This window comes from Caloenas nicobarica, chromosome 1, assembly GCF_036013445.1.
Source record: "Caloenas nicobarica isolate bCalNic1 chromosome 1, bCalNic1.hap1, whole genome shotgun sequence".
Classification (NCBI taxonomy): Eukaryota; Metazoa; Chordata; class Aves; order Columbiformes; family Columbidae; genus Caloenas; species Caloenas nicobarica.
In genome coordinates, this window is record NC_088245.1 from 186432486 (window position 1) to 186558284 (window position 125799).

At 42.3% G+C, this 125799-nt stretch overlaps 3 protein-coding genes across 3 annotated transcripts in view; 2 read left to right on the forward strand and 1 right to left on the reverse strand.

Moving 5' to 3' along the window:
• C1H13orf42 (chromosome 1 C13orf42 homolog) overlaps positions 1 to 3237 on the reverse strand; it is a 4922-nt gene extending 1685 nt beyond the window's left edge. Inside the window, exon 1 of the mRNA XM_065627019.1 lies at positions 2824 to 3237. Within this exon, the coding sequence (XP_065483091.1) occupies positions 2824 to 3237 (414 nt within the window). The remainder of the gene's footprint in view (positions 1 to 2823) is intronic.
• A 26683-nt stretch (positions 3238 to 29920) lies between these two features.
• On the forward strand, positions 29921 to 75669 carry FAM124A (family with sequence similarity 124 member A). Its single transcript, XM_065658556.1, has 4 exons — positions 29921 to 29979; positions 41357 to 41388; positions 61006 to 61745; positions 74866 to 75669. The coding sequence occupies exons 1-4, from the start codon at positions 29921 to 29923 to the stop codon at positions 75667 to 75669; spliced, it is 1635 nt and encodes a 544-aa protein (XP_065514628.1).
• A 26973-nt stretch (positions 75670 to 102642) lies between these two features.
• On the forward strand, positions 102643 to 122834 carry SERPINE3 (serpin family E member 3). The gene is made up of 8 exons (XM_065658516.1): positions 102643 to 102768; positions 103602 to 103899; positions 108200 to 108433; positions 109709 to 109906; positions 115416 to 115614; positions 116668 to 116768; positions 119919 to 120005; positions 122707 to 122834. The coding sequence occupies exons 1-8, from the start codon at positions 102643 to 102645 to the stop codon at positions 122832 to 122834; spliced, it is 1371 nt and encodes a 456-aa protein (XP_065514588.1).
• Positions 122835 to 125799: the final 2965 nt, after the last annotated feature.

The following is a 125799-nucleotide window of genomic DNA, read 5'->3' on the forward strand; positions in this document are numbered from 1 at the left end:
GGATTGTGGGGTAACTTGGTTACTAATTTAAGCATCTTATTAAAATGACTAGGTTAGGTGAAACGAATCCAGATCTAAATTGCTAAAGTCTTTTTGAAATGGAAAAGGACTGTGAGTGCTAAAATATGAGTCATTCAACACTGTGATAATTCCCACAGGAAAGCCACGGGGTTTACAATTAGGAGTCTGTCTTGATAAAAAAGCAAATGCCTGTCTATAAATGCTGAAGCAGTCATAAAGCCTCAGTTAGCAATTCTGTAGTCCCATGTGGGATGAATATTTCCTGCCAGGATTTACCTAATGAAGGGCTGTATATTTTCCCTGCCGGTCCAAACTAGGTGTATTGTCAGGCAGCAATACCAAGACAATATAAATACTACCTTGGGTTTCAAACATGCTAGCAAAAGGTACCTGCTGTATCACATCTCCGAAGGACCAGCCTGCTTCCCATTCTGTGGAGGAAGAGAGATGAGCTAGCTTATTGCCCTCCTGACGTTATGGGTTGACTGACAGCCTCACAAGTATTAAAAGGTAACTGCTACCGCGCATTGACTGAAAATAGTGACTGCTATTATGACTAAGCCCTTATTGGTTAAAAGACATTTTAAATAAATGCCTATGTACTTCCAGCATCTGAGACACCTCTCTGCTCTTATCTCTCACTAGAATCAATTGGCAAATTTTGAATCCACAGTCAGCCTGCAGTCCGGCCCCAGCAGTCTCTGGATTAAACCTTCCATGAGGACAGGGTTGTCTGGGCAAAGCACCTTCCCATTAATCATGCAGCAGGCAGGAGAAAGAAGTGCATTTCCACTGACATGTAATTTAACACAAACAGATAGTTAGGAACAAAACCATTCAAGCCTGTTGATAAGAGGAACCTTGAAACCTGTGAACATAAAATTTGTAGTTAGGAAGCAGAGTATTCTGGCTATTCTAGAAATCTTCTTGACCTTTCTGTACTTTTTGCAAAGCCAGGGCTGTGCAGCTGTGACCTTGCCATTTGTGTTGGCAGGAATTACCCATATGGGTGCCATATCCTGCTGATGTTCCTGTCTGTTCCCAAGGGGACAGCTCATGGACATAGCGTGCCAGCCAGTACCAGGGCTGTTCATATGTAAGAGCTAGCTGGCCTCAGCCTGTGGGAGATTCACCTGTTTGCCAAACCCAAGTTAAGCTTTTGGCATTTTTCTTAAGTGGTATTTTCAGTGGCAAACCTCAGAAATATGCAGACCTGCATGAAGCCTACTTGTGCAGAAACTATCTCCCAGCCTCCTGGTCCATGGTTTTAGCACCCTTCTGCACTCATTTTTTCCCACCTGGATGACAGTCAATCATGTACTGCTCTGCTACATCACTGCTCAGCTCATCAGGGAACTGGCATACTGTAAATCTCCACTGCCTCAAGCCAATCTTTGTGTGACAGTGTGCAAAGTCAGTTCACAGATTGTATCTATAGTGTTGAGATTCATCTCTTGGCACCTGGCACCACCAGACCACTCTCCTATATCTCAGTCATTCTCTTTGTATGTTTCTCTGGCCTTAAACAGTAATGTCTTTATAAAATTTATCTTCTCCAGCCCACTGACCTGAGTATTGTTTCCTACCATTCTTCCTAGCTTCCGAGAATCACTGTTCAAAGCATTAAAAAGATGACATAAAGCCCAATAAAACCAAATGAAAATTTCCCCTGACTGAATGGGTATTAGATTAAAACATAAAATTAAAAAACAGGGTACCTAGCCCTAAACATGTGAGCCTTGTCCTTTGAATAAATAATGCCTGCAACAGAGCTTCAGCTTCATACATACTGACATTCTGCTGTGATAGAACATCAAAATGTGGCAATAACTTTTTTGTAAGTCTACCTGGTCTAATCAGTAAGTCAGCCATACATCCCTTCTTCCCACCATCCCCATTAATATCCAGTTTAAAGACTGCACTGGGTAACCTGTGAGTCTGCTGCCGAAGTCATGTTTGTGGTTGTGTTACCTAAACAGATCACCCCACATGCTGCAATCCTTTCCTTTGTCCTCACTAAATCAAGTCCAGAGTCATATTAATGACTGAACTGTCTAGAAACATGCAATTTATAAACCACAACCAGAAGGAATCTTTACAATGCTTTTCTCTCTAGAATACATAGACATAGTCTGTACCAAAGATGATGTTTCAGTTCTATTTTTGTGGTACCATTACAGTAAAAGGTGAAGAATTACAGTGTCTCAAAATAACCTGCCAACTTATTAAGAAAGGAACCCTTAAAAATTCCTCCTGCCCTACAGGTTACCAGTAGAGCTTGCACTGGTGATAAACATAGCACTGATAAGCTATCTGACCAGACAGAAAAAATCCTGTTTGTTTCAATGAATTTACAATTATTTGGTGTAAATAATTTTATGCCAATTAAATGGTTGCCAGTAAACTTAGGGATTACTGTGCCTGTCAGTCATTAACAGCTATAAATAACCATAGTGGAGAATTCTGGGGCACTTAACTAGCCTGTCAGAGTATTGAGAGAACAGCTTGCTCTTTCATAACATGTTTTCAGATACCTTCCATACTCTCATACGTCTTTCCTTCTCCTATTTTCTCCCACCTCACGCAAACATAGATACATATATTTCTTTCCATGACCAGTCATGCATACTTAATTTCTTACTGCTCAGAAAGAATCTTAAGGCATTTAGCAACATTTTAAATGATGTAACAGTAAAAAAGACAACCAGCTGAGACCAATAAAGCAGAAAATCAACAGAGGCCATACAGGTAATCGCTTCACGGCTTAAGAACAAGCATATGGCCAAAGTTCTTAGGAATTACCTTAGAAGGCTCTTTGGAAGGAAGTGGAAGAAATGACTTCTTTCCAGTTTTGGATGATTTTGTGGATGTTGGGGAATCTGCAGCCATATGCATGGATTTCAAGTTATTGATGTTGTCAAGATATTTTTTCCTCAAGGCTAACAGATCCTGTAAGTACTTCAAGCAGTCCTGAGTCTTAGAGTACGTCCAGTCTCTGTCTTCCTCTTTTGGCTGGAAGCAAGAGTCGATGCTGGTTGTACTTTTGCATTTTTTCAGTGGTTCACTAATTTTTTCTTGCTCACCTCCAAGAACATACATAGAAGTGCTGCGGATCAATCTCACTGCACAACCTGTGCTGTCACAGTAAGGGATGTCATCTGTCACATTTCTTCGGTGGGAGTTGGGGTGAAATATAGAGTGGATCTTTTTGAACATAGTGTGTAACTTCTTGCCCTTTATACCTTTTATCTTTCAGTTCCTTAATTTAACCCTGGATCTGGTAATAAGCAGGTATAACTCAGACAATTTTGCCACTTACTGTGTTACTCTTCCAGCTGCTTTCAGCCTAATACGTTACGAAGAACATGATGATAACACAGAAGTGTGTTTTCTATTCCATTTGTGTCACTGACATAGCTTTGTCGTTTCCTGGGTTTAAAATATAGCACGGGAGGTCAAATATCATGCTTTGAACCTTTATTTGACTGCTGCTCCCCATAAGAACCATCAGCATTCAGGCAGCAGTTCCCCCTACAGCGTCCGCTCCGCCTGCTCCTCACCCCCGCGGTGCCTCCGCCGGCCGCCGGGCGCTGATCGTGGTGCTGAACCGCTCCCTCTCTCCGCCCGGCGTCCGGCCGCCTCCCGTTGTGCGGACCCGCAGCTCCGCGGGCCTCTGCGGGATGCTCCTGGGTTTTTTTGTTTGCTCTTTTCTTTTCTTTTCTTTTCCTTTCTTTTCTTTTCTTTTCTTTTCTTTTCTTTTCTTTTCTTTTCTTTTCTTTTCTTTTCTTTTCTTTTCTTTTCTTTTCTTTTCTTTTCTTTTCTTTTCTTTTCTTTTCTTTTCTCTTCTTTTCTCTTCTCTTCTCTTCTCTTCTTTTCTCTTCTTTTCTGATCTTCCTGAGATCAGCCTCGACAGGGACAAAAGTCTGAGTAGGGAAGAATAGTTTCTGTTGAGTGGAGTTCAACTGCTGAAAGAAGTCGCTCTGGGTTTCACCGGACGGTAACCAGGAGATGACTACAGCTACTTGATACCGCAGCACTATTAGGAACAAGGTGGATTCAGATGTCAGGCTCTATTACACTCAATACAAAGATGCCCTGTGTAAGGGATGCTGTAAAGTAAAACACTCTTCCAAAGCACTCATCTCGCAAAATATTGCAGACAGAAACCAATATGTTTGTATCTTTCCATGTTAGTTTTTATCCTAGATTAACGTAAGAACATTTAATACAGTGGTTTTTGGCTGAAAGCTACTGAGAACATTGACTATTATTGGCATATTCGAGCATTGCTTGTATTTGTGACCATGACAACATGATGTATGCTTTAGAGATAAGTAGAGAGTGAATTCGGTCAGTTCTCACTACTAAGACAGTCAACAACTTTTTAAAAGCAAGCAGGAACACCCAGATTTACCATGTTCAAAAGCACTTTCATAATTTGTCCTGCTCAAGCATTGAGTACTTGAGAAAATAATTAGTTTGAAAGCCCATAGATATCACCCCACAGACTCTACAGAGAAAATTTCTGCTGATGCCACTGGAAGTGTCGATTAAATGTTTAAGCATCCTAAGATCTCAACAGGAAAGATAGTTTCTAATATAAATTTGTATCCATTTCCTCGAGAACTCTGATTTACAGGATACTAAACATATACCACAACCATCTTAAAACATACACTTAAATTTGCCAAATGGGATACTGATCCTTAATTATAGACTCGATACAATACCAGTGAGCCTCAGAGAGGCACTCTAAGTGACATCATAGTCATGAAACCTGTTATTCAAGAAAATCAGCGGGAACTCAAGGAATTATTGTCAAAGAGTTGAGTCAATAATGTCAATGGGAACTCCACTAAGCAACTGCTTACAAGATCAGACATTGCCTTTCAATAGCAGATTGATTTCTAAGCTCATCTAGACTTACAAAGAACTACAAGGTAAAGGAAAAAAAAAAAGGCAAAACAAACAAACGCACAAACAAACAAAAACCACCAGCAAACCACCAAAATTCTGTTCATGAAATCACAGAAAAAGATACATCTTTGAAGAGTATATTTGATTATGTATACTGCAATTTGAAACCATTTCATGTGGGCCATAGTTTTTTTCTACCCTGCTTCAACTATGTTCTTAAAACATAAGCTGACATCTCACTGATTTAAAAAAAGCTTTCGGGGTCTTAAGAGGGTTCTCAATTTCAAGCATATTCATTCTCAATATTTAAAAAAGCTTGCTGGGCCACTTTCATTCCGTGCCAACATATGTGTGGTTCCCATTGTTCATGGTGGTGTTAAAATAAAGAAGGATTAATAAACACGTGAGACAATACAGTGGCTGTATTTTATACTAGAATTTCATTTTGAGTAATAAAGGGTCATTTACAATTATTTCAGACATGAATAATTTCTTCTGTGCTTTGGTTATGGGCAATGGGAATACATAATCTTCCTCTTCTGTTGTAAAAATGAATATTAATTTGTTTTCTTCGGAGTACCTACTGTAATTTAAATAGCTCCATGGATTTAGAAAGTTAAGGGCAAAATAATAGATATATTTAAAGGTCACAAATGTCTCTACTGTGTTTTGTGAGAACAGGAATGCCCTATGTCTTCTCAAGATATTTTCCTATAAAGCATTTTTATCAAAAGATGTTTCCTGAATAGTGCTGTCTTTATAGTCAAACTCTGGTCCCCTCATACCTGTAAGTGGCCCCATTTAAGTAAACAGCAGAGCAATTATAATTCAGTCACCACAGATCACAGGTCTCTTCCCTAGTGTTACTGCTGGGGACTGAATATGCTACCATTATCTAAGATGGCTGGTAATTAAAAACCAGGTCTTATTCAGGAATTATTTCCTTCTGCACTAAGACACTCATCAAATGACAAATAGGGTTGAAGAAGAATATTCAGTCTGTTGATTCAAAGTACCAAATTCACAGGCAGCTATTAAATCATAAATAAAGACCTTCCAAAGAAGGAGCTTGTGACAAACAGATCAAATAGAACACACTAATCAAATAGACCACACTAAAAATTTAATGGCGTCTAAGATTACTAACTTTGACAAGGCAAAGCACATACCTTGTTTGCTCATCTGGCTACTTGAATCTGAATTCATTTACTCAATATTTTTTCTTTTAAGTGACTGTTTTTTTCTTTTTTTTTCTTCCTACTACTTCTTTCAGTGTTTCTGTTTGCTCTGTAGCTAGCAGAGTGGTCTATGTTCCACAGACCACACTCAATCACTCCCAAAACTGCTTTTGTTATCTAGCCCTGGCATTCTGGCCATTCCTGAGTCATTATGACTGGGTAGAAAAATCAAGTTAGAAAATCCAATGTACATATTCTGTTTAACTGTATTAACTATACAGCAGTTCCCCATAAAATCAAATGTATAGATAGATACAATTAAAAGAAAATCACACCTTTTAAGTTTTTCACAATAACTTATTTGTCAAAATGCATTGTTATCCCCAGAATACCATGCCATCATGCATACAAATCTATCTAGTTGATTGTTACGTTTCACCCAAGTGACTGGTACAAAGGAATGTCAAATCATCCTTGAAACAAACTAAAGCTCTGGTGTCAAAGAAGAAAAACCTTGACAAAGTATAGATGACGAGGTATTCTTTCTGTATCATAAAGTTTTATCAAGCTGGTTTATCTCATTCAGAATAATATATTTTATTATATTTTTAAAATTAAAGTGAAACCACTCTGCTTTTAAAGAAAACAAATCACACAAAAAATATGTGAGTGGACAGTAAAGTCATTGAGCCTTGTGTTATTTTAGATAATTCAGAAACTAAAGTGCAGTTGTCAATCTCTATTTAACTCTGCTGTGTCTATATAGCTACTTAAAAGAGCAGATTGCTTGGAAAGAGCTAATTGAAACTGTCCAAACAGGAAAAAGAGCGAACAATCACAACAGGTATCTACTGAAACTACACTTTGCTCCCTAGTCACTATTTACCACTTTGTATATTCCCTTGAAGTTCTGCAAAGACACACAAAAAATATACAATCTCCTAGAGATTTAAGAGAAAAGCAACAGATGCAGCAATGCTGAGACGACAGCTCAATACTAAAGAAAAAGAACATCCCAAAGTCTGATACCCATATATCGTGGTTACAATGACATTTACTGTTTCAAAGACCACACATATTGGAAAAGATTAGATGGCGGGGCATTTCCAATACATAAGTTAGGTGCTGAATGTCAGTGCTTTTGGTGAAACATCCACTTTGTGGTGGCAATACCACAGGACTTCTACCTTTCATTGACTAAAAGGCAAGGTGGAAGAAGAACAGACCTTGTTATCAAGCAAAGAAGAATCCTCAGGAATGGTTGTTGCTTCTCTTTCAGACCATGAAGGTAACAGTCTGGAGGACTTCTGCCTCCCCAGAACTGCTATCAGCAACTGCTTGACATTCTTAATCTTTTGGGAAGTTCTTAAAATATGGGAAAGGAGAGCAATTTTGATACCATGCATTTAATATAGCTATGATTGCTTCTCTGAGGCACGAAACTGGAGAGACCAGTTTCCCAAGAATAAAGATAAAGATCTTTGCTTCAGCTGATTTAGATGTAAATGCAGTTAAATCCAGATGTGTTGCCTCTGTCAGATTTAACAGTGGTCTTTTTTTTTATGGGTACACGCTTGAGTCATGCTGCCACCCAGGCAACACTGACCTGCAAAACTAACTGAGTCAGAAAATCAAGGCTTCTATCAAAGGATGAATAGAATTTTTTGTAAATTTGGTGCATCATCTTTTCATCTAATCTAAATTTGAATCCAGCTATATCCATCTGACTTAGACCCTGCATATTCTCCATAAATTTTCACCGCATGCAAAATTTTCATTCATTGAATAGGTTTTGTTGCAGCATAAGCACTGATTGCGACCAACCAAAGCAGTGATTGTGTTCCTATGAGGCATGAGAAGATAAAGAAATGCCATTCATGTACAGAGAAATTCTTAGGACATGATTATGCAAATGAGACATCAGTCAATAATTTTTTTTTTGTTACCCTGACATCACTGTTGGGAAAAGTTTTATCTGCATCCTCTGACAAAGCAATCAAATGCACTCCAGTGAAACACCCCCTTCTTTAGAGCTCTCTCTATAGCTGTTTTCTGGCAGCATTTTCAGAGGGTGAGAGGTTACCACACTTATGCCCTGCTGTATCTAGCATCCTCTTTCCCATTGTTCCTCGAATAACCTTGCTGTCATTAAAAACTACATCTCTGTGACAAGTTTGACAAGGGAACTTTGTATTGTCTTCTGTCACACAGGGTCACGGGACAACCAGTTGGTCTTGCTTGTTTCACTGGAAGAATTCATGTCCTTTTTGTAGAAACATTGTTAGGATCTTTCAAAGCTTTGTTAGTCTTTGTTGGATTAGTTATTGTCTCGCTTCTTGAGTCTTTTATTCTAAAGATGGCTGAAGAATTACTGTGATGTCTACCTTGTTGCCTGTCACATCCATCACCCATTGATAGAGTCTTTGCCAGGAGAATGTGATAAATAGCTAAGATTCCTCATGATAGCTCAATGAGAAATGGATGTTGTAAGCAGCAGTTCTTCAAATTAGTTTATGGAAAAAAAACCTTTAAATGACCTGTCTGTCTTGATCTTTAACTGGATCATCTGTTTCTCCTTCCAATTAAATTCTAATACACAATTTATCCTTCCCACAAAGGAAGCCTATAGGAGGATTTATGAGAGCAGACAGTATGGATCTTTTGGCAAGTCACACAGTGGCCAGACCAGTCATCTCCAGGCAAGGTCAACTCACAGTACCTAGAGACATTTTTGTAAGCACCGTTGGATCCCTACTTCCCATTTCTAGCTCTTTCCTGTTCCACTAACCCAATGAAACAGGGCAAAGACTGGTTAAACTGGAGCAGCAAACAAAGAGTAGTTTGGCTGGGATATCTGAGAAAGTGAGACTTTGTACAAGTGAGATATGAGCCCTAGGGAGGATGGAAAGAAAGAGAGAAATAAGTCTTGAGCACTTTCCAAAAGTATTTTTGAGTATATTAACTATTTTTCTGCTCATATCACAATGTCCCTGGTGAAAAACATATCTGTACACAGCCTAACAAAGAGTGGTCTTGCCCTGATCCTGCCCCTGCTGCCCTGACATAATCAATTAAAAGGAATTATTTTATTTCCTGCATGTTTCTTGAACATATCTCCTAGTACATCACCTTCAGCATCTGCAAAACTGTTTCCAATTGGAGCAACTCTGGTTGTGCTGAGGAATATAAGGAGCCGGTCAGGACCCTTTCACCATACACCAGCTACGCCTGCAATGACAACCTACAAGGACTGAGTCCTACAATGCCATCACTGCTATGGGTGCACACCACCAGCTCTCTGCTCCAATAACTGCTGTTATCGCTCCATGCACTGTCGGAATGGACAAGGTTTTACTAAGAACAAGTAACTCTCTGAAGAGGAGCAACCAAAATATGCAGGGTGATTATTAACCAGGATTGTCAGGAGCAGTTTTTGTTGTCTCCCTCTGAGTGGTCAGTAAAGAAGTGGGGGAACTCAGACTCCACATTGTTCTTGCTCATTTTCCAGTTTTAACAGGAAATACTGTCACTGGTAAACATGAATTCTTTCTGCTCGGCTAATGTGATCTTCTGCCTCTACAGGCCCCAAGCCTGACAGTATTCAAGAAGTGATTGGACAATACTCTCAGACACATGGTGTGACTTTTGAAGTTGCCATGTGCAGGGACAGGAGTTGGACTCAATGATTCTTGTGAGTCCCTTCTAACTCAAGACATTCCATGATTCTGTGAATCTACCCAGTTCCCACCTACCCTTCCACTGCCCTTGTATGGCAGCCCTGCCAGTCTGTATTCAGTCAGACACTGCAAAGGAAGGGGAAGGAGAGACAGAAGTGGCTATACAGCCTCAACTACCACTTTCAAGCCAAACTTCAAAAAGCATTTCCCCTATACCCACTGTGAACAGCCAGATCATACAATCCCAGAGCTGTGGCTATTTGCATGGGCAACACCAGGTCATCTACATCCTCCCAGGAATTTTCAGTCCATTAACATCATATTCCATAGTAGCTGATCTACTATGTGGAATATTAAATACATGGAAGGAAATATCCTTCTAAAGCAGCAGCTGCACAGAAGTTGTAGAGACCTACCACCAGCCTGTTGGGCACAGCACAGTGCTGCTGCTGGGATATCTGGATTCAAAAAGGCCATGGTAACTTGCAAAAGTGGAGACTTGAGGTGTGCCTGGAGCAGACACTGCTTGCAGTGGTTTCAGAAGTTTTAAGAAACTTTGAAATGGTTCATCAATAATACTAAAGGAAGTAAGACAAAAATAGTGAAATCTTTATCTACTCGTGTTGTTAAAGCAACCTGAAAAATCTCAGGAAAGGTATGTGGGTAAGATTTCAGTCAGGTCAGAAAAACCACTGAGAGACATAGGTGCAGGCGGTCACATATGCTGAACTGGGTTTGCAGATTAGCAAGGCATTTGCAGCAATCAGCAAAACCGAACAGCACTTTCCACGCTACTCATTAAAATTACAAAGCTTGCTTTACTTAGGCTGGGCTCAAAGGAACATGGAGATTTATGCCTGTGCCCTGAAATCGGGAAGAACGTGTGCCTGTGACCCAAGGTAGGCAAAATACAGAGGTGCTATCTATGTTTTTCTCTGAGACCTCCAAACCAGGCAGGAGGGAAGCAACGCTAGGTTTACTGAAACAAAATATTTATGTGAACTCTGGTGAACTGAAACAGCTGAGTCCTACATGCCTGTAATCTGGGCATCAGCATAAACTGAAAGGAACGTTCAGAATGGAAAGCATTGAGGAAGCTGGCATTCCTCTTGTGATTTTTTTTTCTAAAATCATTATTAAGAAAAAGCATTTCCAGGAAACTATGGTAGTTACAGAAGTGCACGGGCCAAAATAGCAGATCAAATCATGGCCAGAGCTGGCAGCAAGCAAAGGTCACTGCACTTCTGAGTCAAAACACAGTCAGTAAGAACTTCACGGAGGATCTTTAACACATCCTCTGGTGATAAGCACATACAACAGGAACATCCAGAAGAATTTGCTGCAGTGGAAATGCACTGCAATCTATCATCCATAATTCTTCCTGAATAAAGAGAAATCCAATTGTCTGAAAACATGAGGCAACAGAAACTGAGTTTATATTTCAATTTAATTCACTTCAGTTCACCTTATTGGCTTCAGCAGTATGCAGAACACTATACTTTATCACTCAAGTGTCACTGTTCTTCATTTTTTGCATAGTCAATATGGTTATGGCTATTGATGTGCTTATGAAATATGCATTTAGATTCCTCCACAGTCTCTCTGGATTTGTGTCTGTAGGTATCAGGAATTTTCTTGTGATGGTTGGGTTGGTTTTTTTGTGGGTTGTTTTGGTTGGTTGGTTGGTTTCTGGTTTTCGTTTTTTTGGTTTTCGGGGTTTTTTTGCAGGGGGAGGTCAAGGGGAACTGAGGTAGGCTAATCTTGTAAAAGCAACATCCACAAGGTCACAGATCTCTTTCTTTACAGAGTTCACTGCTGTTGCAGAGTCTATAATGTCATTACAGTTTCCAAGAAGGTCTCTATTTGTTCCATCTCATCGGCATATCCTTGTGAAAGTTATTATGAGCCAGATTACAGTTCTAAACCATGTGAAAGAAAGAAGACTATCAAGACCTCTTGACAGGATGATTGCAAGCTGGAAATTGTCATTCTCCTCACCTTTCGTGACAGTCACATTTTTTCTGGGAAACGAAATCTGAAAATATAGTGCAGAGACCAACCAGACTTTGCTTCCTACCACACCTGAGGTGGTGGGTGGGGCTCCCAGCTCATGCGGTACAGTCATTGCCAGTACATCTGCAGAATGTTCTGCCTGGCTTTCAGTAAAAGACAACACCCACCCCAGTGAACTGCTCCCCTTCCTCCCTGAACTACACTGCGCCTCCCAAACCTCGAAGATGTTGTGGGTTGCCTGGCTTTTCTCCACCTTTTATTTTCTTGCTCTTCTTCTCAGTCAGTTACAATTTGGAACAAGAAGGGGGATGCTCACAAGGACCTAGCCATTCTCATTCCCATGATCTGCTGCTTTTTCACCTTTAAGTTTTACCACTAGATGGAAACCTTGACCTCCAGAGTTACTCCGTTAGATTCCTGACCATTCAATCGCACACCCAAGCTCCTTGGTGAGCTGTTTATCTACACGGAGTCAGATATTAAAGTAACAATTCACTGGAGTCGGGCATTTCTGTAGCTGATTCTTAAATGGAATGTATAAAACCATATAAGCCTGTCAAGTGTGGTGGCATTCTCAGATGAAATTGTAGAGATCACCATGGCTATTTAAATCTTCACTAACAATATGGAGCTCGATTGGATCGGCCATGGATAAGCAAAGGGAAGAGAACAGGATCACTGCATCCCACCAGTCTTAGCATAGGGGGTAGTCACTGGTGATGTATAGTGCTTCAGCTGTTTAGTGCTACTAAAATGCAGAACCATTTAGATTAGATAGTGTGCACGACGATCAGTGGCATGTGAGGCTACATCTCTGCAGATACATCAGATCGTGAAAGGTCAGTCCTTTGCCTCTGAGGGCAATGGACATAGCATGGATTATGTCTACCCAAATAAATTCTTTATTTGCCCCAGAATATCTGGCTCTGTCTTTAATGCCAGACAGAAAGATCTCTAGTCTGTGCTACGCCCAAACTGGGACGGGCACTGTTCAATGCAATGTGAGCTGATACAAGCTAAAATTGCTGAAAATCGGGTAGCCAGTGTGGACAGTCACAGGCTAGTCATGATTCCATGGTGCCATGGACCAGTTCCATCTACCAGTACAGGTACAATTCTTAAATTTTAGACCCTGATCTGGCATAGATAAGCTAATTCAATGGATTTACACACATTCGGTGTAGTCAAGGATTTGGAACACATTAGCATAAGTCAGTACAGGTTAAGAAAACAAAAATTCTATAGGTTTGTTTTCATCATTGAATTTCACTTTTCCATTTGCCATTGCAAATGCTTTACATGGAACATAGACAGCAAAAACAACCCTTTAATGCACTTCACAGGCAGGTCTTTTCTCTTGGGCTCTTCTTGCGGTCAGAATTGTGCTGTCATTACCCTGGATGTCATTAATTCCTTCTATTCATTTGAGTCACTCTGTTTCATAGTTCTGTTTGGTTTTATTTGGTGTCTTTTTCACAGATTGAGGCAGGAAGGAAAATATGTACCATCTCTGTAAATCAATTGCACTGTAACAAGCAATTTTATTGCTTATTACAAGAAGGATAATGCATTGTTTGTCTGAGCTAGTCCACATACGTGTTATCTTAGTGGAACAAACTACTTGAAGTCTAAATGTAGTATGTCTGGACTTCAAAAAGGCACTGTAAAAAATTACTTTTCCTGGAAAATTGTTTGTTTGGTGTTACCACAACTAACACTGGAGATTATTGTAATTGAAAGGGACGGAATATCTTGGGCTTGGGCATGGTTTCTTTGTGTCTATATTCCCGTTGATTCCTTGTGGAGCATACTACACGGTTTAGGGCATGGTCCTGCACCAGCTGCAGTTTCTGGCTAAGCTTGCCTCAACTTCTGCATTACAGAATGATAGGCTGAACTAATAATATTCAGCTTGTATACATCTCTCATATAGTAACTGTAGTTGAATGCCAAAAAAAGCCAAAAAAAAGCATACCAACTGGCAGGAATCACGAATGGCTGTTCTATCTGAAAATACTTTGAATTCATTTCTGAAGCCAAATGCATTTCAGGTGACCAGTGTCCATTTTAAGAAGTGCCATTTAATGTGAAAGCCATTTGGAGAAAAGAAGCTAAGGTCTCATTTATAATGCTATCAGCATGGAATGAAGGATGATGTCACTGTATTTCATCATTGCCTTCTGTGGTAGGGCTTGTGTTTGTTGAACGGAAGGCTGTAAATAATAAATACATGATAAGCTTCTATAAGTAGTATTTTTTTATTATACTAACCATTTTTGGTTTTCCATGATTTGCAGATGCCTTGGATTTTGCAAGCAGAAAATGCACACACACAGACTGGACTCTGCTGTATGGGAAGAGGTGAGAATGCCAGTCTGATGATTAAAATTTGAATTAATAATTTATTTCAGTTTTATTTTAACCTGTAGTTATAACACAGTCATGTTTTATGGGCCAAACTGCTTAAATCATTTTGTCCATTAATGAGCCAGCTGCTGCTGAGACATTCACCAAATTCAATAGATTCACAATCTGTTCCTGAATCTAATTACTAGTAAAGTTGCCCACAGAAAACCTTTTTTGGATTGCTCGATTTTACAAAGTTTAATGTAATTTTACCAGTCAGAAATACAAGTCAAAGCTGCACTGGTTCCTGTGTCTGATACAATTAGGTTAATGGCATGAAGCCACTGGAGTGTGGAGATGCAGGCAGACTTCTCTGTGCCCAGGAGTTAGAGCCATGCTCATGTTTGCCCTTGCTGTCAAAGAGAAGAGAACGGCAGTGACAATGGTGGCTAAAAGGATCTTTCTAGAAATAAAAACTGTCAGGCTCTCCTTGCATTCTCGTGCCTGTAGGCAGCTGTCCTACAAAGTACTCCCGCTCCCTAGAAATTTCAGTAGGTTTTTCTGTGTATTGACAAAGAACTATTCACAAGTATAGTGAACAACTGGGTCTAATGAAAGATGTGAACTGCTGTGCTCCTGAGGTCTGAGTCTTTCGTTATGTATGCAGTAGCATGAGAACATAAGAAGATATGAGGATGAGGTCTCCCTGCAAGTGAGAAATCTCAAATGACTTGAACATCCCCAGAAAAGCCCCTAATATCTTTAACTTTTTGCAGCAGTCTTCCTAAAAGGTTTGTCCCCATTTTCTTCCTGTTCCTTGCCTCTATTTTTGTGTTTGTTGTTTTGTTGTTGTTTTTGTTGTTGTTGTGTTTTGGGTTTGTTTTGTTTGTTTGTTTTGACTATTTTTTCCTAGTTTCTATTCGCCTGCTTCCAAGTCAAATGTTAGCTCAGCTGTAACAAAGTCAATACAGGAATGACCAGCATACTGTCCTCCTTGACCATTGTTCTGGCTATATAATGTCTTACATCACTCACGCTTCAAGTTTGTGATCAAGACCAAAGACGCCAAGTTTGATGTTTCATCTATACACTCTTCCTACAATTGTTTCTCTTCTACGGAGGTGTAGATACAGGCAATTTCCACCTTGAACAATACCCTCTGTCATATGGACTTGTCTGTGTATTATATGGAAATCACTATTAGGTATTACTGAGGAAGAGCCTAGTTTATATAGACATGAAGCCTACTTTCATTAGGGCAGTCAGATTTCAGTTATTTATAGACTGGTTCTAGGGGTTTTTTTTTCCTTAGGAAAAAAATTACTCTCTGTCATAATCCTGTTCTTGTTTCATGGGGAAAAGGAGGTGACTGGGAAGGGCTAGAAAACGCAGAGCAGATTAGGTGAAACATTCTCATTAGTGAGATGAATGATCACCATGCTGCCACTCATGCAAGGGCTAGACTTTGATTTCTTGCTGGGCCTGAGGGACAGTTCATCCAGTCTGCTAGGGATGTGCTATGCTGCATAAACATGATAAAAGGTCAGTCGAAGCCTTAAAGGAGCTAGAGAAGCCTGGAGACAACCCCTTAAATTGAACCAGAAGTGTGCAGGTGGAAGGAAGGTACCTGGATATGATACCACTCAGCTTTAAAAGCAGTCAAAAAGATGTGCCAGGGGAGGTTTAGGTTGGACACTAGGAAAAGGTTCTTCACCCAGACAGTAGTGGAGCACTGGAACAGGCTCCCCAGGGAGGTGTCACGGCCCCAAGCCTGACAGTGTTCAAGAAGAGACTGGACAACGCCCTCAGACACATGGGGTGACCTGTGGGGTCGTCCTGTGCAGGGACAGCAGTTGGACTCGATGATCCTTGTGGGTCCCTTCCAACTCAGGACATTCTATGATTCTATGATTCAGTCTGTGTCCACCTGGCACTACACCCAGTTTCACAACCCTTGTTTCAGACGTACCGTTACATGAATTCAGTCAGCGTGATTTGGGACTTGAACTGTTAAGTCCACCTGGCCTGGGAGCATTCCAACCAGCTGGAGACCACGCTCCATTCCCAGGTACAGACATCCCTCCGATGTTTCCCCTCCACAGAGGTGGACAGGGAGAGGTCAGACAAGGATCTCTGCCAGCACCACAGGAGTGGAGGGCCCATTAGGAATCTTTAATTGTGAAGTGGGAAAAGAAGCACTTGATAGTCTTTTAGCACTTAGGCCTAGGCTCCCACTAAGTGACAAAAGCCAGTGACTACAAACAGTCTCTTTCTTGCCCACACGTAGCTTCAAAGCAGTGAAAAAAGAAGTCCATCATTTAAAGAGAGATATTCTTAAAAAAGAACTCTTCAGCTCCTACAGACTTTTACTGTAACTTGAATGCCTCCAGGAGTCATGAGACATACAACTTCTAGAGATCTTATTGTAGGATGGAATTCAGATAAACACCAGTAGCACCTTGTCTTCCTTTCAGCTGCATTGTCTGCCCTGGGCACCCTGCCAGAACTGATCGGTGACCCATGAAGATCAATAAAAGATCACACGATAACAGTACACACACTCACAGCTCAGCATCCTAACAAACTGCTTGTTTGGTCATTGCCATCTTGATCTTAATAATGAAAATGTTCTGGCTCAAAGCACAAAATCTGCCTTGGAAGTACATACAGGGGCTATTGATTTCACTAACTCAAAGCATTGAAATTAGGTGGATAGGATACTATCTACTTGCAAAAAGTGTACTGCCTAGTACTTAGAAGGCAGCAAATTCCTTTGGAGGTGACTCAGGGGACCTATTTCTCTTCATTGGTTTTGAAGGCAGTCCAGAGAGATAAGTTTGCAGGTGTGTAACTTTCACCAGTCTGACGACCTGCCCACAAATTTTCTCCAAGAGCCTCTGCTATGTGGGAGCGAGGGAGTTCTCCCAGAGCACAGACGCGGTCCTCCAGCACCATGTCTCCAGTGCTGTCCAGGGCAGCAGACAGGCAGCCCATTGCCAAGGGTCTTCCTGAAACAGCCATGGTGACACCCCATTCCCTGTCCCCTAGGCAGGGCACTCAAACTCAAGGAAGCTCCTTTCTGTGCAAGGGTTTTCTGCTAACCTGCAATGCTGAGGAGTTAGGGTTGGTCCTAGTACATGCCTTAACTTCATGGAAAAATAAAAGAAAGCCAAGTTGTAAGTAAGGAGCAGCCCTAAAATTAGCTCAAAAAAACAATGCGATGAATATCATGAAAAGGTTTCCTTATATAACCAGATCTATACAAACAGTGAGAAAAGCAAATAGCAACATCTCTCTGTTACAGACTAAATAAATAATCTGCTAATGAGGATGCTGTTGAAAGTAGAGCTTGCACTTGGCAAACAAAGAGTTCAGATTAACAGCAGGATTCACAGCATTTTACATTTACTAACTTATGCAAAATAACAAATACAACACTCATACAGCACTTTGTATCTTCATGGCACTGAGTAAACACCTAGCCATACTTATATCTTCTCAGTGCCCCAGAAAGACCTAGCTTTAACCAGACACATGCTCTGTGGGAAGACTGGCTTCCTTATCTGTCCAGCCTTTTGCTTCCCATACAAGGTGGTGAGATATGGTTGTGGTCTTCTGTCACTCACACTAGAAGAGACACATAGAGCAGATAAATCACTGTCTAGTTATTGGATTATAAACCACTGCTATGTTTTGTTGGCTTGTGAAATGATCCAGAGCCCACATTCAGTTCCCTGAGCCATCAAATATAGCCATTGCACAATTAGTCACAAGCTGTATCATAAGCTTCCATCATTATCACTCATTAAAATTCTTCCTTACTTACAGAATGTTTAAACATGTTATTATATCATGGCTGATACAATAATGGCTGACAATGTGGGTGGGGAGGTGAATAAGACTTTTTTTTCCATTTACTTCTTCCAGTGCCCAAAAACTTGGCCAAAAATGCAAGAAAGGAAGCAATCACTCAAACAATCCAATAAACATTTTCTTCATGTGGGTGATCTCACGATACAGCAACCACAGTAACTATAATAGTTACTAAAAGAAACTTTTCCACCCCAGATGGATGATCTTATCCCACAAGAAATGTTTGTCTAGCAGAAATAGGCAGTACACTAAGGCAGTTACATTAACTGCAGTTTATTGGTTAGTATTATAAAGCTCCTTCAAGAATGTGGAATTTTGAGACATCTATACATGGAGAATACGATCACAAGCCTGGACACAGTTGCCCCACCACCCACATGTAAGCTTCTTTTGTAGCAATGAAGAAAGACGCCATGCAATGTGAATCTCCCTAAGGGTGTCTGTCCTTCTCCATTGTCTAAGGAAGGCAGATGACCAGGTCAGCTAAGTTCCTCACCTAACAGTGCTCAGAAGACTGCCTAATGTTAAGCAAAATTAATTTTCTCCAATACCTGTTTGGTTTGGTATGGTTATTGTTCCCCTGGACTACAAAAAGGAGCTGCACACAGGTCTTCACCCAATGAACTTGCTCCCTGCTCTCATGCATAGACAATTTCCATTCTTCTCTTCCAAATCTTCTTTCAGACAAAACACTTCCTTTAAACTTTTCCCCAAGAAGCGACTTTTCATCTAGCCTTGTGTGCTGGTCTAGCGACTAATGCATCTGGCTTTTTTAACCTATAATTTAACACTACTAAGTTTGCTGGACAAAGATCTGTTTCTCTCATATGTTCAGCACAGATTTCTGAGGAGTAGAGAGTGGAAGGAGAAGATGACACAAGTCCTTGTTTACAGCAGTACAGATTTTCCTGTACAGATGCTGAAACTCATAGTAAGAGGCATTTTCACTGTGGTTTCCTGCAAACACCAGGAAAAGAGTGGATTTTTGAAGGAAGATGAACAAATAGGGTATGGATCCTGAAGATGAGCTAAAAGGGGTCAAGCTGTAGCAGTCAAAAAACCAACCAACCAACAAACAAACAAACCAAAACAAATCTAAAAAAGTAATTCCCTCAGGGATATGATCCAAAAGAAAGGGCAGAAGATGGCTATTTATATGAAAATTGAAGGAAAACAAAGGGATGGTGTAACCTTGGATGGGATAAGAGGATCCTCTGCTTTCCTATTAATCACTCCATCCTTTTCTTACATGCTTGAGAGCTTGCTTATCCTCCAAAACTGACACTTGAATTAATGGCTCCTATTCAGAGCAATAACAGAGATATAGATTTTGAAGAGTGCTAAGCATCTGCAGTGCCCATGGACAGTAAGGTCTGAAAATCTTGTCAGCTTTATGTGGGAATCTAAACACAGATGTAGATACCTAACTTTAAATGGATAGGCTTGAAAGTGAGTGTCTAAATGTAGGATGAGATTTTATTTGATAAATCCCAGGTGAATAAACTTGGCATCTGAATCATTATTCCATGCACAGAACTTCTGGAGCGCAGTTATGGGAGCAACTTCTGGGCAAGCAGAAGTAACTTGTAAAACTTATTTTCACATTCTTTGAGGAAAGGCAAGTGCTTAAAATCAGGTATTTCACTTCTTCCTGTGACAGCCTTGGAATACAAATTTTTAGAAGTTTTTAGACCTTTTTTCTTTCTCTTAAGTTTTTCTTAAAGGTTTTTTTTGACTCTTATAGTTGTAGCATTATCATGGAATATAGCTGAAAAGGCACTATTTATGAGATCAATCCTGCTAATACAGAATACTGCCCACAGTGCATATTCCAAAAATACTGTATAGATCCATAACACACTATGCAGGAATAGGCCATAGTAAATAGTCCCAGAAATGCCAACATGCACACACACATATAAGGGTATAAAGAGTGTATATATTCAAAATGAAATTTAACATTTTTACATAGTAGTGCCATTTGCCGAATAGATGAAAATAATAAGTAGTGTTACCTTAGAGTTAAGATTAACAGTGCATTTTCAGACAACGAATGTAACTGTTTCATTGGTTTCATGCATTTCTATTTTGCCCAGAATCTGTATCTAAACCACTTCATTAAAGTCACAAACCATTTCTTTGAGCATAAACAACGTTCCTCACAGACAAGAATAGCTTGAATAACTAGCTTGAATAGCTAGTTAAAGGAGAGATGATGAATTTATTCTCCATTCTGTGTGGAGTGGCATTTTTTTTACATGCTGACATGCTGTGATGAGCACTTTATGATGCGTAGCTGACTGGCTCTAATACCACTTGATCCCTTATAAATTAAGAGGCAAGAGGTGGCAGCCTGTCATGTAACTCCATTACTGGGATTTGGATTAAGAGTGTTTTGCACATGTTATTGTCTTTCTTTTAGCTGCTACATGTTAGGTGCCTTGAGAACAGCTTTTGGAAACCTTTTTCTCAAGTCGTCTTTTTACTGCCCATCTGGGCTCTCTGAAAGGATCTATTTGCCAGTGAGCTGCATGGGCCCAGCTCTGGGTGAAAATCCAACAATCAACAGGGAAAAAGAGTAAGTTTAGAAATAAATGTTTCTATTTAATTTCCATCTGCATTGCAAAACCTGATCTTGTCTGCTAGAGTAAATGCTTTTATTTGCATAATTATTTCTAGGTTCATCCTAAATACCTGTTAAACTATGGCAGTGATTATTTTCCCAAGAGATAGTTGGACATTGTCTCTTGATGCGATTTCCATGGTGGTTGATATTGTTACCTTTATTCTTCCAGACAATACTTTTCACCCACAAAATGAAACCAACATACTCAGAGAGGATATAACAACCCATCTCTATACAGAGTGATACCTATAAATTACTAGAGGCCAGCTCCAGGCAGTAGCACTGCCAGCCAATAGTGTTCTTGACAGGTTCACCGAGAAATTTTTGCTACAGCACAAAACTCTGATTGAGGCATATCAAAGCTGAGGACAACAACCATTAAATGCTCTGACACCTACACAGTACAGATTTCCAGGAGGAACGAAATTAGAGTGTAACTGCTGCCAAGACAGCTTTCCTCTTTCGTTAAGATTTGTTCCCCATCACTAGCTGTGTGATTCTACTAGACTGCTACTAGAATGTGTAGCATTCAGAAAATCAGCCATGTATTCTCATAGTCAAACTGTTACCACAGCCAGAGGTGGGCTGAGCATACCTATGCTCTGATCCACTTCATAAACTCTTATGATCCCTGGCCTTCTTAAATATCAAAGTTGCATCTTGAGATAAATCAGGGAAGTATCATTAGAAGTTTGCCCCGTTCTTACACTTTTCTTAAACATCTGCTTTTGGCTACTGAGTGACAAAGATACTGCGCTAGATGGATCTTGGATATGGCCTAGTACAACTATTCTTATAGTCTCTAATAAAAGAAGATTGCAGAGCAGCCAGGGAATCCAGAAGGCACTGCTGTTTGAAGGGAAGGCACTAACACACTCCAGTGATGGGCAGCCATCCAAAATGCTAAGGTAGATGAGTAGCAATAAACTCCAGAGATAAGCAGATGGCTCCCAAGCTACAGAGTGAGTTTACAGCTACAGATACTAATGGTCTTAAGCTATTTTATGAACTTCTTGCAAAATGCCAGAGCCAGCTATTACATGTCTGAGTTTCTTAAACATCAAAGCTATTTTCTTAATGTTGATTTATACAAGCCAAAATAAGTTACGTAACTTTCAGTTAAAACATGCAGATCCCAGAAATAGCATCCATTTTTTTTTTCCCTAATAATACTTTCTGGCTAATGGATTTTTGGGCCACGTTTCTGCCCTTCATATTTTTATATAGTCCAGTTATAGTTCTGCAATCCTTTCAGTGCCGTTTGAGAACAGCAGCTGAAGTGAAATTGAATCTGGGCTGCTGTGGTCCTGTCCTCAGCCCTGGAGGAGCCACGTGCTGCTGGCCATGCTCTTCTATCCTTCTCTGTGTCTTGCTGCTAGCACTTGTGCAAGCAGAAGGCGAGTCTCTCCAGGAAAATTATTTAGCTGAACATGAAACAATTCTTTCTTTTGTTAGGCTGGTTTTCAGTCAGAGCAGCTCCTTCAAATTCCCCAGGTAGTGTGGAGATGAGGAAGCGGACATGCATGGTCAGGGACAGGAGAGAAGGGCAGAATTTGCCACTTCAGTTGAGCCGAATATTAGTTGCTGAGCAGCTCTGCTGCTAGCAAAAGCGTGAGACACTCTGGTTCTGCAGGTCTTTGGATGATGCAGTTTGCAGGTTTAGTTGAGACCTTTAATTCGATCTGTAAGCTCTCAGAAAAGGCCACTCTGGTACAAATGAATCAACCAGAAAACTGGGATGGTTTACCTTCTTTCAGCAATTTCCCTGCTGTGAGAGGACACTAAAGAACTGCCCAGCCCATATGTTGGGAAAGAGTGACTCTTCTCCTTTAAAGTCCCAGTGATGTTCTTTCTACGGTTCCAGTAAAATACTCACTTTCATTCCTTACTGGTTTTTAATAGAAGCACACATTTATATAAAATATGATTTCTCTTGCACACCTGCCCTTCCCCATGCTGATCAGCCGTGAAGCCTCTGAAGCAAAACACTCTTGACTCACAATTCGCTGGCAATCATTGCCTCTTAATATTGCCAGCACAGGTTGAGACATCATATATATAAGGTTGCTCCCGACATGAGAGAAACTTTTCTTCTCTCACCATATCAGTAAAAGGAGTAGTTATAGCCTCAGTCTGATGAGGGGAAAGGAAGTCTGTGCAAAGCCACTGGACATAGGAGCTCCTTCACCAGCCAGAGCAAATGGAACTTCAACATCTCCCTCTACACCAGTAAATCTACTCTTGTTTATAGATTTCTGGAGTACAAACAGAATCAAATATCTTCTAGCGAAAAATATTTAAACTTTATTTTTGTGATCTACCTCACTATGTTTACCATGGCTTAGATTACATGTAAAACAGCCATTCCTACTGTTCGCTTGACTCACTACTGTTCACTTGCTAAACTCACAATTACTGGATTAAGAGTTCTAGTAAGAACATTTAAACCTAATAGGACCATCTGATTGTCAATCTTATGATTAAAAGTTTGTATCACAGGTAATTCAAAACTGGATTTTTAAAAAATGTTGTAGAACAATTAAGAAATAAAATCTTCCTTGGAGATCCAACAGTGTTTTAAATGTAGCTGCTTTCCAGAGTAAAATGTTTTACTGCCACAAGTAGTTGCAAAAGAAAAAAAACTCAAGACCATTTTCCCCCTCAGAAGAGTCTACATATAAGAGCTGCTATAATATTTACTGCTGCTGCTGTAGGGGTTTAATCCTTCCTCTCTAAACACCAGTGGGTACAGGATTGGTCCTTGAAAATAAACATTTCCTCTGCCTTGTAAAGCACACTATTTCATTAAAAACTTCATTTAATATAAGTTACCATGGTTACCAGCATAGGAGTGCTTTTGTAAATGTGATGATCATGCACTAAGTACACGTGAAGGGCTCAGGATGCTCACCAGAAGCCAGAACTGTCTCAATGACCTCATAAAATGGACACCAAGTCCTTTGTCTGTTTTCCTGGTAAACTTTTCATATGTGTGGCACCACATGACACTTGCTAGCACTCCTTTAAACATGACAACTGAAACATTTCTACTCTGCTTTAATGGTTGTGTGCCAATGTCCTCTTACCACTTCCATCAAGGAAGAAACCAAGCAAACACTTGAGCATCCCCTAACACCCACTCTGACTCAGATGTCGCCTCCCCAACTCAACAAGTCCTCAGAAGACAACTTCATTCTCCATCCATCAGCCAGCACATATCAGAGTAGCTTCTGGCCAAGCAGGCTAAGAGTACAAGGAAATATGTGCAAATTTGTAGGTCTATGTCCAGCCATTGAGATCTTGAAAGCATCCCTCCAGTCCCAGTGGAGTCCCAGATGGCTTTGTTTGGATTGTGGTGGTTCTCTCTTGCAGGACACCAAAGGACAGGTGCAGTGTAACATCAGCAGCTGGTGACCAGAAAACGGGGAATTCACCTGCATGACCTCTACATCTCTTCACATAACTCTGGCATGGGGACCTTGTACACCAGGTTTTCCATATTCAGGGCTGTCCAAGTTACTGCTGAGCTTTCCTAGGTTCCTTCAGACCAGTGAGGGCTGGGTCAAGGTTTGGAGCAAAAGCTCACTGTTTATACTTTATCTAGGAGATATCCTAGATAAGTACCCATCAGTCCACCCACAGAGCCTGGGGACTGATTCGTCATCGCTTGGCACAGAGTCACTGCCCTAAAGTCCAAGCCCAGGTGCTGATCCTGGCACCTACATGCAGCAAACCCACTGATTACATCCACTGAAAAGATCGTCTGAATGGGATCATTTGCAGTGTGAGGGAAGGATTAATCCCTTAAAGTCCATGATACAGAGTCACCCCGACTTCCCCTGAAAAGGGCTTTCCATCACCCAGCTTAGTCAAGCCTCCAACCAGATGCTTGCACGGAGATGGGGTGCAGCTCTACTCCCACTTGTACTTCCATTGAGTTCTGGGCTTCACGATGATAGAGAAAGGGACTCCAAACACGGTTTTATAAAGTTGTTACTGAGTGCTAGAAGTTTTCAATAAAAAATTTAATATACTAGAATTCAAGTAAAAAAGAGCAATTTGCTTATAAAATACATATTTTCTGCACTGTACTATGAACTTTGGTAGGCGTGTGCATGCTAGGGTTTTCAAATGAAACTTAAAAGAGTGGGACCTGGGAACCAAACTCCCTTAAACTCCACTGAAAACCCTCACCTCGGTGCTTTGAAGAAACAGCTTTTTATAGCATAGTTGCATTTTACCTCAAAATTGTAGAATTTTAGGAGGTTGGGCGTCTGGCTCGAGACCTACCACAAATGAAACTGACCTCGTCATAACCCTTGAAAAAAACAACTACTCAACAGTCTATGTGAGAAACTGCCACAAATATTTTGGCAGCATTTACCAGTTTGAAAGTCAGCCGTTTCGGGCTGACCTAGCATGAAGACTGAACCACATGCCAAGCCGTAACTCTGTTCCTCCTTCCAAAATTGCAATTGTCTCAACTTTTTTTTTAATCCACAACCCAGTGTCTTAAGTCCGGTAGTGAATGTTCACAAAGTCTTGACCTGCAGAGTACTAATTTCCACTGGGAGCACTAAAGGAGAAAACCTTTTCTATAAATGCCAGATCCTGTAAACTGAGAAGTTCATCACTGCAACACCTAGAGTGCGATGGAGAGTGCCAGGAATGGAATCCAGAACCCCTTTTTAGGAGCAAGATTCTGCCTCCAGAGTCAGGTAGCAGAGGATGGAGACAGCATGATTATAGTCCATTTTGAAAAGTTTTAGTTGGGAATGAAAAATCCTATCTTTTATCATCTTTGTAATTTTTTCCTCTATGGTACTGCATTCTTTGCTAAGGTAAGATTGTGGTCTGTCTCTCAAAAACTAGGAGGACTCTCTAATTTATAGCATAATGCCAGAAGGAACTGCAGTGGCCTCTGTGCCCTTTTCTTTTGGAACTGCGCAGAAAAAATTGAAAGATCCAAAATGCTGCATCAAAAGAACAGAAGTGAGTGCCCTTTTTTTCCCCAGCAGAGTGCCCTTATCATCAGAATTTCATCTACATGGAAAGGGACACATTCTTCTTCTCTCTCCCTACCCTACAGTGAAGCTCTGCCATCGTATAGAAAGAAATACAGTGAAGAAGGTAAAAATATCCCATAAGTGATACCAGAATCAGCAGAACATTCACATGGGAAATGAAGAAAACAGCCACTTCTTTTTGCTCTCTTCTCTTTGGGCTGGAAAGCCAGACTCACACTCTCCTGCTTCCTCTCCATCCTCACAGTGGGAGCAGGAAAGCTGATATCCCAGCAGGCAGAACTCAGGGAGCAGAAAGGAGTTTGAAATCTGAATCCAGGTGCAGATTCATCAGGGAAATCGAAGCTTTTGCTTCCTCTTCTGGTTTAGCACGCGTATGATCTGATGCAGTTCATCTTTCAGCTTTCCACTCTGCCTTTCTTCAGCTTGAGGCTGCAGCTATCGCTCTCCTACACCATGTTCTCAGTTACTAAGACCATTATGTGAGAGATGAGGAGGAGGAGGTTCTGCTGCCTGTGTTTGCTTCTGTGAGGACAGAGGTTAGAGCAGCTGGAGGTTGTAGTTAAGTGATGCTTAACTTCGCTGATACAAGCTGAAACAGTTAACCATGTACAATCTAGACATACAGCATCAGCCACATGGAAAGTTTCCTTTGGAAGGCAGATACCTCCTAATTAGTCACTATATAGGACATATTATGACAACAGATTTGAACACTTTACATCCTTCTTTAAGTACCTTGAGTCCTATTTTAGATCTGGCCCTAGGCAACTAGAAGCAAGAGAACATTCTGCAGAACTAGCATTAATTTTACGCCCTCAGTGTTTGGTTTTGATAACAGAGCGCTTTACTTTTTTGCATATTTGAAGATGTTTCCTGATACTTTTGTGTCTGAGTTTTTGTGACCACTGGTATTAAATGCTATTTGTTGAAAGGCTTGACATTTGAGGAAATTTAACCTAGGAATATTTTTACTATTAACCTTATTTTTAAACTGATATCACAGCCTCGTAAGAAAGTAATTAAAACTTTTCTCTTTACAACAAACCCTACAGAGGAGCTAATGTGAAGCATAGGTAACAGAGAAAATCTAAGTAAAGGCCTGGACTTAACACCTCATTCATTAAAATCTCTGAAATGCTTGGAATTTAACGCAGAGAAGTCTCCTTTTCACCATAATTATATGAAAGACCAGAATAAAACAGAACTAAACGAGGCAAATATATAAATAAGAAAGCCTAGATTTTGTGGTAGCTTTACTTACTATCTTAATTATATATTTCCTTCATATGTTTCTTTTTCCCCTTGCTGGGACAGATGGAATAAATTAATCTTAAATGCAGCATAAAATCTATTCCAGATCCTCTCATATGCCAGTGCTTAAACATAACTAACTAGAATAATAAAAGTCAGAGATGGAAAAGATCTATTAGCTGACCACCTAAAATTTTACATACAGAAATGTATCAATTTAACTAAACCTATTTCTAAATATTTAAGGAGGTTTGGTTACATCTTAAATCAGTTCAACAGTGGCCAGAGTCAATTTATTTCACTTTGAAATCACACTGAAAAGCAAATGGAAGTGACCTGCTCTTGAGCACAGTTGCACTAACTAAATAAATGCACATGTGTAGACTAAGAATCAGAGGGGCAGCAAGGCCTGTCCAATTTTGGTAACACAGGCAACTGATACCTCCTTTGTGGGGCTCAGAGTCCTCCACTGCCATTGCAACTGATGAAGAATAAATATTTACCCGTTCTCAAAACAGAGCCCCAAGCTGGGAATCAAGATATACTGAATTTATGTCTCAGGTTTTCCACTCTCTGGACTTGGATGAATCTCTCACATTATGTCTGAAAACATGCTAATGTCTCCTACCTGAATATGATGATTCAAATACGAGCAAGCTGAGAACCTGCTCATGCCACTGTTACTTTCATAGCCAGGAACATCATTTTGGTCCTGGTCCTAAAAGAAATCGCATGCATTTAATTTAGTGAGTGAACTGGTTTAGATGGCAGTTTACCAGTCACAAGGGATACAAAAGTTTGTTTCCATACATTCTGAACTACTATGTAGATGCCTGTACAGGACTGTTCTGTATGAGCAGTTTCTATAGCATTCTGTCCAAACTACCATTTAGCAACTTGCTGGGGAAATGATGGAAGAGGGATTGTAATTAAAGGGGCCTATTCCATATCTAAAGCTTTATATTTATGGGTATATTTATGTGAAATCCTCCACATAAACTGAAAAATCATTTATACTGCTTTCAAACTTACATGCATGCAAACCTAGCCAGATATTCAAAACAGATTAAAGACCAACTTTCCTATAGAATGATTTTTTCCTAACTCTTGATGAATAGTAGAGGCTGAAAGTTTCTTCTAAAGATCACTGGAGACACACAGTGGACTGAATTCCTGTGATGCCAAGAGGTCACACGGCAGTGCACAAGTCCAGTGTCTCTCTATGACAGAGCAGCAGGAACTCACGAGTTTCATAACAAGCATTTCTGGGTTTGATGCCTGCTCGTTGTTCCTACACTATGCTAACACCACCTTGACAGCTCTTCCCAAGCTATTCTCCTTTCCATTGATTTTACAAGCATCCTACACACACCTAGATTAGAGAACCAGGGTCACACACTATTAGAGACAACAGTGGCATGAACTACACTCAGCATGAGCCTGTTAAACAATGCTAGATGTTACTATTAATTTGTGCTACTTTATACAGCCTGATTGACCACTGGCAAGCGTGAATTAACCTTGAAATGAAGGACATCAATGCCATGCAATGTACGCATACCTAAAAAAGTACTGGTGGCAAACTAAACCAGTTCAGCGCTTCTTCAGCCAATGTAAGATTGTCTTGTGTAGAATATTTTTACATTCTGGTCCATTTTATTTTTCAAATACTGAGTTTTTCATTTTTTTTTTTTTTTAATTCTGATCACTTTCTTCAAGTGGCCATCTCCTGCAGCTGATAGTAATTTGGTAGTTGGAGCAACTTGAAGAGAAAATCTGAATTCATCAAACTAGATATTTTTTCACAAAACATTAATAGAAGAGATTTGCCAGCTCTGGGGTAGATTTGTTTTTTTAATTGGCCCACAATATCTAGATTGTGGGGAACACAGACCACCACCTCCCAGTTCCATATTTTAACTTGATCCAGAAGAGACACAAGTGCTGGTCTTCCAGTTTGGAGACACAAGCTGACAAATCAGTTCTGTCCCCTTGTCTTGTTTTCTGCTACAGTCTGAATAACTGAGGGGATTAAGGAAAGACTGATTTTTCATTTTTTTGGCCGAGTGAGCTTTTGGTTCACACCTATATGGGTGAACACTTATATTTGTGTGATGGAGAAACAGAGAGGCGTTCACCTCCAAATACAAAACAGGCAGGTTCACATGACATGCACAGAATACAGGAGCTCACCCACAACTTTTCCCTGCACTCTCAGATTATTGAACACAACTGCCCTGCTACTGGTAGGCTTTCATCCATCAGCATTTCTCCACAGGCAGCATTCAAAATGCGCCTTTTGCATCACATCATTTTTTGGTCATCATAACAGAAATTCTCATGGGGTCAGAAAACCATCTCCTGCCCACTTCTGTGTGTAATTTCAAAATTTATTGTATTGGATGTAATGAGCAAGTGCTGGGCAGCACTAAGGGAGACTGGAGAAAGCGAAAGACTTCAAATAAAAGGCTGTAAATAGCATATACTCCAGAGATAGATGGCTAGTGAGGACATCCATCCAACAGGCTCTCTTAACTTTCACTGGAAATCGGGTGTCGCACCTTTTAGCCCTTCTTCCAACTGGAAAAACAAAATGAAGGTGCTGAAGTAGTTTCTAAAATACAAGCCACCTAAACACAGTGGGCTCTCGGCAAGCGTGGATGGAAGGTTCTCTCTGCGGGACGGGGGCACTTTCAGAGACCCGGGAGAGGCGGGCGGTCCCCTTCCCTCCGCCCGGGCTCCTCCGCGGCAGGAGGGCGGCGGGAGAGGGGAAGGGGGGCTCGGCGCCCGCCACGGGCGGTGAGAGGGAGGCAGGGCCGGAGGAGCGGCTCCGAGCCCGGGGCAGACGGGCCGGGGCGGGCCGGGCGGCGGAGCCGCTGCCTGTCGCACACGGCGGAGCGGCGGCGGCCGAGGCGGGTCGCGGCAGAGGCAGGTGGCGGCAGCGGCCGCTCCCCAGCGGGAGGGCGGGCGTGGAGCCCCACCGCCGCCGCCATGGAGAAGCAGCCCGGCGGCGAGGACGACTGCGTGGACTCGGGAGCCGAGACGGGCGGGTGAGTAGCGGGGGCCAGGCAGGGGGCTCTAACCTTTTCCCCCGAGCCGCGGCGGGAGGGAGCTCCCTCCCGGGCCGCAGCGCCCGCCCGGCGCCTGCACTTGTTGCCGGCGGCCGCCGCCGAGCGCTTCCCGGCAGCGGCGGGGCTGGGGCTGGGGCGCGGGCGCGGCTGTGTCCCGGGCTGAGCCTCCTTCCCACAGGCGGGACCGCACCCCGCCCAGACCGATAGTTCCTTGCCTCCCCCTGCCCCGGGGCCGGGGCTCCTGTGCGATCCCCTGGGGAAACGGGGAACGCTCCTGCCGCGGGGCATCACCGTGCTTGGAAAGCCCCAGGGAATTTACCTTCTCCTTCGGTCGAGTTGGGGAGAGCTCCCCATCATCATCCTTCCACACACGGGGAGGAAGATACTAAGAGATCGTGGCCATGGGCTTTAAGTTTGAGCCCCAAAGCACATTGTGCTGCCTCAGTGGTGGGGCCCAGCGCTGTGCTTCATGGGCTGTAGACACATTGGTGAGGGCTTGGTGCTGCACCATCCCTGTATCCCAGGATAACTTGTGTTGAGGGTAGCTTGGAACTGTGCCCAGCTACCTGTGCTGTCCTTGTGGCAGTGACACCTGGACAACACCAAGCAGACAGAGCTGACTCCTTAGACCAACCATCAGAGAGCCACAAAAGCAGATTAGATTTGTGGGCGCCCTGAAACTGAGTTGCTGTTGTAATGATACTCATTGTACCATTCTATGAAGCGCTGTAATCTTTGCTAGTAGTTGTCCAACCTGCGTCATATCAGAGGCAAGGAGAATGACTTTCTTTTCTAACTTTGTGACCCAGCTGTCGGAGGTGTGCTGTGTTTGTTAATTGGATGACTTCTCCTGAGATCATGGAGCTGCAAAGATGCTCCATGGGATCCCACATTCAGCTCCCACATTCAGCCCATCTCGTTGGGAGAGATTGGGAAGTGCTTTCCAGCCTGTCCCCCATGCTGCTGCCATGTCGTCTTATCAGGAACAACACTAAGCCTTTGCTCCTTTTCTGGCTCCAGAAGGAGAAAAGGAGGTTGCCCACTCCTGTTAACACAGTTCTCTCCTAGGTCTTCATTCTCTTCCATCCTTGTTTTCCCAACTGTATTTCTCCCAGCTCCTTGTCTGGTGTATCTCCTTTAGTCTCTAGTCTGACTGTTACGTGAGCATGAAGGTGTACGCATACACAGATACTTCCCTTGGCAACAAGGTCAGACAGCGTTCCTGTTCTTTCTTTGACTTTTCCTTCCTACTGTGACAGCACATGCTGAGCTTCAGGGAGAAAGGCGGTACCTAAACTCAGACTGATACTGGTGAATAATAGCACCTACTGTTGCATCAGGGCACCACGCCAGTGTATGAGACTGAGAGCATAACAAAACTGTAAACACAAAAATGTAAAGACTTTAAAAAAAAAAAAATATACGGAAATGGAATATGGCGATCTTTCTTATACATCCATCTATTAATTATCTACTAACTAAAATAAATTTTTAAATCTCTTCTGTGGTCTGGGAAGCTAAGGACTTTTTCCATCACCTTATGTAGTTTATATAGTTGTAGTATTGTGGACCCACCTAATGGAGTGAATTTTAAAGTGGTTTACGTGACATGAGCTTAAAGGAAAAAATCCAGGCCTCTTTCCAGATAGTGAGATAACAAGGTTTTAATTCATTCTGAGGGAATGTGGGTAAAAAGAAAACAAAATAACCAGTGAATTCATGGCTGGTTCAAAGCTCAAAAAAATCCTTGATGAGTCAAGTCACTCTTAGTTTGCTGTGTTTATCTGGAGTAGAAAAACTGGGATTTCCTTGGGAGTGGCTCTTGGAAGGATGTGACCCAGCTGGTGACATTAGCCTTTAGACCACAGTGACCAGCAGGACAGCTGCTTGTGTCTGGTGTTGAGGAGGTGCTAAAGCGGATGATTTTATGAAGCATCCCTGTCCCGGGCTCAACACTGGAAGGAGTAGGTTAGCAGAAGAGTCTGTCTGAGGAATTTGAACAATGACATATGGCAATTAATAACTGCAGTGCTTTGCACTGAAGTTTATTTTGAAAAGCCATGGATCTCTGCATTTCAATTATTATTTTTAGTTCTGTTTAGCAGCTATTTTAGTCTGATAAACACGTTGCGTATGTCTCTTTCACAATGTTTATATTTCAGCTTTCTCACCAAACCAACTGTTCACAGCACTTGCTTTTCCCTCTTACCAGAAGATCTGCTTTTTGCTTTGTTTCAGTCCCATCATAGCTAGTGCTAAATTGAGCTGTTTCCCTTTTTCTCCAATTATTCAATGGTAAACAAAAAAAACCAAAAAAACCCCCAACCAACCAACCAAAAAAAACTACAACAAAAAACCCAACCTATTTTGAAGTTCAGCCATGATCCTCTGAAAGTGCAAGGAGAGACAACTGTCAGCGTAATTCAGTAACAGTTCTACATCAAGTGGTCCCTTTCTGTCACTCCAGGAACAATACTGGATAGTGACTGTAGTAAATCCAGGGCTGCAAGCCCTTGTCATGTTGATGATCATATGTAATGATGTGTGAGCTCTTCTGCGGAGCCCATACCTCTGAAGCTGCTTATAGCAGCTAACCAATCTAATACATGAAGTACTCCATGGGACATATGTTCCTTAAGGTTTTGCTGCGGCTTCCAGCTACAAGAGCAGGCGAAATTCTGTGCTTCAGGCAAGACTGGTTACAGTTTGAAGCCTTCATTTTCCTAATCTGTTGGAAAATACCTTCCTCTTACTGCATTTGCCTTGATAAATGGGGTTGGCAAAGAGGCTGCTGAACAAAAGTAGTGCATTATGCGTTCCTGAATCCAATAAGAATGGATTGAGCTGGTGTTGTCAAGCACCTAAATAAAGGGAGTAAAACATATAAGCCAGTTAGTTTATTTTGGCTATTTATTAGTGAGATTTGAAAGAGTTTGACCATCCTTGATCTTAGAGATTTTGCCTGTACAAATTGTGGCTTCTCGGGAAATGTGTTCTTGGGCTTTTTAGTATAAAAACCTTACTTTATCCGCTACTGAAATATTTTAGCCCAGAAGAATGTGAGACAGAGAACTTTCTATGGTAATAATTTTAGTAGTGGATTTGTGCTATAAAACCTGACATTTTAGGAAGAAGTAAATGGTCTTTCTTTGGTCTTTGATTAGAAAGCAAACAGGGAAAAACAAGTGGAAGAAAGAAATTGAAGGGAGGAGAAATATGTATATTTAAAGAATGGTAGATAAATTGTAAAGAAAAACAAAACAAAGCAAAACAAACGCTAGAAAAAATAATACTAAGTTACCTAAAATGAGTTGTAGAAATGTTCATTTTCAAATTTTCTTGGTTTTACAACCCGTGCAAATGCCATTATTTCACTATTCTTTACTCTGAATAGCGAAGTTTTTGGAGCCTGAAACTCCCAAGATAACAAACTGAAACAATTTTAGAAGTTGTTAGGTATGTAATTTTGAAGCAATGAGACAGATTCTTGGTACCACTAGTGTCAAGGGCAAAGCATCAGCTGAATTCGTTGTGTTCAGGACTGATATCCTGAGTAACGCATGGTGAATGTGGAAAACGGGGAGTTTCTCAGACCTAAAGTCTTAAATTTTTGATTCCTAAACTTTTATTTGGTCCTGTTAGCTGTATTCAAGGATGACTCCTGTAGGAATGCTCCCTCCTATTTATCGAGTGTGCATGCCTTAACTGAGCATAACACTTCAGTGAGATAATTGACATTAATGAAGATTTCAATATATGTGACAATTCCCAGCAGAACTTCATTTGTTCCTTTAAACAGTTGTGAGAGCCCATCTTAAAGGGTTCACACTTTAATCATTAGCTTACTAATAGTATCAAGGTTTGCCTAAACCCTTAGTTTTCTCCTTCTTAGGAGTCATTTAAACTTTTGAGGAGTTTTAACTTTTTACTTACATTATTTGAACTTGCAACATTTCCATTTATGTTTCAAATAATTTATTATATTTTTAGAGAAAGTGGGGAGACATTATTGAAGTACAAGAGGTTTTGTTTGTTGTTTTGGTTTGTTTTCTGTATAATAAGTTTAAAACCTAAATATTGATGATGCAAACTGAATTTGTCAGTAGCTAATTGCTGAGTATGTGATGGATTTTAGGAAGAAGGAAAATTATACTGTCACCTTGATAGCAGACAACGGCCAAGGAACAGTTCAATGAAATATAGAGAAACCTATTGCAAAACAAACAAAAGATGCTTGAAGCTTAGGGCGCTGTACCATGCAGCAGCTATTTTTATAATTTGCTTAGGAAAATCCATTACTGTTTGATTACAGTCATATTGAGGGGGGGTGTTCCCTCCTTTTCGTTTTCTCCTGTGGTTCTATCCCTCAAATTAATTTTGCAGAGATTATGTTAATTTTTTTACTGTGCCATACTTGTTTGTTGGTTTTCCTCGTGGCTCTCACTAGCTGCATGTGTGACCCTGGGCAAATCACAAATTATTTGAGCCTCTATTATCTGTTAGGTAGAGAAAAAAATTTTTCTTTTTCGGTTCCAGTTCTGTAAAATGCATGAGACTTTAAACCAGAAAATACAATTGCTAATAGGAGACAAGGCAGCCTATAAAAAAGAGGGTGTACCACACTTAAAATAGAAAGTATTAAGAAATTGTAATTCATGTGTGTCCTCAGAATGGGTTGCTTAAATTAACAAATGAATAGTTGAATGGTTTATTGGAGTGAGAGGTTGTTTTCATGTGACATGTTTCTAGCTTAAAGGGATTCAACATTTATGACTTTGGCATTTGTACGGTAGCCCTTCAATATGACATGTCAGTATTTTGTCACATATTTCATTCATTTATGAGAAACTCTCAGGAATAAAAATCACTGCTGCTGAAATCTATTTTAAGGCCTGTTTTTACCTTGGGTTTTTGTTTTGTTTTGTTTTTTTCCTGAGACTTTCACTTCCTATATATCCATTATTCCAGATGTGCCAAGGTTAGACAACTTGTCTCTGATTTGGCATTCAAATACTATAAAGTTGAGCTATTTGTTGCAAACTGGGGTCGAGGCACAATTTCTAACCAGATCTAATTGGTGGAGCAAAGCCGTTTGGTTGAACCGCGGGGCAGACAGCTCTGCTAGCACGTGGCACTGGGGCTAGGCACCAAAAGTGATGCAGAGACGGATTTAAAATCACATTCTGGTGGCCAGGAGGTCTAGGCTGACCCTGGTGATGGCTGGGTCCCAGCAGGCAGCGAGGTTCACCTCAGCTAACTGTTGCCGTGCAAAGGTTAGGTGTTTGGTGTAAGTTAGGCTGTTTCTGCTGTTAGTTAAGAGTGACAGGACCCTGGCAAGGTCACACACCTGCTGGCTTTGGACAGGCAGGTACGTGACACCTCAGTCCTGATGCTCACTAAAGTACAGTGTGGTCCTGCCCCATCAGATGCTTCTTGAAAGATTACAAACAACTGTCCATCCTTATATGATGATTATGATGATGTCTCTCACGTAGGGCCTCAAGCACTGTTTTTGTTAATAAGCTCCTGAATGTGGTAGTTACAGCTCAGGGATGGGAACCTGTCTTCCAACTTCATCCCCCGACTAGAAATCCAGAGCAGGGTGTTTTAGGACAAGATGCTCTGAGTTATTCCATTGCAGATGTCTTGATCACAGAAGTATCACAGAATCACAGAATCACAGAATGTTAGGGATTGAAGGGACCTCGAAAGATCATCTAGTCCAGTCCCCCCACCGGAGCAGGAACACCCAGATGAGGTTACACAGAAGGCGTCCAGGCGGGTTTTGAATGTCTCCAGAGAAGGAGACTCCACAACCTCCCTGCGCAGCCTGTTCCAGTGCTCTGTCACCCTCACCGTGAAGAAGTTTCTTCCCAAATTTAAATGGAACCTCTGGTGTTCCAGTTTATACCCATTGTCCCTTGTCTTACCATTGGTTGTCACTGAGAAGAGCCTGGCTCTATCCTCATGACACTCTCCCGTTATATATTTATAAACATTAATGAGGTCACCCCTGAATCTCCTCTTCTCCAAGCTAAAGAGACCCAGCTCCCTCAGCCTTTCCTCACAAGGGAGATGCTCCACTCCCTTCGGCATCTTTGTTGCCCTGCGCTGGACTCTCTCCAGCAGTTCCCTGTCCTTCTGGAACTGAGGGGCCCAGAACTGGACACAATATTCCAGATATGATGGATGTATGGTGAAGGTAATGGATTTGCATTGGACTGATATTAGTGGAGCAGATTGTAGTCTGACCCACAGGAATTTGGTGCGAAGAAACCCAAGACAGAGCTACAAAGCTAAATCTTCCAACTCACACATTGCGATTTAGCTGCTATAAAATCTTCCCATGTGCCCCGTGGAGTACTTTCTGAGGCAAAGAAGCTGTTAAATACAGCTCTTAATATGAGACAATGAAATCTGAAGCAATGCTATGTAGAAAAGGCAAAGGCAATGTGAATCCAGCAGATGCTGTTGCATCAGTCCCACGTAAGTGAAGGGTGGAGACAGCAGAAGGGCTGGTAAACTTTCCACAGTTTCGTTTTTTAGAGGGATTAAGGAGTCCTGCCAATAGAGACCTTGGGCATATCGTGGTGTAGTATTGTGTTAGAATAGCTTGTGAGACGTGTGTTTGTTTTACACAGCAGACTGCCTTGTGGAGTTGCTGCCTGGCTGGGAAACGTAGTTACAGCCATGCCAGTGCGTTAAACAGCATATGGGGGTGTCGCTGAGCACTGGACAGAGTTGTCCATATTGTTGAATACTTAAAATTGTTGTTGGCCTCAGTTTGCATGGGACCATCTAGCTCTCCCCTATGTGATTTTTGAGTGTGTTTTACTGTGGGCCAGGGACTTGTTTTATCACATTCCCACGTCCCAGGGACCATTCCTGGCAGACCACTTGCCAGTCTGTTTTGGAAGGCAAGAGGTTTTAATGGTACAGGTGCAGAGTGTTTCATGGCAATTGGCCTCAGTCCCAGATGGTTCTCTTGAGCGTGTTTATTAGGGTAGATGTCACCACTGTAGCTGTGTTAAGGTGATGCTGTGCCATGGCTGATCAGCACAACAAAGTAACCCAAGCACAGTGCGACGCTGGTGTAGTTACATTGCTTGTGTGATGCAGAGATGGAACACAGTTGTGCTTCTTACCCAAAGAGTATTTTTGTATACCATACTCAGTAACTGCAAGTTGTGCTAGCAGCTACTTACTGATATTTAGTGGTCTGTTTCCCTTTCCTGGGTGTTTTGAGGCTCTGTATTACTAATCAGCAATGAGGAGTGCAGGCTGACCTCAGAGGATTGCTCGGGACCATTTGTGCTTATGATAGTCTTACACTCTCCGATAATGCACAGTCCTGATCCTTCAACGGCGCTAATGGGAATCGAGGTCCCACATTTATCTCAAGCTTCTACATTCCTATTTTAATGTCTCTTGACATGTTCACAGCTCCTCTTTGCTGGTGGCCTGACGGTTGAGCTCAAATTCTTTGCAGACTGATGTGTCTTTTGACTGAGCGATGAGCCCTCCTTTTCAGCACCTCCCACTGCTTCAATACCCTTTTTGATCATTTTTTTCCTCATTATGTGCCTATAAAGGGAACAGTCCTCCATTTGTTCAGTCTCTGTCCTGAATGTCTCTTTCCTTTTATCTATAATGTAATATCTATCAGAGGAAGTAGCTTGCTGCAAGACCATGTAATTGGCCTGGAACCTCTGAGGCCCAGTATGGCCCCAGTCTGTCACAATTAAAATGCATGAGTTCTTTACTCTTGAGTTATCCTAATGGGAAAATCCTCTTCCAAGGGAACTGATAGAAGCTGATACTTGGGGTGCTTAAAACAGGGATGGAAAGAATAGGAAGGAACAAAATTGCTTGATGTCCAGAGACTCTGTAAGACCAAGGAGATGTTTATCTTGGTACTTAATTGTTCTAATACATGATCTTGTCAAAGGGAATGTTTGCTGTGTATAGTAGTCTAAAAAGATTAAAAGACTTAAAGAAACTTCAGAATTTAGTATCCTAAATAGCTGACTATAAGAAAAAAAAATGTATTTTGTAAGCCACTTACCAGCGCATGTCATGAACCTGAATGGTTTCTGCCAATGTTTGAAAATACTATGGATTTTACTAACACTGTTATTTTTGTTCCTAAGGACTAGATTTAAGACAAAGAAATTCTAGGACAGAAAGAAGTTGAAGAGAGGACAAAAGAGATTCGGTTTGGCCCTGAGAGCACATAGAGAGACTCCTAGTCATCCCATTTGGTTTTAGGCATGTAGCCGAGGGTCCTGCATTAGGAAAGTGGTTTCTGTAGACTTCATCTCTAGACAACAGCCAGGGAGAGACACACTTCACACCTCCATTTTATTGACTATAGAGGGAGCTTAGGGAGGGTACAATCCTCATTTCAGCATCTGAGGTTGACATAAGCCTTTGAGCTTCATTACCCTTTTTCTTTAATTCTGTGTATGTCAGTTATGCAACAAACATGAATTAAATATTAGCTTGAACCATATTAGAATTACAAAAAACCCCCAATACAATTCTAAAGCCGATTAAAATGTGTGTGTGCAATTAGTCTCCAAGCACACTGTTGTCTCCTCCTTTCTCATTCCCCATCTTTTTATTTTTCCTCTTGTCTCATTTTTCATGTCCTGCCTGTATGCAGACTGCCACTTCCTCGGTTCAGGACTCATTAATTCTCCATGTCCTGTAATATGCCTGCAGCACTTTGGGATAATAAAATAACAGTGTGAAGTAATAGAAAGCTGCTTCTACTTGCAGTAAGCAAAAGGCAAAATGTTGTCTCCCTTCTATCCGAAACACAAGCAGTGCAGATTCATATTGAATTAGCCACCAACTGCTGAATACATATACATTGATGGACAGCCCCGGGCTGTTTTCAAACAGAAGTGCAGACTAAATGAATCCTTGCTTGGGGTGCTTGGAGGCAACTGGATGTATATTGCTTGCCTCTGGGCTTGTGAAGAGTCACATGTTACACAGTTTTCAAACCCTTCCAAATATACATGCTGCCAAATGATACTGACGTGACTTGCTGCTGAAAACCACCATGCAGCTTTATTGCCCTCACAGCACTACTTAGCCAGTCCCAAGGATCAACCCCCGGTGGCCCCCACCCAGAGCCAGACCAGTGGTGTGTGCATGGCCCAGCAGCAGGAAGAAGAAGGTCTCCTTCTCTGCTCATGTCATTCCTGCCTCTGCCTTTCCCAGCTACACAAGGGACCTGGAGGAGGTTGGTTGAGGGGTAGCATTTTGTTCGTGGAGGAGGCGCTATGTAGCAGGTATATATGGGGCGACTGAGAGGGGCTGCTAAATACCGTTACGGGGGGAAGCTGTATGAGGAGCAGCTGAAGTCACTTGGTTTGCTCAGCCTGGAGGCGACTGAGGGGAGGCCTCATGGCGGCTGCAGCTTCCTCACAAGGGGAGGAGGAGGGGCAGGCGCTGAGCTCTTCTCTTTAGTGACCAACAACAGAACCCGAGGGAATGGCAGGAAGATGTGCCGGGGGAGGTTCAGGTTGGACATTAGGAACAGGTTCTTCCCCCAGAGGGTGGTGGACACTGGAACAGGCTCCCCAGGGAGGTGTCACGGCCCCAAACCTGACAGTGTTCAAGAAGAGGCTGGACAACGCCCTCAGACGCATGGTGTGAATTTTAGTGCTGTCATATGCAGGGACGAGAGTTGGACTGGATGATCCTTGTGGTTCCCTTCCAACTCAGGACATTCTGTGATTCTATGACCTAATCCTGGGGTCTCTGCCATATGTGACAAAGATGTTTCCTTGCTCCCTGGCATTATCAAAGTGGCTGGGAGTGCAGGATTTAGCAAAGGAGAGAAAGTGAGCGAGAGCTGCAAGCCCTCATCAGCAGCTCTCTACCCAGCATTGCACAGACCTTTTTCAAAAGCTACGATAATTTGATGGTATTGGTGGATTTTCTTTTCATGAATATTGTGAAAATTCAGATTGTGTCATCTCTCACGAATCCAGCAGGACTGGGAAGAAGAGTTTAGGGTAGTTCCTCGTGGTCTTTCTCGTCTAAACTGCAGTCTTTGCATCTGATCTGCCAAATAGTGAGTGCTAAGCATGGGGCTAGAAAATAGGGGCTCTAATTGCTTCATTTCTTTTGCAGAGATATGTCCATAGTAAAGCAGCCACTATAGTTATGTGAGGTTGATGTTCTTTATTCCCTTGGATGCCTGAGAGCATAGAGTATGAAGGTATCCTGAGAACATGCTTAGATGATATCTGTTTCCAGACAAATATCTTAGGAGTCAAGGCTCACATGTTTTTTTAATTTAAAGCAATATTGCAAACTTGTTGCAATTATTTGTATAAAACAAGCATTTAGGTTTGAATCCAAGAACTGTGTTAGGGCTCCCCAAACACTTTGCTTGTTATGTTCAGGGCACTGCAGGGCATACGAGCAAGATGTTAGTTGTGGCAGAGAGCTCTGGTGAGTGGGGTCTCTTTTGGGGACCCAGCGACCGGGGGAGTGGAGGCCGTGTGATTGTAAACTCCAAAACTAAACACTCAGAAGCCATAGGTAGGGCCTCAGAAGTGGAATAGGACTTTCGTTTTTAATACTCAATGATGGCATATTTGTTTTACCTGAGTATTTCTGAATCTTTAGGACATAAATGAGCCATGTTTTGGTCAACCCAGAATGGGTTTTTGAAGAGTCTGGGCTTATATGCAGCTGCAAATTTAATTGCATTGTCGCTCGAAATACTTAACTACTCTGACTTTCTCATGGGTAAGCTGTATGCACTGAAGTAGAACCAATGGGTGTATGGTTTTACTGAGAGATGTCTTAAAAGAGAAAAGCATTTCCTAAAGCAAAAAGCTTTGTCATCTAAATGTTTGTATTTTGGTACTCATTTTATGTCTTTCCTGCCAGTTGTGACCAAATAACAATAAAAATTTTGCTCTTTGAATAGAGTTATTTTAAAAAAAGAAAAAAATCTGCGAAGCAGCATTTAGAGGACATAAGGTAAGGAAGATGAGGAGCAGAGTCAAAGTCTAGTAGACTGTCTGAAGCGGCCTATTTTTTCCTTATAGAGAGCCTTCTGAGCTTTAATTTTTATGCTTAAAGTTAGGTAGCGTGAATAGCCCCTAGATAAATCCCGAGCTGCTTTACACACTCTACGTAAGTGTTTTCAAAATTCATGTGGGATGCTAGTTTTTCTGAGGCCATGTTCAAAACCTGTTCCACAAAATATCACAAAATTCATGCTAAATGGGCATTAAACTATTTTAATATGCAATGTGAGTTAGATTTGGTACATTTGTCATTATCTTTTTTAGATTTAATATAGTCTGAAATCTTTTTCTTGCAGGTCTGAGTACAGCCGTATGTCGTCTACCAGCAGTGAGTATAACTTTAAGAATTTTTTTGAAAAAGATTCTCGCATTTTCTTTTTTCTGTTTGCTGATATTTATTAACGCCAACCTAGTGTTATGATGGAGTTCACTTTGACAGAGTAAAGCCCCTGTGCCTTCTCTCCTTGGATCTGTGTCTAGAAACAGTATAGAAATTTAAACTGATTGTATGTTTATGACCAAAATAGAAGCCATATATAAAGTCATAAATATTGGAGGTCACAAGAATGCCAGGCAAAATGAGAACAAAATCTATAGACACAGTGTGACCAGTGTGAATGGGCCCTCCAGCCAAATGAGTCTGCAGTGATGAATGTCATTAGAGCTGTGGGATGCAGGAATAATTGAATGCTTATTGTAAGCTGATGCCAAGGAAGCATTCGAGAGCAAATTCTGTGAAGCATTTCTTTGATTTCAAAGATGATAGACACTCTAATAAGTGTCATAGTCTTTCTATATGTTTGCAATAGCCAGTTGAATTTCAGGTTATCCAGCTGATAAAAGACTAATTCAGACGCTGCATTATTTTTTCTCTCTTTTTGACCAGTGCAAAATGGCATTATTTTAAGGAACAAGGAACACTTTTTCAGTCCTCTGTCTACCCACTCCAACCATTTTGTTAGTTGTAGGACATGCAGTATCCACAGAACTTTGAAATGCAATAATGCTTATTCATGCACAGCTACTGGTATCTCTCTCTTGTCAAAGTGCAAGGTGATGCCTGTCTCTCCAGTTCACACATAGACGTGAGCTTTATTTACGCCAAGCAAGCAGATCAAAAAATTCACAGATGACAAATTGTGTTTTATAATCTGGATCTTTAAGCACCATGAAAGTTGGAGGGGAAGAAAGCTGTCAGTTTTTTCTCATTCACACATTCTGGCTGCAGCGTGGAGAGAGTTATTTTCCATCTCCCATAGTCTTCACCAGAGGGCTTCTATTGATTTCAACAAGAGCTGGATCAGACAGTGTTTGTAATGTCTGGCTCCAGAGCTGATGTGACTAGAAGGGAGCTCGCTGTCTTTCCTCCATCTGCTCAGTGTGAGTGTGTGTGTGTCTGAGAGAGAATTTAGTGCAGCTTCTTCCTAAATTCTGTTGTTTAAATAGATTTCTGGATTTCCTCTATCCGACAAAGTTTTTTAAATGATTGGGAGGCAAACTCCAGGCAATCAACTTTTCTGTGATAGTAAAAGCATATTGAATTTGACTGGTTACACGAGATGTGTGCTCCACCACCCCCTCAGCTCATGATTTTGGGTGATGGCTTGGGGAACATGCTACCAGCTTCCTCCACTTCTTGGGTGGTGATTCATAATTATTTGCCTCGTAGAAGTGCTTATTTGGCAGACAAGTTCAGAAGACAAGGTGTAAGTAAAGTATTTCTCATCTAAAAATGTGGGTTTGATCCCTCACAACTTAGCATGACTGCTGCGTGTTCTGCAAATAAAGGTAACAAATTACATTTATAAGTCTTTGTTTTTATCAAATGAACTGTTTCTAATGGTAATTTTTGGTTGTGTGGTGGCTACAGTGTGTCTTGTTAACTGTGGTCACCTCAGTGTCTGGCTGGCCACAACTGTCCAGAATATGTGGGCATTACAGTCGTATTTTAGCATCAGTAATTTGTCAGTATAAGGAGGTATTATCATTCCAGCAAAACCACAAAAGCTCAGGAGACAGGACAGTCTCTTTCTTTCTTTCTCTCTTCTGCTTCCAAGGCAAATTATATTGATACAGCTTCACAAGTAGCAGTATTTAACTTTGCATTTTGTGAGGTTTGTGTGGTCAGTTTGATGAGGCAGTGAAAGAGTAACAGGAACAGCTACATAAAAGAATTTCAATAAAATAGAAATGCTTTCATGTTGGAGGCTGGCAGTCAGGGGCTGCACAATGCATTTGGAGAAAAGATTATTGGGGAAGAGATATTAGGAAAAAAAGGTGATTTGGCCATTCTAATTTCTTTGGGGAAAAGTTTCAGTAAGTGGTATCATTCGTAGTACAGAAAGCAGTCTAATCAATGATGCTGTTAGGCCCTAACATAATACAAAGTAAATAGTTGTAAATTAAAAAGTGAAGAATCTCTGTTACCTGCAGCTGCTTGATCTGGAGCTCCTGTTCGAATGAAGTGGAGTTTATCTAAACCAGAAGGATTACAGGCTAATTAGGTTTTACAGGGGTCTTATTCAGTGGTACCAATGAGCGTCCAATTTCAGTGTTTAATAGATGAATAATCTTCTAAATTTCTGAATGAACTCCACTGGACAAAATTGTTCCACGGACATGCCAAGAAAAGGACAAGAAAGATTTAGCAGGTGAATTAACTCCAGCTGCCTATATCACTTGCATCAGTGACAGCAGCTGAACAAACTGCAGGACTTTGCACCAATGCAAAAGTGTACAGGAGCCCTAGACCCCCCGCGTCAGAAGTAAAATCTCATCGGCTGCTATCTGGCGATGGAAGGATCATTCTGTACATGTGTTATTTCTAGTAGGTTTTTCCCTAAGCATATGGCAGCATTTATCGTGAGCCACGTACTCCTGCAGCAATTCAGAGCCCTGCCTGGTGGGTTGGTTGGACCGTGGGTCTTGTGCAGCATCTCAATTCTTTTCTTCTTTGCCTTTGTGTCCTGGCTTCGGGTAACCCCAATATGCTTTTTACTGGCAGCGTTCATCTAACATTTGTGGTTTTGTACAGCAAGTACTTTAGGGAAGAGTACCAAAGTTTGCAGGGTGTGTTTATTTCTGCAAGAAAATGCAGCAGTTGTCTGCCATGCAGGCTCTGACTGTTGTCAGGGTGACTGCGTGTCATTTTGCCTTTTCTCATTGAGCAGAGTAAATAGGCCATGCAAACCTGTCTGCTGGATGCTGGATTTGAGGTATTACAGCTTTGAAAGGATCAGCAGTGTGATTTCAAGAAAGAGATGTGCTAAATTAATTTTGGCTTTTTTTTTTCCCCTGAATTCTGGTGTGTGTACCGACTTTTCCCATTGTTCTTTAGCAGGAGGTGTGTTTTGTCTTATTAGGATGTTTTTCCCATTGGTATGCTCTTCATTAATCTAGAAAAAGTATTAAGCTTCTTTCTGCTCATATTTTCAATTACCTTTTCAATTACAGTTCTCAGTTACCATTAGGGATCCCTAATCATATATGAGAGGGAATTGTGCTGGGCACTTTACACACACAGAAGAGACCTTTACCTAAAATACATAATACCAAAATATGAAGACCATAAGTGGCATATTGATACAGATAGAATAACAAAGAAATAATTAATTAGTGTTGGTCGACACAAGAAGCAACAGTCTCTGCACATCACTGTTTTAATTATCTTCAAATTGCTTTGAGCTATGTGTTTCAGGGATGATTTTCAACCAGGGAGGAGGAGTTTTGATGTGGGCTGCTTATTTCCTCCTCTGCATAATCTTTGCATTTATGATAATGGCTGTTCAGAAAGACTCAAAGCAGAAGCGGGCATTTGGAGGCAAGGCTTTTGTGATTTGTAATATTTGAAATATTCCATACCTAGTCAGCTCTGGAGCCAATTTAACCAGGTTGTCTCAGAAATAATTGTGGAAGTGAGTGATTTTTTTTTCCCCTGACATTTTCAGCTAGGCAATCAGTAGGGAGCTGCCTGGATGCATGTTTGTGCTGTTCCATCTAAGTCGGTAAATGAAACATAAAACCGGCCCTATGGGATAAGATGCAAGTTTGTGGCAGATTTTAGAGCATTTGAGATAGTAAAACGCTGTAGTATGTGGTGGTTCGTGTTGTGCTTCTCAGTGAGGTAAAGGGCTTGTCGCTTGCTTTGCAGTTGGAAAGCCGGTAATTCACCTTCCCCTGCTCCCCTGCCTTTCATCTAGTAGCTGGAAAATGATTGAGTCCTTTTGGTGTGTTTTTAGGTTGTTCATGTTCTTCCATGGTAAACCTCAGGTCTGGGATATTAGAATTTTATTTCTGTGTTGCACATACTTTCTAACCCATGGAATTTCACCCACTTGCTGGTTCTAAAAATTAAGCACAGGACAGTTTCTTTTGGCAGATTTACAAATATGTGGGTTACTGTCTGCTGGATGCTGGATTTGAGGTATTACAGCTTTGAAAGGATCAGCAGTGTGATTTCAAGAAAGAGATGTGCTAAATTAATTTTGGCTTTTTTTTTTCCCCCTGAATTCTGGTGTGTGTACCGACTTTTCCCATTGTTCTTTAGCAGGAGGTGTGTTTTGTCTTATTAGGATGTTTTTCCCATTGGTATGCTCTTCATTAATCTAGAAAAAGTATTAAGCTTCTTTCTGCTCATATTTTCAATTACCTTTTCAATTACAGTTCAGATTTCGTTTTAACTTTTTTTTTTTTCTGTTTGTTATTCTGTTTTTATGTTAGTATAAATTCAGATCTTTGTTCTGGGATGTGGTCAGTGTTTTTTGAGTGTTATCTGCATCAGCTCCCTGGGCTGGTTTTGGACCCTGTTTTTTCTACAAGTGGCAAGAGTCCTCATGTGCAACGCTTGCAGTCTTTATGGAGGGCTAGTAAGGGCAAGATTCCTCTTGTTCTTGATTTCAGAAGCAGGGCGAATTGCTAAGGCTGTGTCTTACCTCCATGCACCAGCTGTATATTGAAACAGGCTGTCCCAATGGCACTTTGGATGGTAGATTTTGTTTCCTGAGAAGTGTTTGCTCTTTGTGCTGGATCTAGCCGTGGAGAATGGGAAATCACCAGCACTGCAGTACCTGCTATTTATGAAAAGCCCCTTGAAACCTTGTGTTTGTGTATGCACCCTGAACTAGTCCAATGGCATACCCTAATCGACGTCTTTTTTCTTTCAGACTTATTCCCAGTCTTTTTTTAGACACCTAGAAATTCTCATTAAAGACAATTAGGATAAATTAACGACATGTAGTCAAGTGACAATGTTCAAATAAGAAAAAAATGGTTGCCCAAAAGATAGTGCTGTCCTGAATTTGAGGTGAATGTTTTTTTCCAAAGCTGCATTACCTTTCATTCCTGATTCGGTGCTGCATTTCTCTGCTCTTATTTTGAGTAACTGTTTACCTTGCAGCCAGCTGTGAAGCTAGGGCTTCATTAGAGGTAGAAATTATGCATTTGTATGTACTGTAATTCTGAGGACCCATCAAAAGCTACTCAGGTGCCTATGTAGTCCATCAGGTTGTAAGAGATCAGTTTTGGGCCACCTGTCCCATCCATGCTCAGAGCTTGCTAAGGCACCATTATGTGACAATTTTCACACTGCTTCCATATCATGTGTGTGTAACAATATGCTGCCTCTCCCTTTTGATCTTTGTTTTATCTCTTCTCTCCCCACCCCCCCTTTTCTTTTCTTCATCACAGCATCTGCTTCTTGATGTTACCTGGCAAGAATTTTCCTCTTCCCTCTCTCTTCAACTTGTTAGATTGTAAGTGTTGCTGGAAGGAAATGTGAAGAGGAAAATGTATCCTTGAATAGAAGAAAGAGTCAGATCCAGCCTGAGCACTAGGTCCTTTATAGAGAAGAGCAAAGTCAGTGTCTCCTGAGGTTCTCCCATTTCTCATTTTTAAGAATTTTTATTAGCAAACACTCCAGAGAGCAAGGGTTGACATCTGTCAAAATGGGCACTAATGGAACTTTTGACAAAAAATATGTAGCCTTCCTGGTTGCAGAGATAACAGGAGCTACAGGAATATAAGAATCTGTAGTATTATGCAGATAGTCCAGGTTTCAGCCAAGATGGAGTTGATTTTCTTCCTGGTAGCTAGTGTAGTGCTGTGTTTTGGATTTAGTATGAAAATAATCTTAACACACTGATGTTGTAGTTGTTGCTGAGCAGTCAAGGACTTTCCAGCTTCTCATATTGACCTGCCAATGAGAAGGTGGGGAGCGCACAAAGGTTGGGAGAGGACACAGCTGGGACAGTTGACCCCAACTGACCAAAGGGATATGCCATACCATATGACATCATACTCAGCATATAAAGCTGGGAGAAGAAGAAGGAAGGAGGGGATGGTCGGAGTGATGGCGTTTGTCTTCCCAAGTCACCGTTACGCGTGATGGAGCCCGGCTTTCCTGGAGAAGGCTGAACACCTGCCTTCCCATGGGAAGTGGTGAATGAATTCCTTGTTTTGCTTAGCTTGCAAACATGGCTTTTGCTTTACCTAGTAAACTGTTTTAATCCATAAGTTTTCTCACTTTCTCCAATTCTCTTGCCCATCCCAGCAGGGGAAGAGAGTGAGCAGCTGTGTGGGGCTTGGTTACCGTCTGGGGTTAAACCACAACACAGATGTGTAGGTGCCTTGTAGCGATAGCATAGGGAGAAATGGTTTCCCGTTACTTGTGTATTGTTTCAAAATCTGGCTGCCTTCACTTAACTGCTAAAGGTGATGAAAACTAACCAGGAACAAGAAGCGTGCAAGGTTTAATTTGGGCTTTTAAAAATCTGTCACAAAGCTAAAATTTCATAATATAGTTGCCTACTTTAAGTTAGGTTAGTTTAAACTGGTTCTGACCCAGGTACTGCTGGACTGGGTATCCACTAAGTATATTTCTCCAAACAATGTAATTTAATCAGTGTAAGGATATAATTGTATTATTTTACTGCAACATGAAGATATACTGTAGCATATTGTTTCTTATTTCCATAGAGAACTGAGATGCTTTTACAATGGCTGGCAATGAGTTGTATTGAATACAATCGTAAAAACAATTTACAGTGGGCTTGCCAGCATCATGCTGCATTTCCAGAAGGTGGTATTACAAAAGGAAGACTAATTAAAGTATGAGGAAAAATGGAAGAGGAAATTGGACCCAAATCATGTAGAGCTCTTAGCCTGGAGCATCTGTCAATGTTGCACATTCAGGTGTTTTATATAGTAGTGAAATTCGAAGTGTCAGCTCCTGTGGAAAATATAGTGAGCATCTTCTGCATTTCTTACCCAGCCTGTGGTAACGCTGCTAGAGTTAAAGAGCAGTGCTCTTTCCCACTGTGTCTGTGTGAAGAAGGTAGATGTCATTGCTACATGCCACCTAGCAGTCTTTGGCTATGCAAAACATGCTAACATAGCTGCTTGTCATCAAATTCCACCGCGACGAAAAAGCAAATGCTTGCATACAGGATAGTACTGAACTATAGAAAAGTGTAGTACTGAACTACAGAAAGCTGAGGTTGGAAAGCAGCTCTGGAGATCACCCAGTCCAGGCCCTCTGCTGAAAGCAGGGGCAGTGAGAGCAAGTTGCTCAGGGCAACCCATCGTGTTTTGAATATTCTCCACAGCCCTTCTGGGCAACCTCTTCCAGTGAGTGACCACCCTCACAGTTAAAAAGTTTTTTCTTATGTTTAAACAAAATTTCCTCTATCTCACTTCGAATCATCAGCCCAGAGCAACATCAGCAGGCTCTGTTGCTCCCCAGTGCCTAATTTTCCCTCTCGGTTGCATAATTTTAATAATTTTAATAAACTTCTTCCTGTTTTGTTATGGTATTTGATCACACAGCACCATGCCCCCTCCCAGCCCCACCAGCTTTCCCGTCTCATCCACAAGCATCCACAGATGATGCATCCTGATTTTCAGGAGCTGCTAATGGACCCTTGCCTGTGTCAGGAACAGCACAGAGTTATCACTGCTGCCAAGCACCATTGCCTGGAAACCATGCTGGAGATGCTGATAATGAGTTAACATTGTTATTTGCACTTTTACCTTTCAAGAGGTTGAGGTTAGGATGTTGTTCTGGCAAGGAAATAGCACACTGAGGTTTGTCTTCATGCACATGGTTGTTTAGAAGCATAAGGAGAGGGAATGTGTCCTTAAAGACATGACTAAAGATGGCCAGTGGCCAGAAAGAGGAGATAAAAAAGAAAATGAGGCACAGTCATGTGTAAGGACATGCACAAACGAACATGTAACTGTGCTTGATATCAAATCTAGATTTGATTTTTGCAGGCCAAGTGTGTGGTATTTATCACAAGCATGCCCTTCCCTTTGTAAAGACTGACGCTCTTGTTTAAACTTATTTAGCTTAGAGTAAACCATGTATCTGTGTTCTTTGTTCAAATCAGAGTTTCACTCTTTGGGATCATTTAACATGCAGCATACTGGCTTAGTGCCAGCTTAGGATTTCTCTGTCAAGGGGGTGTAAGTGCGCCCTAAACAGTTACTGGACCAGAGCTATCAAAACTCGTGTTTTTGTTGTCTTCTACATTATTTTCTGACCACATCCAGTCAGTTTTTTTTTTTCTTGTCATTTAGATACAGCAGATAAAAACTAGACTAGTTATTAAAAATAATAATAACTCATCTGTGAATGACAATCTGAATGTTTTTCCAGCTCCTTTTTTATGCACACATAGCCATATTCAAAACCCAATAAGCAAATATTTCCTCCTTCTCATTACCAAACATGATTCAGAAGCACAGGAGATCTTTGATAGACACTGAGCTATCAAGTGCCACAAAATTCTAGTAAAAATTTACAGGGAAGGTTTCAGAGGAAGTTAAATTGGATTACTAGGTGATGTGGGTTGAATTTCCCTCAGTGGAAGTGTTACTGCTGCTGTCCCAGAAAACCACAAGGAGCCTGGCAGCCATTTAGTGGGTCTTTTACCCTGAGCAATGAGTTGCAGGAAAGGTATTGGCATTCCAAGTTCAGCTGGTACAGTGATAAGAATGATCTGGAAATTGTCGAGACGTCTGTCTGAACTGTTAAAGCCCAAAGAGGGAAGCTAAAAAAACCAAACCTGTCCCCTGGCAACTCCTGACTCAGAGGCACTAGTTGTGGTAGAATGGGAAAAGCCATCTGACTCACCGAGTCCAATGTCAAAACACTTGTGAAGGCTGAACCTATTAAGGCAGTTTCTACTAAATGTGTGCTGTTTTGACAATGCCAACAATTAGTTTCCTCATTTGGTGGCTGCAGTACATTATCATGGTGTATTTTATTTAGTTTTAACTTTTAAAAATAAATAAATAAAATGTATTTATCCAGGCTCGATGGGGAACTGGAACATTTGGTAATCAGTGTGTGCAACATTCTAGAGCAGTAGATATCTGTCTGCCTGATGTTTGCTGGCACCACGTATTTGTTAATTAATAGTTTCAGAAAAAAATCTTATATCTGTAATTTCTAAAAGATTCATGAAATGTTTACCAGGTGACTCCTGGCTGTGTCACTCGATGACCACTGTTGTCATAGCCATCCCATGAGGTCTCTGGCCAGGGAAGGGCTGGGCAGCTCAGGATACCAGCAGGGCTGTCCTCTGCAGGTACTGCTGTTCCCTACAGCGTGAGGGGTGTGGGAGAAATTAGGAACGCAGGATCATCCTGCACAGGTTTTCCAGCGAACATAGGCAACTGGGCTAGACAGACAAGTACCTGTCCCCTGTGTCCCTAAGACGAGACAGCTTGAATTTCGGTGAAGTCATATCAAAATGAGGCAGCTGGCACTGAGAGATGTGACAGCACCTACTGCTTTCTGTCAGATCATCTTTCTGATGAAGAAATCTGTAGGATCAGGATGAAGCACCGATGACAAAGCATTCTTTCTGTTACTGCTTCCCTTTTCCATCGGCTGGTCTGGGGTAGGCCTTTTGAATGGCGCACTGCTGTCAGCTGAAAGGATTATGAGATTCAAAATAGTTTTCCACTACTGTCAAGTCCAAATGGCTCCTTTGCTGTGATGCTAATATTGTTGATTGTCTAGAGACACAAGCGTGGCAATGCTTGACCATGCCTCACATCTGATCTGTCTCCTATGAGGACAGGCTGAGAGAGTTGTTTGGGGAGTGTTATTCAGCCTGGAGAAGACAAGGCTCTGGGGAGACCTTATTGTAGCCTTTCAGTACTTAAAAGGGGCCTATAAGAAAGATGGGGACAGACTTTTTAGCAGGGCCTGTTACGATAGGACCGGGGTAATGGTTTTAAACTAAAAGAAGGGAGATTCAGGCTAGACATGAGGAAGAAATTTTTCACAATGAGGGTGGTAAGACATTGGCACAGGTTGCCCAGAGAGGTGGTAGGTGCCCCATCCCTGGAGACTTTCCAGGCCAGGCTGGATGGAGCTCAGAGCAACCTGATCTGGTTGAAGATGTCCCTGCTCATTGCAGGGGGGTTGGACTAGATGAGCTTTCAAGGTCCCTTCCAACCCAAACTATTCTGTGATTCCATGATTCTACAATCATGTATTTTCTCAAGTGTGGATGCTTTGTTGTGGCTTCTTCCTTCTCACTGGCTGGGTTTCCCTACTATTTCTTTTTGATACCAAGAAGGTTTGTGCAAAAGTGCAAACTGTTTAAAAGAAGAGGTCTTCCTGAAAATTATCATTTTTAGCAAGATCAGTTCTCTGACAGCCACCAGAAGGCATAATCCTGGTTACTCCTTGTCTGAGGCCTCTTTAGTCTGTTCAACATTCTGTTTCAACTTGCACCTAGACCTGACACATGGGAAGCACTGGAAATGCTTAGCTGGGAATAGAACGGGGAAGGCTGCCAGCAGTGAAGTCTTAAATTGTCTTAAGCCCATCATAAAATCACACTCTTTAACTAGAGCACATTGTGTGAGGTATGGAGCTCATTGTTGGAGCAAATTTGTCAGCTGCTCAAGAGAACAGTGTTTCATGGGTTTTTTTAAGGCAATGTTCTTTCTGCTCTTTTATAAAAGCTATATTTTTGAGAATCTCAGCTTTACATGCGAGTCAGATTTTAAGAAAATACAATGCTTGCACTCAAAAGGGCCTTGAACAGTATGGCGTTGGATGCAGTTTGAATGCTGACATACATTGTACAGCTTTTGGTTTACTGGTGATTGCTGATAGGCGTTTTACTGAATTACTATGCATTGCAACTCTGTACAGAATCTGATATTAATACCAAAGATTGGTGACTGGGTTTTTGTGAAGTACAGCAATCCATATATTTCCTTAGGAAAATGTTATGATTGGGAAGGACATGTATCTTTGCAAAGCTTAACTCTTCTAAAAGTGGGCATCTGCAGCCTCTTTGTGTCAGTTTCAGGCACTCTTCCCTTCCCTATCCCCTTCCCGCCCCCCCCCCAAAAAAAAAGCGAGATGGCTTTTTTTTTTAATTCTACATACAACATAAAATAACAATAAAAACAAATTAATGTAATAGTTGAACATTAATAATCAATGCACCTTTGCTGTGTTTCTCCACTGGACTGAATATAGCAGCAATATATGCTGTGACATAAAGTCCCATGTCTTACCCTGATGGCAGTAGCATCGCCAAATTCACTGGGGCAAATCCTGTGAGCAGCAGCTCACCGTTGTGATTCCATTCCCCACACAGGGGTTTCTGATTGCTGTTTCTTCTTGTGTGTTCCTGAAAGACACAGAATGACAATTGCCATCTGTTTTCCACAGACTGGGAATACTTTTCAGGACATTAAAAAAAACCAAAAAATCCTTACTCTTATGGGTATTCGGATATTGAGTCTCCTGTGAGAATTAATCTCTGTGTGATGAAGTCACTTGAGCCCCTAGATGGGTGAATCGAGATAGATTGTAGCTTTTGAGTGAAGACAGCTAAGACAGTGAAGACAGTTTAAAGGTGCCAAATCATGCGAATCTGTTTTGTGGCATGGACACATGTGCAGACTGAGACACCAAGACAGCTCTAAAATTGTGGTGACCTGTGTGGAAGGAAAAAAGGGAAATGACAACAGTTGACATCCAGGAGAATATCCCTGAAGGTATATGAGTACACCAGCATTTTGGGACTCTTGCTTTTCAGCAATTTAGTAGCTAAATCGGTGGTTGAGGACAGTATTGAAGTAAGAGTTTGGTGCTCTCCAGAGGATAAGTAGATGACAAGGATATTTTTTTTAATTGAAATTCCGATTATTTCTAACACTGCTGTTGCCAATGTAACATATGGTGTCAGCAGCATATTTTGAGGGAGGAGAACACCAGGTTGCAAGAGCACCATGCAGCAAGAGTAAGGAGCTTATGGAGAAGATCACAGCATTGGTGGAAAAATACTTATCTTGAGGGGTGTTTGTGAGGAATTGCCAAGCAGTTTGCTTGCTTGTAACCATGGTGTGAAAGCACCTACTGTGCATTCCTACAGTTTGTCTGCATGAAGACATATGCCAAGGGAGGTTTAGATTGGACATTAGGAAAAGGTTCTTCACCCAAGGGGTGGTGGAGCACTGGAACAGGCTCCCCAGGGAGGTGTCACAGCCCCAAGCCTGACAGTGTTCAAGAAGAGTCTGGACAATGCTCTTAGACACGTGGTGTGAATTTTAGGGTTGCCATATGCAGGGACAGGAGCTGGACTCAATGATCCTTGTGGTTCCCTTCCAACTCAGAACATTCTATGATTCTATGATTCTATTATCTTCATTAGAGAACATTTGTATTGGGTTTGCATGGCAAGGTTTTGGTAGCAGGGGGACTGCAGGGCTGGCTTCTATGAGAAGCTGCTAGAATCTTTGCCTGTGTCCAAAAGAGCCAATGCCAGACAGCTCCAAGATGGACCCACTGCTGGCCAAGGCCAAGCCCACCAGCAACAGTGGTAGCACCTCTGGGATAACATATTAAAGAAGGGGGAAAAGTTGCTGTGCGACAGGAACAGCAGCCAGAGGGAAGAGTGAGAATATGTGAGAGAAACAACTCTGTAGACACGCAGGCCAGTGAAGGAGAGGGAGGAGGTGCTCCAGGCACCGGAGCAGAGATTCCCTTGCAGCCCATGCTGAGGCAGGCTGTTGCCTTCCAGCCCATGAAGGTCCATGGTGGAGCAAAGATCCACCTGCAGCCCATGGAGGACCCCACTCCAGAGCAGGTGGATGCCCGAAGGAGGCTCTGCCCCTGTGGGAAACCTGTGCTGGAACAGGCCCCTGGCAGGACCTGTGGCCTCATACAGAGAGGAGCCCACGCTGGAGCAGGTTTGCTGGCAGGACTTGTGACCCCATGGGGAACACACTCTAGAGCAGTCTGTTCCTGAAGGACTGCACCCCGTGGAAGTGACTCACACTTGAGCAGTCCATGAAGAACTGCAGCCCTTGGGAAGGACTCACATTGGAGAAGTTCATAGAGAACTGCCTCCCATGGGAGGGACTCCACGCTGGAGCTTGAGAAGAGTGTGAGGAGTCCTCCCCCTGAGGAGGAAGGAGCGATAGAGACAATGTGTGATGAACTGACCACAACCCACATTCCCCGTCGTCCTGCACTGCTCAGGGGGAGGAGGTAGAGAATTTGGGAGTGAAGTTGAGCCCGGGAAGAAGGGAGGGCTGGAGGGAAGATGTTTTAAGTTTACTTTTTATTTCTCATTACCCTACTCTGATTTGATTGGTAATAAATTAAATTAATTTTCACCAAGTCTAGTCTGTTTTGCCCATTACAGTGATTGGTGAATGATCTTCCTGTCCTTATCTTGACCCTTGAGCCTTTTATTATACTTTCTCTCACCTGTCCAGCTGAGGAGGGGAGTGACAGAGCAGCTTTGGTGGGCACCTGGCATCCAGCCAGGGTCAACCCACCACAGCATCCAACTGCAGCTCCACAGGAAGACACTGCTTTGAAGGGAGCGTGAAAGAGGTTTCTCATCTTGCCACTGTGCTGTGCAGAATAGCCCCTTTCTTATGGCTTCTGAACAACCTTCATGAGTTTGAGGGGGTGTGCAGAGCAGGGCATGCTGAGAAGCACATTATCCTGCCGCCCTGCATTTGTCGGATGCTATTAAACAGCGGGGAAAGAGAATGGAGGAGCTGGTGAATCTGTCACATCCTGCTTGTTCAAAAGATTATTGATGCTGCATAATTCATCAAAGCATGACCTAGCAGTGGGTTCTGCTGCCAGAGGTGTCCAGTAACCACTTCTGTTGCAGCTGCCCATAAACCGATGCTTCTTGTTTGTGAAAATAGCCTCTGTCTTTGTCTCTGCCCATGAGCCTTTTGATTAATACGCCTAAAAGGGTCAGTCTTGCCTTGGACTCATAAAATATGAAGGTCCTGTTCAGTGAGAAATGCTGCCATTTCAACATTTCTTTGTGTTTTGAAATAGGACTGAAAGAGGAAAACACTGACATTTCCTGTGCAACAGAAATCTCTGGAGGTTTCAATTAGGAAACATTATAGTGGTTTTTTCTGACATTATTTATGCAGTGATTTTTTTTTACATTCCCACAGTTGAAATATTTTGATTTGTTAACAATGAGCAAAATATACTAATCTGTTGTGTTCAGGTTTGAATTATTTCATTGCTTCCTGATGATAGCAATTATTTCCTGATAATGAAGTACTGCTCGATGTACTGCTCGATGGGAGCTGCAGTTCAGAAGCTTGGTATGTTCATTCTCATCCTCCCTCATTGCCTGATTTACATCTTCTGTAGTGCATCACACAATTTGGTCAGAATGAAATGTGAGATCTTACTGCCTGATGTACCAATAAAGGAATCTAGTCTGTAACGTGTAAGAAAGGTTCAGGCTTTGGTTCCCAACAAGCAGCACAACACAGCAGGAAAATATAATTTCAGGTTCCAGTGTTCAGATTCTCAATGCAAGGTTGCAGGATAGCTCAAAAAATATTTTCGTCAAATATTTATAGGTTGAATACTTGCTCTGAGTTTCCTGGATAGAAGATTTATAATGTAGGTGCCTAGAAAATTGAAACTACCTGCCACAGTTTGCAAATGTACTTTCCCATGCACAAACTGGAGCTGGGATCCAGTCTGTCTAAAATCCGTCTTTGCCATAGACTCTATCCTAGCTCATGTAGTTACCAGGTTTGCCTAACATTGTAGGTAACTCCTCATTAAATATCTCCTGGTGAGACTGAGAGGTCTGTAGGTCCATACCTTGATTCACCAACACAGGGTTAGGAGAGATGTTTCAAGGGAGACGTGCTCACCTCTTTCCTAAGCTCTGCTATGAGCTGGGTTTAGGCAGGTGGTGGATTTCCAGCCACATCCACTGGAGAAGCCTGGAAAATCAGGTGTCATCAAGACTGCTGAAGGTGGTGACTTGTGAAATAGAAAAGTGGTTGGAGCACTGCCCTGAGAAGGGAAAGGTCTTAGTGCAGGGCAGCTCTCGGGGAATGCAGCCTAGGCCTCTCAGTGTAAAAGAGGGACCGGACTGCCAGGTGATGGCCAGATAACCCAGTAACCATTCTACTGGAGCCAGGTGTGCAAAAGTCCTGTGGCCAAAAAGCAAATGCAAGAGGGAGACTTCTCTAACCTAGGGTTATTCAGCTGCCATGGGAGAAAACTCTGCTCATTTCTTCTAGGGATGTTTTGCCTCTTGTGTAGTTTAATGTAAAATGCATACATACTCCAGAGAGAAGGGGTTGTAGCTCCAGTTCCCTGTACCTCCAGCTAAGCCGAGCTGCTTCCCAGCTGCTGGGGTTACTGACCTGAAGTTACACCCATTCGTGCCTGCTTTGAGCCAGGAGCCCTGCCTTCCTGGCCAGCTGCAGCAAGGGTGGTGTTACCAGGTACCGGAGTCTTTATGGCACCTCTGAGGCAGCCCCCCACCCTCCATCCCAAGGAAGCAGAGCACTCAGAGTCATAGAATCAGAGAATGTCCTGAGTATGAAGGGACCCACAAGGATCATCCAGTCCAACTCTTGTCTTTGCACAGGACAACCCCAAAATTCACACCATGTGTCTGAGGGCATTGTCCAAATGCTCCTTGAACACTGTCAGGCTTGGGGCCGTGACACCTCCCTGGGGAGCCTGTTCCAGTGTCCACCACCCTCTGGGTGAAGAACCTTTTCCTAATGTCCAACCTGAACCTCCCCTGGCACATCTTCCTGCCATTCCCTCAGGTTCTGTCACTGGTCACTAAAGAGAAGAGCTCAGCACCTGCCCCTCCTCCTCCCCTTGTGAGGAAGCTGTAGACTTAACCCGTTGAGTCCCACTTTGCCCATGGGTGTTTGTGTCACTCGATGACCACTGTTGTCATAGCCTTCCCATGAGGTCTCTGGCCAGGGAAGGGCTGGGCAGCTCAGGATACCAGCAGGGCTGTCCTCTGCAGGTACTGCTGTTCCCTACAGCGTGAGGGGTGTGGGAGAAATTAGGAACGCAGGATCATCCTGCACAGGTTTTCCAGCGAACGTAGGCAACTGGGCTAGACAGACAAGTACCTGTCCCCTGTGTCCCTAAGACGAGACAGCTTGAATTTCGGTGAAGTCATATCAAAATGAGGCAGCTGGCACTGAGAGATGTGACAGCACCCACTGCTTTCTGTCAGATCATCTTTCTGATGAAGATTCTGGTTTCTGGGCAGGGAAAGGAAGGCAGAAAGAACCACAGGGCAAGGCTGCCGTTCTGCTTTGCAGGTCTTTCTTTTTTCTCTGCTCAGCAAAACTGCATCAGCCACGAAATAAAAAATAATATGTAGAGAAGGACCAATCCAAAGCTCAATCATAAAATATCAAGCCACCTTCAGCTCTCAGCTTCAGGACATCAAGTGTGACAGTGCCTCAGCATTTGGGCTGACTGTTTGCTTTAACCTCTCATGGGTGTTTAATACTACCTAACAGAGGAGTAAAAAGTTTAGAATTGTAAAATACTCTTTCAATCCTGGTAGTAATTACCTCTTAGCAATGTTAGTGCTTTGCCAACTCAAAGAGAACTAATCCCCTTCTGTCACAGGAAAGAAGAAAAAATGTAGTAGCTGTGAGAACTGTGCAGCTTATTTTCAAATAGATGCCTCAGCATTTTGATATTTTCTGTGGGATTAACTAGTAACACAGGAAGGCTAATACATATGCAGAGCTTTCATTTGCTTCTGTGACCATTTGCCGGGGGCAAATTGAACTGTGTCAGGAGAAATGCTGTCATGTCCTCCCCTTCCTTGTCAGTCGAAGCAAAAATACTTGTTAGTAACATAGAAACGATTTGCAACTTATCATCAGTTCAGATGAAGTTTCTCGTAGTTTCTTGCCTCATACTTCTGATTTTCTTATGCTTTTATTTTTTTCTGACTAAAATAGAAAGAGCCGCCATTTTACAAGCACAGAAGCCACATAATGAAAGGTGTAAAAGTGTTGCAGTAAAAGCATCTTTGCTACCATGCAATAGATACGGAAGGTCTTTCTGTACTGATTTGTTACACTTTTCCCCCTTCAGCATAGTTGCTTCCCGCTCAAAAAAAAGGGTGATTTGCTCTGCTGTATGTATAACCCTAGCTCCTAATGATGGCTTTGTGCCATGCTTTGGAGCTCTTTGGAGGCTGGTTCTGTGTGCATCTGCTGCTGACGGGCACAGGCAGCAATGGCAGCAGAATACTAATGCTGGAACTGGCTCCCACAAGGCTCCACTTCTGAAAAATCCTTTAGCCATTCAGTGTCTGTGCACCATGCTGAGCAACAGGAGGGCAGAAAAGCCATGCTCGGGGATTTTTTTTTCAGCACAGAGCAAGAAGCCAACAGGGACGATGGCTCTTTGCTTCACATTGTTGTGCCCAGGCTTCTTTCAGAGCTGCAGTCATTTATACAGATAAATATCAAGCTTGTCACTTATTGCAGGCCTTGATAGCATTTGTGTAACAAAGGAAACAGAGGGAGAAAAGAGCTGAACGTCTTCTATTCCAGTCTTCAAAAATGAATGACTGGGTAGCTATGGCGATTACTTTCTTTCTGGTTTTCTTAGATCACTGTTCTCTGAAATTTGTTTTCCTTGCTGTCCTGTGTAAAGGACCACAAGAGGACCTCCCCCCACAACCCCTTTGTCTTTCTCCCGTACTGTGACTATCCACAGGGGATATCTCAAATAATTACCTACCGCTAACAATTGCCACAGCAAAGCCTCTTGCCATATACTGACATATACGACTTCAATTTTTTTCTTCCATTAACCAAAGTCACTTCACATTACCCATTTCATTCATAGATACAAGAACTCTGCTGTAATTGTATTTTTGATTATTTACTTGATTTCTTTATATCCCTGTAGGCAAAATGCATGCTTGCTATTTGCTCTGCATACTATATCTTTCTGCAGCTTCTAAATTGAGGCTGATGGTATATTTACCAATCATCTCTGGAAATCTGTGCGGTTGCATCTAGCTTTTCTCTGGGTCTTGCAGCTATTCTGTATTCAAAGACAACTAAAATACACTACTTGTATAATACTGCCTTTCCATTAAAACAATTGCTGAAGTATCACAGGAATGTTATTCTGATGCCAGGAGGGAGGAGGGAGAGGTTCGTACTGATTGCCAATAGGAGGGGAAACAGCCTGTGAGACAATCCCCCTATTAAATGTGGTCTGCACAATGAAAAGCTTGGGAAGCTTTTCTAAGGCTTCACACATTTAGGCTTTGTGCCCAGGCTCAGGGTCTCAGACATGGAGGTGGTTTCAGAACACAACACAGGGGGAGCCATTTCAGCGAAAATATCCAGATTACCTACATGATTTATTAAACTGTCTTGGATCTGCATTCGCATGCACATTTATTGGCTTGCAACTCCAGCAGGACAGAAGTGACAATTTCTCCCTTGCCGTCCAACCAGCCGTTACTCTGCCTCTGAGCTATCAAAGATGTTTCAGGGGCAACAACAGATAGAGCCCCTGTGAACATTCACATGGCTAACTAGAGGTTTCTTTTTTCCCCTAAGTGTAATTTTTTGTGCTTCTTACTTTTACCAGTCTTCCCTAATCTTATAAAAACCTTGAGGCAGTAGTATTATAGCCTCGATGGTCTGAAGATATAAACAGTGCCGGATTTGTAGGGACAAATAATATCTTTTCCTGAAGGAGGGCTTGTGTGTCTGAAGGCTTGTCTGTTTTTTTATTCCCAACTGTATCTGTTGGTCTAATAAAAGATATTACCTCTCCCTACAAACTTTGCCTTACTTATTAAAACAGTTGCCTCCAGGACACAGAACACTCTTAACTGGGTGGAAAACTCCAACGTCAAGGTGATAGAGTGGAGTTCAGTGGTGTGATTTCCATGCCCTGAGCCAACTGGCACAAATTAAAACAAGGTAGGATGAACACTGTCACACTGAACACTGTACCCTGATAATTCTGCACATCGTTAATGTCCCTTTCACACCCACTCTATGTCAGTATTTTTGTCTTTCTTACCTCTCAGCTGTATGGGGCAGCTCTTTTCTAAGACAGAAATGCACATTGGGTAATGTCTTTTGGATGCTACCTCAGTAGAAACAGCAAGTCTTACATTATGCTTGACGAAACTTCTCTGTCTTCTGATTATTTTCTTGGTTGCTATATCTCTGTACATTAGTTTTCTGCAGGTGAGCTTGACAGAGATGAAAAAAAAGCGTAGTATGTGACTGAGTAGACTGTTTCTCCTTTAAGGATCATAGAATCATTTTGGTTGGAAGAGACCCATAAGATCATAGAGTCAAACCATTAACCTAACACTGGCACTAAACCATGTCCCTAAGAACCTCATCTATGCATCTTTTAAACACCTCCAGGGATGGTGACTCAACCACTTCCCTGGGCAGCCTGTTCCAATGCCTGACAACCGCTTCTGTGAATTTTTTTTTCCTAATACCCAATCTAAACTTCCCCTGGCACAACTTGAGGCCATTTCCTCTCATCCTATCGCTTGCTATTTGGGAGAAGAGATTACCTAAATATTGTCAGCTTGATTACAAATCTTAAAGGATATTTTTCTTTTTATACTCTCAGGTGAACTTTCTGTGGAAGGCATACAAGACCCATTTCTTGTTAGTGTACATATTATCACAGACCCAGGTGAATCCAAGACTCTTCAGCAAGCCATCGATAAGCTTCTAGCCTGGATCCATCCAGACCTCCAGCTATTTCGAGTCTCAGAAAGACGAGTGCCCAAGAAGCGCAGGAAGCTGTGTAAAGCTGGTGTTTCTCATCCAGCCCTTGCCGTCATTCTGTTTCTGCAGGAGGAATATGGAGAAGAACCGATCTTGCAGCTCCATGAAACCTTTCAGCGGCCACCTTGGCATTACCACCACACAGAGCAAGTGCATGGGAAGTTCCTCCCTTACATGCCATGCAGCCAGGACTTCTACACTTTGGCTCCAGAGACTCCTTTGTGGGCCATTCGCCCAGTGCACTACGGGAAAGAAATTATCCGCTTCACTATATACTGCAGGAGTGAAAACTTTGTTGACATTTTGAAATTGTACGAGTTAATACTGAAAAGACCAGTGTGTCAGAAAAAAGCGGACTTCTGTGTTTTTCCTGTCTATTCTAACATGGAAATAGACATTCAGTTTTCTTTAAAAAAACTTCCGAAGGGCCAGGTGCCAATACCGACAGAGTCAGCGGTGCTGGAGTTCAGAGTAAAAGACGTGGGGCAGCTTGTGCCTCTCTTGCCCAACCCTTGCAGCCCCATCAGTGAAGGCAGGTGGCAGACAGAAGACCACGATGGAAATAGAATCCTTTTGCAGGTAAGTTCAGTACACAGGTAAACAGAAGCACATTTCTTTGTTTGGTGCAAGAAGCTTAACCTGCAATGGCAGCCAGAAAAGAAGAGAGTTTTTTTGCTCTGTCCTAGGAGAAAGAGCCAGGACGGTACCACTAAAGAAAGAACTTGAAACCCCTTGCTATGTGTGACTAAACAGGAAGGCAGTGGATGATACTATCCCGATATCAGTCAGCCTCAGTTTACGCAAAGACTGATGTGACATGAGGTAGCTGTTTAAAAGAATGAGGAGGGAAGGAATTATGAGCCCGAGTGGAGAAATGATGGCTGATGGGTGTAGTTTTATAAGAAATACGGTCACAGAACTGACAGGGGGTTATAAAACAGCTTGCAGTTATGAGATTTTTATGGAAGACAAGCAGAATTCCTGATCGCACTCATTATTTTCTAGCATCATAGAGTAACAAACTGCATCTTCTTTTGCACAGTGATTATCAGGATGAGGAGAGAGGTGGTGAAGGAAAAGAAATGCACCCTGAAGTGCATTTCTCTAAGAGGGACATTCCCACAGACTCTTTTTCAACTAATCTCAAGTGCTCGTAACCAAGTCCTGAAAGAGAATTTATTCATTAGGACATCTGTAGGTGCCATATCTGGGCAATGTATCAGCATGCTCTGCTTCACGATGCCATATCCGAGGGAGATAAAGGGAATAACAAGCAGCAAGCTTTTAATAGCTCCCTGCCCTGCAGAGAGGGTATCTGTGGCAATCCAGACCCCAGTTAATAGGCATTCCTGCACTGCAGAGTTATTTATTGCTGCTTAGCGTTTGGATCAAGGAGCACAGACCCTCACCTTTGGAAAAATGTTGTTCAGATTTTGAAGCAGGATTTTTCAGAGTGAATTGCATTCATGAAGCTTGTCAAATTGTCTGACCTTGTTTCTGTGGAAGAGGCATTGTGGATACTAGCCTTCCACTGTACAGAGCTCCCAGCATGCAGAATGGTGAGGACACCCTCCCTGCAGCATAGCACCCCTGGGTTCGTAGCTCCTGGGACTGAAAATCCAGATACTCGGGGCATCTGTGCTCTGGTGAGTCACATCCAGGTGGCGGTGACACCTTTCAATGCCTGCTGGCAGACGCTGCCCACAGAGACACCTCATGCCAGAGCTGAACAGCACACGTGTAGGGTTCAGGAGGCAATTCGGCTTCTGCCCATCTGCCAAGACAATCACCAGTTTGTCAGGGTTACTGTTTTCACTGGAGACATATCTGTGTTGGGCTGAGATAACTTGTAAACTTAAGCTTCCATGAGCCATCACAAAACTTCTACACAGCAACCACATGCACCTATGTCCCCTTTTTCCTGTTCTTTTTCAGGAGATTTCTGCTATGCGATATAATCTTGGTTTATGTGATCTTGCACTGGTTTCAAGTAAATTGAAGGGAAGGGGGAAAAAAACAACAGGGCTTCTAAATAAGGCTTTCTGTTTCAGAAAAGCAAACTTTCAGAAATAACAGGCGTCAGGCAGTACAGAGGTAAAGTGAGACTTGCCAAACAGCAGGCTGAGGTAAACCTTGCAAAGAAAATTAAAACAAGATTTTAGCCATATGCTCCAAAAGAGAAGGGTGAAAGCCTGCTAAGTGTGGCCTCCAAGTGCAATTAATTTTCATTTCTATTTTCAGTGAGGATGATGATGCTGAACAGGAGGGCAAAATGGCAAACAGGAATGAAGTTATAGAAATGGATATTATCACATTACAAGTGTGGTGAAGCAAAATGAGTTTCATATACATAAAATGAGCGGAAAATAGGGACTTTGGGTCTGACTTACATGACTGTAAAGTCATGAAGTCTAGGTCCCGATCTACAGGTTTTTAACAATTCTGTACAGTCAGAAGTGGAGCTCTATAACTAAACCCAAGGTAAAATGTCCTGTTTGTATTCAGGTGACTACAAGCCACCAGTACAACATGGCCATGGAAAGAGAAGTGCAGTCTCCAGTGGGTACCAGAGTTAGTGTCCCCTAAGTCTCCTTCTCTGAAGACATTCAAAACCCACTTGGACACATTCCTGTGCAATCTACTCTAGGTGCACCGGCTTTAGCAGGTGGGTTGGACTAAATATCAATAAATAGGTTTAAGTTCGCAGTTCTCAATATTGATGGCCAACAACATAACAGCCACCCAGCCCGTGCAAACAGGTTTCTATCCTAATTCAAGACAGGATGCTCAGTTAAGGAAAAGAGATTGTATGATGGAGGACGGGTTATAGGAAACACAGGACTGGGTGATCCATGGACTCCTCATGTTCTTTCAACTCATTCCAAGTTCAAAGAAAAATAAAGTATCTACCTTTTAAAGTAACAGGGCTACTTTTTGACTTCTCTTGGAGTGCTGCTGTTAACAGAATTATCAATGCCACGGCATTGGTAATAACTTTCACTTCTTCCCAGTTAGGTGAACCCAAACAATGACATAGTGGTATTTTTCAGTCTGCACATCAGTTGGTACTTAGTAATCAAGATATTTTTACTTACTTCATATTGATACCTTCTTACAGACTAAAATTACCAATTATACCCAAAATGAGAGATTGACATCCCCGTTAATAACAGGCACTGTTTAGTGTTTGAAGTTTGAATAAACTTCCATGATTAGACTAACAAGATGTGACCTCTGTGTTTTCCTTGGTGTGCTTACAGGGACTTGGATACTTGCCAGCCAGATTGATCCATGCTCTTAACCCATTTTACAAATGCAGTTACCAACGGGCTTAAATGAAGTCAGTGCAAGAGAAAAAAAAAAACAGCATTATTCACGGGCAGCATGTTTAATACCACAGAAACTATTCCTTCATTTGTAAGGAAACCCTTCAAAATTATTTTGTCACAGTTGCTTTTCCACATAGGCAAGTTAGCTCCAAGGGTACACCTAAATAGCAACTGACTCAAAGGATAAGCTTCAGTTGGCTTTAGCAGGAGCAAGGCTTAAAAGCATTTTGCATCCTGTGGGAAGACACCCATGCTGCTTCCCCAGTGCTAAACCCAGAAGGAGGAGTTCTGGGGAGCCCTTGGCAGAGCAGTGGGAAGAATATGTAAGTAACGTAGCTAAGAATATAGCATATATTGGTATACTGAACGTACTGCCAGTTTTATAGGTCTTGTCCAAATTCCTGTCTGCCTCTGGGCATAATCTCTGCAGAGAGAGCTGAAGTGCTAATGAATTTGCATGGCTGGCAGTGACACGTGGGAAGCAGGAAAGGTTAATAACTGATGGGCTGGCTTGGCCAAGCGTGTTTGGGAACCACAGATAGTGAGCAAAGAGAAGAAAGTGCACAGATGGCTTCTTTAAATTGCAAGAATGTCTTTGGATAGGATAGAAGGGTACATTAAACTTAGCATTTTGGCAGAATTTCCTATCTGCTTTGCATGAGGGGGGACATGCAGACATTCTTGGGAGGAAGGTGGGCGACAGCAAATGAGTATCTCAGCCAGGTAGTGACTCAGCACTTAAGTGTAAGATCTACTACTGTGTTAACATACCAAAGGGTATCCAAGACACCCTGAAGAGGTCTCCTGGCAGACTAGACTCAGGACCTACAGGAAGGCTGTGCCTTTGGAATGCCAGGCAGCCACCCTAGGAGATGCCAAAATGGACCAAACACCTATGTTCAGGCACCAGATTCACCCTATAATAACCAATTTCTTGCTGAAATTCCTCCCTGTCCACCATTTCTAGCACCAACAAAGAAATGGATAACATTGCCAGAAAGCCAAGATAAATAAAAATCCCAAGAAATGTGTGGTTTATGACCAGTCTTTGCTAATCTTGCCTGAAACAAAGTAGTGAGATCTGGCATTGTAAGGCTCTTATGGCAATTATTGTGCTAATGACCCTAAACTGTTTACGAGATGGCTATTTTCTGCCTAGTGCTGCTTTACAGAACGTCTCTGAAATAATAGTGCAAATGTTAACTGATCACAGCTTTTAGTTAGAGAGATTTTTCAGACTATTTGCTGAGGTAATCAGCCAGGCTTCTTCTTACCTATACTGGGCAACCACAATCTTGAGTTCAGAAGCAGAATAATCATATTTAGGAAACATGGTTTATTGCCTGCATCTTCGGTTGTGAGAAAAGATTGCCTGTAGACCTAACTGTTAAGTCTTGTTAACCTGTTGCTGTGCTACCTTGGAGATTTCTCCATCGCTTGGTGTACAAAATGAGTACTCTAGATCTATGGTCAGGCAGTACTCATCCCCTAATGTTTTCATGAGGTCAGCTACATACAAGATCGCTATGTTACTGTTGAATATGTCCTTGGAGGTGCCAGAAGTCAATCTGGGAGCGCAGATGTCTGCCAGCTGCATGCATAAAGGCATTTTGTGCCAGGCATTTGCAGCGCAAAATGCCTGATGGTGGGAAGCAGCATGAAGGTTGCATGTCTACACAGACATAGGCAAATATGTTATACAGAAAAAAAATAATTAAAAGCTTATAGCTGAAAATCTCTTTGTTTATTCAGTGTAGTATATACAAGTGTCTGTGAGACTCTTGAACTCATCTCTTTATCTCCTTTTGTCTGGGGCCAAGAGGAGAACAAAAGTGCCTTTATTTCCCTCAGTTTACTTACAACATGTATGTATCTGCATGAAAAGTATGGCTGTAGTCAAAGCTCACACTCAAGATAGCCGAATACAGAAATTAGAGAGATTTTTTCATGATGCACGACTGACCCAATGTGTTTTAGGCTGAGAGGAGGGAGCAGAGACTGTGCCTTCTTATGGAGTGCTGGAGATTGGCCATAACTGAAGCAAGGAGCTGGGGCAAGAGAGACGTGGGAAATGCAGAAAGTACCCTGTCTGAGATATATGGACAGCAGGGGTGGGTATTACTGACCTGCTGATGTCAAAATCATTACAAGATCTGAGGTTAGGACACAGCTTTTCCTTTTTCTCTCCCAGTCCAAATGGAGACCAAGAGAAACATTTTACTCCCCTCTTCAGCACAAGGAATACTTTACCTCTCAAGCTTATCTTGGCCAAGGAAGGGTAAATCTTGGAGGCTCAGGGTCCACTCCTGTTTCTGTTGAGAGGCTTAGGGCAGAGATCAGTGTGGTCATGGTTGCATTTACTTCAGCTGACCCACCAAACTCTGCCAGGCCTCACCTGTCTCTGAATTTCCTCTCTCCAACACACTGCGGCCTTCCCTCTCCTTCCCCTGATCTCCAGTTTGGGGGCCTTGATAGTCATCCAACATTCATATGATCTTGATAAAACATGTAAATAGTCTAGGATCATTAGCCAATCTGCTACCATTTTAGAGGCCTTGGGGTTTTTCGGCACCTCTGTCTTACGCCCCTGTGTGAAGCAGACAGCAATGCACTCTCCTGAAAACTGAAATGCTTTCATCTGCCTGAGGTGTCAGCAGGCTCAGTAAAAAAATTGCTTAATGATTTATAAAATGATCAACACAAGGTCAGACTGGATGATATAATGTACCCCTGTAGTCTTAAACACAGTGAAACCATCTTGTCCCTGTTACTTAAAGCATTACCAGCTACAAACTCTGGGAGACTGCAGCCTTGAGTCACTACAATTAAGTACAAGTAGAAGAGAGAAAGATGAGCAAGTGAACCAGGAAGCAGAGAAGGTAAAAAGGAAAGACGAAAACAGGCGAAGAAAGGGCACTTTTGCAGAGAACAGTTTGGTCTGTAAGAAGGAAAATGGAGGTGAGAGAAGAGTTTCAAGCTTGTTTGCATTAGTGGTGCAGCTAGTGCAGATCTGAACACAAAGAGGAAGAAAAGCAAGAAAAGCATCAAGGACAAGCAAGGATGTGTAAAAGGCACCTTTACAAAAATTACTTTTACTTTCTGTTTAAAGCAGTGAAAATGACAGATATTTAGAGTAAAAATTGACTCAGTTAAGGGAGGTACCTTAAGCTGATTTAATTAATCTATAAGTCTATTAGTAGCCTCCTGTTTTATAAAATATTCCACTCTATTTTTCCTTTCCATTTAGTGCCTAAGGTGTTTAGTTTTTCTTAGTGCTAACAATTGGCTTTGGGGGTGACACAGCTGAATCAATCACTAAATCAAATAGGAGGTGATTTTTTAGTTGTTTTTCTTCATCCCAAGGTACTTTGTCTTGTCTGTAAGTGCGGTTATCTTTCGTGGCATAGTAAAATCTCTGATGACAGTACATCCAGCAAAAACTCCAGAGAGTGAATATATTTAGCATTGCAAGACACCTACCTGTTCTAGTTTTACAAACACAGTATTTGCCACTTTTCAAATATATTCAACTCAATTTTAAACTTAATTTCTGTATTTTGCCTTTTGACGTTGTGCCCTTCTGAATACGTTTTGCCTTTCAAGTAAGACTTATTATGGTGATACTGAGGACTAATCTCTGCCACTTTATTCTCAAGCTGATTCTTTTTTATTATTATTTCTGTTCAATCTCACTGGTTTTGATACAATTAAAGAAACACCATCACACTCATATTAAGCAAGGTCGGCAAAATCTGGGCTCGAGATGATGTCATTGCCATACTGGCTGTTTGGCTGGGTTCTGACCTCAGTGGAGCCCTGCAGGCAGTGCTTAATACAGATAATGTGTAATGAGATCACTATCTGCTTTTTAAAAAAGCAGATAACTTTAAATAGACTTCAGGGGCACGTGTGGATTTTTTTGTGTTAGGTATAGGCAGCCCAAGTAAAGTTGAAAGTACATTTCTGTGAGGTTTGCTCCAACTCGTTTATGGCATTCCCGGATATTCGTCATGAAATTCTTCTGCAGCCCATTGTAGTACACAAAGACTCTAAACCCCTCCAGGCTTCACAAAGATTTGTGCAGAGATTATAAATGAGCAGCAGATTAGCGCCACATGAAAAAAAATCTGTTCTGCTAGAGAGCTAATCTGTTCAGTCAGTGGCTGGTTTTGTTGTGCGTCCTTATAGCGAAGTCCGATGCCTCTCTTTCCCTGTATTTGGAATTTCAGTCAAAATCAATGTGTCGGTTTGGACTGAGCCTTTGTCCTCTCCGACGGCTGTTCCCCTCTCCAGCATCTCTGCCACGCTTGTGCCTGACGCAGGCAGCGTGACTGTACCAGGCAGGGCTCTGCCGGGCTGCAGCCACGTAACAGGCGATGCAGAATGCAAGCTGTGAGAATTCTGAAGATAAGGACTTAAAAAGGAAAATAATTCAGAAAAATTAAGGCAGATGCAACAGCTTCCAAAGCCAAAGGAATTTTGGGGAGTCAGAGGAAGGCTGTTCTGCTGCAGGGTAGATGCATGTGCATCACACTGTCTTCACCAAAATAGATCTTGATGATCTCAGCTTCTCTCTCTCCTGCTTGCTTGTTGTGGTTTCACAGAATCACAGAATGTCAGGGATTGGAAGGGACCTCGAAAGATCATCCAGTCCAGTCCCCCTGCCAGAGCAGGAACACCCAGATGAGGTTACACGGAAGGCGTCCAGGCGGGTTTTGAATGTCTCCAGAGAAGAAGACTCCACAACCTCCCTGGGCAGCCTGTTCCAGTGCTCTGTCACCCTCACTGAGAAGAAGTTTCTTCTCATATTTAAGTGGAACCTCCTGTGTTCCAGTTTGCACTCATTGCCCTTTGTCTTATCATTGGTTGTCACCGAGAAGAGCCTGGCTCCGTCCTCGTGACACTCACCCTTTACATATTTATAAACATTAATGAGGTCACTCCTCAGTCTCCTCTTTTCCAAGCTAAAGAGCCCCAGCTCCCTCAGCCTTTCCTCATAAGGGAGATGCTCCACTCCCTTCATCATCTTTGTGGCCCTGCGCTGGACTCTCTCCAGCAGTTCCCTGTCCTTCTTGAACTGAGGGGCCCAGAACTGGACACAATATTCCAGATGCGGTCTCACCAGGGCAAAGTAGAGAGGGAGGAGAACCTCTCTCGATATATTAACCACATCCCTTCTAATACACCCCAGGATGCCATTGGCCTTCTTGGCCACAAGGGCACAGTGCTGGCTCATGGTCATCCTGCTGTCCACCAGGATCCTCAGGTCTCTTTCCCCTACACTGCTCTCCAACAGGTCGTTCCCTAACTTACACTAGAACCTGGAGTTGTTCTTGCCCAAATGCAAGACTCTACACTTGCCTTTGTTATGTTTCATTAAATTTTTCCTCGCCCAACTCTCCAGCCTGTCCAGATCTCGCTGGATGGCAGCACAGCCTTCTGGCGTGTCAGCCACTCCTCCCAGCTTGGTGTCATCAGCAAACTTGCTGATAGTACACTCTATTCCCTCATCCAAGTCATTGATGAATATATTGAATAGTACTGGCCCCAGTACCGACCCTTGAGGGACTCCGCTAGATACAGGCCTCCAACTAGACTCTGCCCCATTGACCACAACTCTCTGGCTTCTTTCCTTCAGCCAGTTCACAGTTTCTCCTGAGAACAGTCACACCTGGAAATCCAGTTTGAACTCTGTGGGACTGTCAGGCACTGTAACGTTTAAATAAAGAGGAGCAATCACACGAAGGCGCAGGCTGCATGTAGTGCTCTGTGTGTCGTGCCAGGGTGGTACACGTGAGCACCATCAATGGGCTTGGCACAGGGGTAGTAGCTAGTTTTGCCTGAGTTTTAATCTTGCCTAAATCATTGAATCCTCTGTGTGATCTCTGACAAGCTACAGAATGTAGATATAGAGGAGTCTTATTAGTCCATGTAATCCAGTTGTCTACAATACAGGATTAGCCTTTAATCTTTATTCACTAGTATTTCATGAGATGGAGCTTCTGATACTCTACCTGTAGTACAGTTTGTAGTGCAGTATTCTCACAGTCAGGAAAGTTTCCAGTTACATTGCTTTAATATAGAAGTATTTTTTAAATTTCCACCTATTGTTTCCCTACTCTGCCCCTATCACGAAGAGCAGCATTGGAAAATCGGTCTTCTAAATCATAACACATCCAACTAAAAAAAAAATCAAGGTAAACAATTCTTCCTATAAACAGAGCTGTTCGGAAATAAGCTGTGTTAGTGATGTTTCTTGGCCTGGCCTACAGGCAGCCATCCTAAGGGCAGGCTGTACTTGTCCCCTTCTCCTCACTGATCCACCAGTACCTCCTGCCAGGCCAACTAAGCTTGACCAGGAGCTGTGACCCAGCAGCAGGAATAGCAGCAAAGACCTCATATAAAATAAAATGTTTTTATCTGTCCACGGGAACGCTGAAAGAGCTAGGAAAAAAAGTTTAAAAGAACAAAAACCTTAAAACTAGTATCTTACCTAAAGTAGATTTTTCTTGTTAGTGTGATTATGTTCCAGTTAGGCCAGGTACTTAAAACTGTTTGACTGTGTGGCAGCAGGTTGCCCCTTCCAAGTGCTCACACTTAGGGGTGCATTTCCCCTTTCGAGTCTCTACTTTTTATCTGCATTTTTTTTAGAAAATTGCTACATGAGAGCCCCTGGGGTTTCTAGCAGAGGTGTTTCATCTCACCTCATCCATTTATCCTGGCGTTGCCCTCCGCTCCACACCCTCATAGGCGATACGTCATTGAGTACTGGTAATTTGGTTGCACCACTAGTCGTTGTGTGTTGCATATCTACAGTCCAAAACTAACACAAGGTGATTTAAACTGGAGAGTTTGTAAATATTAGGAAGATCTCAGAACAGCTATTCTTGAGTCTGTGCTTTATTCCCAAAATGCTTAAGACTTTACCTGTATTAATTAATTAAACGTGCCCCGGAACATTCCCAGGCAGTGAAATCTCAGAGATGGAACGGCCCTTGGTGTGCTTGCAGGCCAGGCAGGATATGGCAGATACCTACAATTAGACAACTGAATCAGATGCAGTATCTCTCACTAATGGTGATCTGAAAGACTTTTTCTTTGGAACGTGTCAAAAGTTATATCAATAAATAAGAATAACAAATTATTACCTTCATATAAATGCGTGAGACATTTACTAGCGTGCAAAATATCTCCTCTATACACCAAAGCAACGTGTACACATGGGAGTTATCTCTGCAGGACTCAGTTCAGCTCCAGATTGTAAACACCTAAAACTGGTGTCTAACTGCAGGTATTTTTGTGTGAGCAGCCATCTGTGTTCTCACTGTAGTCAATGGCCATGTACTCAGAACAGCCCAAAGACCTAAACAGGAATTCAGCTAAGTAGACACAGGAATTTTTCTTCAGGGAAAACGAAACTGCTCTCCAGATTCCACTGGCTGTATTAACTCAACAACTAAGTCCTACATCTGGTATGTGTAGGCTCTGTCTTATATACAGATGGTATGGTTTGTGCAAGGTAAAGCCAAGGCTTTCGTACTGCCTGCGGAACTCTCCCCAGTGCAATCTGTTCCCAAAAGCCTTGTGTTTTCAGGTGCAGTTTTGGCCCATCTGTTCCCGGTCCTGGTGGTCCCAAAGGCCTCCCTACCTTTTCATAACAAGAAGACTGCACTTGCTTGGTCTCTTCTCCCAAGTAACGAGCAATAGGACAAGAGGAAATGGCCTCAAGTTGTACCAGGGGAGATTTAGATTGGATATTAGGAAAAAATTCTTCACAGAAAGGGTTGTCAGGCATTGGAACAGGCTGCCCAGGGAAGTGGCCGAGTCACCATCCCTGAAGGTGTTTAAAAGATGTGTAGATTAAGTTCTTAGGGACATGGTTAGAGGTGGACTTCACAGTGTTTGTTTAACAGTTGGAGTCAATCTTAAAAATCTTTTCCAACCAAAATGATTCTCTGAATATATGCTCGGATCCTTGATTTCTTTGGATGCTTGGTCTGCCAAATTATCAACTAGGTACAAAAACACAAGAACATAGCATAAAAACAAGCCATGGTCAGGCAGTCCATGCTAGGTTAACAGTTGGACTCTCTGATCTTATAGGTCTTTTCCAACCAAAACTATTCCATGATTCTGTGATTGTCTCACTGAGAGACAGGAGAAGTGTTCTGCAGGTGCTTATGTTCAATCACCAAGCAGGTTGGTTGAGTCCAGGTAGTGTGTCTGATATCAGAGCTACTGCAGAGAAAAAAATAGTACCTTGGGTTAATGCAAACAAAATATAATTAATGTTTTCTTGGACAAACCCATCAAAAGAGTGCAGTGATTTGGTTGTGTACTTTCAGTATGTCATACTGTAATTGCTGGGTTACCCAAAAATGTCTTCAGTTAAGAAACAGCTGACATTTCCTTCATGGACACAAGCCTTTTATCTTCCTGAGTAATTTTTTAAACAAATTAACTCATGTATTGCATAAATAAAATAATGTTGCACGTAGAGGACTAAAGTGATTTCTAATTAATGTTTTGTTGACAATTTGACTCACTTTATTTGACTCTCTTGTACTCAGTTTCTTATCAGTTAATGAAACTGCTGCACTACTGTGGTTGATTTCCCCATTAATTCCTTTAATTCTTTATGGTATTAAGGAAAGCAGCTTATTATATTATGCAGAAATAGGTTATGAATTAACATACCTCATTACAGATGTATTGGTGTATGTATTCATCTACAACGCCTAAGCGAAATATGGTTTGGCTGTCCTATAGATCACCTCTAGCTGGGTAATCATGAATGAACAAAACATTTTTTAGCAGATGTGAAAGTCATTTTTTGCCTATAAAATCACTGCAATAGAAAACAGAATATGGTTATGACATATCTGGGTCACTAAGACAATGTGATGTGCACTCAGAAGATGTTAGAAGCAGCAATGTATGGAGTTCCTTTAGAGAAGGGGGAGACAAAGGACCTTCTTGGTTGCCAGGTCTCATCCATTTCTGTCAAGTCATATAATCTCTTTGGTAAGATGATCAAGCTCCATCTTTATCCATTACTTGCCCCAGAAGACTCTTCTACATCTGTTGTGATTAGAAACCTTTTATTAGTTTGTGGTTCAGGATAGTAAATCTTTTATTTTTTTCTTCTTGTGGCTGAATCTTTTTCAGTGTGAGTTTATTCTTTTTCACATTGGCATGATTTGAGTCATATGCAGCATCATGGATGAGGCGTTAACAGTGTTGTCCTCGGTGCATTAATAGTCTTTTAACTCACTTGAGACTGCCCAGGATTGTGTTTGTCACCACCTTGTCACTTTAATAGCACATAGTGACCAAGATATCTGGTTCTTTCTCCTCTGTTATTTCCAATTGACAAGTCCCATAGCAGAGATTATTTGTTTATTCTCAAGGGTGTGATTTCGCACTTTATCCCACTGTCCCTTTTGGAACAGAAATCTAGCATTTATGTAGTATGTGGGAAATTCCAGTAAGATTTTAAATTTAACTTCTTAAAACCTGAACTTCTAAAAGTGAATAAGTTCGTGATTGCTCAGACACCAGGGCCTCAGTTCAGTTCAGTTCAGTTACCCACACGTCAGTGTCTAATCCCATAGGAAGCTGCTTCTTGAGAAGGACATTCACTCCCCATTTGTCACACCTGCTGTTCCTGTGCAAACGCTCAAGTATCTGGCAGGTAGACAACTTAATTCTGTCCTGGGGATGAGGTTCAGGTCCTGATTCAGATCGTAACCAACAAGTTAGATCTAAAGCTGTCCTTAAAGTTGTTAGAAGCTAGACAATAGAGCAAGTGGGTTCAGGGGTGCACTGTTCAACTAACCAGATGTGAAAGTGAAAACATGAAAGGGTTGCAAGAAGTACTAAATTCCCATTGAGATGACAGAGTATGAGGTTGCTTGCTAAAGGTTTTTGATGTCTCAGTGGAAAAAGTAAAAACATTTATACCATAGTAAGGAAGAAATTAGAAATAATCATGATGGTAACACACTTCTTCCATTTCTTCATTTTTGTTCTTTTGCTGTCCACTAAGGCAGTAATGTTGGAAAACAGAATATGAATGAATCTGAACAAGTCAATAGTAAGTGAGAATTTCAAGCTAGTGTAATTCAGCCCACAAGGCCAGGCTCCTCTACCATTTATTCTTGTTGTCTTCAAGGCTCCTTATGTAAATATTTGGGATTTTGGCAGGGTGCTTTCTCTTTGTTATTGAAGTGAAACATTTGCTGCAAGCATACTGAATGAAGTCTGCTTTGTAATTATTTGCAGTAACAACTTCGCAATGGAGACTTATGGTTGTAAGACTGCCAATTCTGTATTAATGTGATCTTCTTTTCTCCCTCTCCTGGCTGCAGCAAGCACGCAGTTGGTGTAGGAAGTCTGAAAAGCAGAACAAGCAACCATATCCATCTGTGTCAACAGATTCCCGCTTTACCACTCCACCAGCCTTTCTTCCTCAGAGCCACCGGTCTGTCCCTGAACAACCAAAAGAAATGGGTCAAAACAAGGTACATCACGCAAACAGCCTTGGTCATTATCTTGGTTTCTCCCAGCAGGACTTGAGACACAGTGGTCAAGGAGACTTCACACGCAGATCCAGCAGTGCCTCCAGCATTTCATGGTCATTTCAACGAAGCAAGTCTCTATTCTGCTTGCCCACAGTGAACTCCTCCTCAGCCCCAGAGACTTTTCATTTCAGTGAACCATTTAACTTTTTAAGTACTGGGTCATCTGCAAACAGGTTGAAAACGTGGAAATGCAGCCCCAGGCTTAACATTGATGACTTGGAGGGTGCCCAGGAGACTGATGTAGACACAGGGATGAAGCTGTCCTTCTCAGACCTGTCTGTGGTCTCTGCATACTCTGCCCTTAATGGATTTTGCAATGACTTGGAAGCCTCTCTTCCCCAACAGAAACAAACTGTCAGTAAGGCTAAACAGGCAGCCACCAGTGGAAGGCCTGTATCAGCCATGTGCAATACCTTTGAGTCAGTTGATGGTTCACTGCCTTCTCTTTCTGAATGGTCTTCCAGCTCATTCACGTCAGCATCTCTCTCCAAGCAACCCAAACAGTCCTTGAGACCAGCTCCCTGTTCTCTGGATGATCATGCTACTGTTTGGCCAACTTCACCAGCTAATGAAGAAGAATTTTACATCTGAGGTTTCTCATCTTACACCTTCCAGGGAAAACAAGTTCTACTTGTAAATGACAGCAGTGGGCACACCTTGAGCTTGCTCCTCACTGAGGAGAGGTGATGCAGCAGAACATGCTAAATATTTGGAGAATGCACTAGAATCCCTCAAACATGTGTGTACCCAGACAATTTATAGTAAAGCAATCTGAACTTGTGCCCTGCAGCTTTGTACTGGAGGGGATGATCAGCACAGAGGCTTGTCCATGGCAGTGCAAGGTGGATGGTTTCTATGACTGGGTCTTGGACTGGTGGTGAAGGAGATACCAGGAGAGGCAACTAATAATGCAGTTTTCTTTGGCAGAAAATGAAGAGTAATTTGTGACACCAAACTCCTTCAACTTTTCTGAGAGATTCCCTTAACTCAGGAAAGATGGGAGGAGGAAGGAGTCTTCTTTCCCTTTCACAAGTTCCAAAGGCAGCTCTGAGCACAGCAGGTCCCAGTAGCACATCTCCCGTAGAGTCAGGCAAGACGTTTCCTGTGGGGACACACATGGTGCCTTCTAACTTCTGAGAATTGACAGTGCTGGGGTGAGGAGAAGCTTCACTCCTTCCCCAGGGAAGAGGAAGCTCTGCTGCATTGCTTCGGCAGTCCAGGATGCAGAAAGTGCCAAAAGGGAAACCTTACAGAACATTTTCAAAAAATCCATCCTTTGTAGCTGGAGGCAAGCCATCGGGGCGGTTGTCTGACCTGCTTGTGGAGACAGTGGTAATCCAAGTAAACAATGTTTGCTACTTCTAACTCAGGCAGTGAAGAGCTTACATTTTTGGAATACAAATCAAGGAAGGTAAAACAGTGTTTTTATATATTTCTATACCACTAGTCCCAAATATATGGCAGCTCCCTATTTTTTAAGGGAGTGATTTTTCTGTTAAAAATAATTAATGCAAAAACTTATTTTTCATTCTTCCAGTGTAAGCATACTTTTTTCTGGGTAAAACACACTTCTTCTCAAATGCCTGTATCCAAAGGGAAAAGAAGTCACATTTTACTGGCTTTTCAAGTGATAATTTTAAATATGCATTCTTGTTAACCTATTTTGCTCCAATTAATCTGGTATTTAAAAAAAAAAAGTAAGTAGAAAGCTGTTAATATGACAGCTAAGTACCTCCACCGGGATTTAAGTTCTATATACAGATTGTATCATGCATGTTCTGAAAAGTTACATTTTTGGCAGAGAAGTGGCACTGATTACAGCTCTGGTCTATCAAGTGAGAAAATGACCATGTTAAAAGCTGTATGTGTAATACTGTATGTAACCTACATACAGATACAGGTGCTGAAGACCTACCATGGTGGCATTGTGGTGGATGGAATAAAAATGCCTTTATGGAGAAAAATATTTGTTATATTACCAAGGAGTTTTGCTCAGAAGAACTGCTGCTGTGGGAAAAGGAAAAAAGAAAAAAAAAAGCACACACATACTCTAAATAACATTTACAAAAAGTAGAACAGCTCCCCTGGCCCATTTAAGTAAATGCACAGTTTGTACAAACAATTCTGGAAGAAAACCTGGGGGAAACTTAGTGTGGGTTTATAGGAGAGTAGGGGGGATTACATTAAACCTGCACCCCTAATCCAGAAGAGGCCAGAGGGACAGTCAAGAGTCAGGATGCTGCTCCCCAAGTCTTCTTCCTGTTGCTGTCATTTTCTCCACACAGGGAAAGAGGCTAAAGTCCAAGTCTCCTCTTTGTGAGATGCACATAGCACGTACCAGAGGTAGACCTTGTCATTCATGCTAAACACAATGTATAAATAGAAAAATCTGTTCAAGCTCTAAGAGCACAGGAGATTATCAGCCTCCCCCTGCCCTCCAAACTGTTTAGGCTTACTGCAATTTTGGGTAAACTGTTCTCTTAAGAAATGTCTGGGACCAGAAATAGCACAAATGAAGGATTTGTCATGGTGTGTGTGTGTTTACCTGCTCTGCACTCCTTGAGAGTCCACGCAGTCTTTGCGCTGACTTTTGTGGCCTTTACATCAAACCCTCTCTGAACACAGCGGACCCGATTTATCCAGAGTTGTGCTCCATGTTGTTGTTTGTACCCTGTCAAAATACTTGTAAAACACTGTGAGGTCAGACCAGCAGGTTTTCCATCAGCTTGCAATTCACCATGCGAGCAGCAATGCTTGGGACAGTCAGGCTCCACAGGTTTAAACTTATGGTTCATTATTTTCTGTCATATTAATTTTAGTACAAAACTAAATGATGAAATAGCGTTGTATATTTATGGGACAGCCATTTTGTCAACACTACCCACTTCCAGATATGACAACTACCAGGATAAATTTGGTTCAAATCTGTTAAAAAAATTAGTATTCATTATTTGGAACAGAAAAAAACTTTAAAAAATCTTTTTCTCAATATTGTAGTAATATAGATAACATTTGATGTGAACACGGAATCATAAGCCGATTTGAGCTGATGTGTCTGTCTGATCCTGGAATGATGCCAACATCCAGACTCCTGACAGAAGCTGATTGGGGCTTTTAATGAAGAGGAGTCTTCGAAACATCATTCCACCTAGGATGTGCCTCTGCAAGGAGTTCAGCATATCTGGGGACCCTCTCCTGTTGTGGCAGGAACCACTGGAGGTCTTGTACTGGAGGTCTGCAGACAAGCACAGGACAGCTCAAGTGTGGCATTAAACAGCAGCTCCACAAATAATCTCAGCTCCGGATTTTACCACGTTAATCCTAATGGGAGGAAAGCCAAATGAGCTTCCACAGACTCTGAATTTATGCTGTCTCCAAGTATTTCTGTTCTGTTTACTGATACTTAAATAGAAGTGAAAGTTTTAATTGTTTACATTCACGGTGCTTGTAACCAAATTTTGGAATAACTGAGTATCCTACTGTCAGGAAAAACAGAGATGATAGTGTACATAAAACATTTTGTCTATAATAAAGAAAGCCAGATTTTGAAGAGTGTTTCACTGAAGGTAGGCTTCATTAATTCTCTTCACATTTTTTAAGAAGGGGTTGATCTCTTCAGAGACTTGAACATGTACAAGTATCATGATATTTACTTATGTATCATATTGTTTTGGTTAAATTATGAACAACGTCATCTGAGAACTTGAAGTTTTCCCTGAAATTTCTCTCCTTCCCACCCCAGAATGCATTGCTTCTGTGAAATAAAATAGAGATGAAAAGTCAGTTGTGCTTAACCTTCTGTGTGTTCATTTATGACGTACTGAAGACTCACTGACTATTTTAACAAGGCTTCAAAATGAATGCAGTGACACAAGCTCTCCAGCTCTTGGCAGTGCATGTTGGTGGAATAATTACAAAATAAACACAGCAAAAATATTGTTATGTTGGACTCAGCTTTGCCTCTGCAGACCAGATCTTTTGTTTCTCACTGTGTTATTGTAAATCATTTGTTCCAGTAAAACTGCATGATAAAATAGGAGCTGTGGTATATATTGGTAATCTTGCATGCTTAAATCCCATCTTGACTTGTTTCATGTATATTGGTCTTCATAATAGTCCTGCCCTCTTATTCCCATCGGTGTGTGGTGTTATCTATTACACATTTCTTTATTCCCCTCATGGGATGTTTCTGCATGTCAGCTTTACATTGTATATACAAAGCTAGGTAGGTTTGGCTTTGTTTAGTTTTTACAGTTTAACATTTTGGGGTTTATATATATTTATATGGCAATTATAGGGTCGTAGAAACATCAGGAGTTGGAAGAGGCCTCCAGAGGTCATCTAGTCCAAAGTGTCTGCTGAAAGCAGGCACAAAGCTGCTCAAACCTCAAAGCTTTGAAGTTAAATCAGGTTGTTCAGGACCTTGTCTAGTCAGGTTTGAAAATATCCAAAGGTGGCAATTTCACAGTGTCTCTGGGCAATATGTGCCAGTGGTTAACCACTGGCACGGTGAAGAATTACTTCCGAATTTGCAGTCAGGATTTCCCATGTTCACACTCGTAATCTTTCCCTCTTGTTTTGCTGTGTACCTCTGAGAAACTCTGGCTCTGTCTTCTCTATAATCTCCCTTTAGGTCTTGGAAGACTGCAGTTGCTCCCACAGCATCATATGCTCTAGCTCTCTGACCATCTGAACTCTCTCCAGTTTGTCAATATCTCTTTTGTACTGAGGAGCCCAAACCTGTACACAGCCCTCTGGGTGTGATTTGAGGAGTGCTCTGTAGGCAGAAAGAATAGTTTCCATCAAACTGATGACAACTCCCTTGCTTATACCACCCAGTATGCTGCTGGCCTTGTCACTGCAAGGGTGCACAGCTTAATCATGCTCAACTTGCTATTCAGGGGGACCCCAAGATCCTTTTCTGCAGAGCTGCTCCCTAGCCAGTAGGTGCTTAGCTTCTGCTGTCATACCAGGTTAGTCCATGCCAGGTGCAGGACTTGCAATTGTCTTTATTGAACTTTGTGAGGTTCTTGTTGGCACCTTCCTCCAGCTAGTGAAGGTCTCTGTGAATGGTAACCCTTGTCTTCAGTGTATCAATCACTCCCTCTAGTTGGGGATCATCTGCAAACTTGCTGAGGGTGAATTTCATCCCCTTATGCTAGACGTGGATGAAAACATTGAACAGCAGTGGACCTAGTGTTGACCTTAGAAGAACACCACTTGCAGCTGGCTACCAGTTAGACTTTATGCTGTTGTCCAGTACCCTTTGAGCCTGACAATCCAGTCAGTTATTCACCTGTGTTGTAGTCCACCCATCTAGTTCCTGTTTCCTTGATTTGGGTACAAGCATACTGTGGGAGACTATGTTGAAAGCCCCACTAAAGTCAAGGAAAATGACATTCATTGTTCTTTCACCATCCACCAAGGAAATAATCTCACCAAAGGTGGCAATCAGGTTAGTCAGGCATGATTTACTGTTGGTAAATAAATGCTGGCTGTTGCAAATCACCCTCTTGTCCATCCTTAGCATGGAAATGGCTTTGAGGATTTCTTGATAATCTTCCAGGGGTCTGAGGTTAGACTGATCCACCTGTAGTTCCCCAGATCATCCTCTTGCCCTTCTTGGAGTGGGTTATGACATTTTGTTTCTTCTAGCCCTCTGGATCTTCACCAATCACCACAACCTTTCAAAACTGATAGAGAGCAGTTTCACAATGACATTGGCAAGTTCCTTTAGCACTGTCAGGTGTTACCTATCCAGCCCCATGGACCTATGCATGTCCAGCTTATTGCATTCCTGACTCAGTCCTCTAGTGTGATGAGTAATTTTCTCCTCCAAACTTTACTACTAGGTACAGACACATGGCAGGCATGACAGCATACCTTGAGGTTGAAGATCTTGAGATTGAAGACAGAGTTTTTTTCCAACTGGCAAGTTTTTCCAGTTACAGAAGACAGGAATTGTTCAAGTCTGGTTTGAACCAGTTTCCAGTTGTTCAAAGAAGGCTTTGTCTGTCTTCTCTTCTTGATCAAGTGAGTTGTAGGAGATACCTACAACAATATGCCTTTTGTTGGCTTGTCCTGACCCGTGAGCTCTTGACTGTCTTATCCTCTGTTCCCTTGCAAATGTGCATGTCACCCAGTTGCCTAGAACACAAACCCCACTACCAACCTTTCCTAAAGAACCTGTATCTAGATGTGGCAGCTCTAGTTACACAATTGTCCCATCACATCTCTAATTATCTGTTTTTACATCCTGAGAGTGCTAAGGTCCTTCAGGAGTGATTTCTAGGTTCAGCAGCCTGAGTGTTGGCATTGGCCATCCCATCTGTCCAGCACAATGGAGCTACCCTGGTCTTGGTAAGACAGTCTCATCTCACAAAGACCTTTGGAAGCAGAGTAAAACTGTGGATGTGTTAACTATTGAGGAATCAGAATATTGGAACATGTTGGTGTTGTCAGTGGGTGGTATTAGCAAGGAGATGAGCGTTTCAGGCCTGCAGTTTATGCCTGGGTAGCAAAGCACTGCAGTGGTCTAGCTTGAACATCTGAGCTGCCTTCATAAGAACATATCCAAATTGTGTGGCTCAGGAATGCTTAGGGTGCAATACACAGCAATTTTGCAAATGTTTTCCTTTCTTGAATTTGCCCTTTATCATCTGCAGCATCCTGTGGCTACATGTGGAAGGGCAATATGTTGTACAGGAAGGGCTATCTGCCAAATCAGCCACCTGCTAACTCCGTTTGGTACCCTCTAGGTTTGCTCTAGGGAGAGACAGTCAAGAACCATTTCTCATTCACTGTTTTTCAGACCAGTCATGGGTTTATAGATTTCTATAAAACCTTCCTTTCTTTTCTCCTTTCAACCTGAGAAGTCCTAATCTGGTTAACTATTCTTCATAGAAAAATTATGCCATGCTTTTGTTCATTTTTGTTAACATTTGGCATTTTTTTCTATTCTGCTATGTGCTTTTTGAGTTAGGGTGTCTATAACCACATTTAGTTTTGGAGATGCAGATGCACTGTGGATTTACAGAATGGCTTGAAGATGTTTTCCATTTTATTCTCTGTTCCTTTCCTAGTAATGTGACTACTGTTTGACTGTGGCTGAGCACTGAGCTACTCTTTTCATAGATCTTTATATAGCCCCAAGGTCCAATTCCCAAGCAGTAAAAGTCAGTTCAGAACCTACTATCATATATGTAAAATTAGGTTTATTTTTTGGATGTAATTAATTTTAGAATTAGCTACATTGAATTTCATCTGCCTTTTTATTGCCCAGTTGCTGGGCATTGTGAGACTCTTCCACAACTTCCCCAGTGGTCCATCATCTTTACTATCTTGGATGCTTAATAACCTCAGCAAACTCCCATCTCAAGAAACCACCCTTTTTTCCAGGTTTAAGTCATGCTGAACAATATCAGCTTGAGTACAAATCCCTGCATGACTCCACTGCCAACCTCCTTCCACTGTCAGAACTGGCTATTTATTTCTACCTTCTGTTTCCTGCCTTTTAATCAGTCCTTTTATTCACATAACCTTACCTCCTAAACCATCACAGCATGGTTTCTTTAAGAGGCTTTGATGAAGAACTTCAGAAAACCATTCTTAGCTGTACACCCATTTGTTAGTGCCTTCTGAAACCTCCACAGATTTATGAGGTGTGATTTCCCTTTATAAAACCATGTTGACTCTTCCTCAAACTAAATAAAAATTATTTCTGTTAAAATAATGAATTCTCTCTCATCTGAGTCTGAGTGTAATTTGAGTACCGAGCAATCCTCCCTGTGGCATCCTTCCCCAGCTTTCAGCATAGCGTAAATTGCTAAATTTACACAGAATCCAGACTTCCTGAGCCAAAAACTGTGTTCAGATCACTGTGCGACCAACTGCTACCTTGTGCTACCAATGGATTTATCCTCCAAGAATTTGTCAAATTTCCTGTTGAATCTTTTTTAATTAATCAGGTTTCCACAGCAGTTCATGACAATGAATGACACTGAATTCATGCTCTGCATGAGAAGATAGTCACATTTTTTGCAGCCTTCACCCAGATAATTTAGTTGACTGCTTCCTCTTCCAGAAGTCAATGCAGAGTGCAGGGCAATGTTACTTCAGTACCTGGGAAGGATCCTGCCACCCTGAGCCCAGGAACAAATGGGTTGTGAGATAACTGGGAGGAAATGTATTGCATGTGTGCACATGGGGGAGGAATTCCACTGCTCCATGTAGAAAGCCCTGCAAGGCATTGTAAATCCTGTGATGGGAAATGTCTACAGTGGTAAATGGAAGAGGGACAGGATACTGGATGATGTGGCCGCTTGTTGGCTCTGTTTTGAACCTGCTCAAGCAGCTTTCTCCAAGACACTACGTGGTGCCCTTCACGCCAAGGACTGTTCCCACTGTGGAAGAGGCTACATCAAGCCTGGGTCCCTCTGTCTCCGACACTGTCCCACCAGACTTTGCATCTTCCTCTCCTCCCACATACCTTTGGGCATTCCACAGGGCATGAAACACAGCCCCTTACGGTCATGCTGCAAAAACACCTCTTAGCTGGGCTGCAACTTTATTTTGGATGACAGCTTCCCCCGCAAAATGGGGTAATTGTGTCCTAGAGCCGCAAGGATCCCGCAGCAGTCCAGCAGGGAAGCCAGGGCAGCTACTCTGTGGGATGACTGTGACCAATGGATGGGATGGCTCTGAAGGGCGTGGACACAAGTCAGACAGTGCTGGGCTGGCCTTGGAGCTGGAGATCAGCATTCAGCCTGCTTTTATTTAGCACTTTACAGATAGACAGTGTTGCTTCAATTTGGCCACAGAAAGGGCATCTGGAGTCTTGGCGAGCTTCACAACTGAACAGGCACACCCTGTCTCTGCCTCGACTCAGCCTTTTGCATTAAATACGGTTTACTTTAGAATCAGTTGTCCTTTTTAATCCCTTTTCTCCCGAATGCGTGAGGCATAAAATGCAAAATAGCTTGGTAGGTGGAAGCCACTAATCCAACCTGCCCATAGTAAATGAAAACTGCTGACCATCAGTACATAATGAAATGGCAATGGAAATGGATTTAGCCACAGCTGATCAGTCAGTAGGAGAAATATCCTGTTCACATCTCTGTGACTGCACAATACCTGTATTTTTTGATGGGATCACGGCAATGCAGCATGCTATTTATTTTGTGTACCTTGCTGGGAAGCCACCAGCCTGCAAAAGTGGCTAGTGCCATCTCGTGGTTTTCATGCACACGAGTTTCAGCACAAGGACCTGCCAGCCCAGGCAGGTGACACCCCCGGGCACTCAGCAGGGGACCTACGAGCCCTGTCACTGTGGCCTCCACACCCCGCAGCAGTGCCTGGCCAGCTTGAGACATGTCCCTGTCCCCAGGGTCTGCCAGGTGCCTTGCAGCAAGCATCCCCGAAGAGCATGAGGTAACTGCAGTGATATTCACTTCACAGCATGGTAGAAAGCAAGCCTTGCTCCAGCCTCTCCTCCGTTGTGACCTGCCAGCCCTCACACCCTCTGTGCCCTGCATTTCACCGTTAACTGCCGACAGTGCCTGTGCTGGGCTTCCACCTCCCTGCTGTGCTTTATCACCCTCCCTTTCGTCACAAAGCTGAGCAGCAGAATAACCCAACGGCTCGATGGCCCAAACAGCTCTGCTGTGCCATTTTGCTGCACCAGAGCCACAGGCAAGGAAGCCACTACAGCCCACAGGACAACCGCTCAGGGCTGCACTCGGGATGGAGCCGAGCATCTGCTGCAAACAAGCCCTCGAGCACAATGCGGTAAGCTGGCTGGCTGTCACAAATTCCCCTATTTACTTTGATGGAAATTTTAGCCCTCCTGGTACGGAGATAATCTGCTAAGTATGACCTAACTCCTGCCAAGACAATGCTTCTTGTTAGGTTAGCAGTGCCACCACAGTGCTCCTGCTCCTTAGGTGTAATGCATTGGTGACAGGACCTCCCGAAACTGATACAGCTTAAGAATGCAGTATTTAAGACCAATTTTATAATCCCTCCTGCTTCAGTGAATTAACAGCCATATTTTTGTAGCTCATGTGTGCTATTGCATGGACAGATTTTTTTTGGACAGGATTGTGAGTAGGACCGAGTGGTTTTTTTACATGGTTTGTCATGGTATGGCTAATGACTCCCAATTTTTCCTGCTCTGGGTTGAGGTTTTTTTGGTCACAAGAAAGCAAAGCTTTAATTAATTACTTGGTGACTCTCATGGATTTTGACTAGTTGCCAGCATTCCCTTGTTATGCCATGTAAATCCACAGAAATGCAACCTCTGCCCTTAAGTTTCTCTCCGAGCACTTTGCTGCCTTGCTTTCTTTTAAGAGGTGGTTGCTCTGTGGTTTTCCCACAGGAGCGGTGAGGATGCTCATTCCTACCCTGCCATGTTTGTAAAGACTGTGCAGAAATTTGGAAGAAAGGAGATTTGGGGCTGCCTGTGGCAGCAATAAGCACAGCCGCTGCTGGGGCTGCTGCTGCTGCCTGTCTGGGTAGGAGATGAGGAGTAAAGAGCTGGAGATGAGGTTCAGGGGAGTGCTGAGACAAGACAAAGGATGGGAGAGGAGCAGGAAAATGGGAGCCAGCTGTGACCTCCCTCTCTTTTTCTAGCCCCAAATGGTGCACGAGCTCCAGCACGAGTCCATGCAAGACCTTGCTCTTCAAGGCATGGGGGTGAGATATGGAGATGATGGAGGAGAGCCGTCAGCCCCAGGGACTAAGGATGCTGAAGCTGTCAGGTTGCCAACAGGGCCCAAGTGCACAGAGTGTTTTCCAGGTTTCCAGGACAACCTTTGCTTTGAGCTGACAGGGTGGTTTGCATTTCAACCCCTTCCTTCACAAATGAATTCCCTTGGGTTTGTGCTGCCTGTCCCCACAGACCCTCCTCTTCCCTGTCTTTCTTTTCTTCCCCTTTATCTTCCATTTTCTCTGTCTTCCCATCCAGCTCAGCCCTCTCCTTCACAAAACTCCAGGCCCATAAAAATCACACTCAGTACAGCACTAATCCTTCCTTGACCAACACGACCCTAGAGATGCTCCCACTCTTCCCATCCTCCGGTTCCCTGACACATCTCCTGTCTCATCTCTTCAGATAGGACCCAAGTTTGGGGCTGTGCATGCAGCTCCATATCCAGAACTGAGCAGCACAGCCCCAGGCTCCTGTTGTCCTGTCCACCCCGCTCCTTAGCATCTGCTTATTGAATCAATGCAATTTGGTACTTACCTTCTCTCTAGCACGCTGCGGGGTATGAAACTCTGCCTTCAGCATCATAGGGAATCGTTCAGTGACACCTGCGAGGATGCAGCTGCAGGTGTGCCCTGCTCTTCCCTGCATATGGAAGCTTGTTGTCTGTTGGACATATCAGTTCATGCCTTTTCTGATGCTGCAGTTTTTGGTAGATTTTCCAAAGAAAACCTGGCCACTCTCTGGAGTGACAACTAGCTTGCAGCCTGACACAAAAGGACAGCAAGATGGAACAGATTTTTGCCCCAGGCCTTCTCTGCTGATGTGTTAAGTTTGGCAGCATCATTTGGAAGAGAAGTGAATTAATCTTACTGGAGTTGTGTATCAAAGAGACGGTGGGAAAAAAGGGAAGAAAAAAAAGGATGTGTGAACCCATGTTGATTATTTTGAAGCCATAAACAAGTGGCATCAGAAAAGAATTTGACAACCATATGGACTTTCAGAAGTGTGAAGTCTTCTGAAAATGATAGGCAATCATATAAAGACTGGCATGGAAAAAAAAAAAGAAGACTTGAGATATGGATGGATGAGAAGTACAGACAGGGGACTGCAATCTGTGATACAGGAGTTAAGATTCTGAGTACATGACAAGAATGCTATATAGAAAAATGTATATAAATTAAATCAAGCTACAGAAAAGAATTCTCCCAGAGGCATGACAGACAGTCCTACTCCTTATTGCTGGTTCTTAGAACTTGACTCTTTGGGCAACTGCAGTGTCAGGGACTGAGGAACAACTTTTCCATGAAAATAATAATTGTTTTCCTGAGAAGCTTCACTGAAAATGCCACATGCAATCTGGATTTTACACAGAGCAAAATCTACAGGTACAAGTGCACAGCTCCTGCTGAAGGGCATCAACTGCTTCCCCTGAGTTCAGTAACTAATGTGACAGTGCTAGGTTTGTCCCCTGATGTTCGCCAAGGGTACACTTCTTATCCCAGAGCTTGGGAGTTGCTGGCATTGACCCTGAGAGGTAAGTAGGGTGATAAGAAAGCAGATTTGAAAATTTTGTAACTTCACTGTAGCACATCTCCATATATGCTATATGTGCACATCGCAGGGACATCTCCATGGGCCACAGGGCCTGACAGATACACAAGCATGCTATGAAGTTACTCACACACCAGGAAAGGAGATAAGTCCTGCTCTGCCATCTTGGGGAAACAGGGGCTATTGGCAGGGGGAACTCATCAGATCTGGACAAAGGCCACCACGTTGCTTCAGGTCTTACCTGTGAGGCGGAGAGAAACTTGGGAATTTTGGATTCTGTCTGGGGGACTAAGTTTAAACACTGATACTCTGAGCCTCTTTACACCCTGAGTGTTGGATGCCTTTCACCTTCAAGTTATCACAGTGCACAATACCGTGAGACACAAACTGCAGCAAAATTCTGTTTGGGTTTGATTTATAAATGGCTCTGATTTGCTTCTGATTTCAGCTTCCCCTTTGGCAGCTGTCCAGGTCCAGGAACTGGTCTGTAATGCTCGTCACACCATGATGGAATGGGAAAAGCAGATGAAAGGTGAAAAACTGGAAGTGGAAAACAAACCAGATATGCCATCCTAAAGAAGGAGGGAAAAAAAGTAGGCTGAATGTTCAGAGGAAAAATGATCTATCATGAGAAAACACAGACCAGGGCAAAAGTTGGCTTTCATCTATTGATAGAAATGTATGATGGAATGAAATGAATGAGGTACATGAAACGCGTCTATTGGCATAGTTTGGACATTGGATCTGATGCATCGGCAAAACTTTAGGTGTGAAGTTACTGTAGTTTGGGAAGAGGAAGATGAAGTTACCTGAGCATCCTGTAATGCACATTACTGCAGCTCACCAAAGCACTGGGGTCTTAGCCCCCAAAAATGCAAAGAAAACCAATATGGGGGAGCCCAGAATCAGCTGAAAGATCCTAGCTGTCTCTCAAAGGAGCACTTGTGGGATTCAAGAAGCCCTGTAAAATGCATGATTGTTTAGCTCAGCAGAGGTCTGTGAAAGTTAGTAATGATTATCTCTTCCTCCTTCAAACTGACAATTGCTTCTTACCTGCCAGACAGTGGCTCCTCCTCCATCAATAACAAATATTCCCTGAAGCACAGAGAAAGCGAAAGTCCCCTATGGGATGTGGTGTATAACCAGGCTCTTGTATGGCAGCTCCATGATGCAGATCTCTAAGAAGCAGTTAATAATTTCTTACATGCTTGGTTCGCTACTACAGCCACAGCAGTTTGAAAAGGGCTGGTGTGCCCAGCAATTTCTCTCAGCTACATCCATCAACAGAGATCTTGCCTCCCTACAGACTTCGCTGGTCTTATACAAAATGGAAAGTTTCGTCAGGAGAACTTCAGAGCAGCTTGTCTCAGCTGCCTGGGGAAGGTGGTGGGAGGCAGGGAAGGAGGAGCTCCTGGGAGATCCAGGCTTTACAACTGCACAGCAGATCAGACAGGGGAGAATGTGTATGTGACCCACTCATAGCCCAGCTATGGTGTCCCATCACTGAGGCATCACATGAAACCTCCCCTGGAAGCAGCTAAAGGGAGATGCATGGGGTTCCTGTTGAGGAGACCATGTGAATCACACCAAGCACTGAGAGAGCAGCTGCGACATGGGGGGACGGACAAGTTGTTCTACACTGAGCACCGGTAATGACGTTTCTGGGGGAATATCTTCACTTTTTTGGCCTTTGAGCCGTTTCCTCTCTTAGCTGTAATGCCCAAAGGTGTTTTCTGCTTTTCTCTGGTGTTCGTGGCTCAGCAGGGTACGTGCTGCAGAATTGCCTACTTCTGTCCTGCTTTGCACCCAGAATGAAGAAAGCACAGAAGCTGGGACATATACAATCCTATTGTCTGATATTTTGGGTCGCTTCTTCCTTTCTGCAATATGCCCATTATACCACAATGTCTTTAAGAAGTCAGTACACGTACAGAAATCTTCAGGTGTATCTTCTGTATGTGCCTCCTAAATACATCCTTTCTCTCTTTCCCTTTGCTTTTCATTAGGCCATTGCAACACCCAACAATCTTTCGTTCTCTGGTGGCATTAGCACCCTCACCAGTAAATTTAATTTCCCATGGTCTTCTTCCACCAGTGAAGGTGGTACTTGAAGTTAGTCCTAAGAGGGATCAGCAAGAAAGTGACATTGATGAGAATGTGATTAAATGTATAGAGAAATATAAATCTCTTCTGCTATTTAAAAATGAAACTCCTGCGACTAGTTTAAGATGCCATGATCTTTATTTTCAGACTGTGGAATGACAGGCTAAAGAAAAGCGTATCAAGACCTTCCTTATTTCTCTCTTTAATGAGGTACAGGGTTTAGCTGGTTTAGCTTAGATGATTGACTGATAAGTATTTGGAAATTTTGAGGGTCATAAAGATCAAGGCAAATGGATGAATCAAAAAATAATTAATTTTGACACTGTGACAACTGCTGGCTGGTTTTTTTCCCCCAAACAAACTATGAATACTTTTTATCTTCTTGAAGTGCTGAAGTAAAAAGATTGTCTTATTTTCCAAGGAACTGCAATATTAAATGTCCCCATATTTGACACAAACACTTATGGACAGATGTAGCTGTTCTATCTCTAAAAGAAAGAAAACATTGAAAACCAGCAATTCCTTAATTTCATGATTCTTTCATTCATCAGCTGGTCCTTTGACACTTTTTCTTAATTAATAGAGTTTTTATGAAACAAAGCAGCAAGACAGACACATTAAGCAAGGAAAAAAAATCCATTGAGAAATAAATGCTTTATATTTAATTACAACAGTCATACAGTGAGCATATGTGCTATGCCACATCTCAAGCAGAATCAGCACATCATTGTGTGCTTGAAGTGACCTTCAGAAAGAGCAATTAGGTTTTTAACACTTTATTTTCTATTACTACTAAAATTTCTGATGAAACAAGATATTTTAACAGTTTAATTTTGTCTTCTTCTGGAACACAGATTTGCCATGTGTGTATTTTCAAACATACAACCTCAGGGGCTTGGAATATAGTAGTGCTGAGGGTCTAGCTTGAAAGGCAGCTCAGGACAAAGGTGCACAGAGAACAACTCCAGCTGAAACATCAGCAGCCATCCCATCCTGTAGCTAATGGCACAGGCCTTCTGCGTGGCTTTATACAAGACCCTCAACCACATTGTGCCTCAGTCTCCCCAGAGTAAAATTGAGGGTAACAACATAGTGTTACTGAACCTAGGTCTAATGCAGAGCTGCTTACTACAGATAAACCTGAAAAAAAATATTTGGTTAGATGCGTATTCCAGCAGACTTTAGTTTAAAGGAGGAGAAGGCAGTATATGTTTTCTGTAAGAGCTGAGGCTGCATTTGAGCCCTGAAAGTTCAGCTTGGAGCCAGCTCTTTTCTCCTGCCAGCCTCCAGCTGTGTCGGAAAGAGCTCATGGCTGGGTATGAAGCTGGCTGCATGCTGATAGGAGGGAGGGCAGCTTCCCAAAATCACTGCTACTCTGGATATCATTTTTACTCTCTTAATCTCCAAGAACTGCTGTGGCTCAGGGATGATGCTTCGGAGTTAAGGGGAGAAAAAAAAAGAAAAAAAGAGGGGCATAGCAAGCAAAGAAACTTCATGCTGGAAACCAGCACTGGTTCATGCAAGTACCTGCTCACCTACTTCTATGGCTTGAGCTGGTTTTGGGCTCTCCTGTTTGGGGTTGTCTGAACAAAGGTAAACCCCAGGCAGTGAAACACGCTGTGCTCAGAGGATTGGAGGTGCCCCAGTCACCACAGTATGTGAAAAACTACCACCTGGCTCCTTGCTGAATTTGCCTAACATTGGCCACTTCAGGATCAGCAAGTTACTTTTCAGGATCCCATTGCTGGCAGATTCTTCTCCTTTGACCTTTGTTCTGCTACTTTCTCCATTTTTACACCTGTAGGAACATCTGTGGCAATATAGAAAAAAAAAAATCCAATTTTAAAGTTGTTTCTCTGAGCTGTAAGGGTGACCCTATCAACCTGCCTTCATCTGATGTAGAAGTCTTGAGTGACAATCTCAAATGAGGCAACAGTCCAGCTGTAGGGGAAAGGGACCTGGGGGTCCTGGTGGACAGCAGGATGACCATGAGCCAGCACTGTGCCCTTGTGGCCAAGAAGGCCAATGGCATCCTGGGGTGTATTAGAAGGGGGGTGGTTAGTAGGTCAAGAGAGGTTCTCCTCCCCCTCTACTCTGCCCTGGTGAGACCTCATCAGGGGTCCAGTTCTGGGCCCCTCAGTTCAAGAAGGACAGGGAACTGCTGGAGAGAGTCCAGCGCAGGGCCACAAAGATGATGAAGGGAGTGGAGCATCTCCCTTATGAGGAAAGGCTGAGGGAGCTGGGGCTCTTTAGCTTGGAGAAGAGGAGACTGAGGGGTGACCTCATCAACGTTTATAAATATATGAAGGGTGGGTGTCACGAGGCTGGAGCCAGGCTCTTCTCGGTGACAACCAATGGTAAGACAAGGGACAATGGGTTCAAGCTGGAACACAAGAGGTTCCACTTAAATTTGAGAAGAAACTTCTTCTCAGTGAGGGTGCCAGAGCACTGGAACAGGCTGCCCAGGGAGGTTGTGGATTCTCCTTCTCTGGAGACATTCAAAACCCGCCTGGACGCCTTCCTGTGTAACCTCATCTGGGTGTTCCTGCTCTGGCAGGGGGATTGGACTGGATGATCTTTCGAGGTCCCTTCCAATCCCTGAAATTCTGTGATTCTGTGTGATTCTGTGATTCCGTGGGATGAGGTGTGTGAGGAGCCGGCAGGCAGCAGGACAACAGGGCTCTGTTGTGTCCAGGACCCACCCTTCCAAGAAAAGTTTAATTTTAACATATTGGGTCCCTATTCAAGTGCTGTTCTGGCCATTGTCACTGTCACGAAGGTCAAGGGCCGGAGCTGCTAACATCCAGCATTAACACTGGGTAGGGGTTATTTTGACTCTGTAACAAGCTTTTCTTGCCACCTCATGCATCCAGTTTTCTGTTGCCTTAGCAGATCGTAGACCAAGCCTGGTAGAGCCAAGCACCATCATCTCCTGACACCAGTGGGTAGGAGGGTGCAACTGCAAATTACCACTTGATCCCGTGGAAATGAAATCCATGAATCATCCCCGGCTCTAACACTGCATTGCGCATTTATCCTTGCATGCTCTTTCATACCTAGGAGGAGAGAAATGCAGCCGCCATGGGTAAGACCCTGGTGTCAGAGCCCAGATGAGCTGCCCAAGTCCCCAGGTTATGATGGTGGGAGGGAGAGGGCTGGGGAACAACCAGCAGACAGTGCTGGGCCATCACAGGGGAGGGGACATTGGTGGCACGGGACCAGCTGCCGCAAGGGCAATCAGGTGGATGATTTCCTGAGCTCTTCCCTGAAGAGTAAAGAAATCTGCTTTGCCTCCTAGTGAAAAAAGCCCCTGGCTTATTAGCAGCTAGCTGTCTCTGAAGCACAGTGGAGATGCACAGGAGCCTTCCAGGAGACCAATAGTAGCCTCAGATACTCCACTGGGAGAGAAAGGACTCTCTAGCCTCAGCTGCTGCATCTCCTTGTTCAGGAACTGAATGCCTGCTCCAGGTCTGAGTTGGTAGAGACCTGTCCAGGCCTGTGAAGGATATGTGCTAGGGCAGTTGCCTTGCTGGTAAAAGGAAAAAAAAACACCTGCTATAAATGCATAATTTTTTTCAGAAAACTGTCAGCAGGAAAACAATGGTGTGTAACTGGGGCGAACATGCTCATGAAGAGTGTGATGATCCATTTCTCAGCCACATCAACCAAGTCACATTAAACTGGACACCAGCAGGAGGTGCAACCCATCCACCCTGCTGTAAATCAACCCTTTAATGCTCTCTCCTGCACTGACTGATTTAATTAAATTACCAGAGGCATATTTCCTCTTGAAAGAGGATCCCAATGCCATTGTGAATGTATTTATCGATCCACCTTTGGATCTCCTGCTTTCCCCCTGCCCTTATCCTTAAGCTGTAAACTAACCTTGATTTTTCTGCAGCAGGATTCTTTGTCCCATTGCATGGCTGTCCCTTCAGGTCTGCTTAGCTATAACAATGGTCACAAGGACAGGCTGAACCCATCTCCTGGACCACTGGGTAGAAATACTGGACATCACAGTTGCTCTGTGGAGACAGTAAGCCAAAGGTTTTGCCTTGCCTGGTACAGGACACCATGGGCTACCATAGATCTCATATCAGGAGAGAGGGGAGAGCAGGAGTCTGATCTCAGGGAGGCTGTTCTGGGCTTTTGGGTTGCACTGAGACACCTGGACTGTGGCAGCCTGAGAGCTTTGCTGTTATCTCTGTGCTTCACACAGGTCTCCTTTGTGCCTTGAACAGAAGACATACCTCCCAGATGCTCTTGCTGCCTGCGGTGCCACAGCAGTGCAAGGCTCTCGTAGCTGCCTCTCCACACCACCAGCGTAAGATTCTTCTCGTACCCACCTTGCTCGCTTTGCTGCATGTTGTTTGCTTTATGGGCTACCATGAGGCTGGGGAAGACCTTCAGCATTCTGTGTCACATGAGGAGGGCAGAGCTCGGCTGCTCGCTAAGGGAAGATGAGAGCCACGGTGAGCAGCGTGAAAATAAAGATACATGCTCGCTTGCCCCTTCCCGAGGCTCCATCAGACACGGTGTTTGTACACAGGAAAGAAAACGAGAGAGAGCTTGTGTCTACAAAGTTGTGCTCCTTTACTGCTGAACAAGAAGAATGAACTGTTCTTTTCTTTGGATTTCCATGCTTTTCACTTTCTACCCTGTTGCAGAGCAGCACTGACAAATGCCATCTGTAAAACAAACAAACAAACAAACAAACAAAACAAAACAAAAATAAAACACAACACAAACAAACAAAAAATAGAAAGATATTTGGAAAAGGCCTTCCAGTTAGTGCTTTCCACTTTCCTTACAACTCCAGCTTCGTACAGCGGTTTCCCCGTGCTGTGTTTAAAGCCGTATCTGCCTGTAAGTCACCCACAACATGGAGCAATAGACCTCCCTCCGCGAAGCACATGCACCGGCAGATAATCCAGATCAGTTTACCTCTGTGTACCTGGCAGCACGCTACTGTGCAGTGACCAAATATCAGAAGAGTTTGTGGTTAATGAGGATCAGATTAATCCCTGCTGACTGCCTGTCTCTGTGTAAAAAGGGCACTAGAGGTTAGAAAGTATTAAGTACCTTAAACATCTACTTGCATAATGTAAAAACCTACTGAAGATCCAGAGTTTGGGCTTGAAAGTGTCGATGTGAAATTATTCACTCCTAGATGCATTTAAAGATGCATCCTATCAAACCAAGAAAATCCATTTAAAAGTTTTCAAGAGGAAATATTTAGCCAAGGAAAATAATAAACCAGCAGCACAATGGAGATAAGACGTCTACAAAGAAAAGGCTTTAGATATTCTGAACGTTATTTCCAACTTCTAAGAATTTACTTCAGCATATGAAATATAATTTCTATAGCTGCAATAAAGCTTTTTCTGGGATAAAATTGTACTTAGTTTTCATTATAATAGTTTCTATTTATCATAAACATACAAGAAGTGATAATTAGATAGCTTTATATTTACACCCAGTCTATGGCACGCCCCATGAAGCCCAGGGGGCTTCACGGAAAAGGCACATTTCCTTGCTCTTACATGTTTGAATTATTCAATGCATTCCTGACACTAAAATGTAGATTTTACTTTCTTGAGATGCATAGCTATCCCTAAGCATGTAAGTCGTTATTGGACATGTCAAATGACAGACATCATTGTTCTCTTCTCTTAATTTTAAAGGTAGTGGTATTTTTAAATGAGGAAGGATCCTGAGGTTGATTTTAAAAGCTGAGCAGCTATATAAGTGGAGATAACAGTAAAAAAATTTTTAGAGCTGAGAGAGACTAATAAAGGATCTACAGGTCTATGGGAAAATGGCAAGCTTGTACACATCTTCACCTATGCTGATAGACCATTGGCCCGTACTTCTTCCTTATTTTTTTGTTATTGGCACATTTATATAAGTATTAGGGACATTTATATAATAACAGGATATTAGCGCCTTTTGAGGTCATCTGTTCTTGTGACTTATTCCCCATTTACAGTCATAAGCTTCTCATTGTGACATCACCTTGGTGGTCACAGCAGCACCTGTGATGTCACCACAAGCGATTATGGCCTGAAGTGGGGAGTAAGCTGAAAGAGCAGATCAGCTCCTAAAGAATGAAGGTTTTGTTCTGCCCTGCTAGCAGAGGGAGAAGGAATCACCCACCCACCCTTTCTCCTCTGCCTGTCATGGTGGAGCAGGACCATTTTTCCACACGGTGTGGGCTGGTTGTGCAAGGATCCCTGGGTGCTGCCTCCAAAACCCACCAAGGCTCTGCCATGAGCTCTGGTGGAGCAAGGCTGGCCAGGGAGATGGACCAGGCCCTCCAGAGCTGAGACCCAAAGCCGCTCTGTTGCTCTTCGGTGTTGCTGAGCCAGTGTTGGGGTGGCACAAATACAGAAATCCGCCTGGAAAGAGGCAGCCAAGATTTTCAGGAGAAATGCTTGACGTACAGGGACATCTGTGAACTACAGCTGAACTTTCCCACAATGATTAATGTGTGGTGCACTCTGGTAAAGAAGCACTGAACGCCAGGGAGGAAATTCCTCCAGGGAGGAAGGTCTGGGCTGGCTGGGCAGGAGGGTTTGGTAAGTTTGGGCCAACTGTGGTGCCCCAGAGTGGGTGCATGACAAAATATGTGCAACATGTACAAATACGTACAACCTTGCTTCCCTGTGCAGCTCATGAACACATCGCAAGCTGGGGTGAGAGGGTAGGACAACTGCAGTTACGCAGTGAGCATAGCAAGGCACACTCAAAAGCTGTGATGGGGCACATGCAGATGTGCTGTTCCTGCTGCGTGGGCCCAGCAGCCCCAGAGGACCATCAAATGTTTCTCACATGGGTCTGGTTGGTTTTCTGACCTTATCCTCAGGCCAAAGGGAGGGTATTTGTGGGATGACAGGCAGGATATAAAAGCTGTGGCTCAAAACTAAGTCAGTTTGGAAATGTGGATCCACCTGGTCGGTTCAGCCCATGGGAGAGGCAAAACCACAACTGATGAAGTCGCCTATGCATAGGTGCCCTGTAAATAATGTTTTTCTACATTATTCACTCTGGAAGTTGCCGTTTGGTCTCACCCCTCTTGCCTACTCAATCAAATGACTCTTTCTGAAAACCAGGCTTCTTATGGGAAATCAGCTCTGCAACTTCATAAACATCTTCATGTTTTCATCTTCTCTTTGGTTCCCTGTCATTTCAGCCAGATCAGTAGCAGAAATTGCAGCTGACAACATGCTCATATGAGGACTTCTTCCAATGCCATTTACTTGGCATCATTTATTTGGCACTGTAGGAGACTGTGATAGTCAGTTAGATAAGCATTTGGGGGACATCTGAATTAAAATCAGCTTTTAACATACTTCATATTCCCTGTCAACAGTAAATGTATTTAAATTGTCAGTTCATGTAGTTATCTGGGAGGAAAATGTGCTGCCACAGTGCTGCTCCACACCCCTGCTTTTGGCTCACCAGCGTGTCTTGTCTGAGCAAGAATTTCTACCAGGCCCCATGTCAGGTACCGACTCTCTCCCAGAAGCATTTTAAATTTGCAGATACCAAGCAGGTGACTTTTGGGGGCAGAGGTGGCATTTCATAAACTGGCAGGTCAACTCTGAGCGTGCTGATGCAGCACCTCTGAGCCACTGCAGACAGCAAAGTATCTGACCTGTGACAGCAGCTGTCACAGGTCAGCTGTGCACTGGGGAAGGCTCTTATCATACATTCAGAGGCCACAGAGAAGAGGCTTTAGTGCTCAGATCTTCGTATAGCACTACAGGAAATACATACACAGCTGAGATTATCTCTTCGGCGTTCATGTATTGGTTTTGCCAGAGTTTCTTAAGCCAGCGTCCCCTGTGAGACACATTTAGGAGAACCGTTGGATTACAATAAGGATGTACAAAATCTTTACTCTCACCTCAATCAGCCTTTTTAACTTTTTTTTTAATTCGAATAAGTCTAATCAAAAAAAAAAAAGAGTGATCTTGTTGTCATGCTTTCTCAGCCCTTTTGAATTCTACCTATTGAAAACCATATAATGAGAACAGTCACCATCAGTTAGAAGACTGACCTGATTTGAGCTCTTATTCAGCCTACGCTTCTGTATGTGGAAATGTGTCACTTCATCGGGGTTATGATGTTAACCTCATTCAGTGACAGACAAACTCCTGCTTGCTTTGCTTTGCTTTCCACCAGAGAAAGGCACTGCAGAAGATATCACACAACACATTAGAAGTATTAATACCTACCCTGCAACTTGACAAAGGAGTTGACTCCAACACTGATGGCTCACACCGCTTGCTGACTTGCTGCCTCACTAAGTTTTGGGTTGTGCCTACCACCTGTCTCCAAAACTGCCCCCAGGTACATTTCGGGGCTCTTTTATTCCAAGACTCATCTCAAAAGCCCCCATGGCAGATCCTGACCCATACCTGGCTTCTCTGATGCCAGTCCATCAGCCCTTGCATCCCCAAAGGTGCCCTTGGGTGTCTCACAGGGCAGGAAACACCAATTCCTGATGTGATGCTGTAAAATCACTGCTCCATTATTCCACTTGCAGCATTAGAGATACAGGAAAATGAACCCACAAAAGTGTTATATTCATGTTCTAGAAAAGGACTGAGCCAAGTCCTATGCAGTTTGGTCACAACCCACCTGTGCCACTGCCCCCCTGCTACTTAGCCTACAGCCATGGGCAGGGTGGCTACCTCCAGGTGTGTGTGCTGCCAAAAAGCCTTTATCACTGCTTACAGTGCTTCTTTCCACCTGGAGCTGGGCAAGAGGGAGTGAGGGCAGTGGTCTGGGGGCTCCTGCAGGCTGAAGCTCTTCTGTGGGACTGAACTGTGTGTCCTCCCCAGCAGGTCACAGCTGACCAGGCGCTGGCACCAACCCCATCTCTTCAGCGAGACCATGCCCTGTGGAGGAGTTTTTTGCCACACCAGCGCATGGAGTTTGGTCTGAGATGCCATCACGGGGTCAGCTGGATGGTTTTTCCTTTAATAAAGCCCCACAGAAACGATTCACTTCACTGGACTTCTCCTCTGCAGGCGATCCTCTACAGTGGCCATCCTTTGAAGAGCCAGGTTGTGTCCTCAGGCCCCAGCAGGAGGCAGAGGCAGTGGTGGTTTTTACATGGCACGTAGATAGCAGTAAGCATATTCACTTGAACTTGCTCAGCTGGGTGTTTCACAGCTCCGCAGCCAATCGCCTCCCTGCAGAATAAGCTCTGCATGAAATGATGACGCAAAATTTTTCTTATCCTGAAATTCAGCAGAACCTTTTTCCTGATTGAGCAAATGTGTTGCTATCTTGCAGTGTGGGCTCTCTGCTGAAAGAGAGATGTAAGTAAGAAGGAAGATGGTTTGGATTCATTTCATTTCCCCAGGGTTATATCTCTTAAAGAGAGCAAGCACACAGAAAACGGTTGCAGATAGAAGGATAAATTCTATTCTCATTTAAGAAGGGGTAAATGTATAGTAATTCTGCTGATAACAGGGTTGTGGTAGAGCAAAAGGAAGGTTGCTGGAGACCGACCTGACACAGGAAAGCAAACAAGAGGGTTCTGAAGAGGAAAACCTGTTTCTCACCTGGTCTTCTCACCTTTTTCTCTTCCAGCCTTTCCCTGGGCTAAATTCTGTTCTGGACTTCTGTGTAAAGTCTGTGCAGCAAGAATCCAATCTGGCTAGAGCCCAGAAGCAGAACTGCTCCCCATTTTTTCTCAGCAGCCACTCCAAACCAGCGTTCAGTTTTATTGGAACACAGATTAATAAATCAGAGAAAGCTCCAGTCTCCTGGGAGAAACATTTGGGGGAAAAAAGGATTCCAAAGAAATCTCCCTCTGCCCACAGTGCTTATGCAGGCTGTGCCTTTCCCTCGGATTTCTCATTTCAGTTCTGTGACTTCTATCTCCTTCCAAAGCTGAACAAGCTCCTCACCTTCTTCCCCAATGTTACTGCCATGGATACTCAACCCTGAGTCTGTTTTCCATGGTCAGGGAGCACCCTGTCCCCTGGAGAAGCCTCTCAGCCCGCACTTCCCCAGCAGCTCCACATTTTCTTTAGGACCCAAGTTGATGTTGAAGGTTTGCATTCACACTCCTGTACCTGTGAATAGAATCTGGCCCATGAAGATTCCGAAGATGAAGTCCTAGAGAACAGCTGTCTCTGACCATTTCTCTTTCCCTCGTCTCTCCTTTTGTATGTTTTTCACACCATACATTGCAGAGCCACCTATGATAGCATCTGTGAGTATTGCGCAGTGGGAGGTGCTTCAACAGTCTGTCCCCTTGCCCACCACGATGGTCACACAGGGGGACATCGAGGGCCCGTACAGTAACAGCACTGGCACTCTGCAGAGGCAGACAGGCTCTAACCCATCAGTGAAAGCAGTACCACCTACCCCTTTTATCCAGCACTTTTCACTAGTTTTGCTTCCTGATTGGGCATTTGTTCACACATCAGGAAGCTCTTCGCTGTTTTCCCTCTCAAAGAGCGATGGCTTTCTCTGCTCAGTGAGGAGACAGGGAGGATGGGCCCCTCTGAAGTCCTTGGACATGCCCCTGTAGATGCCCAGACGAACTCCACAGAGATGCAGCATCACGTGCTGTGCCTCCTGCCCACACACTGCAGTGCCATATTTTCTCTAGACTATATTTCTCCTGGTCTGCGCCTTTTCTCACTTCCCTCACAGGCAGTCTAAGTTATCTCAATGTCAAGAAGCATTTCTCAAAATACAGCTTCTACTTCTGCCCTTTTCTGTCTTTGAAGAGTTATCTTGGGGACAAATCAACTGCATTCCTTTTGAAATGTGTTTCCAACATCTTAAAAATAAAATGATTGCAAGCAAATTTATCAGTACTTTCCCCAGTACCTTGTGATGCACATCCAGATTAAGACCCAAAGAAGGATGGGATGCCTAAACTAGGACACAAACAAGTTTAAAGAGTCTCAAAAAAAATTCCTTAAAAAGAGCCAGAAACTCCCTTTCTCCACAGCAGCCCAATCCTCACACTTCTGTAGGTGCAGGGCACCCTTCTTTTTGACCTGGAATTTCTGCAATTGGTCTGTTTGGTTTGCAGCCCCCAGGTTACGCACCAAACTACCTTCTCTTGGAGAGGTCAGGTCCTGTCTACCTGGGCTCACTTGGCAAGTTCAGTTTTCACATTCACCCCCAAGTGGCACCATATTTTCCACAGACATCCAGTTTCCAGCTTTGGATCCCAGTTTGGGGAAGAGAACCTTAAAACTTAGGCTGCTAAACTGAAGGGCAATGAGATTTTTGAATTTGGCCTTGATCATGATAAATTATTTTATCGCTTGTTTTTTAGCTAGTTTTACTGACTCTTCCTTCTTTCTTACTCTGCGGCCTTTTGTCTTTCTAATCATCCACTAATGGATTTTCTTTTTTATTCATTGTATGTAAAGCACATTTTTTTATTCCCCATGGCTGCTTTGAACAGAATTGATTCATTTTTAGTTTTCTTAAGTCCTCTGTCCTTGTCTGCAAACACTGGTTTTGCTGCTAAGATTCCTCCACATACTTTCCTAAATCAGGTGCAAAGAGGGAGAGTTTGAAACAAACACCCCAATTTCTAAGTCCTCTCTGTGATGCGACATGAGCCAGAATGTTGTGGGGTTTTTTCCCTTTCCCACAGAAACTATGCTGTCCTACACCACATTTATACTGGGTCTAATTTTCAATTACATCTACCAAGTCTGAATAGCAACATTTTTGCCAGGTGGGAATTGAATGTCAATTTTTGACAGTAATGCCTAAAACCTTCACAGGCTCCCTGTCTTTCTTCCAAGTCTTAATAAATTGACAGGAGAGTATCAAGTAGGGCACAGAGGAAATGTCTTATCAGGTCTGGAACCTCTAGGAACGTCACATCAAATCCAGCTATACAGTCTTCACTAGTGACCAGAGTTAATTTATCTATCGACAGCTCTGAGACCTTGAGAAATCACTTGGTGGCTTCTGTTTCACTCCCTCTGAATACATCTCCAGTCAAGTGGACGCTATTAATGATAACTTCAGCAGACAGGTCCTCATTCAGCAAAATTCTGAAGCCCAAATGTAATTTTCAGCATGAGGATACTGCCATTGACATCCATGGCAAAAGCTACATCCCTGCCTGTTGTACTAGACAGGGACTGGCCAAGCTCTTGCCCTTCATCTAGCCTAGCAGAAATGTGGTCTAAACCCCAGGATGCTGAGACAGACCTCAGTGTCAGTGTCGATCCCGTCATCTTCTCAAAACAGCAGAAAGAGAGGAACAGCACCAGTGCAGGTGAAGGGAGGCCCATTGCTTCATTCTCATTTGGGCTCTAATTCAATTGTGTGGCTGCCCCTTCCCTGCTAAGGATGAAACACTAGCACCTAAACACTATTGCTTGATTATGATGACCTTTTCCCCCATGTCTTCTTTCCCAGTTGTAACAGGAATGTATGCTGTAAAACAGCTAAGTGGATATATAATGTCAAACTCCATATAGATCAATAAGCTGAAGTTTTAAACTCATTTTAAAGCTAAAACCTTGCTTTCCTCAGGTGCCATTGTGAAGCTGTGAGGCTGGACCTGTGAATATGATGGGCAAGATTTGATTCTGTCACATGGAGAAAGACATGAACAGCTGCAACTGCTTTTAAAGCAGTCACAACCACAGGTCTTCTGGTTCTGGTTCATTCAAAGTGTCCACTGTCTTATTTTATCTCCTTCGAGTGCACTGCTTTGTTGTTTCTTTCCTCCTGGAAACTAAAGAGTGAATGAAAACCTTGCTATTTGGGATGGCATTAAAAAAAAAAAAAAAAAGAATGGCAAATAAAGACATTTTAATTGCATGGGATTTCTGAGTAAGGTTTCAAAGTGGGGGGAAAAATAGCTGTGTGCCTGGTACACAGAGAGCCCTTTCTCTTTCCCTTTGTGGCAGAGGAATCAATGGAATTCATATAAAAGGAGCGGGGGGTGGGAAGAGAGATAGGAGATGCCTTGCTTGGTACCAGCAGGTCACAAGTCTCATGAGGCTCGAGCAGGGCTTGCGAGGAAGTTGCTGACTCCATCTCCATGTGTACCTTTTTGTTCCTTGCCTTGGATTTGCTGGTCAGTGGCATGCTGCTTTGCCTGGCTCTCCATAGAGCTTGTAGCCTACAGGAATTTGGACAGAGTGGTACAGACATCGCCGACAAGAGACTCTGATCACTGACTATCCCTTTAAATGCAGTCTCATGACTTAGTCTTTGCTCCACTACCTATTAAAGAAGGAGACAAGACGTACATAGACAGCTTCCATTCAGACACCCAGAAGGACACAGAAAGGCAAGACAATTTAACAGAGCTAACTGTGAGTAAATACAAGGCATTAGAGGTGCTCTCTAGAGCAAAGGGCATGGAGAAAGATTTGTAGGAAATCCTGAAGTGAAAGAAGGCGCAGTATTTCTTAATATATACTTGCATACATGTTCAAAAGGCAAAGTTCTGTAAAGAAAGCTATTCTGACATTTTAGCATTATTCCTTTAAATTTGAATCTAAGTGTCTCTTAATATAATGTTGACCAATGCTTAATTTCCCATAAAAATCTGAAGCAGTGATTTTGTGCTGCAAGCACTGGAGCCTTTTGCAAATACAACCTTTTTTCACTGGGGTAAATTTCGTAGAAGGAATATCTGGGGCAGGAATTCAAAGTCAGCCTTTTGAAAACTTGGATCTCAAGACCATCCGGGAGCCTCCAGTTAGATACCTGCACCTCCCAAGGAGTGGTCTTCCTTCTGGGAGTGCTGGATGTGACTCTCTTTCTGTTGGGGACAGAAAGGAGCTGCGGGTGCTCAGCAACATGGAGACTGCACTAAAGTGTCTCATCATGTGGGCAGGTAACTAACTTTTTAAACAAGGGGCTCTGTGTCTCCAAGCACTGTAGTGGCCAACCATCCTATACAGGTAGAGCATTCTGGAAAACTTGGTTCTTGTTAGTCAACAGAGTCATCAACATGTCTCTACTTCTTTTCTCTCTCTTTTTTTTTTTTTTTAATGACAGTAGCTTCTGGGTAGCCCTGGACAAGTATTTTAACAGTGATCATTACTATTGCAAGTGATATCTTAACATTGACAGAAAGAGAAAGTTCCTCTGTCAGCTCAGCCTATTGCTTTTCTAAATATATCTGTGTTATTAATTGCAGGTATGGTTATCTGGTGAAGAGTGTTCCCAACTTGCCTTCATGTTGCCCATTTTCTTCTCTGCATTTATCCTGTCTGCTTGCTGCCTAACCAAAGGAAACTGCATCTCCTATGATGAGCTGAAAGAGCTGAAGACTGAATTTGCCATCAATCTCTACCAGCATGTATCTGACGCAGGGAACAGAACCAACCTGGTAGTCTCTCCAGCAAGTGTGGCTGTTTCTTTGGAGCTGCTGCAGTTTGGAGCTCAGGGAAACACCTTCACGGAGCTGCAGGTATCCCTAGGATACAACATTCATGGTAATGTACTGCTTAAAAAAAAATGGTTCTTTGCTTACATTTTGCAATAAATTCACAGCTTTACTAAGTATACAGCAATTCTGCACATCATACTAAACTTCTGTCCTCTGTCTCACTGCAAGATGTAGCTTTGGATGTAACCTGTGCTGTTTTCTCCGTCTTTGATAGCCAGATATCAGCTGGACAAAGGAAACTCAAGGGAGTAGTTTATACACGTTATTCCACTTTCTATTGAACAGTGCTTCCTCTTTCGCTGTACCGAAATACAACTACATCTAGAAAAGCTGCTTCCATGGACAGCAGAATTGCTCCTGGTTTCCCAGGGGCTCATCACGTCTGTAGAGTTCTGGCTGCCCCTGCGTCCTCTGTGAGGAGGTGCCAGGCAGAGGACAGCTGTCTTCTCTCCTATCATATTAACAAATTTTATGAAACCTATAAAAACTGAATTATCTTTAAGACTGTGCACCTTTTTCTAGTGTTATTACCACCGGCCAAAAAGATGAAAAGTTGTTAGAAGGAGGCTGGCAGAGAGAGATATACATTAGCATATGGATGGTGCAATTGCATTTTTCCCTGAAAGCAGGCTAAAATAAAACTCACTGGGAATCTGGAAGGGATATGGAAAAGGCAGATGTCTTAAAATCCAGCATTAAGTCAGCTGAATTTAAGGATGCTGTTTTCATTTTAAGTCTGGATTATCCTACCATCTCGCATCACACGTCAAAAACTATTTTACATTATGGGCACAATGTTTATGAAAAGCGGATGACTGCCACATCTTCAAAATTTGCAGCTTACATACCAGACTTATGTATAGAGATGACACTGCTGTTTCTCAGCATAAAATTTACTTTCGATGTATGAAGACTAAAGATAAAACCTGCAGCAATTTCACTGTCCTGTGCTGTAACCTGCCTTAGTCACCATTACCATTCTGTACAGCATTGATATTCAAAACCAACACAGCAGTAAGAGCTAACTCTGGCTGATATTAGTATATACAGATACAGCTGCATGTACTGACACAAGGACAGTGCATCTGTATTGTGAGCAGCTGATATAATGAAGTCTTGCCTGTAAGACTCCTGTTTCTGTAAATTCAGTAGCGTAATTTTAAACAACGTTAATTCATACAAGTATTATATCTTTCTTGACACTTCTGGTCATTAGGGGCACGGTTATTAAGAAAGAACCTTAACAATAATATTACAGAGTGAAATTCAGGCATAAATCTCCACACAAAACGTAACAAAAAGAAGTGCAGAGGCTGTCAATGACCTGTGAGCTCTTTTGTGCTGCCTTACCTCTCATGTGGCACATCATATCAAGCAGACGCTTTATCTCCATTTTATTTGTCTGTGGCACAAGCCACATGAGCTTTGGCTTTCAGTGATATTGATGCATGAACATGAAAATGAAGTAGGATGGGATCTATTGCTATTGGTTATAACAGCACATTTCCAGTGACGGAGAAGGAAACCACTTCCTCAAGTGGTTTAAAACAAATATTTACATCAAATTTCCTATCGGATGATTAAAATCAAATCACATACATATGCATATCTGATAATATTCATTTCTTCCATTATACATTTGCATTAATGTTTCTGTTGGTCTGTCAAACAATAATGAAGGATGTAGTTAAAATCTTAGCAGGCTGAAAACAATGAAAACAGTGATGGTTCATTCACTATTCATAGATATTGTGCTCTTACATGCACTTGTAATCTTCTTTTAATATTTGGAAGATTTGTTCTCCTTTATTCTAGTACTAAGAAAAACCATGTATAAAGGGATGTCTCTCTAGACAGCACAGACAAAATGACATGCTTTCAAATGCTTTCTCCTTGCTGTTTTATTTTATCCAAGGTACAGTATTTTAAAACAATTTTGAACTGTTTTCTGAGTAAGAATTCAGGACTTTGGTTAGCTAAGCACTTTGATATGACTGAAGTTACAAGCTCAGGATACCACACCTCACATTAACATCTGCTTCCAATTTACCATCTTTGATTTCTCACATTCTCCAGAGAGCTTGCCAAATGCTCCTGCACTAATGCAAAACACATGAGAAAAGCACTTTACACCTCAGACTGTGTGAGTTTTCTTGACATCTGTTCAAGGAGTTCAATATTTTATCCCTTAAAGAGTAATAGATCTAAATTTTAATACCAAATTTCCCAAAGGTGATCAGTCTTCTTGCAGGTTATTAAAGGAGCACTGTTAGGCCAGAAAACACAAACTGGGTTCTCAGGTGGTAGAAATTGGTAGATGTGACACTCCTCCTTTACCCCACCAAGAATCTGTGCAGTAAAAGTCTCCTGATGACCTGGCTGGCAGCTGGAGGTTCAAGGGGATCCTGTCCTTGACCTGATGCTCAGCCTGGGACAGGTCAGTCTAGGCAGGATGGACACCTCAAACCATTCATGTCCCAGCTGACAGCCCAGCCTGATGTCCCTCTAGTACTGCCTACACCCACAGTTGTCTGGAGAAACTGGGTCATTCTTCCCTTTGCCTAAGGCCTTCCTTGAGTCAAAACAAAGATTTCCAGCCAGCCCATAACGGTGAGACCAGCCATGCCCGTGGGAAGTCAGATACCTGTGAGCTGCCCAGGGCACCCCAGGGTTTCAGGCCAGGGTGGAGGAGCACCTGAGCCAAGTACAGCAACCTGGAGAAGTAAGCGGCACAATACTGACCCCCCCTGCTTTAAGACAGTGGTCAGCAATTCATATACAAAAGTGAGCTGCTGAGATTTCATGCAGAAATTGGGACACTTGGTGGGGAAATCATTAAAGTCCTGGTGGTCCCACAGAGCCAAGAGGCACTGATGTCTTGTTGAAGAAGAAAAATGCTCCAGACATTTCCAAGTCCTCATGGAATACTTATTTATAAAATCAGGAACATGCTGAAAATGTCTTATAGGCCAATCAACCTCAATAAGACTTTTATTGGCTGGGCATAGGCAAATCTTCTCCAAGGCACAAGAAGAAGTGGGAAAGGGGCTGAACCATGAACATGGGAAGTTTGAGGAGATTTGACACAGAGCCCGTAGACATCTTTCAGACTGGGCTGGAGTCCCGGGCCTCAGGAGGTCACCTTGGTATGAACCATCCCATCACAAACCATTATAGCAAGCAAAATAATGATAGCCAGAAATGGCTGCTAAATCACTCTTGAGAGGAACCTACTAGAAACTTTGTGATTTTAAGAACACGAGATCCTCTAAGTTTGCAGGAGTCATGCGCCTGTTGGGTCCACACTTCAACGCTGTATCTGTCACAGAAACCACCACCATTGAACTACCACAAGCTCCCCAGGAACAGGAGATCGGGGCAGTATTCAACTATTTTCATTAGTAGACAACAAACCAAGAGTAAATATTACTGAATTTTTGAGTGACGGCGAGTTCGTAGTTGCTTTAAGAAATCTGGAAGACCAGAACAGAGTTTAAAAGGATCCTGGAAATCAGAGAAATGTGTGAAGTGAATAAGACACAATTCAATAAGGACAAGTGCAAGATTCTACATTTAGAAGGAACAATAAGCTGTTCAAATCAGGGAACAATGAGCAAAATAATAGATGTTTTAGGAAAGGATCTGAGGGCTCTTAGGAATTAAAAATATGAATATTGACTAGGAAATATAATTGTACTAAAGAAAAAGCGGACACTGTTGTGGGTTATATAAAAAGAAGAGTTGCCTGTGACACACATGAAGCAACCTATCAGCTCTATTTAGAATTGCCAGGGTTCATCTGCAATACTCAACCAGTTTGGGGCACCATCCTTCAAGAAACAAAACAACCCATGAGGGCCAAGGGTCACAGTGACAGACCTGGGACAGTCAGGGAGATGCCTTTGCTGGGGTAGGTGGCATCAGTGATGGCAGGTGAAGGAGATGGCAGTACTGCACCATCAGCAGCTCAGCCAGTCATGGCCAGAGGCGCTAATGGGACCCCAGAGAGTTCTCAAATGTTCTTTATGAACTGTAAGAGTTGTGTTTGCATGGAGGTGTGAGCCTGATGTGAAGTCAGCCACTTGACGTATCTGCACTAGGTGATTTCTACAGCAACATGAAGAATGCTGAGAGCTTTCCTGTGCCCAGTGCGTCACCATCCTTGACAGTAGTACTTGACCATAATACCCCATAAAGTCAAGGGTGCTTCAGTTGTTATAGTGCTTTAACTTCAGGTGACATCAGTGTCGGCAATGGAGTTGAGAGCTGCTGAGTGCTTGTGCAATCTCTGCTGTCCTTAGCCTCAGCGCGATAACTGCAGTTTTTCCCTCTCTCTTGCCTGGCAGATCAAAGCGTGCGGGACTTCTTGCAGGCATTGTACGAAGGAGTGTCGGACTGCAGCCAAGGCACAGTGCTGCAGCTGGCGTGTTCCTTCTTCGTGGATGCCGGGGTGCAGCTCTCGCCCCGCTTCGCTGCACGTGCTGCGCGCTGGGCAAACAGCAGCCTGCAGCAAACCAACTTCACAGACCCCAACAGAACCGCAGCCCAAATACGGGAATGGATCACCAGTCACCTTGGAGGTAACGTTACAACCCATGAGAATGGTTGCACGTGGATGAAATGTATAATAGAAGTAGTGAGAGAAATTACATTTAACCAAGTATAAAGTTTTTTGTCCCATCCCGCGTTGTCCAAATCAAGGCTGAGAGCCAGGAAATCTAATTCTGGTGCTGATGCTCATTTCTAATGTGAGGAAAGAGCTGGAATAGGTCTGAATCTGTGAGAATAAGTTTGCATTATCAAGCTGGTAACTGCTTGGCCTTGTTCCTCTAATTTTTAAAATGGCAATCGTTTGGAGTGTTTTCAGTTTTAATGAGGAGCAGACTAATTCCCCAGGGACCAAGTTTGCTGCGTTGAGTGTTTTCATGCTGCTGTGGGGGACATGCAGGAGCTCAGCAATCAGACTCTAAGTTTAAAAAGTCAAAATGGGAAATGAAAAGAATTTACTTTCCAGATAAGCAAGAAAACTAATGAAATCAAATTCTGCGTTAATGAAAAAATAATTGAAAAAGCAAGTCCTTAGAAGCATCAGAGCAAATCAATCCAATCAGCTTAAGTTGCGTGAGTATTAATTTGGCCATCAACATGTGAGGTGAAGTTAAACACACACATTAAAGCTACTATTGAAAAAAAAAATTCTATCCCTCTCAAATGAACTGTAATAAGTAGTCCCGCTTCAATAGAGAAAAGTATTGCTCTAGAACTAGATACTAAATGGGAGTTTTATGTGGTGCTCATATGCATATCGATGAATTAAAAGTGGCTTACACTTCCAAGAATCTTTGAGATACCCAAAGCAGGATCAGTTCAACTGCTAACAGGAGAGAATTAGGATATGAGCTTCGGTTGACTTAGTTACTTCATAAAGGGGTCTGTAACCATGAATCCATTTCATGAGGGATTTCTAGTGCTGACGATGAACCACTCCAAGACACATGTGAGCACATTTAATCTAGAAAACCAGTTAGGGCCAGAACATGATGCTGAGCACTGGGCTGCTGTCACCCCTACTGTTCAGCCAGTAGCATAGTCCTGGCACAACCTGGGCCCTCAACACTGACCAGCTTGAGCTCCGTTCTGGGGAGATCATGGAGCAACAGGCAATCCCGATGAGGTCCGGGTGCAAGTGGTGAGGGGGACGCAGAGGGTTTAACAGTGCCTTGTGAGTTGTGTCTCTTGCCCTTAGGGATGCAGAGCAGTCACAACTTGCTTTATTTACTCACACGGACCTGGCTTTTAGGCCTGCGTGAGTAGGACTGCATGTGTGTGTGTGTCCCTGCTTCTTTCCCGTGCAGATGGGGATGTACGTGGCGTGCCGTTGGAGAGCGCTGGGTCGCCGCTCAGCCAGGTTGCCTTGGTGGCCACCATGTATTTCAAAAGCACGTGGCAAAAGAAGTTTTCCTTTATGGATACCCAGATGTTGCCTTTTACCACAGCAGAGGGCTCAACGCTGGAAGTGCCCACAATGCATCACACAGCCGAAGTTAACTACGGTAACTGTCCTTGATCCAGATTTGCTCTATTGTACAACATGGAACAGTTTTATTTATTTAATTGCCGCAGATAACGCACTAAGATGTGTTATTTTCCTAGCCTGGAGAAGTCTCAGAAGAAATCCCATCAAACAAAGAGACCACTTGTGTGGCCAAATCGACACCTTCTAATTGCAGGCAATCACAAAACACATCCTGCGTTCAAAATGGTTCCTAAAATATCTACAGTCCGTGCCCCATCCCTCACAGACCAACACCTCTCAGCACTCCGTAACAAACTTTTCAGCTGTAGCAAACAACTGAAAGGCACGAAGATAACATGCCAGGAGAAGGCAGCAGGTGACACTGCAGCTACCTTGGTATACAAAGTCCTTCACAATAGCAGGGAGCTTGTTAAATAAAGCTGCCTAGGAAGGGAGGACCATAGGAAGGACATCTGATCCCATGACAAAGGGGTGGTTAAAACCAAAACAAGATCAAGCCCCTACCATTTGGATTTGTGGGCTGGGTGTGAAATTTCCTGGCACCTCAACCTGGTCACTGCTTGCGCCTTAGGTGTGTGAGCACAAGAGAGAGGTTAACATCGCCGTGAGCAGCGCACTGCACGCCCACCCCTCCTGCCACAGCCTGTCTGTGGGTAAAACTGCATTAGCGTAAAACTGCAAATCTTCAGGGCCAAATTCTGCAATAAAGACGACAGGAATTTTTCTGTTCTTTATACCAAATCAGTGGATGCTCTCAGCATGGGTTTTAAACAATATAAATACAGATCAAATTTTTATTAGTATAATATATTAATGCAGTATCTGCTCCTTTCAAAGGCCTGGAGTTTGTGGGTTGCTGACAGAAGGACTGCAGGCTTAATTTTCTACCACCAGGAATTCTTCCATTTAGCTCTACAATCCCTTCCAAAATATAAAAAGCTCATTTCCTTTCTATCCTAAATTTCAAAATTTCACTTAGGTAAAAACCTCTCATTCCAAGTCTACATTTTTTCAAGACCAACTTATATCTCTCACCATTGTGACAGCTTTATCCTTTAACCTAAATAATTTCTCCTTAGCTTTGATATTTACTCCCAGATGTATTTGCCAGTCACCAAGCTGCCCCTCAATTTCCTGTTAGCTAAGCTGAAGATGCCAGGCTCTCCTAATCTATTCAAAAAATGGATAATCCAATTCTCCAGTAGTCTTTTTCTGCATTTTTCCAATTTAAATTCATCTTTATTGAAAATAAGTGGCCAGGAATGTACATGATACTTTTAATGAGGCGATATACATGCGCAATAAAATGCTCTTGGTATTTCTACGACTAGCTAAAATACCTTGCATAGTGCACCACAGAATCATCTCTGGGTGGTTACTTAAGGTGGATTCCAACTGGGCTTTTTTTTCTTTCTCCATTTTTTTCCTGCCATTGAGTCCTAGGTGAATCAGAGGAGGGAAATCTCCACAGGTACATACCTTTTGTCATGTTTTTGAACCATCATTTGGTTTCCATCACGGCAGCCAGCACGGTAACCTCACTGTTTGTCGTTGATGAAAGTCCTGAGTGTTGGAAATACTTTAGAAAGCCACTGGTCACCTCTTTTCAAGCTGGGAGCCCCACTTTTTACTTAGCTCATTGTAGTTTCCCCTTCAAGTAGCTGTTTACTGCCTTTGATTTCTTGTTCTCATTGCCAGCGCTTCTACCTGTAAATAGTGCCACAGTGAAACTATGTTTAATGTTTTACTTAAAACTAGATGGCTGGATCCAAGCCTTTTTTCCAAATTATTTATCAGGTCAAAAATTCTTATAGATTTGTTTGCTAGGGTCTACCTATGTTGCAATTTGTCTCACTTTCTATTTCCCTCTGTGACTTGATTATTGTTTTCTCCAGAGTATGTTCTAAAACTTCTCAGACAAAGACACAAAATTTCCCAGACCACTTTCTTTTCTTTATAAATATAATCTTGTTTCCCAGTCATGGGACACAAATGAATCTACAGGTCTATTAAAAATCTTTGCTGACATATTTGTGATTTCACATCCAAGTTCTTTTTGTTTTCTAGGGTGGTGATCATCCAGGCCCCAGATTATTATTTGTCTCTCTCAAGTAGTTTAAACTTTGTTTCTGTCACTGGTGTTGTAATACCTCCTGTTATTTCCCCATTTCCTTTAGGAACCTCACCATTACCCTTTGCTATATCACCGGACTGTTTCTTTCCTCTCAGTTCTAGCAATTAATAGGGATGAAGGTAAAAAAAAAAAAAATCACAGTGTTCAGCAGCACCATTCTTCTTTCCCTTTTCTCTTGTTTATATGACTAAAACATTTTCCTTTTCTGTGCAACAGTCACATCGGGCAAGCTGTTGGCCATTCATTATTTCTATGCCTGTTTATCTCTGAACCATAATTCATCCGGTTGAGGAAACGCTTTTTCCTCTCTTTGCAAGCTTGTCCTTGCTGTTAACATCTTCCTTTGTGGTATTTCTTCTTCTGGGACATCCATGGTGTGTCCACCACAGTTCTTCCTCCTGCTGGGACTGCCAGCTCCTGAGTGCATTCACACTTCTGACTTGGAGCATTCCCATCCTCTTTGCATCCAAACCTGTTATAGTTAATTTTCTTTACTCAGGAGTGCAGAGTTTCCCCTTCTAAAACCCTACATCTTATCATCCTCGTTGTTGAGTGACATAAACTAGTACATCAGCTCCTGTCTTTCAGCCCTGGGTGATTTCATATCACCAGCTCATTGAAGCAGCTTTGCTACTCGCGATATTTGGAACGGCCTCACCTTTTGTTGCTTTGCGAGCTATTCAGGCAAACAAACAGGCTTCTTGGGACTAACACACACCTATTAGCTCAGGAACAGAGCTTTTCGCTGAACTTTCTCTCTTAGTAAAGTGAGATAAAGAAACGAGAGGCCTAAAATGACAGAAGGCAGGGGACTGCCAGTGCTTATACAGGTGGAGATCTCAGGTAAAGACCAGTGACCGGAAATTTGGCAGCCGAGCGGCATTGACTGACCGTATATTTCTTCCTGACCTCTTGCAAATGTGGTGTGAAATCATCAGTTGTGCATTTCTGACCATTTGCCTAAACATAAGAACTCCATCCTGTCATCCTTAAGTAGGTAGCTGGAGTGTTAAATATTTGCACGGCAAAGGAAAGTTTACCAAAATACTGGGATTATCTTTTCGTCCGGTCTGAAATGTGTGGGTTCTCTGCAGCTGGAGAGACTTTTGAGGGAAGTCGAAATGAGAGGCATCATTTAAAATTTGCTGATTGTCAGATTTTATAGGGCAAATTCAGTCTTTGTCACTAAAAATGCTATAAACATTTCTAACAAATCAGTTTGAAATTAACACAAAACCAGGCTCAGTATAAGAAAACAGAGGCAGGAGATAGCTTTCCTTCATTATTAAATGATGGCAGCTGTCTTCCATCATGATCCAAAACACAGTGAGAAAGATTAGCTGTGGCCTGTTATCGACCTCTGCTTTTACAACATTATTTATCATTTAACATGGCCACACAGAACAAATCAGCCTGGGGACAATTAACACTGCTCTATGAAAATGTCAACATTAGCGTTTACAGATGCCTTTTAAACACTGCAGCTATTTTACATATTCATTTTTCCAAGCAATTTGTTAACTATATTTGAATACTGATTTAACATATATATAATCCTTATGGGATGCTCAAAATCAGTTCAAAGAAAGAACACTAAATATTCTGACTCAATAAACTCAACTCTTTTATTTTCTTGTTAATTAATAAATAAGGACTGTATAACATTTGTGCACAATGTGCTGACCTCAAAATATCAGCATGCCCACAAATTAAACCTCTCATGTCCAGTGTACTACAAATGTAAATCTTTCCTGCTTGCACGTTACAAACCAGAAGGTCTTTTCCCAGAACATGGTCCATGTGCTGGGAGGTGGTTTTAACAGCACAATTCCTTCTCCACATTGCATGGTGGGAGGGCTAATCTTAGAGCCTAAAATTTAATGGCAGAATAATCAATGTTTCGTGAATCCTATCTAGTCCATATCTGCAAAACTAAAAAAAATATAGAATAGAATCATAGAAGGTCCTGAGTTGGAAGGGACCCACAAAGGTCATCGAGTCCAGCTCCTGTCCCTGCACAGGACAACCCCACAGGTCACACCATGTGTCTGAGGGCGTTGTCCAGTCTCTTCTTGAACACTGTCAGGCTTGGGGCCGTGACACCTCCCTGGGGAGCCTGTTCCAGTGTCCACCACCCTCTGGGGGAAGAACCTTTTCCTAATGTCCAACCTGAACCTCCCCTGGCACATCTTCCTGCCATTCCCTCAGGAATGTTGTACACTAAACATTTGAGATATCCTATATCCATACATTTATCGGCCGATATTATGAACATGAGCTACCTATATTCTGTTATGTATAAACCCTGACTCAAAAAGTGTGAGTATATGCCCTTGAAGATACAACTACTACAGCTGAGTGAAGAAGGAATAGATTCAGTATTTTGGATGGCCTGCAGCAAAGGCAATAAGTTCTTTCCTTGTGACTTGTATTTATCTCCTGGACTGCTAGCTATTGCTGAGTATTCCTGAAATGCTGTTTATTGGATTAACAGATGAAAAAATAAGAAAGTAAAATTTAATCTGCTCTACTGTATAACAGTGACCATTAGAAACAACTGGATTAATTGTTCTTTGAAATATGGAACTGAAATTGTACTTTTAAATAGCTGTTACAAATTGTTGCATAACAAATCACGAGCTTGGAAGCCCACCAGCTTTTACTTTTGAGACTAGTTTTTACAACCAACTGATTTTGATAGGTCTTTGTGCCTAGATTTTCAAAAGTAAGGAATTTGGTGCTTAAATAAGCAAAACTCTAACCACTTTATTGTTTAGTGTAACTATTTGTTTCTCAAAATAAGGTTAAAACTGATTTTTAGAGGTAGTAAAGATGGAAACATGAGGCAAAGTAGGTTTCGGTTAATTAAATAGGACATTCCATTTGGGTTTTTTTTTAAGTTTCTATCAGTAGTGAAATTTTAGTGAAAGACATCAGAAAATTGTAAGTTTATCCAGACAACAAGCATTGCAGGAACAGTCACCATAAAGTTACTGTCGTTGCCTCGGTAACATTTTTTTTAAACTCTGAGCAAGGAGGACAGCTATGGTATGAGAAAGTAATCAAATATCCAAGCTCTGTTCAGACAGTGCTTCAGGTGCTATGACTATCCTTGGCATTTTTCTGCCAGGAGGTAGATAGATACAGATATAGATATGGATATATAGATACAGATGATACAGATATAGATATAGATATATCTCACACAATCAGCTCTGTTGTGAGTTAAGAGCACCCTGAGCTGGGTGCAGGAGCCCGCGCACCAGAGACAACCCCTTACATCCCACCACTGCTATTCTGAACCATCTGCTGACCCAGGCTTGGGTTGTGGGTTTGGGGTTTTATTCCCCACTTGAATGATGAAATAAGATCTATGTTTGCCTACCCGCAGGCCAATTCCAGACTGCAGCTCTGGAGGCTTTCAGCGTGGTCGAGTTACCCTACCTGGGAGAGAAATTCAGCATGTTCCTGGTGCTTCCAAGCCACAGAAGAACATCTTTGTCCCAGATTGAGTCTCACCTTTCTGCCAAAACCATAAAAGTTTGGGCCAACAGCTTAAAGAGAACGAAGATGGACATTTTTCTACCGAGGTAAGTGATATTAATACTGCAAGATGGCTTCACTGCTTTGTCAGAATTCTGTGTGAAATCACTGAAATGAGCAATGTGTGAGAAAAAAATCTAATTATTAATAGATACTTTCAGTTCTGTCATTCATCACACGATCAGAAAAGCTCTAACCCTTTCTTAAGTCATGAAGATGTGAGCTGGGAATGCCAAAACTCTCTGATGTGCTCTGTACTGTTTAAAAACCCCATGTACTTCAGTCAATCCAATAGCTTTTAGTCTAAATTTGTTGGAGGCACGACAATACTTTAAAGGTCTAAAAAGAGAGAAATGCTCCTGGCCCTTTCCCACACTCTGTTTTTGTCTTTGCTTTAGGAAAGTAAATATATAACCTTTTAAAAAAAATTCCATAGCTTATTTTTACAACTTGCTAGTATACTACAGACATACTCCACAAAGAACTTGGGGCCCTACACCAGTCATACCCATCTTTCTGTGCACAAAGCAAGTTTCAGCCATCCGTTTTCCACTTTAGTCATTTGCTGTTGCTAGCAAATGCACACGCCCTGGTGGAATTTTCTATCAGCTGTTCAAATTAAATGGCACAGCAGGAGGAATCAGGTGCAGGAGGGCCTTTTGTGGCTGGACCTATTGTATGGATGAGCACAGAAGGGTTTCATTATACATCTCTTCCAATACATTCCCCACATTAATGAAGTGCTGAAAAACAATTTGTACATTAATACTCTCTTTCTCCAAGCTAATCTTTTGCAAATGTTTCCAAGAGCCCTTTGCTGCAGTCAAAAAGATTGTTAAAAAGAGGACACTTGGGGAAACGCCGAGTTCATGTGTCAAGAAGACCAAAGAGGTGGGCGAGGGATTCCTTCTGTCACTGTCTTCAGGTGAAGACAAGCTGTTTTTCTGCCAAGTAGACTTAATCAGACAGAAGGAATTGGGTTCACACAGAAATAAATGGATGAAATGCAAAGGCTTGAAATAAATTGCATCTGTGCCACCTTTTAGCTCTATGAAACTACAAATGCCAGATTTAAATAAAATCTATCCTATTAATTACAGGTTCAGTATTCAAAGCCTTTTTGACCTAAAGACAGTTTTTTCTGCCTTGGGAATCAGAGATGCATTTGATCCCATCACTGCTAATTTTAAAGGTATTTCAGGTAAGAAATTTGACTGAATAAAAGTGATCACTGACCCTATAGTTGTAGACTCTTACATTTGAATGATTCAGTAGACCTGAGCCTTCTGAATTGATACTACTTCTTTCTCTTTGGAACTCCAAAACACAATTCACGCTCAACTGTTCTGCTTTATTATTGGCACTTGTATTTTGAACTATCGTTTTGTAGGAAAGAGGAATCTGAAATGGACAGGGCTGGTTTTGTTCTTACTTATATTTTTTTTCTTCTTTTCCTTCTTTCTTTAAGATTAAACCTGTCAAGACAGCATAGGCCTAGAAAATGGTTAGTTATTAAGATATTTAGGATGCTTTAATACAACTCTCATTCCTATGTTCATTTTTAAATAGTCATTGAGCAGTTAGGAATGCTGGCCCAACAAATCTGTATTCCAGCTCCTGACACCACAAATGATATTGGTATATGCCCATGCTACGTTGTCTTGCAAATCCAGTGACCGGTGTGACCAGTGGATTAAATTATACTTTCGCTTTGCTAAAATAATAGTGTTACAATTTTAAACTGTCTTGGTTTTGGAAGTCTGAAATTATCCCACTCCTTGGAAAATTTTATCCCTATTTAATATTATATACTAAAAGAACCCAAATTATCTATTTCCTTTTTTTTTTTTTTTTTTTTACTACTACCAGCAACACAAATTATTTCATCTTCGTCATTTCTACTCATAGCAAAGACTCAGTGGTAGCTGCCCAGAAAGATTGAGAGTTCATGCAGTTCTCGTGCATGTGGGTGAATAAACAGAGGTATGACAAGAAGAGATTCCTCCAATTTAGACAAAGCTACTTTTACAGAAGAGTTGCTTTCCTGGAATAAACCTCAGAAAGGATGTTACTTATGAGGTTTTTTTATACCACTTCTACTCCATTGTTTTATTGCAATACATATCTCAGACCGCAGAGAGAGGCACATTAAAATAATTTGTCGCTGTCCACTAATTTGTTAAAGCCTGCAGCTTTGTTTATTGCAAGCAAATGTTAATATACGGATGAAGGGCACAGGGATGCATTTTATAAAGTTAACATCTATTTAAATAAGATAAATACTTTGAGGAAATGAACTCCATCATAAATGATCTCATTTAGCAGCTTCTTTGTTGTCTAAGCAACTCAGTGGCTTTCTGCTTCACATCATCCAGGGTAAGGCTTGTAGACATATTCGATCCAGCCTGTGGCAAGGTTATACATTAAAGCATATGTTGAGGCCATTCTCATTTCTACTATTAAGCTACTCAGTTACGTATCATAATAGGAGGGTTATTTTGATGGTCCAAGAGTTAGGTGAGACAGAGTTTATACGGAAGGTATATCTTTTATTTAACCAATAGATACAGTTGGAAAAAGAACACGCAAGTTTTCAGTTCCTCTTCTATGTGAAGGAGTAATCATAATTTTCAGAATCACATTTAGCAAACAAATGTGTTACTTCATTTCAGACCTGGAATAGCTTCTTTATGCCTGAAAGCTTCTATTTTTTTCCCTCCAAATATGTTTGATTTATTTAATTTAAAAAATTCTCCCTCTCCACAGTTTTGTCTTGTTTCCATCCTAGAATTTTGACTGGAAAAAATTCAGATAGAAAGAGATAACATGGTCTTCTAGTATTTCCTTTTTTTCACCTATACATCAGACTCAATCCTCAGATTCAGAGAAGAAAGAAAAAACCTCTCAAACTTCCCCACTTCTGCCCTCCGCAGCCAGCTGGGGAGAAGCAGACTTGTAACACTCTCCTTGCTATCTTTCTGAAATTAACTTTTCCCAAGTTCCATTTTATGTCACAGTCCCACTGTTTCTTCCTGAAGAGGAGTTTTTCTGCAATTGCCCTTCCAATGGCTCCTCAGTTCATTCATCGTCTCCACATGTTAATTAATTTCTACGCTCATCATGAAACCTTGCTTTCCACCACAACCTGGGAGACCTCTCAAACCAGAAATTTCCATTCAGCATTCAGTTGACTGTTGTCTATCTAGTGGAACAACCACCATAAAGATGAAAGAACAAGTAAACATGGACAGAAACGAGGGAGAAGAAGGTATTCACAGTGGTGACTTGAGGCTCCCTGAAAAGTCCCTCCATAGTCAGAGGCAGCCAAATGTGCCCATTCCTACTCACACTGGCAAGGGACCTGCCTCCCTCTGTCAGCGGTACAGAGATACGAGACACACTGTCTTCCTAATCTTGCTTTCCTCACTTTCAAGATGTTCCTATATAGTGTCAAAGTAATGCTCTTCTGTAGCCTAAGCTCAGCTCCCACCACTGGACACCAGTGGAAAGGGGCCAGATTGCAGCTGGCTCCACCAGCAGTAATGTGAGGGCATCTCACAGCTCCTCCAGGTTTACACCCATGCAAACACAGTCAAAAATCTTGTTGTTCCTGCTTCCCCAGATTAGAAAGGCAGATCTGAGTGATGAGAAGTCAATAGCAGAAATGCCTTTAAGCAGAAAAAAATATTCCAACTTTGCATTTGCACTAGTGATTCTTTCCTAAGAACTTCACTGCTTGTCTGAAAGTGGGATCCGTGTTTCATGCAGAAGTCAGAGGCACCTGGGCCATCAAGCAAGCTGCACTCTGTGACAAAGGGCATGTTCAGGCAGATAGATTCAAGACACACATGAGCTTTTTAGCTTGTTCTCCAAGTTGCTGCACAGAAGGTCACACTAGTCCAAAAGCCACGTAGTCATACTATCTCAGCTACGTGCTAAAAGGTCCTTAATATCAAACCAGCTTAGATGTTCAGACTGTCTGTGCTCATCCATATTAGGTACATGTACGAAAAATCAGGAGCTGAGTCAAAATTAGAACTGAGGATCTTCTGTGGAAGCCAGAAAAAGCAATTGAAAGGCAGGTTTATACTGTGCTGTCTTTCTGAACATGATGTGGTGAAGGAACCAGTGGAAGGAATTTGCAACAGAAGAAAACCTAATGATATGACACATATTCAGTGTGCTGACGTTGAATTAGTTACCCGGGTGAAATACCTAGTGGTTATGTCATCCTTAGATTCTGCAGAAAAAAAAAGGTAAAAGCATTCTGAATTAAGAAAAAAAGAAACCTGTGTTCACAATGGAATTCAGAAAATTACTATTAATATTCATTTCTGGGTTTTTTTGGCAGAGCAAAGTAGTCTTTATATTTCAGAAGCTATTCACAAAGCAGAGATTGAAGTAACAGAAGATGGTACGAAGGCATCAGGAGCTACAGGTAAAGCAAATATACAAACTTTACTTTTGCCTTTTGAAAATTATCACTACAGAAACAACTACTAGTCATTTATTTAAAAAACAAACAAACAAACAAACAAAAAACAAACAAGAACAACAAAAAAACCAACACACACACACAAAACCCCCAAAAAACCAACAAAACAAAAAAACCAAACCAAACCAAAACCAAACCGAACCAACAAACACCAGCACAGTAGCATTTAAATGTATGCCTAAATTTAAACTTTTACATTTAACATGCTTCCATTTTACAATTATAATTGTTCATAAGAACTCTTAAAACTCTTCCCTTGTTTGATCTTAGACTAATATATAAAGACTCAAGTGAGAACCAGCCTTACCATCCAGTTTAAGAAGATAAACCACTTCTTTTTCTGTTGGTCAAATCTGCTTGCTCAGATCATAAAATCAAAGAAGGAAAATAATATTTTGTCCATAGCTCCTGAACTGTTACAGGGTTTGTTTTAGGAAGATGATCCCTTTGGTATCATTGAAGGCCATGATGGGAAGGTTTTGTCTTCATGAAGACAGGTTTGTTTCTTATGTACTTTGAAGTGTGAGCTTCATGTGCAGTAGTTTCTACAGATCATTTCCTTGTGTGCAGCTGGGACTGGCTGTGTGGGGAGAATCAGAATAAAATCTCAGCTGTGGACTACGGAGTCAATAAATGACCCTCATGAGCTGAATCACATCGCAATAGAAATCCTTCATCACAACCAACGTAAACCAGAGGAAACAAAATTACTGAGCTGTGCGATCTTAATTTTTCTTTTTATTTTTGTCACATGAGCTTTATCAAAGGCAACCCATGCTTTTTTGTTTCCCTTTTGGAAGCCTCAGATGCTGCAGAGATGTTATAAGTCAGCGTGAAAGGCAGCGGCAGCCCCAGCCCCCGTGTAGATTATGTGGGCATTGCTGCTACCCGCTCCTCCTCAGAAGCTGAATGTGTCCTCAAGCTGTTCAAACATCAGCAAACCACATTTTGCCTCTCTGCTTCCCTGGGCTGTGCTGACTGCAGGTGTGCTCCATGCACACGTTGCAAGCGCTGGTGGTACTTGACAGCAAGATCTGGGTCTCCCCCATTTCTCCCAAATGGCTTCAAGTTGCACCAGGGAAAGTTCAGATTGGATATTAGGAAACATTTCTTCACAGAAAGGGTTGTGAAGCATTGGAACAGGCTGCCCAGGGAAGTGGTTGAGTCACCATCCCTGGAGGTGTTTAAAAGATGTATAGACAAGATTCTTAGGGACATGATTTAGTGCCAGTGTTAAGTTAATCGTTGGACTCAACGATCTTCAGGGTCTCTTCCAACCAAAATGATTCCATGATTCTATGATCCTCCTTGCTTTCAGGAAGAAATCCAGGAGACACGTAGGGAGAGCACCACGGTGTATCTCGATGGTGGGGTGGCTCTGCGAGGTGCACCCCCTCCGGCAGACAACCTGCAGTCACGATGCCAAAAGGCACCTGAGCACCCCTGCTCTGGTGTAGCACTCCTCTGGCAACAGCTTCGGATAAGACACACGGTGTACATACATGGGCGCACAATGACAATTTGACATAACTCGGTTAACCTTCCTGCAGAGCTGTATAGTTTGTTTTTATGAAAATTTCCATCTCTACTGGGGCATTAATATTTTAAGTAATTTTTCTCGTAATTCCCATACAAAATAAAAGCTTTTATGTGGCTTCAATTACACACCAACAACTAAGGGTAATAGCAATCAGACATCAGATCTTTATCCCTTTGAAAGCAATGCCAAAACTTGCCTTAACTCCAGTCAGACCAAGCTAAGAGCTGATTTTAAAAGGTATGATTATATTTATTATTTACTTTAAAAGCTCTGGATCTAGTCACACAGTGGCTTGAAAGCTACACTAGACACTTTTAGGAGCACTGAAATAATACCACTCAAACTAGTTTTACTGAGCCTTACTTGAATTTTCAATTGAATTCCACTGTTGGAGCTGCTCACCAAAAAATAATCCAAATCTGGGGGTTTTAATATTGTGGTGGTTTTGGGTTTTGGGGTTTTTTTTTGGGTTTTTTGGGTTTTTTTTACAGTGTATGCTTAATACTATGTAGCTACAAGGAATAATTTATTTAAACAAGACGTGTTTTAATAATAGCTGAGCCATCATAATTGTTAAGGACTCTTTATTTAATCTAATAATTAACCCACAACCAGAGAGAGGAAGGACAGTAATAAACTGAGATCGAGGATACTCTTGATTCTCTGATGGAGAAATTCCAGGATGACACAGGTATTTCTCTGCTGCTTGTCTCCCATTTAGAAAAGGGACTACATTTGTGCCTTGCTTATCTTTTTTACCAGAAAAGCATAGCTAGAGATTGGCAAACGGGTTCGGCAATAGCATGGTATGACTTCAGCAGTTATGGCTGTGATAACAACAAAAATTATATTACCTTTGAAATCCAAAACCAGACAGGCTCACTTCAGCAACAAAACACACACCAATCCCCTGCATGTAGCCTCACAACACTTGACTTGTTCATTCACCCAGACTGATTTCGCTGCTGGATAAAATTATTGTTTTACTCTTAAAGCAGAGGAGCAACTCAAAACTCAGGTAATAAAGATCAGAGCTTGAGGGCACTGTACAGAAGATGGAATGAAAATGCATACAGTTTACTAATGTTCTTTGTTGCATTACAGCAATGGTATTACTGAAAAGATCACGAACGCCTATTTTCAAAGCAGACAGACCTTTCACGTTTTTCCTCAGACAAACTAACACAGGTACGCACGCTCTCCGTTTCAGTAGCAGAGTCCTTCACAAGTAGCACTGAAATCAGTAACAAGTTCTTTGTAAATAACGTGCCTTTCTTTGGACCAGGAAATTACAACCACCAGGGAAACAGGGGGTGTAGGGGTTTTAAAGCATAAAAAATACAGCTGAGTTTCTTTAAAAAGAATGCATGATAGTCATAGAAGTCGGGGAAGCCAGATTACCTTCTTGTACATTTATGAGGTACATGCTGAAAAAGATTTCTACCCTAATTATAGGCACTAGAGAGTTCTTAAATGCCCAAGGATTAGGGACCGACCTCTGCAGGGCAAACCAAAGTACAAATGGGCCGGATCAGATGGATTAATGTCTTGAACAAGTTAAAAGAGAAATCTTTCTCTAAAAATGGAACTTTTTCAGGCCTCCAGAGATGGCACCCAGCAAACAGACTTCTGCCTGTAGGCACCAGGACTCCAGGGCCTGAAATTCCCTGTATTAATTCTACTTCAAGCAGTTTCTAGGAAGATATCTCAGAAATTCTGAAGACCAACAATCTTTTGCCTGGCTACAGCTCAGAATATGCAGAAGCAAGTTTCTCTTGCATTGTTATCTTGAATAGCAACACCTTGGAGGAGATAGTTTTACACATCTGGACCCTTCACTACTCAGAATCCTCATGAAACATTCAGGTTTTTAAAAGCCACGGATATTCACTCTATGTAATCAAGTAACTTGCTCTGCAAAAAAATCTAGCTTGCATCTTCACTTACGCAAGGAAGCGCCAAGAAATGCATCTTTCTTTTGTAACTGCCTTTTTTTTTGGACAATGAACTCACCCCAAAATGTACAAACAAAACCCCAGGGCATGTATGAAAGAGGGAAGTATCAGAGTGTCCCTCCAGCTCCAGTATTAGAGTATATGTCTCATTTCAGATGTCCAGTCACATAAGTTAACTCCAGAACCTCTGCCAAAAGAAAACACCATATGGGCAACAATAAAGAATCACATTATGCACCATTTAGCGGGTGTTTGCTCCTCCGAAGCATCAGGCCACCTCCAATAACTCGTACCATTCTTAGCAATGCAGTAAATTTGTACCTATTTTCTTAAAAAAGTCCTTCAAACCACCAAGTTTCTCTCATAACGGGGGTCATGTCCGTTTAGATTTCCAGGGAGCATATAGCCATTTATAGGGTTCAGTAAAACAGGGGGCCTGCCAAGAAGACCAAAAAGAATCATGTTCCTTAACTGCTTCCAAGCAACACAACTCTGTTCTCTTAGTCAGTGAATATTCATCTGTGCCTGTAACACTCTGCTTAAAAAAAATCTGTATATTATATTTTGACCAAAATGCGAACACAACTTTTGAAGAGAAAAGCACTAACTTTGTGGGGCTTTTGTTTTGACTATGCTTTGGCAATCATTACCATTCAATAAATAAAAATATTTTACTTGGTAAATGCAGAATTAACAACAAAAAAAAAGTACTAAAAGCTCATCTATGAAACTTGAGCCACAGACTCCTCAGAATTGAGAACAAACTGATTTCAGTGAATAAAATGGCTCAGTTTACAGTATATGATAAATATTATAAGCAGGAAGGAAACCAGATTGTAAAACAGGATTTTTATATGAAGCATAACAAAATACATAGCTTCTAATAAACTCAAAATCAGTACATTTCTGCAATTTAAGCTTTTTAATGCAAGAAGTGAAAACTGAAGACATTCAGTCATTTTGTTTGTTCAGACTTAGTAACTGAAGTTGTTCAGGTGTGAAAAGGGGAAACCATAAACAAGATCTGCTTTTAGTACATTTTATTCACCTAGTGAGAGGTACTTAAATCTAATTATCCCCATGAAGTTCACAATCAATCTTTCATGCAGACCGAAAGTCTTCATTGCATCAGTCTTGTAGTAATAGCAGAAATATATTTTCCGAGACTTAAAACAGTACAGTTCTGCCCAAAATAACTGAAAAAGTTTGGGTTATTTTAATCTGAATTTCAGATTTGAACATATGCCCGTTGAAAGATGGGCAAGGTAATGGCAACACAACCAAACCTCTAATTCAATGAATCTGAGGCAGTGAATTCATTCAAGGGGTTGTAATAATCTCTTTTGTAACTGCAGCATCAACACAAAGAAATGATCTTAGGCTCTGTTTTGCTCAGTTCAAAAATGATTCTTTACCCCAGCGGTTTCAGGTTTTAGTAAATTTCTAATTTGGGTTACCAACTATTTGGAAAGGCTTCTTTGCTTTTACTACAGAAATGTTCCAATTATTCTAAGGGAAGCACGCAATTGCAGTTGAATTTTCCATACATGCAATGAATGATCACATATCTGCTAGTTTGGTGCTTAATTTATGTATTCAAACTGTACTACACTTTGAAAATGTGGTCCCAAACTGAAATAATGTTAATATTGTTTTCATTTACAGGTTCAATACTCTTTATAGGAAGAGTTACAAATCCTTCATAATAAACACTAGATAAATACGCTGTCTTCTGTTCCTGCTATAGTGAGCTTTCCTTCAATGAAATTAAAAGCTACATTATCTGTATTTATTAAAATAGCTTTAAACAGTATCACTTTCGCAAGAATAATAGCGAGCAAGTCCTCCACTACCTTCCTTTGTACACACTATTGGAAACGTACAGCTGTCTAAGAATCATTAGCACCACAACTACAGCAAAGATAGTAAGCATATAAACATTTGGGGAAAAACTGAACAGATTTTGCCACCTAAATGTTTAACGATACGGACCAACAGCTTCTGCTTAACTTCATCATAGCTAACGTCAGTTTGACTGCTGCTGAGTGTGTAGGTCATCTGCAAGATGTTGTTTTTCAAGCACAACTTTATTTCCCTGTCCTGAAGTAAAGAACTTAAGAAAAAAAATTTAAGTCCAGTCTGGTCCCAAACCAGCTAAGAAAGTAAGGTAAGAAAAGCAAGTAGCAAAATGCTGTGAAAAGGAAATCAAGTTGAGAGGCTGTTTCAAAACTGACAGAATAGC

What these genes read in the sequence shown, in the direction of transcription:
- FAM124A (XM_065658556.1), top strand. Translation starts at nt 29,921, where the DNA reads ATGGAGAAGCAGCCCGGCGGCGAGGACGACTGCGTGGACTCGGGAGCC. An exon ending in CCGTATGTCGTCTACCAGCA is followed by an intron (nt 41,389 to 61,005) that starts GTGAGTATAACT and finishes TTATACTCTCAG; the next exon opens with GTGAACTTTCTGTGGAAGGC. An exon ending in GAAATAGAATCCTTTTGCAG is followed by an intron (nt 61,746 to 74,865) that starts GTAAGTTCAGTA and finishes TCCTGGCTGCAG; the next exon opens with CAAGCACGCAGTTGGTGTAG.
- SERPINE3 (XM_065658516.1), top strand. Translation starts at nt 102,643, where the DNA reads ATGCAGTCTCATGACTTAGTCTTTGCTCCACTACCTATTAAAGAAGGA. An exon ending in GATCACCAGTCACCTTGGAG is followed by an intron (nt 108,434 to 109,708) that starts GTAACGTTACAA and finishes TTTCCCGTGCAG; the next exon opens with ATGGGGATGTACGTGGCGTG. An exon ending in CACAGCCGAAGTTAACTACG is followed by an intron (nt 109,907 to 115,415) that starts GTAACTGTCCTT and finishes GCCTACCCGCAG; the next exon opens with GCCAATTCCAGACTGCAGCT.